Source organism: Glycine max, chromosome 19 (assembly GCF_000004515.6).
Source record: "Glycine max cultivar Williams 82 chromosome 19, Glycine_max_v4.0, whole genome shotgun sequence".
NCBI classification, from domain to species: Eukaryota; Viridiplantae; Streptophyta; class Magnoliopsida; order Fabales; family Fabaceae; genus Glycine; species Glycine max.
In genome coordinates, this window is record NC_038255.2 from 49,403,582 (window position 1) to 49,510,062 (window position 106,481).

General features: G+C 32.2%; 10 protein-coding genes, 1 long non-coding RNA gene, 1 other non-coding gene and 2 pseudogenes across 15 annotated transcripts; 6 read left to right on the forward strand and 8 right to left on the reverse strand.

The window, feature by feature from the left end:
* Positions 1-16,456: 16,456 nt before the first annotated feature.
* On the reverse strand, positions 16,457-23,111 carry LOC100790750 (probable serine/threonine-protein kinase At1g54610). 2 transcript variants are annotated; one of them, XM_003554633.5, is made up of 8 exons: positions 22,771-23,109; positions 22,238-22,635; positions 21,619-21,903; positions 21,200-21,517; positions 20,532-20,759; positions 19,664-19,764; positions 19,217-19,334; positions 16,457-18,466 (listed from the first exon to the last, which is right to left on the reverse strand). In XM_003554633.5, exons 2-8 carry the CDS (start codon positions 22,583-22,585, stop codon positions 18,146-18,148), a joined length of 1,719 nt encoding a protein of 572 aa, XP_003554681.1. In that variant the 5' UTR covers positions 22,586-22,635; positions 22,771-23,109; the 3' UTR covers positions 16,457-18,145. The 2 variants fall into 2 exon arrangements, with proteins under 2 accessions (XP_003554681.1, XP_006604832.1); XM_006604769.4 differs by lacking the exon at positions 20,532-20,759 and having other exon boundaries at positions 22,771-23,111.
* A 1,534-nt stretch (positions 23,112-24,645) lies between these two features.
* Positions 24,646-29,112, reverse strand: LOC100820350 (double-stranded RNA-binding protein 2). Of its 2 annotated transcripts, none has more exons than XM_014772143.3 (4): positions 28,893-29,112; positions 27,654-27,903; positions 26,145-26,364; positions 24,646-25,972 (listed from the first exon to the last, which is right to left on the reverse strand). In XM_014772143.3, exons 2-4 carry the CDS (start codon positions 27,897-27,899, stop codon positions 24,822-24,824), a joined length of 1,617 nt encoding a protein of 538 aa, XP_014627629.1. In that variant the 5' UTR covers positions 27,900-27,903; positions 28,893-29,112; the 3' UTR covers positions 24,646-24,821. The 2 variants fall into 2 exon arrangements, with proteins under 2 accessions (XP_014627629.1, XP_003553745.1); XM_003553697.5 differs by having other exon boundaries at positions 27,654-27,901; positions 28,691-29,112.
* Positions 29,113-30,850: 1,738 nt separating this feature from the next.
* On the reverse strand, positions 30,851-39,787 carry LOC100775444 (acyltransferase-like protein At1g54570, chloroplastic). 2 transcript variants are annotated; one of them, XM_003553698.5, is made up of 13 exons: positions 39,135-39,786; positions 38,400-38,451; positions 38,053-38,108; positions 37,197-37,355; positions 36,983-37,087; positions 36,475-36,581; positions 35,976-36,097; positions 35,162-35,270; positions 34,307-34,440; positions 33,127-33,496; positions 32,541-32,654; positions 31,649-31,734; positions 30,851-31,192 (listed from the first exon to the last, which is right to left on the reverse strand). In XM_003553698.5, exons 1-13 carry the CDS (start codon positions 39,490-39,492, stop codon positions 30,889-30,891), a joined length of 2,076 nt encoding a protein of 691 aa, XP_003553746.1. In that variant the 5' UTR covers positions 39,493-39,786; the 3' UTR covers positions 30,851-30,888. The 2 variants fall into 2 exon arrangements, with proteins under 2 accessions (XP_003553746.1, XP_014627473.1); XM_014771987.3 differs by lacking the exon at positions 36,983-37,087 and having other exon boundaries at positions 39,135-39,787.
* Positions 39,788-42,645: 2,858 nt separating this feature from the next.
* Positions 42,646-52,974, reverse strand: LOC100775985 (WD repeat-containing protein 48). The gene is made up of 19 exons (XM_003553699.5): positions 52,660-52,974; positions 51,571-51,677; positions 50,472-50,630; positions 49,482-49,547; positions 49,293-49,382; positions 48,824-49,129; positions 48,580-48,677; positions 48,150-48,185; positions 47,941-48,061; positions 47,565-47,801; positions 47,157-47,252; positions 46,995-47,060; positions 46,789-46,827; positions 46,518-46,652; positions 45,845-46,206; positions 44,994-45,087; positions 44,578-44,769; positions 43,616-43,738; positions 42,646-43,040 (listed from the first exon to the last, which is right to left on the reverse strand). Exons 2-18 carry the CDS (start codon positions 51,667-51,669, stop codon positions 43,640-43,642), a joined length of 2,295 nt encoding a protein of 764 aa, XP_003553747.1. The 5' UTR covers positions 51,670-51,677; positions 52,660-52,974; the 3' UTR covers positions 42,646-43,040; positions 43,616-43,639.
* Positions 52,975-57,089: 4,115 nt separating this feature from the next.
* LOC100791282 (protein translocase subunit SecA 1-like) lies at positions 57,090-59,403 on the forward strand. The gene is given in 5 exon segments (NM_001254642.2): positions 57,090-57,382; positions 57,482-57,630; positions 57,735-57,896; positions 58,600-58,715; positions 59,006-59,403. Coding segments are annotated over 5 exon segments (636 nt in total). The 5' UTR covers positions 57,090-57,192; the 3' UTR covers positions 59,025-59,403.
* A 2,247-nt stretch (positions 59,404-61,650) lies between these two features.
* On the forward strand, positions 61,651-61,811 carry LOC113000637 (U1 spliceosomal RNA). Its single transcript, XR_003265962.1, has one exon. It is a non-coding gene; the product is annotated as a U1 spliceosomal RNA (small nuclear RNA).
* Positions 61,812-62,616: 805 nt separating this feature from the next.
* On the forward strand, positions 62,617-62,803 carry LOC113000640 (U2 spliceosomal RNA). Its single transcript, NR_175841.1, has one exon. It is a non-coding gene; the product is annotated as a U2 spliceosomal RNA (long non-coding RNA).
* Positions 62,804-64,556: 1,753 nt separating this feature from the next.
* LOC100527210 (acetyltransferase domain-containing protein) lies at positions 64,557-65,186 on the forward strand. Its single transcript, NM_001249523.2, has one exon. The coding sequence runs from the start codon at positions 64,575-64,577 to the stop codon at positions 65,106-65,108; it is 534 nt and encodes a 177-aa protein (NP_001236452.1). The 5' UTR covers positions 64,557-64,574; the 3' UTR covers positions 65,109-65,186.
* Positions 65,187-69,360: 4,174 nt separating this feature from the next.
* On the forward strand, positions 69,361-69,975 carry LOC100776526 (uncharacterized N-acetyltransferase p20). Its single transcript, XM_003553700.5, has one exon. The coding sequence runs from the start codon at positions 69,367-69,369 to the stop codon at positions 69,883-69,885; it is 519 nt and encodes a 172-aa protein (XP_003553748.1). The 5' UTR covers positions 69,361-69,366; the 3' UTR covers positions 69,886-69,975.
* Positions 69,976-71,773: 1,798 nt separating this feature from the next.
* Positions 71,774-73,432, reverse strand: LOC100777054 (aldehyde oxidase GLOX). The gene has a single exon (XM_003553701.5). The coding sequence runs from the start codon at positions 73,430-73,432 to the stop codon at positions 71,774-71,776; it is 1,659 nt and encodes a 552-aa protein (XP_003553749.1).
* A 1,926-nt stretch (positions 73,433-75,358) lies between these two features.
* On the reverse strand, positions 75,359-83,383 carry LOC113000437 (benzyl alcohol O-benzoyltransferase-like; annotated as a pseudogene).
* On the reverse strand, positions 82,883-92,792 carry LOC100792334 (WD repeat-containing protein 48). The gene is made up of 19 exons (XM_003554636.4): positions 92,650-92,792; positions 91,401-91,507; positions 90,558-90,716; positions 90,202-90,267; positions 90,011-90,100; positions 89,549-89,851; positions 89,079-89,176; positions 88,621-88,656; positions 88,417-88,537; positions 88,036-88,272; positions 87,613-87,708; positions 87,451-87,516; positions 87,245-87,283; positions 86,982-87,116; positions 85,883-86,244; positions 85,317-85,410; positions 84,915-85,106; positions 83,965-84,087; positions 82,883-83,359 (listed from the first exon to the last, which is right to left on the reverse strand). The coding sequence occupies exons 2-18, from the start codon at positions 91,497-91,499 to the stop codon at positions 83,989-83,991; spliced, it is 2,292 nt and encodes a 763-aa protein (XP_003554684.1). The 5' UTR covers positions 91,500-91,507; positions 92,650-92,792; the 3' UTR covers positions 82,883-83,359; positions 83,965-83,988.
* A 994-nt stretch (positions 92,793-93,786) lies between these two features.
* On the forward strand, positions 93,787-96,109 carry LOC100778109 (benzyl alcohol O-benzoyltransferase-like; annotated as a pseudogene).
* A 308-nt stretch (positions 96,110-96,417) lies between these two features.
* Positions 96,418-99,052, reverse strand: LOC100792864 (benzyl alcohol O-benzoyltransferase). The gene is made up of 2 exons (XM_003554637.5): positions 98,546-99,052; positions 96,418-97,511 (listed from the first exon to the last, which is right to left on the reverse strand). Exons 1-2 carry the CDS (start codon positions 98,993-98,995, stop codon positions 96,567-96,569), a joined length of 1,395 nt encoding a protein of 464 aa, XP_003554685.1. The 5' UTR covers positions 98,996-99,052; the 3' UTR covers positions 96,418-96,566.
* Positions 99,053-106,481: the final 7,429 nt, after the last annotated feature.

Genomic DNA, 106,481 nt, shown 5'->3' on the forward strand with positions numbered 1-106,481 from the left:
TGAAGAAGTTGTGCTGAAACGAAGAAGAGTAGTGGATGGTGTGAGTTAGAGTTAGTTAGTTACTGTTTATATAGAGAGTTGGTGAGGGGTGTGGTTAAAAGTTTGGTTAACCATGGTTATACGGAATAAAGGAAATGCATATGCAAATAAAAAAAATAAAAATCAAGGAAAAAATAATTAAATTATTAAGTTACTTAAGGATAATGAAAATGCTTGCTTTTAAAAAAACATTACTGCTTGTATAAAAAAAATTATATAATAATTTGTAAAATCAAGAGAGTGAAATGAATTTTAAATATAATTAACGATATATTGAAAAAAGGATATTTTATTTAATTTATTTAAAACTATAAAATTATAGATAATTTTTTTATTGGAAAGAAAAAAGAAATAAAGTTTATTAAATAATACTAAAATATAATACATAAAATTGTTAATTGGAATAAATTTAATTAGTAAAAAGTGGTAAAAAAAAGAGTATACCCAAGAAATTGTCCCTAACTTACTATCATTTTTTTAATAAAGAAATTTATATTTATTTTTAACTCGCCTAAAAAACATAATAAGTAAGAACACAAACCATAACAATTTGCAATTTGAAGTTAGGGTTGAAAAATAAATTTTATAAGTTAAATTTAGAAGAACAGAGTGACACCCTAGTACAAAATAGGAAAAGTTTTTGTGTTTTGTTCCACTTAGCAAACTCCTTGGGGTTAGGGTTGAAAAAAGATTAAAGTATAGTAGTTATGTTATTTTTTTTAGAAAAGATAGCTTATGTTATATTTAGCCACAGAGTTCACACCAACATTATTAGGGAAAACAACACCATAATTTAATGACAATTAAGACAAAGTTTTAATGCGTCGACCTACGTCTCCAAAAGAGTATATACGGGACATCTAATCTTAAATTTAAAAACATTACCGCTGATGTTTAATGAATTCCTTAACTAAACGCAATTAGTAGCCAATTACATTACATCTACCAGTCATACATGTTACATTAACGTCAGAATTTCACAATCAAAAAAGCATTTATCACAAACAAGTTTTAATGCATCGACATACGTCTCCATTCCTTAGTTCAATGAACACCAAACCAGAGCCACTTAAAATTTCAACACATTCCACAAAACAATTAATATTGAGCTACTTGGCAAACTCCTTGGGGTTAGGGTTGAAAAATATTAAAGTATAGTAGCTTATGTTATTTTTTAAAAAAAGTTAGCTTATGTTATGTTTATGTCAATTGAAATTTGAAAATGAATATTTAGTCGTAGAGTTCACACCGACATTATTAGGGAAAACAAAACCATAATTTAATGACAATTAAGACAAAGTTTACCTATAATGATACTTTGGGAGAATTAAGTTAGGGTTTCGAAAATGGAGTCGCAGCTGCATACATATGAATACCCTTTTTAATTTTTATAATGAATCGGGTCTGGGCTCACCCTATGCAAATGATTATAATTTTCATTCATTGTTTTTCTGTTTTTCATTGGTCGTTTGATCGATGACTTTCATTGCCCTTTCCACTTCAACATATGCATAATATATAGCAAAAACAAAATTATGTTTATTGGAAAGAAGAAAAAAAACTTCAACGCATGCTTATTATCATAAACCTTGTGTCTGCCATTGTTGAATGCAGATCTAACCAAGTAAGCTTGTAAGAAAAGCCAGAAAGAAAAATGGAAGCAATCAATAGAGTTCTATGTATTGAAAGAATTAATTCTCAAAGTTGTACATCTGAATCTGAATCTGCACAGATTTGCACAAATGGTTATATATAGCAACTAACTTCTAACTAACTAAACTAACTAACTAATTATCATTAGTTGCAACCAACTAAACTAACTTCCAACTAACTAACTAACACTAAGAGCCCTCCTCAAACTAGGAATGAATATCAGACATTCCTAGTTTGGAATGCATAAATTTAAAAGCACCAGACATTGGAGCTTTAGTGTAAACATCAGCTAATTGATTTGTAGAAGGAATGGAAAGCAACTTCACAAGACCCCTTAACACCTTCTCTCGAACTATGTGGCAGTCAATCTTAATATGCTTTATTCTTTCATGAAACACGGGATTCGAAGTTATGTGAAGATCATATTTATCGTCACAATACAGAGTGACAGGTTTATGAAAGTCTACTCTAAATTCTTCCAGCAAATAGGTAAGTCATTGTAGTTCACAAATGGCGCTGGCTAGTGCTTTGTATTCAGTTTCTGATGAGCTTCTAGATACAGTGGCTTGTTTCTTGGATTTTCATGAAATCAGTGAGTCCCCAATGTACATAGCATAACCAGTGATAGACCTTCTCGTGTCAATGCAACCAGCCCAGTCAGAATCACTAACCCCCTTTAAATGAACTTTACTTGCAGTAGAAAGGAAAATCCCTGCTCTTGGGATCCCTTAATATACCTAAGAATTCGAACAACATCTTGTTGATGAGCTGAGGTGAGAGCAGCAACAAATTGGCTCAGATGTTGCACTGCATAAGTGATATCTAGCCTTATTAGTCAAGTATATCAACCTTCAACATATGCTTATTATCATAAACCTTATGTCTGTCATTATTTAATGCAGAGCTAACCAAGTAAGCTTGCAAGAAAAGCTAGAAAGAAGAAGGGAAGCAATGAATGAATTTCTATGTATTGAAAGAATTAATTCTCAAAGTTGTACATCTGAATCTGCATATATCTGCACAAATGGTTATATATAGCAACTAACTTCCAACCAACTAAACTAACTTCCAATTAACTAACTAACTATCATTAGTTGCAACCAACTAAACTAACTTTCAACTAACTAACTAACACTGAGATATTACTTAGGCATGTGATTAGCCTATGGCCAAATGAACTACGGAATACGTTCAAATAAAAAAAAATGGGTACAAAGCGATACAATAATAGATATGTATCTGTATTTTTCTCAAAAGTCTGGGGATACATATAAACATTCTCATCTGTACTTGAGTACTTAGGTCTCTCCTTATTTATCATCATTGTCACTACTACTATAATTATCATCACCGTTGTCATCGTAGTTATAAAAATCGAACTAGATTGATTGGTCATATCGGTTCAACCAGGACTGAGTGTCTTAGGTAATTTGGTTAAGGTGTATGATAAAAAAAAATGCAAGTGATTGAGTTTGGTGGAACTTGATAAGTTGATTTGGTTTGACACGACTGAGAAATGTTGTTTTTTTTACCGTTCCTCTAATGTGTTGAATTGGTAATAGCTAATTATTGAACAATATATAATATGTTCCCATGATGTTATTTTTTATCATGATGACAATATATAATAACAAATTATGACATGATTTAATATGTATGTGTGTTATACATTTTCACCAAACTTGTTTATGGTAATCCAATAAATTTTGTATTTAATCATGAAAATAAGAGTTTACTTAGTTATTTAATGATAATACTCACAAAATAATTTATAATAATAAATGGATATGTAATATTTAGAGTATAAAAATATGAATTGATCATGTTTACTTATATATATATGATCAATAAATGATTCATTGGTTGGACATCTGACTCATTGACTTAATGGTTCGACTGGATCAATAATCGAATTGATTTTCATAACACAAGCCACTAGCATTATCACGGTCACCACCATTGTTGTTGTCGCAAGCCACCATTTCACCATTGTCATCTTCACCACCACAACCACCATTCATGACCATTGTTAGCATCGGCATGCCGTCGTCACCACCACCATTAGTGTTATATATATGTATTATTATCGTTGTCATCATGATTATGTTATTTTCTTAATATAATTATTTTTGTTGTAAAACAATAATTTTTAAAAAAATTGTACTATTTTTATTATATTTTAGCAGGTTTAATTATTATTATTTAATTACTTTTATGTGTCAAATATTTTATACATTGCATTATAAAATAGTGGAACAATATAATATAGAATTATTGAATTATTTTATTTATTTTTTAACTTGCAGCAACTTTATGAAAACTAAAGTAAAATTAAAACTGATTTTAATTTTTAAAAAATTTAAAACTAAAAATGAAAAATCACCTCAAATGAGGATTTAATTAGTAGCATTAATTTTTTTTTCAAAACTCATCAGTTCTCTATTTCTACTAGTATACAATACCCATTTTTTATTTGTTTATAATATAAGGGGTTTCTAACACCTTAAATTGGTGTAAACATAAATAAGGGTGCTATATAGTAGTATATCTCTCATTCAAAAAAATCCAGCAGTATATCTTTTTGGTGATACAGGAAAATTAACAGTGTGTTGAGATGTGTAGTGGGCTGAAATGATGTTACAACAACAGTGATCTCGCCCTCAACTCAGGTCTCAAACTCAGCCTAAATAAGTAGTATGATGCGGTGCCGTTTCATTTCTTGTGACCAAGCACACATGAAGGCACAAACAACTTTTGTCCAACTAAAACACAAAATTTATACATTTATGACTGCTTATTTAACTAATTGCAACACGTAATACGAAATAATATTTTGGTAAAAAAATGTTACTCTTATATCTGTTTTATAAAAAAAATTACAAATGTTAACACTAGTATCTTTTGGCATCAGGATCGATTTAATAATGAGTAAGGTTTAAAACAAATTTTAATAAAAAATAATATATTTTAAATTAAATAACTATACAATAGATATTTTTTGCTAACATATGCAAACTTTTGTTAATATATGGGATCTTTTTGCTTTATAATAACTAATAATAAATAATAATTTTGTTGGTAGGTCTAAAGTTTAGATTTTAGTTATTTTACTCTTGCGTGATCTTGCTTAGAATATTTATTAAGAAATTAAAAAATATTTTTATTGATATGTGTAAAATTATGTTATTCATGACATTTTTATTAATAAATATTTTCTTATTTTAATTTCTTAACTAATATCCTAACGACCATGATAAACAAGAAAGAAAAAATTATACTCCAGATAAGCTTAAATTTAGTTACTAGTATTAACTTTTCTGCAATATCAAGAGATTAACCTTCTAATGCTTAAGTTAAATCTAGCCTTCTATCTCTATTTTTTTTTACCATCGTATGAAAAAAAAAAGAGAAATGTAATCAACACTTTAGCCAATATTTTGTTTACCACACTCTCGAGTATATGCTGAATTTTATGAGAATCCACAAATTTTAATAGGTCTTGTTACTTATTTAATAAATTTTTATATTAATTTTATAATTTTGAATAATAAAGTATGTATTACAAAGAGTATATTAAGGAATGTACTGTTAGTCCTCTTCAAAAATTATCGTGAGATTGGATGAAACATTTTCTTATTAATACTTCTTTTGTATTTTTTTTATATATATATAATACTTCTATTTGTTTTCGTAGCAAAATGTCTTGCCATGACCCGCTTTCAACTAGTCTTAAGTGGAGTGAGTGTGGATTAACTTGCTAGTAAAAGTGGGTTAAGAAATTCAAGTAACTCAAATTTTGAGGTGAATTGATAGATTGACCTACCAAGAGACAGAACAATGTAGGTTATAATTAGGTTATGAAATAATGAATTGACAAGCAAAACTCCACCTAAAATATATTTTAAAAAAGAGAAAAATAATGCATGTACTAACATTATAAAAATTAAATTATCATTGAATTAAAAATGATCATTTATGATAAGTTTATAATTTTTCACAAAAAATCAATAAAAAAAAGTAATATCAATCAATTATAACCTGTTCATACATTGATAACGAAATTTAAACTCATATTTTTGTAGGATATGAATTTAATTTTTATCAATTATATTAACATTTGTTAGCCCTTTTTTCTTTCGAAATGTCACACAACATAAAGGTGTGTATGCATAATTTTGCAAAAATATAAATAGTTAAGTTTTTTTCTTTCTATTAAAAAAAAGGGTGTTAAAATGAGGAATGTATTATGCAAGGGTATCACAAAGAACTAACTAAGACAGGTTATCACAAAGGTGTTAAAATAATTCGCATTTAATATTTGCATATACGTAGGATTGTGCTTACTTGCAGTTTGGAAGTGTCTTAAAAAAAATAGTATAGAAGAGGAGCCAATTTTATGTGGGTATACTTGTGTCGATTTTCATTAACAGAAATTGATCCCAAATGTTGCTGAAATGCAAAGCCATCTCTCTCAAATGTTGCTCTCTAGTATTTGTTGCCTACTTATTTATTTATTGAACTAATTTAATGTTTTATTCTTACTTTTAAGAAGGTTTTGGACCTTACTCACGGAAGAAAATAATTGTAGGTTATTTCTTTTTGGACAATAATTGTTGCCTACTAAGGTTTTGGACCTTAGTCACAACAACGGAAGAAAGTAATTGTGTTGGGACCTAAATTCTTTCCTCAAGTCGTGATCTGTTATTTCTTTTTGGTTAACACAATTTTTCTTGCAATCTTGTAGTTTAAATATATTTTTTGTTTGTATAATTTAGTGTTTTTTTATGTAATTTTTTTTGTTTGTCTTTATATAAAATGTATTTATTTTATTTTTGATTCTTAAAAGCATTTTAGATAATATTTTGGACGATAAAAAATACTTTAAACAGTGAAAAAATATTATCCAAAATGTTTCAATGTCAAAAAATAAAATAAAGACTTAATTATAAATTTATTCTTTCAATTTATCTTATCTCACAAATTTGGTCCCAGTAATTTAATTTATCATTTGAGTCTCTCATTTTTTTTTTTTTACAATCCAATTATTTTAGTCTTCAACTCTCAAATTCAACGTTGTCTATTAATTGATTACGTTCACAGTCACTTGTCGTATTTTTATTAAATGTTAATTAGGTATCCTTTTCTCTCAAACTCCTGTCTTCGCTCTGAAGCCTACATCAAACTGGCCTCCAAAACTTCCTCTCCTTCGTTGCACACACCAAAAACACCACCACTAAACTTGCCTCCACCACTGGAACTTGACACCCATTCCCCGTTGTTGTAGTTCTTGCTTCAGCGCCACTTCTCCAATCAGCACCGCCCCTATTCTCTGCAACTTTTCACACCAAAGGGGAAGGCTGTGAAAGTCAGATATACAACTCGTTACCTACACCACTTCGATCTGAAAAATTAAACCATGTGAGATCTGATAGCTTCAAGTCTGGCTTTAATGGCCTCCTCAAGAGTCTATCACTTTCTCTTCTTCTTGAGCTGCTTTGCGAGCGCCATAGACTCTGTAGCAAAAGGGTGGGTGTGGTTTGATGTTGGTGGGAGCAAAAGCAGCGACGACAAGGTTGTCATGCGCAAGCGGTTCTGGCATTGGAGAGGTGGTAGGTGGAGAAGTTTTTACGATTTTGAGATAGAATAAAAATGACCAGTAATAATTAATTTCATGTATCTAATTAACGTTTAATAAAAACAGATGATTAATATAAACAATTAATAATTAACATCTAATTTTAAGGTTAAGAATTAAAATAAATGGACTAAAAAAAATATGAGATTCAATTGATAAATTAAATTACAGAAAAATTAAATTTGTAAGCTGGGATAGATAGAGAAACTAAATTTGTAATTAAATCTAAAATAAATACATTTTGTAAAGATTAAAGTATATATTTTTTTACAAAAACAAAAATAAAAAAATCCAAATTAAAAAGACAAAAAAAAAATATTTAAATCTACTCCTTGTTTATGCATAGTTCTTATTGGCAAATAGTGACAATTTTGTCCTTCATTGCCCGTTAGTCCATTATTACTATTTTTTTTAAAGTGGACCTGCAAAGTTTTAGGGGTGGTAAGACCCTTTAATCATCATAGAAACACAAATAATGAAAATGATAACGCTAATTATACAGGAATATTCCCCCCAAAATAATAAAATATATTGTGGAAAAAATTATAAGTAATTGATTAACTTAAATGCAACATTAGCTAGTATCATATATCAATAACTTCATACCATTTTTTTTTTGTAATTTTACTATTAAAAAACAACTCTTTTAAACAATCCAAAATGATAGCTTAATTAGCACACTTATCTCAACAGTAAGCAAATATAACAATGGCTGATTTTATATATTTACAATAACAAATTTTACAAGTAATTCAATCCAAAGACTTACTTATTTGAGTAGAGAAAATCATAAAATACCCCATTACCTTGTTATACAAGTGCAATATAACAATCTTACAAAAACGTTCTACTCAGTTTGGTAAAATTAACTGAAAAATCAATTCATATTTAAAAGTTATTAAGTTAACTTATTAAAAATCATAAGTATTTTATGAAATTTTATTACATTTTAAAATTTTATTACTCTGTTCAAGTAGTTAAAATGACATAAATGAATATATTTATATGATATTTTTGTATAAATTTTTTTAGATGGAAATATATTTTAAAGTGTTATAATTTTAGTTTTTAATTAATTTTAAGCTCTTATAATTTTTTTATTCATAGATACATTATTTTAAAAATATTTTTTAGTTTCAATTATTACATTTTTTATATTATATATTCTACTGTTAATCTTGTATTATATCTTAAATAATTTTATTCAAGTTTAATATAAAGTAAAAAAATATGCACTTAATTAGACATTATATTTTTATTATGTTAATTGGTGTAATGGTTAAAGTAAATTGTATAATATAAAATTATTCAAAAATAATAGACAAATAAAATAAATCTAAGATTTATCATTGTCAATTTGTGAAGTATAATGTGAATGATTGAAAAAATAACAAAATTTTGTTTTACTTTTTTTAAAAAAGGAAAATTAATAAACATTTTAAAGATAAAAAGGAGATAAAATATTAAAACTAGAATATAGAAAATTGCATTTTAAAAATTATTATTTCAAATATCATTTCAAGAATATTATAAACTACTAAAAAAATTATTTACCAAACAAGTTTTTTTAGTTGATAAAAAAAGTTATAAATAAGCTGGAATAACTTACTAAACATAACTGCAAGAGAGAAATAAATACCATGCAAAAATATAAATAATGAAATAAAGAGCAAATAATTTTACTAAAATATTGTATAAATTATTAATTATAACGTTAGGTGGCATTTGGTAGGATTTTTTTTAAAATGTTCGAGAATTATTCACACAAATCATGGATGATGAGAATTATGATTCTTTGGTATTAAGGTATGAATGAAATTTATTTGATGAATCATAAATATTTTTAAAAATATTTATATAATTTGTCTGGTAATCAAAGAGATATATAATATTTAATTATTTACCACGTTAAATAGTCTAACAAGAGTAATGTGGTATCTTTACTGCAGTAAAAAAATTAAATTCTCATCTCCCTCCATGAATTTTTTGTTGTGAAAAAACCTAGCTATTTTTTTTATAAAAAAAAACATCATTTTCCGGGAATGTCAGTTGATTAAAAAAGAGATACCAAACATTAAAAATAATGAATTTGAAACAACTATCACTTCACCATATACCTCACCCAACTAATTTACATTATAAATATTTCAAACTTTTAGATTGCAAAATTTTTATCTATTTTTTTATAATAATAATTTTTTAATACATTACAAAATTTAAGGTTAATAAGCATGTTTTTTATGATTAAATGTAAAATATTGTGAATATAATGAAAAAGTTTTTATTAATCATATTTTTAATTGTCGAGGGATTTAAGCTATATATAACTATTAAAAAAGTAAATACAAATTGTTTAAAAAACTAAAACAATGTAAAAGTCTATTTTAATTGTCTTTTAGCTTTTTTTTACTAGCTGAAAAAATTTATTTAACTGTTTGATAAAAAAAATTTAATAACTTGTACTTGAAGTATGTTTTTAAAATGTTAGGGTTTAATTACTGGCCTTTTATATTTTATTTATTTATTATTCTTAAAAGATTTATTATCTTTTTTAAATATTATAAGATTTTTGACTCATTCATATTATACTTCACCAAACTAACAAAGATAAATTTTAGTTTTATTTTATTTTTTAATAAATTTATATTAGACAATTGGTTGTAACTATTACATGAATTGAGGTAATAAAAGTAGAATGTCTAGTTTAAGTGTGTTTTTTTTTAACTTTATTTTATACTTAATTAAAAGTATTTTGATATATGATATAAGATTAGTAGTAGAATGCCTAATATGAAAAAAATGTAATAACTGAAACTAAAATTGTAATTAAAATAACTTATTTATAAATAAAAAATTATAATTATGAGTTTAAAATTAATTACAAACTAAAAATATAAAACCTCAAAATACATTTTTAACCATAAAATAAAATTTAGTTTTTATATAAAATATAAATATGTTTATGTATGTTATTTTATATTTTTATGTTACTTAAACAAATAATTTTATCAAATATTATCATTTGATAAATTAGTTTTCAACTATCAATTAATGTTTCAACTATTAACAAGTTTTTCTATTTTTAACTATTTCTTTTTAATTATTTTTGTGAAACATAATCTTAATTATTCATATATTTTGCATGATTTTTGTCGTTTACTTGGCAGCAAATAAATTAATATATGATTTACTTCAAATCATGTAGGTAAAATTGGAATGCAGTTTATTTCTAACTAAACCACATGAATAAGTACATTAATATTAGTGTTATGAGAATAAACATGACTTAAATATAATTTTAACCTTTTTATTTTTTAAATTTTGTAATTTTGATTTCTTATTTTAAAATAGATGCATTTAATCCTTTTATTTTTAAAATTTATAATTTTAGTCTTTTTATTTTAAAACAAAGACATTTGTCTTCTATTTTTGTAAAATTCAACATTTTAATCATTTTGTTAAAACTGAAAGCGTCGATTGTCTCGTAGATTAAACAAATAATTTTGTGTCACAACATTGAATTTGAGGCATATTAAGGTTAATTTCTTACGAACCAATGCTTTTTGAAATTGATGGAAAGACAAAAGTGGTAAATTTTATAAAACTGGAGGACTAAATATCTTTATTTTGAATTAGGAGAACTAAAATTATAGATTTTAAAGAATATGAGGATTAAATATCTTTATTTTAAAATAAAAGAACCAAAATTATGGATTTTGACAAATAGGAAAACCAAAATTGCATCTAAGTCAATAAAGATTGTTATCTAATTTTTTTATATATTTAAATTGTACAACAAAGTGTTTAATTAAGAGAGAAATTACAATTTAAAATGCAATAAATGATAGAGTGAGATAGAGATGTATAAAAAATGATTATATAAATTATTGTATGTTCTATTAGAGTATATTTCTATTTTTATGTAATGTTTGTATGTATTTCAAATATAGACAAAATTATAAATTTGGTCCCTTTATTTGTTTCAAAATTACACATTTGGTCATTCTATAATTTAATTTATGAATTTAGTCTTCAATTGTTTTACAATCTTGTTAGTTAGTTCGTTCCCAACCACGAAATTGGACATTGACGGTTAATTGCTTATCTTTAACCGTATTTTTTTATTGGACAATAATTCAATGCACCTAATTAACATCAATTTTCAATAAAAGTGTGACATCACGTATCGTATTTTTATTGGACATTAATTCAGTGCACTTAATTAAACATCAATCTCCAATGAAAGAGTGACAAGTGACCGTCAAGACAAACAATAACAATTAATAGTTAACATTTAATTTTGGGTTAGGGACTGAAAGAGAGTAAGTTTTATCATATTTTTTGTCTTGTATTATTCGTTTTTTATAAATTAAAAATAGTATGATTTTTTTGTACTACAAATGAAAATAAAATTATAAACTATTGAAACATTTAAACACTACTCTTAACAAAATATTTAAACACCATATTAATAATTATGATCAAACACGTAAACCTATCCAGTTTAATTAATATTTTAAATTTAATTCTAGATAGATAATTCCAGAATCTGAATACATTTCACCCAACACTTACATTAATTAACACAAATTTAGTTTTAACATTAAGTGTAATTGTAACTGCATATAGTTATTTTGTGAAAAGTAGTAATAAGTAATAACAACAGCTTACTGGGGATTACTCTTCCTTGGCATGCAGTGAAAGGTTTCTATTCACGATAAGTATTGATATGAACAATACACACTAGTAGCAGGCAGGAGCAGTGTAATGTTCCATCACCACCCTAATGCACCAAACAAATGATAACTGCACTATCCCCTAAACTGACTGAACCATTCTGTATGCAAGAGTACACTGCTGCTTGTCAGTGTCAATAGCCTCCAGAAGCTTTTAAATTTAGGTTTCACTCTTTACTAGTATTTAACTAATATCTATGCTTAGTGGTCCTTCCCCATTCCTACCTCACCAGCTATATTTTATCTTGACAAGATGTGTGTTTCCCCATTTTCAATGCTGTGTTTTATCTTCTCTCTCATCATGTATATCCTAAACTTTGATTTAGGAGGGAAAAAAATCAAATTTAAAAAACTAAAATCATATTTAAGTTAAATTATCACTAAAAATATATTAGTAATATTTATTTATCATATGAGAATATTTTTCAAATGGTGTGACAAAACATATTTTGTAAACAATTTATGCCAAATCTTTTGTTTAGGTTGCAAATCAGAGAAAAAAAACTCCACCCATTAGGTATTCATGCAACTTTGAAGTATGGTATCGATCAACAACAATCTGTAGGGTGAGATTTGTTAGGTTGTACAAAGATAATTAAATTAAACCCATGATTCCCTCTGGACATCCTGGATCATTATTATGATCAATGAGGGACTATTAAACATGACAGGAAGATCATGCTTTATAGCAAGGCTTGACCAAAAGTGTATGGTGTGTCAAGCCAATTTACATTATCTCTTTCATACTATTCTTGTTAGATGATTCATGATAGGTGTGCAGAAATAGTTCTATGCACAGAGGTTGGCGGTTTGATGCACAAATTCTTTTTTTACATGGGTGGAACAATATATTGTTATATACACAGGTGTCATGGTTAACGTGCCTTTAAAAAACCATATTTTTATGATAAAAAAGAAGAAACTGTATTGTGTTTCTTTAGGACCAAAATAAAAAACTGTATGGTTAGGTGGTGACTATTTTATCTCTTGAAGTGTCAAGGGATGGTTTTTTTTTTACGTTGGATTGTATACCTTTAGCGGTAAACTAGAGAGCATTTCTCATGTTACTGTTGTTACTTTTTCATTCTTGATAAAATTGTATTGGTTTATAAAAAAATATGAAAGATGTTAGGAGAGAGTTCTCAAAATATACATCACAATTTTTTTAACTTACTATCTTATGTAATTAAATTATTTTCTTAATTTCTTTACTGCTACAAAAATCTTGTGTCTTACAGTTAGACACAACTAAAATAATTATAGGATACAATTATTTTTTTATGAAGTGATTTCCCATTAAGTGTTCAGCTCACTGTTTTGTGGTGTGTTATAATGATTTCCATTGCACACTAGAATCAAAATTAATACCATTTGTATAAGGATGGAGATTGAATTTGTTTGGGTGGAAGACATAATAATAGGAGGGGTTATGCATGTGATTAAGGATACTCTAATTGACTTTTATAACTAGCAATATAGCTAAATAGATGATAGAGTGGTGTAAACTATTCTATCACTACTCTTGAGAAAATATTATAAAGCTACAAATAAAAAGATAAAATATAATTCTGATTTCATTCATTTATACCTCAACAGAGTACAAATATTACAATATATAATATATAATAACCTTACTGAATGATAATCATATCGTCATCTAGTGTTTTAAGAAATATAAAAATAAAGCTAATATATATTAAGAGGATAATTTCAAAGTTTTCTAATGTTAAAAATCACCTATTTATATCTAGAGAGATCCATCTTATCATTAGACTTCAATCGTGTACTATATAATTATATAATGTCCTGCAGGGCATTTTTTATTATTCATAAATGATTATGCCACAAACATAGTGTACCACAGTCAGGAGATAATCATATTATTTGAGTATGGGTCAAAAGTTTGATATCTAGCCTTTTTGCATGAAACAACATCTATTGAAAAAGGTCTACCCATAAATCTCAATACCTAGAATGTATGAGATATCCAGGTTAACAAAAGAAGATATACATACAATTATCTCCTTTTTTTGGGATTATTTCAATGATGTAATGGGACTCATTATCTAGCCTAGAAAGTATGGTAGATTTTAAGAAGTTATATATGCACCGTGTAGGTATGAACAGGTAACTATTCTAGTATGTGTTTCCTAACTTAACATTATATTATGATGGGTCCCTTTCTCTTATGGACAAGAATTTTGCTGCAATTAATAAAGGAACATCATGATGTACTAACTAAACAGTCTTTGCTTACTAATATATAAACTATGGCAGAAAACCCAGAATTTAAAACGAATTATAACTTCTTTGCACTAATTAAACACTATTTTGCAAAATGGTATGTTATTTATGTATGATATATGAGTAAAGTGTTAGGGCTTCTTACAATTATTCATGAGATAGTTGCTATTTGCAGTCCATGGATGTGAAGTTCATTTTTCTACCTAAATAAAGGTGCTAAGTTGTGATAAAAACTTAAGAGTCTTGTGTGTTTTGGGTACAGACAGTTATTTTTTTCTTTTGGTATAGAAATTACTACAATAATGATAAGGTTGCTTTATTCCCTTGCATATTGCTAGGCATTAAAGACTATAGAATAATTGAATAAAGCCTATGTGATAGTTGATGATGCTGAACCTAAGTTTGTTATCCTTATTCTGCATTACTATGAACTTTATTGTAAAGTTGAGGAGCATAGGTCATGGATGGTGTTAAATGCTTCAAATAAAATAAGACTTAATTATTGTATTTGACAGCAATGTTTAAATATCTAGTAAGTTTCTATTTTCAAATAGAATGGAGTTAAATCTGATTCTTGATATTTTCTGCATAATTATGGATTCTAAGGATGATTTGAGATGTACAGGTTCAAGTTGGTAAAATCTAGTAGTTTAACTTTAGAATAAAGGATTAGATGTTAAGACCTGAGGTAAGCATTATTTTGTTTTTGATTTAAAAATGTTGAACTATAAAGCTTAAGCTGCTCAAAACTTTTTATTTGTTTTATTTTTTACATAACTGAGGAGTTCTTAGTTCTTAGCATAAACTAAGTCCCCATGTTATAACCAAGTCATTCCTTTTGTTCTTGATGGAATGAAGCTGAACCAAAGTGTTGGAGGTTTTTTTGCACATAATTTAAGAGTTCAAGACTGAACGGAGGCTTATAGCTAGGTTACTGAGACATTAATTGATAAAGAATAACGAGCTTATGCTAGACATTAGAGCAAGTGTTTTAAACTAGTATAGCAGTTCTGTTTTTAAATTGATCGAGCTGGATCAAGGAGTTGATACCCGTTTTGTAAATAATTAATTAAGTACAGCCGAGTCAAAGTTTAAAGACCATATTATATACTACATGTATGGTTGGATTAACCCATTAAACCCGAGTTAAGAGTTAATGATCATGTAAAAGAATTACTAGATTACTTGCTAAATGGAGATGAAACTTGTTCCACAATAGAGGGGCCTTGTGGGAAAGAGTTTTAAACTCAAAATATTTGGGTTTGGAAGCCTTAGGTGAGGGTGGAGTGAGTTCCCATGAATTTATTTGGTGGAGAGATTTAAAATTGGTGTGTGGAGGGGAAGGTAGTGTGTGGTTTGAGGAATTGGTGGAGTGGAAATTTGGAAATGGAGCTAAAACTAGATTTTGAAAGGATAGGTGGTTAGGGGGTGAGAGATTCCAATATAAATTTGCAAGTCTGTTTGTTAACTCGGAACAAAAGGAGATGTGAAAAAAATGGATAGATGGATAGGAGGTAGGTGGGAGTGAAATTTAAATGGAAGAGAGATTGGTTTAAGTGGGAAAAAACTTTGGTTGAGGAGTTCAATTCTTTAATGACCAATGTGGTTATTCAAGGACTTGGAGAAGATTGTTGGTGTTGGAAACCGGAACCATCAAATTTGTTCATGATTAATTCATCATATTTAGCCTTACTCAATTTGAGAGTTGGGACACATCAGGATGAGATGTTTAAGAGTCTATGGAAAATTAAAATTCCACCAAAGGTCTTATTTATGATTTGGAGAGTCTTGTAAGATAGATTACCTACAAAGATTAATAAAAGACATGTCCAATTGAAAAATGGTGGGATTACATGCACTTTTTGTAACAATGATGAAGAAGATGCATACCATGTTATATTTTCTTGCGAGGTGTCACATGTTATATGGTGAAAATGATTTAAATTATTGGACATTTGCAGGATATTTCCTGCATGGGCCAAGGATCACTTTCGTCAAATAACACATGGCCTGCATGGAAAATTTCCAAACATGTGGTGAAAAATATGATGGTGCTTCATTCTATGGAATATTTGGTCTACAAGAAATAAGGTTATTTAATTTTGAAAGAGATACTTTGAAGGTGGAAAAATTATGGCAAAAAATTATGTTGGGAAAAAATGTAAATTATATTAAACCCAAAATGATACAATAATAAACGGGGCATACCCCGCAGTTAAAGAAAATCAAAAGTGTCCTTAATACAAGAAGACCTATATCAAGATGTTAAAATAAATGCAACAGGTACACTTGTCTATACATAAGAAACTTAATCTTGCTAATAACCTCTATTACAGAATCAGCTTGTTCCTAGATAGCCAAATATAGTAGACTGTAATTACTATAACCACGTAATTTTCCTTGAACACCTGATGTGGATCTGTCCCTAATTAAAGAGTCAGTAATGCTAAGTAGAATCCGAGAATAAAGATACATACAATTTTTTAGGGTCATTTTCTCTTTATAATTAAGATATAGGAAAAAAATTATCTTGACATAAAATAAAAAAAAATTAAGTTAAATGCTAGCACTCGAAACCAATTCTTAGCAAATGACAAAAGTGAACAACAAAATAATAATATTATATAACAGGAGAACCAGATAAACAAAGCAAAAGTTTAGGAACTTTCATCTTTCTCCGTCTCTCCCCTTTACAAAACCAAACCCCATTCCTCAAATCCATTCCACTCCCTCAAACTTGCCGCTTCAGCTTCCCTAACCCAGGCCCACCACCTCAAACACCGCACAACAACTCCCCCTTCCATAGATTTCAACATTGCACCCCAAACATCCCCCTTCGTTCTCGACACAGAAGCAGCCTCCATGGTCATGTGCGACGAAGATTCAGAGCAGCGATGCAACGAAGATTCAGAACTGAGAAGGGTTCGTGAAAAGCTGGTATAATTTTTTTAAAATTCTCATTTTGCCAATATGAAAGGACACGTGTTGAATAAAAGAATGAGGACAAAAGTTTATTTTCGATAGTCTATTATTTTATATAGATAGATATAGACATTACCGACCTTTCCTATAAGAGAAGTTACTACAAAAGTTAAAGAATTAGAAGAAATTTATGTAACTTTATAAAATTTCAAGGCCATTAATGTAATTTACTTAAGTATATCATTTACTTTTCTTTCTTCTATTTTTCTCTGAACCAAATAACGTAAAAATCTATCTATTTTCTCTTCCTTTCCATTTCTTTTTCTTCATTTTCTTTCCTAAATCAAAGCATAAAAGACAGCTGGGCCCCACTAGCCCTTCTATGTTTATTTCCTTCTCTATTTAAAACCAAACGGAGCAAGGATTGGATCTTGTACTCTTTTCCCTCCGCTCACTTTCGTTCGGCGGAGTTTCGTGGGTTTCAAACACAACCTACAAGATACGTTGCTGGCTTCATCCCCCAAGAGACTTTCCATCCATACCTATCTAGAAATGAGAACACCAAAGTTTCAAAAATGTATTACAATTCTCAAAAAATTAAACACAATTCAGATATTAACACGGGACTCCTTTAAAAAATAAATCACGATGTACAAAGTAGTAATTCTCTCATCATACTAACAGATTGAACAGAAAAGAAAATTTTCATTTAATAAAAACCAAGAAATAAAAAATTGAGAAAGAAATTGAAGGTGTAAGATGGGGGGGGATGATTTTTATCCCTTGCTGTCAACTGAGAAGCTATTATACTTTTACTCAGGAAGTGGGCAAGCAGCACGACATTTTCAAAAGCGCATTGCGCAGCAGTTGGTCTGCACCCGAAAATGAGGCAGCAAAGGCAGATTCTTAATTAACTCTATAAGAATGTACTAATATCTAAAATTTTCTTTCCTCTAACCATGTCCTTGAGGGCATCTTTCTGTGGTTTTGACAAGTCCAATGCATCACCTGCAGTGTGTTTCTTCCGCTTTGGCACTCCAATGGGACCAGACCAAGCTTGGAATGGTTCCTTTGAATAAGTATAGGAGGTTGAAGTAAAAGAGACATCAGTAGGAACAGTATCTGGATCAATGTGATGTGAAGATCCTAAAGGAAAACCAACTTGTCCATCTTGATGTGGTGGAGGAAACTTTTCGCTCTTGCTCTTGGCATTTGCATGAGTGATTAGACGTCTTCTCTGTTACACAAGAAATCATAGTAACAAATTTAATCTTTACTTTTGACTGGATGCATATTCATGCATATACTTTCTATTGTAAAATAAGAGTTCATTAGAACGCAACTAGCAATACAAAGAAATGGAGGATAAAATAAAATCCTTAAACAAAGCACAAAAAACAAAAACAAAAGAATCAGAAAACATAAAGATATTAACACAGGAGAGATCTTTGATCCCTCGGCATGTGTATCCTAAACAAACCATTTGTTGAATACCGAACTGAAACCATTACCAATGAACCTAATCAAAAGATATTGCCCCTAAACATGCAGATATCTAAGCAGTAAGCACTCCAGGATGGAAAAGAGATAAGCCCAAGCTGCTTCAAAAATTATCATGCATACAACCATTAAAGCTCATTCAGAAGTAAGATAACTATAAGCTTAACTGCGATTCAAATTACTATAGACAAATTCAGCAAAGTGTACCGGTACTTGAAACAAATTGAGCACTAAATCTTAATAATCTACTTGTTGAAAATGGTATTATTGGCACTTTGGCAGATACTCGTGTCAGCCTGAGACAGAAAAAAGTTCTGTTGCCAAATCCTGATTGTTCTTTCTACTAACTCTCAATCATTTCATTTAATTAAGCATTCTTGAAAGATATAATAATCTCAAAGCACATCTATTCGGTGGTTTTATAAACAAAGCAAAGCGTCTCTAGTATACTTGTGATTATTGATATAAGTACTCTTTTTGAACGTACATCAATATTGGATTGAAGCTCAGCATTGGCTTCAGGAGCAGGAAAAGCTTTTGCAGCACGATCACGTGTATGATGCTTCTTTGGACCATCAGCCTGAGCTTTGCCTGCAGCTCTTAGTCTGACCATTCATATACACAAAGTGTCTTAGACATAGTCAAATACAGTAGGATGGCTAAATTATAACTAGCAAACATTAACCAAAGAGACAAAAGGATTTTTTTTTTTCACTCTGATAATCTCTATAAATATCAGAGTGTGTTTGTTTGTTGTTAGAGTATATTTGTTAAATAATACAAGGTTACAAATTTCACTGAATAATCTTAAGTATATCAAATAGAATTGTGTAGGTAATATCAGGGTCAACACCCTACATTTACTCATTACAGTCCTTATATAAATATGCAAATACTTCTGGTACGCAGAAAGGAAACTTTAGAGCAGAGATACCTCCTCATTTCATCATCCCGTTGTTTAGCATCCATTTCCTTGCTTGGGGGATATTTTGGAAGACTTGAAGGATCGCAAGCATAAGGTTCTGTGGTAAAGAACTGCAGGATGTAGGAGCAGACAAACAAGGCAAATGTATGAGTTTGATTTTAAAAAGATTATCAAAACTCAACAATAACACCTAAATCAGATTTAAGGTAATTTCACTTTATCAATTCTTAGCTATTATGCATATATACCTATATTACATTCATTTTAGACCATCTACATACTTTATCATGAAGATCTAAGACAAGTCATCCATTCCATGCAGGAATTTAATTTAAGTTTAATTCCAAAAGAAAACACGATAAAGCAAATTGTTGAATCTACTCCAAGATAGGATTCTTATGGTTAAGATAGACACAGCTTAAGAGAGGAATATCAACTCTAGAAAATATTCCAGATTTAATGAAATATTTTCTTATAGTAGCAGGTTATTACATTCAAGCACATGGTTAGGATAAGATATCCAAAACAAGAAGCTGAAGAGACAAGCACTCAGAAGATTTATTGTCAAGATCAAAAGATTCATTAGCTATAATTTTTGTTAAGGATCATATAGCCTGATGAAAACAGGTTCCACATCAAGAGAATTATAGGGCTTCATGTAGCTCAATACGCAGGTTATTCATACATGTCACAAAACAGAGCTTCAAGTGTGTGTTTTAGACATCAAGGAAAATCCATATGCACAATGCACCATCAATAGAACAATCAAAGTGGTTTGACTATGAAATAATAAAACCAATAACAAGGCAGTACAAAATCTGAGAGTACCACACCAGTATTTTAATGACAAGAAGATCTGGAATTTTGAAAAGCCCACCTCACTTCTTAAAGCATCTGAGGCAGTTTTCCGTTCTACAGGATCAATTGCAAGAAGTGTATCGATGAGAGGTAGAGCAGAAGGTGGAAAATCTTTAAATGTCTCTCTTATGCGTCTCTTGTATGGCTCTAGTGGTTTAAACAAGGTAGCATTAGGCAAATTTGACTTCTTCCAATACTCATCGGAAGGTGAACCACATAGTTTGTATATCTTGTGCAATTGTTCCACCTATGCAAGTAAAGACTTAGAAAAAATCTATTTGTGATTTCTTATAACCATCAAATAAATGCAATTGGATATATCATTGAATCAAACTATGCCATGCAAATTTGAAATTTCGACAAACTATGCAAGAGATATTAGAACTAAACGTAAGATCCAGTGGTAGTATACCAATTAAAAAGGAACATTTTCTATAAACAGAGTATTTATACATTGTAGACAATGCAATTTGGTAGTTATTGATCCACATTTCATTTTCATAGAGATAACTGAAGCAAAATTACTATTAATATCCTTCTAATAACTAGCACCTCTCTATCTTCACAAAGGCATACGTACTATAAGACACAGATTCACAGAATTACCTAAGATACTTGTGACACTGAAAATCAGGAAAATGAAGAAAAATCATACAAGCCAACAAGATGAGATATGTGAATTGTTACCTCTGTACGACCAGGCATGATTGGCTTCCCAGCCAATAACTCTCCTAAAATACATCCGGCACTCCAGAGGTCTACACCCACACCATAATCTGTGGCACCAAGAAGCAACTCAGGAGGTCGATACCAAAGGGTTACTACACGACTAGTCATGGGATGCTTATTGTTTGGATCGAAAATAGAAGCCAGTCCAAAGTCAGCAATCTTAAGTGTTCCTTCATTGTCAATAAGAAGATTTGATCCTTTAATATCACGGTGAAGTACACGACGGTTATGACAGTGCTCAAGTCCTGATAGCAGCTGATGCATGTAACATTTTACCTGCAATGAAGACAGTATTTGGAGACATCAAATCCTACTCGAAAAGAAAATGTACCAATTACCAAATGATACAAGTAATTTTAAGGCAAACCTGATCTAACCTGAGGCTCTGTGAACCTGATTCCTGGGCTTGCAGCAAGTCCAGCCAAATCATGCTCCATATAATCGAACACCAAATACAAACTACAGGACATCCTTGACGTAACTAAACCTTGCAACTTTACAACATTGGGATGATCCAACCTTCGCAAAATAAGAATCTCTCTCGCCATGAATTTTACACTCTCAGGTTCCCAATTATCAAATCGAACCTTCTTTAGGGCAACAATTTTACCTGTCATCATGTCTTTAGCTTTGTACACATTACTATAAGTTCCTTGCCCAATCTAGACAGAAAAACAAGGAACCAAGAGAAGAGAATAAAATATAGTTAGAAGCAAACACCAGATTCTACACTACACAAGTTCATTTCACCCTACTAAACAATGCACTGATTCAATTCCAGTTAATTCTACTACAAACGAATTACAAACAGATCAATAGTCAATCATGAGTTTTACTTTTGACAACACTGGGTATATTGTATAAAATCTGCAGCAATGAACTTCAAACAAACCATATCAGCACATCCAGATAAGGAATGATCCAAGATTGTGAAATGCTTTTCCATTTCAAACACAATGCAATGCACACACCCAAATTAGAAACAAATCCACCCACCTTATCAATTTTCTCAAAGGTGTCGGCCTTTCGCGGAATCCAGCCACCGAGTGCTTCCCCACACACTGCAGTGAGCCACGGTGGCCACCCAGCTGCAACCTGCTCCCACCTCAAATGCTTTGGCGGATTGCTCAGCCTCGGATTCGCCTTCGATCTTCTCCTTTTGCCACGCTGCACCCCTTCACCACCTTTCTCCTTCTCCTTCTCACCATTCTGAACCTCTACCACCTCATCTTTGCTCCCTGACACTCCATCAACCTTCCTCTTACTCTCACCACTCAAATCCCTCTCCTCCTTCACATCAGAGATTACCCCCTTCGACACTTCCCTGCTAATCACACACCCCATTCCTCAAATCTAAGCTCCATCCATCCACATAGTATCCGATTCCTAATTACCTAAACAACCATTAACACGTTAATTAATCCAATCGGAAAAAAAACGATAATAAGATAAATGCACCTAAGCTTCACTATACGACAGAGAACGATTTCAATTCGAAATTAAAACTAAAATCGAAATCAGAAGCAAACCTGATGATGTTCACGATTTTCGAGCACAGCGAGATTCAGTGATCTGGTTGAGAGAGGAAAGTGAAATGAAAATTTATGAATGGGGTGCTCTCAATTTGGGGGGGAATTAAAAGAATTTAAAAAAAAATAAAATTATGGTGTGCTGCGAAGTGCAAAGACGTACAAGAAGAGTGAAAATTGGTGTCTGAAATGAGAAAGAGAAAGAGAGAGAGTGTGTTTGGACTTATGGTCTCAGACAAGAAGAAAAGGAAGAGATCTTCTTCCCATTCTGATTCTCACAAGTCAAATCCCAAACACAGCTTTTGTAGTGGTAGTCGTAGATGTATACATAGTTACATGCTATTATTACAGTCTCTAATATGTTTAATGTTATGTCTTCCTAAATTGACGGGTATTTACTTACTTCCTAGCTGTTTCGTAACTCCTAAGGCATGCCCAATTAATCCGTAATTCATAATCTTTTATAATTTTTCACTTTATTTATTGCGTTAGGAGGAGAAGGACACTGCTTTGCTTTTTCGTGTCTTCTTTAACAAAACTAGAAAATTTGTACATCCACTGTTTATCGTAGTAAGTAGTAAGTGGTAGCACATCCAAATGAGTGTATGTGTGGGCTATGCTGGGTGCTACGGGATAAGCCATCCCATGTGCTAATTATTATTATTGTTTTATTAAAGGAAACTCATTAATAGATCCAAACAGTTTTTACAAAAATATGTCAAACTAGTTTTTTTTTACTTTCTTTTAATTACTTATTTTATACACCTATTTTAACACTTCTTACCAAAAAAAAAAAATCTTTCTTACCAAAATAATACTATATTGTTGTGCATTGAAATAAGAACTTGGAGTTTGGCGTGAATTTCTCTTCCTTCAGCTCTCTCTTATTTTTCTTCTATTTCCTATGTTTATATGGTTAATTCTTAGTGTTAACATTGTTTTTTCAGTTTAATGTTGTTGGAACTTGAAAATTTCAATATAAAGAGTATTAAGGAAGTGACTTAAGTGCAAAACTCCGACACATGTAACTACTCTACATATAGTTTCAAGGAAGTTTGGATAATGATAGGTAGATACACCTCACATGTGACTAATGTTTATCTGGCTAATAACTGATCTCCAATTGTTACAATAAATGAAATTAGATATAAGTAGTTAATTTTCCTTTTGTTACAATTACAAGTAACTGATAATAAGTTAGCTAAAAAAAAGATCATAAGTAAATCATTGAGTAAATAATTTAGTTAATGAAAGTTATACAAGTATATATATTTAGCAGGACTCTCATGTTATCAGCTCTGTTGGTAGGAGCCTGAAATACGTAAGAATAACATGATTTTTTTTTCTCCTTTTGATGTTAGAATAGCAAGATTTGATCCTTACAAATAATGTTCGACATCACAACTTTTCTCCACATGCTATTGTTTTTTTTTTTTTTTTAATTTGATTATTATCCTATCAAAACATGATATTAAACTATAATCACAATTAGAGTGCTTATTTCATGCAACACTTTTTTATATAAAATATTTTTAATACAATGCTTTTATATAACATTTTTTTGTATGTAATGTCCATGTAAAAAAAATTATGCTATCAATTAACGAGAAATTAGTGTTAGTATATCTTTTAAAATAATTATTGGAAATATCAATAAATTTATCATAATATATTGTAATTAGATGATTGTATAAAAATGTTTTGTACTATTAATGCATATACTACTTACTCAATAATTATTCATATAATATTCTCTCTCTTTTTTTTTAATTTCTTTGTACATATTTTCTAGTTCAATTGCTTATCCCGGAACGGATGGTTAACTCTGTAACCCAGTCTTCTTACTGGATCGTCCTCCGGCCTAATTTGAATACATTCAATAAATTCTGGTGGAATATTTATATATATTATTTCTGTATTTCAAATTTATTGCTTCACATAAAATTATCAACGAGATGCCTATTTTCCCAGTAAATACCTGCAAAGGACCATATTATTTGGAAAGAACTACTAGACTTATTGATCTCTAATATGTATACTCAGTTACTCACTCATATTCTAAGATGGCCTAGCTCAGAGCTAGTTCTTGACACCTCTTTGTCTTCAGGCTTCAAATCTTCTTTTTCCTTGCTTTGGGACACCTCTGCCATGGATCTCCTTGGAGGAGCTGAGCAGACCGGGACCACTGATCGGATTCTCACAGCTGGTGCCATGAATAGAGGAGTAGGTGCTCTTATCATGCCAAACCTTTCAGAGGTAGGAATGCCTGGACTTCGTGGAGTTCCGGTTCTCAACCTTGATGCAGCATGCTGTGGTCTTGAACCCACAGATGAAGTAGGGCACATGGTTCTCACAATGGAGGATGATGCAGCAGCTGGTGGTCTAAAACTTCTGTTGGAACTTGCTTGTGAGTGTGCTCTGAGAACAGATGAGTCAATACTGGATGGGTTTTGCAGCTCAGTATTAACTGGTCTGATTACAGATCGCGTGCTCCAATGAGAATCACATTCAGTTTTCTCACAGTGTTCTCCTACCAGCTCAGCATTTCTACTTCTGCCTCCAGAGCCACCATGCTTCTGAATCTCATCCTCTGGAGCTGGTGTTAGGACTCTAGTTTCATTGCTAAAAGTGCAAACTGGGGGATCTTCTGTTTTTTCTTCTTGTATCTCTCTGATGGTTAGTGTTGACCTGCCCGTGTTTAACTCGGGAACAATTTGGTTTGAAGAGTAAAATGAAGGGTTTGATGTAGCAATTGATAATTTTGGTCCTAGAGGAACTGATGCTAACTCTCGAGCTGGAAAATAAAGGCAGTGGTCTGGCTGGAAAACGGATTGCATTAACGGATAAATCTCTGGAGTAGATGGAATAATTGGTTGAATGGTTAGTTCCAATAGACGATTTTGCTGCTGCATAATTTGTTGTTGCTGCCAAGTCTGATATAGAGCCACCTCTGGCGAGAAACTAGAGATTCCACAATGCCATTGCATAGGATACAAGTCTGCAGTTGACTGAGTAGACACCAAAGAGGTTGTAGTGGACTTTTGCCATCCAAGTTGACTATCACTTGTGGAGAAGTTCTTTGAACCAGATGGGTGTAAACTTGCAAGGACCCCAGCGATGATTACTTGCTCCTGTTCTTCATTTGCTTTAGACTCTCGAGAAAATGAAGATGAAGTTGAAGAAGATAAATGGTGCTCTGACACTAGAAATAAATTTAAAACAAATAGATTATAAAGTTGTTAAGTCCTGGCAGGAAAGGCAGAAGCATGTTATAAAGAAAAAAAAAAAGGTATGCTGAAAAGAAGACAAATTGAGGTAGACACCAAAAAAATGTGCATATAAAAAAGATATGATTACAGAAGCAAAATGCCCACATTTTCTCAATGCAGACCAAGCAGCCATTGCAGCATTTTTCTGAGCCTGTTTCTTGGTCCTAGATGGGTCTCCAGTAAAATGCATTCCTGCAATCTCAACGCTACATGAGAAGTTAGGACCATGACCTGGTCCAGAACGAATGGTTGTATAAACAGGAAGATTCAGTCCAGCTCTATGAGCAGTTTCCTGGAGCAAATTCTTGTATACTCCTGTTTCATCCTGTCAATATCCAAATAAAAAGGAGTATATTAAAAAAAATCTGCATTGCAATGAAAGGAATTTAATAGAAGTGATGAATATGATTCATCTAACTCCTCCCCCACCTAAAAGAGAACAAGAAAAAGGAAAAAAAATGGAGAGCTCTACAATTAAATGCAATGAGCAAAAAATTCAGCATTCTTTATTTAGATTCCTAACACTGGGGGTATAGTTCTATACTTCTATTCTTAATCTGAAAGTCTTTCTGTTCATTTATCCTACTAGGTAATAAAAAGTTGAATTCAATGAATCAAACATCCTCTACATCCTTGGGAGGAAAAAGTATAATACTTTAAATAAGATAAAAAAAAGGGAACTACAAAATTAGAATACATTTGTATTCATTTATCCTACTTGGTTGTAAAAAGTTAAATTCAATGAATCAAACATCCTCTACATCCCTGGGAGGAAAAAGTATAATACTTAAAATAAGATAAACAAAAAGGGAACTACAAAATTAAAATACATTTGTATTGCACTTTTCATCAACAACAGGATTGGGAAATGCAGTGAAGACCTAAATGGCAATGCATGTTTGGCCTTGATGTTGGTTGGTTAGCATGTTTGCCCTTCAAAGATAGAGGCACAAGTTGATATTTAACCCATGAAGAGTGTTACAGGGTGAAAGCTAAACCTGGAAATTCAGCTAACGAATGTTGATGCATGATCTAGACAACAATGATAAGTTAGGTTAGGGGGACCAGGCAGGTATTGATTCTTAAAAACTGGGAACTGAACACATAAATAATAGACATAAAACCATGAAGAAGTTAACTCTAACTTTACATATTTGATGCAGTGATGCCAATACAAAAGGGTCAAGCAAAGAAGTGCCCCAAGGGCACCGATTAAAAACATTAGAACACCTTATTAAATGCTTCTAATTACCTCAAAAGTATGTGTTCAATGATTTTCGCATTTCTGATACGATAAATGCTTCCTTTTCCACCATAAATTTTCTACTTTTGTTTCTTAAGGGCACTGGTTAACATTTGCCCACACAAAAATCAATATTACAATATTGAATATTCTTATAGGAAGAATTGTTTTTCCAATAATTGACACAAAAAGGGGGAGCATACAATAATTTTGTTCCAATATTTCAAGATCAGAAGCGTTACACATCAAATGACAATTGATAAGCCATTGTGCACTTGACAAGTCAACCAGGTGTTTACAATTTTGATGACAGAAAGAAACATAACTGAAATCTAGGAAAGGGGGATGATGAAAAATTCCCACTTGCTCACCAGAACTCTTGCTGCCAAAGCTCCAGAGGGACCTCTTTTTGCAATAGTGTTAAGAGCCACCTCAGCTGCTGCATGTTCTGCCTGTCTAAGAGTAGAGCAGAATGTAGGGCTTTCAAAGGTCTCTCCATTAAAATTGACAGTTGCTTTAAAACGAGGAGCATGATCTGGCCCTTCGCGAATGCATGAGTAGGCTGGCAAATTAAAACAACTTCTTTGAGCCAATTCTTGCAACCGGTTCTTATACATGTCTGCAAACAAATAAAAAGTTAAAAAAGGAATTTAATTTTTTATAATTTAAGATGGAGGAGAGGGAAGAAGAAGAAAACTTCAGTTATTCTAGCAAACATTTCTGTGGATGAATAGTTTACTCCACAACCATTACAATCCCAGTGCTGTAATAAATAAACATGATAACAATACTGAGTGAGAAGGGGGTAAAAATTGATCACATAATATGCCATTACACCAAAGACCAATCATATTCTTATTCTTCATTAACACCAAACTCACTTGATTAGTGTGCTTATGTCAACACCAGAAATGCTAGCAGCAGACTCTCTAATATTCTCTCTTGAACACACTTTCTACCATTAGTCGAAATTTATTGGAAATCACAAAAAGTCACGAGGCTCACTAATGGTTTTCAGTTTTCAATAAATTTTAATGCAGAGAATATATTTGAAAGAGAGTATCAAATAGTGTACTGCTAGCACTCCTTGTGTCAACACACTATTAGATAGGCAATCTGAGGATTAATTCCGCAAACTAACAAAAACTGAGCAATGTTTATAACGGGACTTATGAACTGATACTATTGATAAGCTTAACTAAACAACAAAAATAAAGCTCTTAACATCCACTAATCGAATCCATTTCTATATAAATTCGGTTTTATTGACAGTACAGGAAGTTCAGATGTTTTCTGTAAATTCCAATAAACTTTTCCCGGAATAATTTATGTACCTAGTTCCAAATAAATGCTAAACGTAAAATCACAGTGACATAAAGAAACTTTCGAAACCCCTAACAGTAAGTACCTGAACAGTTAAAGAATGAAACAGAACTTGTCTAATATTTACTCAGCATCTACCAAAGAACCCAGCGGAGCAATATTCACCACGATCAAACCCATTAACGACAAATTCATAAGAAAACAGCTCAGAAATTGCATTGATAAAACTAAAAGAACGGTTACAGATAATAAGCAAAGAATGCAAGGAGCACCGAATGAATCAGACCTTTTTTTTTATCAAGGCCAAGGGTAGTGTGAAAGAAAGGATCTGAGGCAGAAAATGAAGTCTAAAAGTAATAGAGAGCGTCTAAATCTTTGGAGTTTTCCATTGGAGAAAAAAGTGAAGAAGGAGACAGAATAATAAAAGTAACAGTAAAGTGGGATTTATTAGCTACAGAACAGAACAGCGATGTTGTATTTGCGTGCCGGTTTTCTGCCTGGGGAAACAAAAGCATAAGCTGTATTTATGGTTAAGCTAACATTCATTCATGGTAACTGTTTATCCTGGTTTAAAAGTAAAATTAAGTCATCAATACTGCAATAGTTTGAAATTAAAAAAAAATATATATCTTTGAGGAATTTTTTTACCCCCATTTGAAGATAATTTTGATGATTTGGATCTTACGGACTCAAGATTAGAAGATTACTCAAGACTAATTACTTAAAGTTACTTATCGATTACACATCAATAAAACTCTTACATCAAAGATAAAAGTTGAACTCATGTTCTCATAAGATTTATGAGGAAATATTTTAAATAAATGTTTATTATAATTTAGAATTTAATTCTAATATTTTTATCATTCAAAAAATAATTTAATTTGAATATGAAATTGTAAAAGTTTTAGTTTATTAATTTTTATAATAATTATTTCAAAAATTACCTCAAATTAGTTGATAATGTAAAGTTTATACTAATAATATTAATTGTTAAAATAATGTTTCTAATGTATATTTGTAAAAAAAAATTATTAGTTCTTAAACTAATGTTTTAAAAACACTTGATGACGGTATCTTTTAGGAAATATTATATTTTTTGTATAAAAAAAAAGAGGGTATAATTTACTTTTAGATTGAGTAGGATTCTCAATAATATGTTAAGATTGCCAGTAAAAGCGCACCAGAAAATTATAATACAAACTTGAACCACAAACAAAAAAATTGTTACATGGGAAAGAATAACCACAAACAAATTTACTTTTTATTATATCTTGTTTCAGCAATTCTTCTTACAGGAAGCCCATAAGAATTACTAGTATATATTAAAAAAAAATCATCAGTACATTACCAATGGGGCTTCCTGTTGGGGAACATGTTTGAGACACTTCCTTAAGTTGGAAACAGTTCACGCATCTATCACATTGGTGCCATGTATCATGATGAGAAGAGGGACCAAGAAGATATAAAAAAAAGAAGAGGGACCAAGAATTTTTAAGAAAGCAAGTTAATATCTCTTACTTCATCGTGAAAGTATAATGAAAAATAACAACAGAATTAACAATAATAAAATTTTGATAACAACCTCATATTATAATAAGTGCTTGTATGAATTGACCAGAGGCATGACCAATAAGTCACCAAGGACCGCTGCACCAGGGCTCGCCCTCAAGCGAATCAGGTTTGTTAAAAAAATTAAAATTAATCTTTTTAAAGTTTAAACAAACTAGTCTATTATTTATTCTGAAATTAAACTTTTATTTTAAAAAAATAAAATAAAGTGGGGGCATGTGCCCCATATTATTTCTGTGGTTGCCTTGGTAAGGGACACGAAATAAAGGGCACTTAGACCATTCCATAATGTTTTTCCACTTAAGAAAGATATTTGGGAAAGAACAATGAACCAGTGGAGTCTGAGGGATCAATTTCAGTGAAATCTAATGCTTCCAATGGGAATGTAGCCAGAAAAGAAAACGTGGATGAAAATGACCATTAAGAAATAGTAACTAAATATTACATCCAAGTTGATTTTAGAAACCATTTTAACTCTTGTGTTTTTGTTATAGGAAGCACGCTCTTTGTTACACAAACACACAGTGCAGGGGTTTATATGTGACAGTTGACATTGGCATCAATTATGAACATTGAAGAAAGTACCATATTTTTTTTAGGGTACATAGAAAGCACCATATTTTATTAGAATAATGGCCATGTACATGTACATGTACCTGTTTAAAAATAATTATGATTACATAAAAATCAGTATTATATATATCAAAACATTTTTCAGGGATTAAATGATGGGGTTGAATCAGTTTCAGGAGGATAAAATATCTGATACATTTTCCTATCGATGAAGTTCCTGTATGGATCCTCCTCCCTCTTCTTGATCAAGTAATTTAAATTGTGTTCAACTTCTGACTTAATCTGCAGGTACATTTGGTTGGCACTTTCTCTGTCTTTTAGCATCTTATCCATGCCTTTTGTTCTTATGGGCTTCCCAAATAGAAAGTAAAAGCGACCTGGTATCTTTGGTAGAAGCACCGGAAAAGAGAGATTTTGGTTTGCCACCTCGCCACTTGTTTCATCTCTGGTTATCAACAAAACACACGAGTGGCTTGTCAATGAAAATTCCACAGTTTGTGGATATATTAGCTATATGTTCTACATCTTATTCATTCCATTGTTTTAAGAGTAAACCATCACTTTGATCCCTAAAAGAGTAACGTGCTGTCACAATCTTTGAGACTAAAGAAATTACAAATAAGTTTGAAATTTGTAACTGTTTCATCTACATCCCTAAATTTAATCACTTAATGTCATTTTGGTCCTTAAATATGTTAATATTATAACTTAAGTCACACATCTTTTTAAATTTTGGACTAATATGATTAATAGATTGCACTTTTAGAATTATTTTTTTTAATTTCAGGGACTAATGTGAAAGCATATACACTTTTAAAGGCTAAAATAATTATTTACTCTTTGTTTTAATGAATAAGTCACACAATAAGTAATAAACATTACTGAGATGGAGAATAATTACCTAAACTTAACTGAGTCACGGTTCATATTTCTTATTTGATCGTTGACTATGGGGATCTTCATTAAGTCATTGTAGTCAAGAACTAACTGTAAAATTCAAGTCCAATCAAAAGGCAAGGACAATTAATCAAAGGTCAAGCATTGCAAGAGAAAAAAAAAAGGTCTTACTAATCTGTGCCTGTTAAGGAATTAAAATAAGAAAGTTTTTATTGGAAGTCATGTGGGAGCACATTTATACGCATCCCAAAAATAAAAATAAAAATAAAAACTTACTTCCTTAACCATTGCTCCTAGAATAGCAGCTATTTTCTTCTCATTCCTCTCTCCCACCCCAGCTATTTTCATTATTCAACTTAATACTTCTCTGAATATTAATTGAGACATTCAATAAAATGAACATTCCTAAATGGCTTATAAAAAATATCTTTTTGATGAAAAAGGTCTAAACCTCCCATTTACTATGCCAATAACTCTCCACTTTTAACATTGAATGTTATCGGCTGTAAAACCAAGCACACTGTATTCTATGCTCACAGAGATAAAAATCCCTAGAGAAAGGATTTTCATCTCATTTATGGCTGACACCTATGATCCATCTATTAAATGATACATCACTTGACCTAAGCAGAATGGACATGCTAAATTATGGATGTGACTCCTCTAAATTGTGCAACTTACTTTAAAGGATAAAGTAATAAATCTGAGTTAATAAGAAAATCATATATCAATATGATGTGCACATGTATAACAAATCATGAGTATATTGGAGTATTAATCATTGATTTTTTCTTCAATAACTGCAATTACTTTACTCATATTGACTTTAAAGGAGCCAAATCCCTAAATTATTATGGTTAAAAAAGAGACTTAGAGAAGAGGAATAAGAAACCTACTTCAGCTATATCATCTTCACCTACAGCTCCAAATGGCACAATTGTGGCACCAAATCGTGCTGCCATTCTCACAAATTCTGGATGATCAGGCCAAATCAACTTGTATTCTTCCCCCTAGCAATTACAGAGCACGGTCAGTCAGTTTTAAAGCAGAAGGTAGAGCCATCATCACATGATAGCCAGTGCTGATCCCAAAGATTGACAAGCATGATAAATCAACAAAAACAAAAAAGTAGTGCAAACTTGACGTGTATAGTCTGAACTTGTTTTTTCACATAGTGGCAAAAATCACCAAGTATATTAAAAAAGGTTTTGTAGAGGCCCATAATCTATTATATGTTATATGCATGTCATGGTTCAAAAATGAAATGAAATTAACTTAATTGCTATTTTATAGCTTGACTTCCTTATCAATTTCCCTCTGCTATTACTTTCCTTTCCCTCTGTTCTTATAATGCACCATCAATTATGGTTTAATAATGTGAGAGCATAAAATAACTAAATCATAAATACTGCACAAGAAACCAGAATCTTTCTTTTTTTTGTTGGATAAGAATCCTAGATGAAACAATAAAATTTAATTTACCTTATAATGGAGAGCCTCACGCGCACCACCAGGATATAGGAGAACATGTGATTTTGTTGAAAGTAATTTGAAAATATTGCTTGCTGAAACAGGCACCCCACCAAATATCTTCACCCAATCAAACATAGAAAACTCAGAAGACCAAGACTCCACTTCAGGCCTAAACAGATCGGGATGGGCTATTCCACGAAGTGCAATACCCTTCTCACTTAAAAATCCATCTGTAAGTGAGATAAGCTCTAACCCCAACAACATGTGATACCCAACATATAAGACAGGACCTTCATCTGGAACACCAGAGAGACCTTTTACAATCTTTCCATCCTCCAAGGTTGAGAAAAATACAGATCCAGTAGCAGAACGAAATGATCTGCCATACATCAGTAGCATATCAGCTTTAAACTTTTGGAGCAGGTGCTAATTAAATTGTTATAGAAGATTATTGAAGTAGATAAGGCAGACATAAATTGCATGCGTGAGCCAAACAGAATAAGGATTTAAGTCCAAGGTTTCAGATTTACTTATATGGATACAGATAAACATCTGTACACCACTTTCTTCATTTAGGTACATTGCACTAAACCATTACTATAAAGATAAATATAACCAAAAAACTAAAATGGCCACTTTCAATAATAAGGATTCTATATTGTTAGAACTTGGAAGGAATAAATTAAAGAGATTATTTGTTTGAAATTGAGAAATAAATCATGGAAATAAATTATTTGAAGTTAGACATATAATCTATATGTCAATCAATTCAATATGGTGTGTCAAAATTCAACTTGACTAAATTTAAAGTGATAGTATTCTTGATGCAGGAAGGGCCATGCTCCTTACAAAGAGAGTAGATCCTCAAAGTCTTTTTATTCAAGAGTGAGTATTCAAATTTATTATAATAGATAACAAAAGGCACATTAACTGGCACAATGGTGTAATGCTTGAGTCCTCTTTCAAGAATCAGACTCCAACTTCAAACCCCACTAATGTCAACTTTGAAGTTTATAAATGAGAAAAGGTATGACAATTGGTTCAACAAGGATCTGTTCTTGTTTACATGAAAATGCTAAGAGTATGAGTCGCACCCCTCCCCCCACCCATCAATGCAACAATGACATTAATTAACAGGTTTCTAACAAGAACCATACACAATGAGAATAGTATTGCCAAATCAAATTACCCAACTACTTGATCCATTGCATATCTGAATTCTGTCATACTGGGAGGTATGAAATCCCTGACCAAATCATGCCTCCTTGAACGACGGTACATGCAAGTTCCCTTGATGATTGTCAGCAGACCAATGCCATCTTCCTGCACTACCATGTAAAATACAATTAATCAACTAAGGTAGAGCTGAGTTGTTATCACAGAAGCTATATATATAGGCAGTAAATCTGCAACTAATGTAGTTAAACTTAAAACGGCAACATAACATGGTTAGTGAGTTCATACCATAATGCAAAGAACCGTGGTAGCTTAAAATAAAATAAAAGAAAAAGAAAAAAAAACACATCCTTTTGTTGATCTATTAGACCATGGATGAGTACCAGAATTTAAAATGTTCTTTACAGTATCTGTCATTATAAGATTTTTTTTTTAACTGAAAGTAATAAATATAGATAATTTCATAAAATATTGAAAAAAATCACAGTATAAGATAAACTTTATTTTTCAAAACCAATGTAAAAAAAACCTTTACAAAAGCAATTAAAGTGTATATTAAACCCTCAATTTGGTCCTCAAAAGTTACATGTGCCCCCACATTGGATGGTCAAATTTAGAAGTTACAAGTTCACTAGAAAATATCCCAGGACTTTATTGATGATAGTAGCAAGTAGTTTCACTTGGCACACCCCTTATACAGGGTTTATCAAGTGAGAGCCTTATCTTATTATAAAAGGTGGAAGGGACTAATTTTGATCATTCAATCTAAAATCGATATTCAAAATTATAAGTTACATACATATTGGCTTGAAAATATCCTACAACTTTTTCTATGATAGTTGCAAGTATATATGTTCATCTCAAATACCAGGAGAAGTGTGTGTCCACTGTCCTTAAAGACACGAACTTTGCAGTTTTGCAATAATCCCACGAGTCTTTGAGCTTCGTTTGTGCTGGGAAGCATGTTATCCTTGCCACTAGAATGGAAACCGTCAATCTCAATTCTCAACATCCAATTGAAAATATTAACTAGAAAGTAACTTATACATTTTAATTAATATGAACATGAGAGTCTCAAAATTGGAGTGAAAAAAAGCTAAAGTCATACACGGAACATTATTGAAACAATTAATGTAAGAGCCTAAGTCAAAAACCAGTAAATTTAAGTTTAAATAAAAGCTCTAATTTATTATTAAACATGTCTAATATATATATAGGGAGTGCATCAAGTGACAACAGTTCTCATTTTAAAAAATATGAGAACTATAAATCTGGGTGACACAACCATACATGGATGGTCTTTATTTGTAGCTCCCATTTCTCATAAAAAGACCATCAGACACTCCCTATATATAGAGGGTGTATCAAGTGAAAACAATTTTTATTTTAGAATGCGAGAACTATAAATTTAGACCCTACAACCATTAATGGATGATCAAGACTAAATATAAATACGATCTATTACTGCTTGGTATATCATTCTATATATAGGATATTGTGTCAGAATTCTTGTGTTATATTACAACAGCCGCCTGGCCTCTTCCTATTAAGTGGGGTTGGCTACATGGATCAAACAAAGTCATAATATTCTTTACACGTACAAATTTAGATTAGTGAGGCAATTAGAAAAACTGTACACACAATATTATCATGAGAGGCGTCAAGTCTCGAGAGAGTAAAACCTAGCAAGCACAAGAACTTCAGCTTCAACAGCATGAATACGCGAATTAGCATATGCAGCAGCTGATTTGAGAAGTTTCAGCTTCCAAAGAAGAGTATCCCTTGGTATAATATCAGCCAGCTCCTGATAATAGATAACACAGTAAAATACAGATTGACAGCTCAATATAATCCCATATTATATGGACTTTAAGAATTTGTCTAGAAAATAGAACAAGGAAAAGGGAAAGAGGAAAAAGACAAGACAGAAACTACTACAATCTAGAAAATAAGAGGGATACTTTAACAAACATAAGGTTTACCAACAAGGTGAAAAAGAAAGCTTCATAATTGTGTACGTGTTAGTGTGTTACCATAATTTAGGAGCTAAATCCATGCCAAAAGCTTGTTATTCTTGTCAATTAACTAAAATTAGATACAATATAGCCAATAGTCCTTAACATCAAGTAAAAGAACAGAGAGACAGAGAGACCAAAGGACAGAATATCAAAAGATTCTTACAGGAAGACACGGCAGCAATGCAGTAAGGTTGTATGACAATTGTTCAATTTTTTTGGCAGGAGGAAGCTTATTTTCAATACTGACTGATGCCATCTTCACTGGATCACCTGATGTTGTTAAATATAACAATGTATATGAATTAATAACAGTATATGTGCAAGTTTGTTATGATACTGATATCAAGATATCTTGTTGAGCATCATTCAGTTGTACCAGAACATAGAGATTAGGCCTTTTTGTTTTCCATTTGGTTGTTATCCGCCTAGTAATGTGCTACACTAGTGTATATATATGTATCATCACATGTACTCTGATATCTTGAAATTCCTTTTTTAAATGTACTAAGAAATTCCTTTTATAATAGAAGTTTTTATTTCTTAGGCATAATCCACAAGATATAGATGTTCTTAGAATTGGATTAAAGATATCTATAGTATTTGCAAATGAATTATATCTTCATGAAAATGTAAATGTAACAACTAGAATCTTAAGTAAACAGATTAATTACCCATGATAAAACTAAGAAGAAAGGGAACAGCAACATGCATTTCATCAGGCAAAGCCTCCATGAAAGGAAACAAAGGTTGCAACTGAGATTGGCCGAAGGATGTAGCTATGATTGAAAGGCATATTGTCAGATTACAGTAGCAAACTGACAAGACATCACCAGCAAAATACATTAACAAATATGACAAAAAGGAATACAGCATTGATAGACTTGCCTGGATTGGCTAATATCAGTACTAGGTCAACTGTTGGATTGTGAGCAGCAACAGCAAGTGCTAGACTTCCACCCAAAGAATCGCCTACCAGATAGATTGGTTTATTTGGAGACAAAGCACATTCAAGCTTAACAGCTTCTCCAACAAGTTTCACCAGCCCTTCAAAAATTTGAAAATAAAAAAAAGGAAAACTCTCAGTTTAAGTATAGATAATGGCACCAGACAGTCATGGCTTGCATGTTTGAATTTATTCATTTATAAAATTTTGCAATCAAGAGCATTTTTAGGGGGAAAAACCATTCTTTTTATTCAGAAACCTCTCAGGAGGTTTGATTATAGACACAAAATTAGCTAATCTAAACACACACCAAATGATCTGCCAACTATTATACAACAACAGTTAGAAGAACTAGTGACATGTTAGAATAGAAGCCTATCTTATCTTCCAATTATTATACAATAATCTAACAAGAAAATTGAAATCCAAATTCAAAAATAATTTTCAACAGAAACTTGTTGATTCCTGACATAACAAAAACATATTGTAAAGGCTTAATTATGTTTGAGGTACCTAATAAGCGACCGATTTTTGTTTTGGGTGCCTAATAAAAAAATTGTTGCATTGGATCTCTGGTATATTAAAGCTTTTGTTTTGAATCCCTATGGTAAGTTAAGTGATGATGTGACACCATCTCAACCATTGATATGTATTGGGAAGATTTATTTTTACAAGGTATCATGTCATCACTTAACTGACGGTAGGGAACATTTATAAGTTATTGTCATTTAAATGCATCAACAGCAACACAAAACAACTTTCGAAAGTTGACAAAAGCATACGTTAAAGAGCAAAGACCTTCAAATGGTGTTCGGTCATGAACCGGAATATGCAAGCAACGAACTTCAAAAGCCCTGTATTGTAAAAAGTAAAGATCAAAAGAGAAAGCAAAATAAAATTGCATGAACCTACACAAAATAATTTTTCTAAACAATACAATAATCATATCTCATCAAGAAGCTTAAATATTTCCATTAACCTTCAACTAGAACTGTCTATGACAAAAACAATCAGACCATTTTAAAACTGAGTAATACCTCAGACATTCAATTTAAAAATGCCCATTCTAATCCTGCAGACTTACATGTGCTAAACAAATGCCATTTTATGAAAAAAATTCCAGTAGCTAAACAAATACAACATACTTCCCAAGGGCTTTATGGTGCAAAGTGAGACCCAATCCTGTGCCATCCATCCCTGCACGAGTAAGACTAAAGAAATTTTAACACTGCGTATTTAATTTTAGCATTCAATATAATAACATTGAGTTAATACACAATTTCAAGTTGGTGCTTGAAAGTAGCAATTTCTGCCACTCTGTCACCTAAAACTAAAAGTGTTCATCTTTACAAATCAGTGTTTTAGTCTTTTAGGATGAATTTACACTTTTGAGGTCAAATTTACATAGACCTGCATTCTGAGGGAACCAAGTAACACAAGTTGCAACTTGCCCCTTTCAACGAAATTGTAGATTAATCAAACATTAAAAACAATCAACTACAGCCGTAAAGTTGAATAGAAATGGAACCAACATCAAGAGAAAATCATTCAGTCTCCTAGAAAAGCATGAAGAAAAGAAAAAAAGAAGAAAAGAGCACTAGCAAAACACTCCTTATAAGTTATAACATATCCTCTCTTAATGGTTAATTTTGTTTTTTTTATAAAACTACAGAATCAAAACTGAGGTTCATTAAATAATGAATTTCAGCGGATAACAAAGAGTGTGTTAGAAAGAATGTTGCTAACATGTCTCCACAAGAAAAAAGAAAAAACTCCATCATCCCTCAAAAGCCTCATACACACACAGAGTCTGACAATTAAAATCTGCAAGAGATTAAATGCATGGAGTGCAGTGCAGAAGTGTAAGTTTTTTTATTTACCAGGTAAAAAGAGAAGAGTAGGAGAATCCTTGAAAGGAGGACCACATTCAAGGGGGCAAAACCACCGAGGTGGGCCTCCATCGGATTTGCACATCTCCTTAGCTGCAGCAAAGTAATCCTCCACACTCCTTCTCCCATACCCATCATCCCAAAGTGCTGCCAAACCTTCTTCTTCTTCTTCACCTCGCAACAAAGGCACCTTTTTTTCCTCCTTAAGTGCCAAGGAACCATTCTGCGAAGAAGATCCGTTCACAGCTGCCACTGTTCCAGATTCAGATGACAACACCGCCCGAACTCCAAACCAGTGGTGCCTTACAGCTCCCGCGGGTGAGACTAGAAAACCCGTCACCGAGGCCATCAACGGTTACTATTGTTCACTCTGTTCTTGTTGTTGTTGTTTTTTGGAGAGAGAGAGTTTAAAGTAAACATGAAACAACAAATGACTTTTCTGTTCTGTCTGGTGTAAGTGTGAGGATCACATGTTTGGTGTTCAGCGGAAAATGAAATGTAACGGTGAGTGAGTGATAGAAGCGAAATTGCAGCGAATCACACAAATGGAAAGGAAAGGAAAGAAACGCATAGCCACAGCCGCGCCACACACGAAAATCAAAATGCTGGAAGTCACTGTACCAGACACAACAAGATAACAATGATTGCGACTTGCGACCAATGGCAATGAAAAATGTAGGATTTACTTTTTAAATGTGCTTACTAAAATATGTTGAATTTTTTTAAAGATTGAATGAGATCACTAAAAACAACAATTATATATCTAAGATTTAAAGTTAAAATCACTAATTAAACCGGAAAAATCTAATATCAAATTATTCAGGCACTCAGTAGTAATGCTTGACACGTTTGGTTTAGTGTCTTCTGTAATTTTGCCTTGGAAGAACTTTAACACGTTGAAAAACCTTACTCTTAGTGGAAAATTGCACTTAACCAAAGGTGTTTGTTGACCCGTAACGTAAGAAACCCTTCAGAAAAGTTGGGTCAAATGGAAGCAGACACTCTAGATCAGTCTAAAAAGACAGAAATTGATTTATCTGTTGCTTGTTAGAATGGCGTGGAATGATTGATTTGTATATGGCAAAGATACTTTAAAAGTAAATTTAAAAAATTGACTTCATTTGACTGATAAAGACAGTAATAATTGTATGAATAAAATATCAATACTAATTATGAAATAAAATAAATTAATAATACATAGAACGTGTATTTAAGTTATATATCCTACTAAAATACTTAAAAAAGTTATTAATTAGTCTCTAAAAAAGTTACTGGTTTTTAATTCAATTTTTCATTCAAATTTAAGTTTCTGATTAAAATAATCGAATAAGTATTTTTAAAATATTAATTAAGAAATAAACATTTTCATAAAATGTAATATAATTATTATTATATTTTATCATGCTTTACTATATTTTTAATGAAAATTATATTTATTAATTTTTTAATAATTATAAGAGAAGTGTGTTTGATAAAATATTTTAATTAGTTTTTTTTATTAATTAAAAAGTTTGTTTAATTATTTAATAAATATTTTTTTAATAACTTTTAGTATTTTGAGGTGTTTCACAAGTTGAGATGCTTCCCGCACCTATGTTACCATTGCTTCCAATTGCGTGACGCAATTACATTTACAGCCGAAATTTATTAGGTTCCGTGGAAGGTGAGCAGAAAACAATTGAAAGTGAACAGAACACGTGTTTTTTTTTTTTTATGACTTAATTCAATCCTATAAAACTAAAATTTGACTTATGTCAATCATCTCATTCCCGGATGCACATTAAGGTTTTAGGAGCAACTGCTCTCACAATATTTTTTTATTTAAAAATGTTTAATAATTTTCTTTTATTCCATAAAAAAATAGGTGTTATTCTCGTAAAGACCATTTTTAAAAAAATGAATGTAACGAATTATAAGAAATAAAAGAAAAATAAATTAATGTTGACTTTAGCACTTTATCGTTTCAAAATTATAAAAAGAGAAGAAGTTTAATTTTACTCTTTCTAATTCTTTTATCTTATTTTCATTTTTTTTAATTTTAAAATGTATCACTTTTAGTCATTAAAGTAGTTTAAATAAAATTTGACAAGCATTATCTAAACACTATTAGATAACACTTTCGGACTAGAAGTCTAAAAGTGATGCATTATATTTTAGAATTAGAATTAGAGAAACTAAAAAATGGACCAAAATTTTTAAAAGGACTAGAATTGAATCTCAAAAATTATAGAGAGAACAAAAACATATATAATGTAACCCTCCATAAAAGCTTGGGTATTTTGAATTTTATTTTTCATGAATTATGTATTTAGGAAAATTTTATAATTTTTTTAATGATATTATAATCTATTTTTTGTCCTCACTAAAAAAAAAATTCTAAATCCACCACTAGATGATTAGATAGACTCAAATGTCATCTTCAAATATAAATTTAGATCTAACTCAATCTTGCAAAATTAATTTGTAAAATAAAAATTATTCACTTAAATACACTATTTTAATCTCATTACTAATAATATGAAATCTCTAAAAATAAAAGTCATACATAAATGTCATCAGATGTTGTGTTCCATTAAATTTATGAAGAAAACAAGTTTTTCTTTATATAAATTACAAAAACATTCTTATTTGTTATATTTTATTTTTCATTTGGGTGATTTGTGTCATTTTATATACTTCTTATATATCCAAACAAGAGAAATGAAATTTTTATCTTTCTTTATATTTCTACTATATTTTTTTTTTCTCTTACTTTTTTTTTTCTAAACCAAACACCACAATAGACAACACTAGGATATAACCAAACACATCATAAAAGTCAACACTAGTACGAAATAGGTATGTAGTATAGGTTTTAAAAAAAACTAAAAATTAACTGAAAACACTTAATAACTTGGCGTTATCAATTCCTAAACATAACCGGTTTAACATGATATTTGGATTACCTACCAACCAGATTATTAGTTCGCCAGTCAGACCCGTTCACTGGTTCTACAGTTCAATTATCCTAAACATTAAAAAATGAAAGATAAAATGACCCCTTACACCTGTATCAATACACTATGACTTGCATGCTACCCATGCTAGCTTGAAGATGAATTTGAATATAACAAGCACCAATAGATAATAAATATCGCAGGATGGCAAAAGTATCATCCATTATGTACATATGCAGTTTCCATAATACATAAAAAAAAAAAAGCATAAAACGCTATGATTTTTGAGAATGAATTCGAAATATAAATCACAAGGAAAATGAATATGATCCTACTAGCTACTATTAAAATCGTCAGTTTCAAGTCATGCTAAATTGCTGATTCCTTTTAACATTGCCTTTCAGAATTGCATATCAAATAAACTCAAATATGCACACACAGGACCCAAATACAGTGTTAGCTGAGAACTAGCACAGGATATCCAATGACTAATTTGAACAAATGAGAATAATATTATTAACAATTAACAAAATTTTATCATGTAAATATGCACCTGGACAACATAATTTCTATGGCCAGATATTTAACGCACAATTCAAATTTACAATGTTATTATTGTCATCTCTAAATCAACTACCTGATTCCTGAAAAACACCCCACTGTGCCAGTATGATTCCCACTAATTCTCAACAGAGTCAATTAAAAACCTTCATCATCATGCTAGAGGCAGCCGATTCCGCCATTTCCAGCAGAAGTATGCACCCCAGCTAGATATGGTTCAAAATTTACAGTGACAGCTCTCCACTAAAGAAAAAACTATCCAAGCAGATTTGGAGAATGTCACTAAATTTGGCGATAAATGACAGCTCAGAATTTACAAATTCCTATAATTCCACCAATCAATGCAGGCAACACAAGAAGAAATGGCGCTCAGAAGTATTTTACATAATCACAATAAAACCTGCAAGTATAAATCATAATTCATAATGAAGTCTGCAATCCCTGATGAGACAGCATAAATCAAGTTTTTTTTGCCACACTCAAGATGAACGAACAATGAAAAGAAGGAAGTAAATTCCGTATGGGAACAACAAAAACCTTATCCAACTAGGTGATGCTTGTACTGAAGACAACAAAATTCAGTAAAATAAATTATTTTTCTTCTATTGATAAAACATGACGCAAAGGGTAAGAAAGCAAAAGAAATGGTTAAGAAATGGTTAAGTAATGCATCAAAATCATTTAATAGTTACTTGCGATACCAATAATGACCATTCAGACATGGTTAAAGCTCACTTTCGTTCTATCTGAAAGAGATCACATTATTAATAAAGATTAGGCTTTATCACCTAAGATCACTTTTATCAACATTCACATCAGTTAAAAAAGAAATATTATCGTAAAATAACTATTTCGCCTTTCCATTTGGCAGTAAATTACATTTACAAAATACGAATATACAGGAATGAAAATACATAAAAGCGTTACATATAATATTGTAAGCTCAGAAAAATCAAGCAAGGCTCAATAACTCACCTCTGATGCATATGCAATTTGTAATCACCTGCTTTGAACTAGTCTGTAATTTAGAACCAAGTCATCTGATTTCTTCCATATATAAGCTCGCACTGTGGCTAAGCTCATTTCAGGAGACAGAACCTGGAAATAAACCGAACAGCTGGCTAAATGCACATTACTTTAATGAAAAACAGTATCTCACAAAGCAAAGTCAATTGTGAATCAAATAAAACATTCAATCAATTTGGGCCAAACAATATCAAAAAACAATTGCTGTCATCCTCAAACCAATCAAAGGCATTATATGTTCAATAACTTGATTAAAACATGAAATTGAAAACAAAGTTGGTAACACACAAGAACAGTTAAAAGTACAGATCAAATACAAGTACTACGATCTATTTTAAGACTTAAATACAAAAGCCAAAAGACTCAATTAGGAGAGTCTAATATCTGAAATTGAATTTTATAATTATGGGCCTACCAGTGGGTTAAGAATTTAAGTCTAAAATCTCATTATCAGCATCTTGTGATATCTGGTGAAAATAAAATCTAACACGACGAATAATGCCACTGCTAAAGGAAATCCTAGGTATAAAGCTATAAGGAAAATTGCATGGAATTTTGGGATAATCAAACCACGAATTTTTAAAGCATATTTAAAGTTACTGCCCAATATTTAATCAATTCATCCTGCATCATGAACTCTAGAAGTCAGTCAAAGTTGTAACTTTGCATATGCAAATTTAGAAACCAACATGCACAGTACATAATTCTAAGGAGATGTGATTTTTTCAATGACTTCCAGAAAACACCATAATGGAAAACTAAAAATGCCAATCAAGTTAGCAAATAGATTCTAGAAGGCATGCAAAGACATTGAAAAGTAAACCAACTATAGAAAAATAAAGCATGAACTTGCTCAATCTCAGCATCTAGAAAACCATGCTATATGCACAAGTAGACAACATATTACTTGCCTGGTTGTTGCACAATATTTCAATAGAAGGTTTAAGCTTTTGCCAAGGCTTAAATCCAGATTGAAAAGATCCATCCCCAACTGCTTGAAGTGGTGACTGTGACCCAGTAAGTACAGGGGCAAAACTACCATCACCACTTAAGCTATCCAAAGGTTTGTCAAGCACCATCTTCTCTATTACATAATTAATAACCTAAACCAACCAAAAAAAGGGAATTTAAATTGATCTTCAAAAAATGCATAATCTACCTGTGAGAAAAATGTTTACGTAATCCACACACATGCACACTCAAACTAAAAACTAAATTCAAAAAAAGTAATACTTTCGGAAAGCATGATCAAAGCCAACTTAACAACACATGCATAGATTATTAATGCAATTATTAATACCAATTGTCAAGTAATATAAAAACTTACTTTGTGAACTCTTAATATACGTGGGGCACTTAGCTTCCCTTGTGTGAGGATCTGGATTGAAGAGCCTTCACATGGTTGCAAATAGAAACTGCATCTGCAGTAGTTATCACAATATATATATATATATATATATATATGTATATCAAAAAGAGCATTATATAATTAGTCTGAGATTGCAATCATACTAAAACAATCAAATTCGTAGACAATTTTCATGGCAATAACCATTAAAAGTACAAGAAAGGTTCAAAGATACTGTGTTCAGTAGATAGATAACACCAAGCAACATATACCACAGAATTAATAAGATAGATTTCAACAACTTCTTAACCATATATCAACGGAGTTAAGTACCACAATTACAAAAGACATTTTGAGAAAGACTTCTCAATTCATCTAAATCAATGGTCAAGCAACATTGGACAAGGTTTTGTATATGTAATGGGTGATACAAATAGAACAAACTAGATGTTCTCCTAGTATCTAGAATACCATTCATTGCTGGTGTCTAGATATAAGGACTGTATATACCTTTTGTATCAGTACCTCTGGTACTGTTTAACTTTATATATATATATATATATATATATATATATATATATATATATATATATATATATATATATTAATTTTATTGATAAAAAAAAAAAAACAAAAGACATGTTAAGTACCACCATACGTTTTGGATGTGATAAATAGATATAATCATCATAGAGTTAGGCAATTATGCTACATTAACAAAATATACAAACTGTCACAACTCACAAGCTTGGTTTATTCCTTTCAAGTACAACCATGTGATTTAATGCAACTATTTAGGGAGGGAAAAGTAAAGAGGAAGGAAAAATTACTTAGTATTTTCTCGGGGAGGTAACCGATTATTCAAAACGCAGTCTAGACACCACCAGGGGAAGTCTTTCTCATCCTTGGTTCCATCTAAATCAGTAATTTTTTTTCTCCAGGGACCTCCATGAGTGCCCTCAGTAATAATGGAAGGAGGGGAAGTAACTGAGAATTCAAATGGAGGATAAACCATAGCATCATTCTCAGAACTACCATCAACCTCAATTCTAGAATGGGCAAGACTTCTAGAAGAAATATCCTTTCCAGATAATAACTCCCCATTAGCTGGAGCTGGGGATTCCATTCTTTGCTTTCGTTTTCTCAACCAATGAGCCAATAGCCCTTTAAGGGTTTCTCGAGCCAAATTAATCTGCAGAATAAAAGGCATTGATTTAGATCGTTGACAGTAAACTACTGAAAACATTCTCATTAGGTCGCATGCATGATTCACATATTTCGTGACACAAACTCAGCCAATGTCAGTTTAACAGATTTTTCTTTTAAAAAAAACCTTAAATACTTCCATGTCCATTATACTAGGGACCATGATTATGTGCCACTAACTGACAATTGTAAAGAATTGACATCAATTATAGCCAAAAATTAGGAGCAAAATTAATATTAATATAATTAGGAATTTAAGATAAGGGCGAATACATATCATGACAATTAAGCCATTACCTTATCATCTTCAGGCTTGCCTACAATGTTAAGATCTGCTGAATACATCTCTGCAGAGAAACATTGAGGAGTGTCCAAATGGACTGACAAGCTTCCAAGCCTGGTATCCACTGTGAACCATGCAGGAATACTAACCTAAAGCAGCAATGCAGCATTGGAGGAAAATTAAAAGCCAACTTGAACAAATAAACTATTGGAAATCGTCATGTTTTCTAGCCAAGAAAAAAATATATTTTAAAATGAAATCAATGAGGTAAATCAGTAATCATACCATCTCAAATAGCTCTTCCTTTTTCTCCTCAAACGAAACCTAGATAGTCCACAAGTACAGCATGAGCTATTATGAACCGACAAATGAGTCCCCTATGGTCTATAGTTTAAATTTGTAAATAACATCCATTACAGACAGACAATCTACTTCAATAGCAAACAAGATTGTCATACAAATTACAACATGAAAATGCAACCAGTTGTCACCTTTCCGTAATCTTCAATCACAACACCTTTGGTAATCTCCCACAGCTTCACTGAATCAGATGCATCCTTTACCGAAAGTTATTCATCAGTTAAGAAAATAACAGAAAAAGGTTATGCCAATATGCAAGGCATAATAAAATTACAAGAAAACACCATGGTTACCTTTGTCAGCACATGTCTCTTATTATTCAAAACTTCATGTTGTACTATTGCAGGTGTACCCAAGATAGTTAAGGTAGGTTCTTTATATACAGGAACCTATTAACATAAGTAATTTTGACAACAAAAGGAGAATTATTAGCAGGATGGAAAGAACCAAAAGAATATATATATATATATATATATATATATATATATATATATATATATTCAACAAAAACTTATTTTGAAAACAAACTCCATCATATTCATTAACAGGAAGTACTAATAAAAAATATGTAAACTAACATGCTTCATCTATACATGTACATAGCAACTGGTATTACGAGAACGAAGAGCAACATAAAATTTGAAGATATAATAATAGGAAAGTAATATAGCGATTTTTTTTCAGAAATAAATATAACATACAGGGGTAGATCCTTCTATTGACACTCTTGCTCTCGAAAAGGACAAGTTTCCAGCTAAAAAAGAATTGCCTCTCTGGAAAATCTTTTGTGGGTCGTATCCTTCAGCTGGCCATCTATGAACTGAAGAGTCTGTTGATGCAACCCAAATGCTATCATCATGCAAAGCCAACTGAAGAATAGGGTGCTCGCCTGTGCAAAGCAAACTACTCTCTCTAGTTTGCAAATCTGTCAAGTATAACTTAGGGTATAAAAGAATACAACATTAGAATACGAGGTTCACTAGTTAAACAAGAAAAGGAGATGTAATGTGACAAATTCAAGATGTGATGATAAAAAAAATTAGTTTGATGTTAAATTTAATAGAAGGTTGCACTCACTGAAAAGTCTCTCCCTCCACTATAAACATGACTAAATGTTGGGGTGCTGGCAAGTGCCCAAACAGAATCTGTATGAACTGCATAAGAATGCACACATCTTTGCTGACCTATATCCCAAAGCCTATGAGGAAAGTTGGACAGATTATTAGTCAAACACAAAACAAAACAAAACAAACAGAAATGGTAATAACTCCATATGTGTGCATTACCTTATCATAGAGTCTGAAGATCCTGATAAACAATATCTGCAGTAATGAACATTAAAAACATCACAGCTGTCTTGTTGGGAAAAAAAACATACTACTCAATTTGAACTTAACAAATTTGTCAAATGAAATGATGCATGGCTGCATACAACGAAAAGAAAACCCAACAGCATTTAATTCACTGTATGATTGACTATTAAATAGGTCCAACATATTATAGCCAACGAAAGTATTACGTTATTCATGTGTGTTGTTATCTATATGTGTGGGAAAACATAGAAATGTCAAATGGGAAAGATCAATGCAGAGAGAGAGAGAATTTTATGATAATAAAGAAATTATAAATAAATAGGAGAAAAAGCAAGCTACCAACTTTAAAATACAATTGTAAACTGAAAAATTGCAACTAAAATTAGATATCCACTCCACAAACCTGCCACTAGAATCCAGAAGCAGAGCCCTGATGTTATCTGTATGTCCTCTTAGCTTTAGAGTCTTTGATCCTGATCTTGCATCCCAGACACGCACAACCTAGTGAACCCCAAAAAAGTTGAAGAAATAAGCCATGGTCAGAGACAACATCCCAAAACTTTCAAGCTACTACAGCGCAAGAAACCCTCTCTACTGTTTCAAATGTAAAGAAGCCTCAATAATTCAGAGCATATGCCATATTGTACCTTTTCTGTGCCACCAGAGACAAGAATTGTTCCACTTTCATTCATAGCCAATGCATAAACAGAATCTTTATGGCCTTTGGCAGCAATTGGAATGTATCCCTGAGTTTGAGTAGTGTGCATGGACATATTGTTGCTTGAGTTAATAGGACGCAAGCTTGTCAATGGTAGTAAGTTGCCAGAACCATTGATACCATTTGAAGATTCATCAATTGTAGCATCATTGCACTTAGAAACCGGAGTGATGGCAGCCTCGATATCCCATATAAAAACCTCCCCGCCAAGGCCACCAGAGGCAACAATATTGCTCTAAAATGCATGACACTATTAAACGATCAAATAATGGATTTGACGATACTGATAATTCAACCAAAGTTTCTATCTGACTCAATGTGGAACGTATAAAAACAATAAAATGAACTTTTTTCTTGACACACTTAATAAGAAGCATAAGATGTTTGAAGTACATTACATTTTTTCCTGCTGCTGCAAGGCAAGTAACATAGTCAAAGTGTTGTCGGAGTGTTCTAGTACAGGTTCCAAAGGACAAGGCATTCCATGTCTAACAAATTTAAAAAGGTGTAAATAACTATGTAAGTACTGTGTTATTGATGAAGAGCAAGGATTGATTGGAACAAAAAACAGCTTGCAATCAACAAACCTTAAGGGTTGTATCTGAAGAACAAGAAACAAGTGTGCTATCACCAACAAGAACAGCATCATTAACCTGCAAGAATAAAATAACATTTACATACTCAATTGTATGCTGTTGCTAGCGTTATAGATTGTGCAGGTGTCATGCATTGTGGGTAATGGTATAACTTAAATGCTAATGAAACAGGGTTTGGACTTTCGGGGAAAAAGTAAAAGTTGAAGAATGATCATAAGTTCTGGCACATTGACATGTTGAACAAAAAAAATTGCATAAATTTCTGGTAACATAAGGATATTTTAAAGAAAAAAATGTCCAGGTGAAACTTAAGGATATTATGAATTTTACGATACAAGAGAAGGAAACAAGACAAAAAGACAGCCTAAGTTCAAGAATGCAGTGATAACTTTATCTCACACAATACAATACTCAAATTCAGTTGCACTTGCAGTTTTAGGATTTTCTGAACATGAGAATCCAATGGGTTTTCATTTCCTTTTCTCTTTCAACCATACCTTTTCTATTAGAATTAAGCTCATTAAACTTCAACACAAAAAGAACACAACAAATCATTATAAACTGCATGAAAGAATGTCTGAAGAAGAGCACAAAAAGAACTAAACAAAATATACTAAATAAAAACAAATATCAAATTCACACCATTACAGACCTATTTTGGAAGAAGAAAAGCACAAAACTCATCCTAATCAAACAGTCCCCACATAATCAAAACCAAGATGGAAAAATCCCAAGAATGAGACATGTTTTGCACATGGCATGGTAAATAGGTTTCCCACGTTGCAATATCATATACTTTCTTACACCTTTTTGACCTCACCAAAGAGATTGGGAATAATTTTTCTTTTTTTAAAAAAAAAAAACATTAGGTGAAGCTTCATCAAGTAACCATGGTAAAAAAAACAATATTATGTACCACAAGTTACAAAATTAGAAGTCAACTAACAAATCAAAAAGGAAAGAAAAATAAAAAAGGATTACCCAATCGACATGAGATTCAAAGGTAGCCGATGATGTTGCTCTATTCACATCTAGTGCCCATCGTTTTAACCTACCATCACGGCTCCCAGTGAAGAGATAATCAGACCCATCAGATGCTGCAGATGTAAGTAGAGCCAGACAATTTATGCCTGCACAATGCTGCAGAAAAGAGCCAACTTACATATGATTCTAGACTGTGCAACTAAGAAAACTATCAAAATTGAAATCAACCAAAATAAGAAATATTGATGAAAAAATAAAAATCTTTGACATAACACCATGCAAAGCAAAATGCTAAGTACCTGGAATTAAGGAGCCAAGCCAAGTACAATATGAACTATTAATGAAGGTTTGATTAATTAGAAAGTAAAATATTGGATAAATATTAAAAAGAAAAGGTCAAGATATGCCTACCATTAAATGGGTCTAAGTCAATGTAAAAAGAGAAAATAATATTAAATTTAGGGTAAACCTCCATTTTGATCTTTGTAAAATCTTTGGAACACCAATTTGGTCCTCAAAAGGTTATCACATCTATTTGATCCTCAAATGACAGGTTTTAATATCAAATTAGTGCAAATATTGTTTAATAGGACCCAATTGATGTGAGTCAATAACCAAAATTCTCGATAGAGCACAATTTGATGTCACTAATTTTTTAGCAGAAAATTAAGTTAAAAAAAAATTGCAAGAACCAAATTGGGGATTCACTGTATAATTTAAATAATATATTCATCCAAGTAAGAAATGCATGTGTTTATTAAAAACAACCAAGGTTATCAATGGCAGATGGCAGAATATGGCTGAGGGCCAAAATTCCACCAAATAAACACATCATTGCAGCCTATGGCACTGCCATAGCGGGCCTCCCTACACAAATTGCCTATGGCGGAGGGGTCGGAAAACACCATAGCATAGCATTATGGCAGCACTATAACGGTTATTTAACAACATTGAAAACAGCCCAGTCAGGTTCAACTAGTTAACCCATTTGGAAGCAAAGGAAAAATTTATAAGCATAAAGATGCAACTACTAGAAGCAAGCATGAAACTTGTCTGTTTTCATGGAACAGAAAAAATAAATAAATAATGAGTTCACCTTTGTGTCATCAGAATCATTCAACACGTAGGTTATTCTCTTCTCCTTGCGCGGGCGAGTTGAATTGTTTCCGTTACTCGCACTACCCACACGGTGCATTGCCGAAACTGTTAATTACACAAATCACATAGTGTAATTAATAACCTCAGGTGAAAAAATAATTCAATATCAGGAATTCTACTTAGGAGCATTGGCAACCGCATTAAAAATAAAATGAAATAAAATTAATAGTTTGTGAATTATGACCATTTATTTAACCAAAGAAAGTTTGCAGCGCAGAAAAACTCTCTCAAGGGCACAGTTAAAGACAGACACATCCAAACACTTCTACTCCCACAGAAACCACACACAGAAAAGCATTAGGCATAACCGCATAACGGTATAACCCGGGAGCTCCAAGAAACTATAATTAAGAATTCTCTGTAGCAGTAGCTAATCATTATCAAATATCTTCTGCCATTATATGAGACGAACCTTACTCTTTATCCCAAATACTGATACTAAAATCTACAACTCTATAAGTGTTTTTCACATTTACTAAGAAGCTAAGCTAATAGTTATAGCTCCCACGTCCTAGACCTGATTTCGTAATTCTCAACCGGTTTCCAAACACGCTACATCCTTTCTTATAATAATTCAATGTTAACCTCAGAATCCAGGCGAAGTTCACACTTATTCATTCGATACTGTCCGAACCACCAGTCAAAGCATAATCGCATATCAAACGCATCGAAGACTCAATGCGAATCAAATCAAAACGCAGAGCTACGTAATCAATAACCAAACGCACACCTAAAAGCCATAACAGACCGAACACGCAGAAGCTATTGAATACCCCAAATCATCGACATAAATAACGCAAACGAAGGAAAAGAGAAAACAAATAAGAGGTCGGAAAACGAAAACATAACCCTTCGCACAAATTAAGCGGCACGATCATAAGGTAAAGCGCGTTGCAACGAAGTATGGGCTAAAATAGACTAATTATACGATGCGATAAACTGTTTCGTAGAATCGGAAGCAGAAAATAATCGAACAAAAGGAAATCGAGTTGGAGAAGGAGAAGATGGAACAGTGGAAGGAACAAACCGTGATCAGTGACGAATTCGACGCACTTTGAGTGCTTGTTTTGTTGCAGTGACGGAGCTTCAACTTTAGAGAGAGAAAGTGTTTGGGAGAGAGAGAGAGAATGGTGAGGGCAGCGAACGTGAGTGTGTAAATATGGGCGTCCAGATTTATTCCGGCAGATCCTTTGACCCGTTTTGTGCCTTTTTAATTGAGGGCAAGATGGTCTTTACACGTCAATGAAGGATAAACCAAAGCTAGATAGAGAGGAAAAGTACGCAGCTTTGGCCGCTGATTAACGCTCGCTCGCGTTTGATCGTAACTCATAAGCAGCACCGTCTGGAACCAGGGCTTTCAAACGGGTTGTTTTTTATCTTTTCAGAATCGGAATAAGCACGTAGTAAAATCTTATAAATTAAAAAATAAATCAATTAAGGAAAAAAGAAAAAGAAATTTTGAAATATGGTTATGCAATCAGTTTTAAATTGTCTTACGCCGATAGTCAATTAAATCTCTCTATTATTATGTTATATCATATTATTTAATTAAATTAAAAAAATATTATCTGAACATTATGCTACACACTCTATTTTGCACCCTATGTAATGGTGTTAATACTCTGAACTTGTTAAGTAGATGTTTACATAGAGGTGCACAAAATGTCTAAGTGACATGTTTGCTAAGATAAGTATTAGAGTTAGTTAAAGTAATTGTAAAGGTAATTATTTCAGTTAGTTTGTTAGAAGTTACTTAATTTTAAGTTGATGTATATATAGTAATTATTGTGTAATCATTCACCAATTTTCAATGAATTCATTTTCTAGTTCTCTCATCTAACATTGTATCAAGAGAAATTCTTTCGTATTCGTAGTTTTTTAGCTTCTCATGAAGCATCTTCATCTTTAAGCTTATTCTATTTCATTGAAGTTTTCTCTAATTTTCTTTCATGACAGTCCTGGATGAATCCATTCTATCGATAATTTGGGATCTTGGAAGAAGGCAATGAAGATGGTGCTTCTTGACAAGAACAAGTTCGATTTTGTAGATGGTTTTGTTCTAGAACTAGATGTTGGATCCGCTATTCATTCTCTTTGGCATCACAATGATAACATAGTTGCTTCTTAGCTTTTGAATTCACTTTCGAAGGAGATGCAGGTTAGTGTTTCGCATTGTTCTTCAACTAAGGCTATTTGGAGTAATCTCAAGAAACGTTTTGAGCAACGCAATAGCCCTCTCATTTTTCATCTGAAACGTGATCTTGTTTTGCTTGAGCAAGGGTCTATGCCAGTTTCTTCTTATTATGCAAAGTTGAGAATGATTTAGGAGTCATTGATTGAGTTGAAACATGCTCACACATGTACTTGCAATGACATAAAACCATGGAGTGATTATGATCAAATGGAATATGTCATGCCTTTTCTCACGGGTCTCAATGAAGCCTATTTGTCTATTAGGGATCAAATTTTGTCCATGGATCCATTCCTTTCTATCACCAAGGTGTTTTCTCCTATTGTTCGAGAAGAAAAGTAGAGGGAAATTAATGCTTCAGTTAATGTTGAGTCTTCTCATGCCTTTGTGGTCAAGAATGGTGTTGATTCCAAAAACAAGAATGTTCAGAAAGATTGCCCAACCTGTGTTTATTATGGCATTCAGGATCATATGAAAGCTCAATGCTACAAACTGGTTGGATATCCACCAAATTACAAGAAGAACGAGTCTTCTTCAGCTTTTGTAAATCAAGTTTTTTTTTTTGCTTTTATGAATCGTGTTTCTTCTGTTTGAGCTTTTACCCAGTTGGATCAAATAGATAATCGGGTAAAAAATATAATCAATTTAGCTGGTTTCGGACATATTATAAATATTGTAAAAGTTGATATTAACCAACATTTGGTTAGTGAGTTGGTCGAACGTTGGAGAATAGAGACACAAACATTTCATTTTCCACATGGGGAGACAACCATTACTTTACAAGATGTGGTTCTACAGTTGGGCTTGAAGATTGATGGATCGCTGGTAACCGGTTTCATCACCGGTGATGTACGTGTTGCTTGTCAGACATTACTCGGGAAAACTCTACCGGATAAGTATGTAAAAGGTAAAATGATTTACCTAACTTGGTTGTGACAAAATTTTCAATAACTTCCCGTTGATGTTGATGATGTTGTCATTGCACAACATGCTAGAGCTCATATGATGATGATTATAGGCGGTTGTTTGATTTCATATACATCAGGTGGAAAAGTTCATTTTATATATCTTCTTTTATTATCAAATTTAACTGAGGCAATTCATTACAATTGGGGTGCAGCAGTATTAGCATCCCTTTTCTGAGCTCTAGATCGAGTTGTGAAGCCGGACCAAACAGAAATCGATGAATGTTTGTTGTTGCTACAGTCATGGGCGTGAGACCGCATTAAATGTATTACCTCAAAGATATATCACATATCCATGGAAGAAGTAAAAGAAGGACTCAAATTTCCTCTTGCACGAAGGTGGTCTCGTCCAAGGACCGAACCAAATATTTCTACCAATTGGATGAGATTGATACGCATCATATTTGATAAACTACATATTAATGAGGTTCATTTTTGAATTTTCATGAATTAACTATTTTTTCCGATTTCCTATTCGATTATAAATATGTTACAATAATAATGTATATGTTACAGTTCTTGTGGACTCCTTATGACACACCAGAAATAAGGTCATTAATTAATGATGTAGAGATATCAATGATTGTTGGGGCAAAAGTCTCTATCATATGTTTTGCAATTGTCGAATGACATCCAATAGACAGGGTCATGAGACAATTTGGACTGCGACAAATTATTTTAGATGACCCATCAAACCTAGATCAAATTCACGACATAGATATGAGAGGGAGAACACATATTTTTTGGCCTCACCATCATCGTCACTGGATTCTCAAATGGAATCATTGGAATAATTATATTGTTCATGGTGAAATGGACCAAGGTCTTTTACATGAAAATTCAAAATACATGCAATGGTATATACATCGAACTAGATGATATATATCGCGTGAAGGAGCAATATCTACTGAGGTTGTAAATCTACTTTACAATTTTAATCATTCTTGATATTATTATTCATTATTATTTCTAACTTTATAAATTTGAATCACAGTATTATCCTGGTCATCACCAACATCAATCATATGCGGAACCTAATGTACCTCGAGTGCATGTTCTTGGATTTATGTCCCAACATCATCCATCACAAGCACAATATCAATCAACAAGTTTTTCTGGTCATGCGTCTGAAGGATGTCAACAAAGTTTTCAACCACTGAGATTCTCATCATATATACCTCAATACTCATTTCAAGTCTATTATATCTCAAATGTTTTTTATGGCTCCTCACAAATGTTTGTCACCACTTTCAACACTCCACCATCTACATATAATGTTGCACCATCGAGTTTTTGTTATTGCCCATCATTACCTACTCAAATACGTGATATGAGTCACGAATATGAGGACGAGGATGAGGATAACAACAATAACAACGATGATGACAATGATGATGTTGACAGTGTTGATAAAGATGACAACAGTGGTCATCATGTACTTCAACAACAAAGGAGAATTACACGTCAGCATCCTAGAACAAGAGGAGATAGAGGCAGTCGACCGTGAGGACAACAAATACAGACAAATCAAGCCCAACAAGATGAGAGACCCATACGCATCTAGAAGGAACTTATTGTGGGACATCGTCTCATTATTAGTTTAACAAATATATAATTTTTATTTAAATATAATCAATTTTTAATTTAAAATCTTTCAATTTTTTTAATGTATTTTTATTGATAGATTATTTAAACTTTAAATAAAAAATATTTAAAGTAAACTATATTAAAAATATATATAACATGTTTTAAATAATAAAACATTAAAATAAAATAATAACATATCAAATAAAATCACAAAAAATATACTAATAAAATCAACTTAATATTATTTATTACATATTTAAATATATATATTTTTTATTTTTTTATTTTAGAAAAATAAAATCATAAGCATTACTAAATTTAAAAAACAAATTTACGAAAAAGGAATAGGTTAAAAAATTTAAAACACGGCTGCAATTCTGCAAATATTAAAACATCATTTTTTTAAAAAAATAAATCAAGTTACTACTTAGAAGTTGTATACCTTAAAAAATTAAAAAAAAGGTTTTACGAATTTAAAATCCTAAAACAAAATACGACTTTAAAATTAAAAAAAATAGTTTAATAAAAAAGAATCCAAATCATAGTTTTCCATTGGTATTTGGTGTTTAATTAAAAAAAATTAAATCAAAAGTTTTTAGCTGAAATAAGTAAATTGTCTTTTTATTATAAGAAGAAAAAAAATACCATAGGCGACTGGGCGCAGTGCACGCTATTCCGAGCATATGAACGACGTCGGTTTGAGCCTAGCGCAGCATTTCAATTTCGAAGGAAATTCTAACCTGGTTCCGTTGGTGCTGAGTTTCAGGCTTGCAGCAGCCATAGAAGTGTAGGAGTTGGAGAGAGAGTGATCAATTCGATGCCTTCACTTCGCATCCTAAACAAAATCTGTTATTCGATAAACCAGAATTGCAAATGCCAGTACCGAACAATCTCCTCCACGGCACAGTTGCAGGGTTCATGGATGGAAAAGGTCAAAAACGTCATCACCGGCCAAAACAGCACGCCCCAGTCCCAGGGAGACGCCTCCGAATCATTCAGTCTGCTCCGTCAGTTCCTTTTATTTCCAATTTCACCCTCGCTTCTCCCTTCTCCCTTCTCCTTGCTTACATCGTTATTAATAATGATATTATTGCTCACACTCACAGGTTTTGCGGATGAAATGAAGAATGCAAAGAGAATAGGCGCGTTTAAGGAGTTCATGGTTGGGCGAAGCAGCGAAGCCACTTTTTCCTCCGCCTTCGACAAATACGAAGCCATAATTCGATTTCTCGGTGCTTTGGACCCCACTGGAGAGGTTTCTACATAAATTCACGCTTCACTTTGTTTTTTTGTTTTGTTTTTTTTTTTTTTATTTTATTTATCATGTCTCATGTTTTTATCTTGTTTTATAATATTCAGAATCTCCAGACAACTCAGAAACAAGAAGCGGCAAAACATTGTAATTGCACGATTGCTGATGTGGAGAATGCACTTGCCAAGTTTACTTGGGCCAAGGAAGCACAGAAGAAGTTAGAGAAGCTAAAAGAAGAAGGAAAACCAATGCCAAAAAGCTTTGCTGAAGTAATGCTTCTAATTATTACTTTAATTCCTTACAAGTTACAACCTAGTTGGGCTCAATTTATCATCTTATGAAGAAATTTTAGTTTGGGGAATGCTTCATTAAAAGCTTACCTTTTTTTTTTTTTTTTAATCTTGCTTTTGTCGTACTTCTACTCGAAAATAGGTATTGATTGGACAATTTATCTCGACATTTGGGGTTTGGTTTAAGTAGATCAATTGGGTCCTTTAGCCTAGCCTGCTGCCAAGCCTAGTCCATAGTTTATTTCGGTGATAATTGATAAAGTAATTACTACTGGCTTCTTGAATGGGGGATAACAGAATTCCAGAATTATACTGCATGTAGATCCATCAGAACTGCTTCCCTGAGTTTGGCTTATGTTGCTAGCAGTGTATTGTATAGCATCATGCTCCAAATCAAAACAAAGTATCTAAATGTTGATGTCTTTGTCAATGTCTGTTATATTTTTCTGTTGGCTTTTGTTGTTGTATTGATCTTTAATTAGAATTTCTTTCAAAATTTGCATGATTTGGATGTATATATGTAATACAAATGAAGTCACTGACATCTTTGATGACTATGATTTGTGTGAGAAGTATATGCAGCAAGATAAGAACTTTACAATGTCAAATAATTAGTGTAAATGCTTTTTGGGGTGTTCAATTTGAGTTTAACCAGCTATATTTTATATTTCATGTTCTCTAGGTCCAAAAGCTAGTTGGTTCAACTCCATTGGATCTTGCTAGGTCTAATTTGGCCCAAGCTGGACAAATTAGCAGGAATGCACTTTGTCCATGTGGTTCAAAGAAGAGATACAAAAGGTTGTTTTTCTCCCCTTATTTTTTTTTAAAAAAAATTCTTAGGCACCAAACTGATTCCTGATTATTTCTTCTGTCTTGTGGTAGTTGCTCGTTCTATCAGTTCTAGACTTATAGGGAAACTAAATCTTAATTGTTTATTACTTTAATTTTTAAACTGGATATGGTTTTTTTTTTATCCTCCCCACCCCCCAAAAGTTATGAATTTAATATTTCATACAAGAAATCCAGAATCTTCATGAAAAGATTTTCGAAATTAATCACCTTATGCTACTCCATATTTATTTATGAAGGTGCTGCGGAAAGGATTGAAGGAATTCAGAGATTAAATGTTAAACTGCCAGGAAGCCTGATCTGTTATGGTGGTTTCATACCTACACATGGCTAAATTGATCTGCAGTTGTACCTTATTTTATTCAGTTCAGATCAAGTTGGCCAATGCGCTAGACTGCAAACATGCCCCTAAGCTGATTTTAGGATGATATATTTTGCCCAACAGTTGCGTGATTTTCTTTAGCTTTCTAATTTTTGAGGTGATCATAGGCAGAACCAAACAGAATATTTTTGTTTTGTTCAAGAGTAGTTAGTTAGTTCTCTTCTTTCCCTTGCTCCTGCCTAATTAGGCAAGGGAATAAGAAATAATTGTAGTCTCGTTCTAAAAGTCAAAATGCTTAAACTCATTTTTTACTGATTTATGTCATCATCATCATCATTTTAGTGCCCGTTTGGTTATGCATAACCAAACTCTGATCCACGCCTATTCGTTGCTTCAGCGTTTTTTCTTGAAAATTGACGCAGAAATGGTTCAAGACTTGAGTCACGGACGTGGTACCAAACACAATTAATACATCTATCGGATTCAGGATTTGGTACTCGAGTTGCATCAGTAGATTTGGGTTTTAAGATATAGGTAATGGTGAAAAGGAGACTTGATGTGGAATATTTTCTTTAAGTATGGCAGTCAAGTTCAGTGGCGAGGCGTAGATGACCTCACACTTAGTCATTGGAAGTACTTAAATTAATTATCAAACTGGGGAAGAAAAAGTGGCACATGGATGCTGGAAGTTAAAGTTACATGGTTGGACCCCGATAACATGCCTTTGCCTTTCTATTTTCTGCGGGTCTTCTAGCAGACCTAAACAACTTACTGTGATAGCGTTCTCCTATTCACGTTCGAGTTGAGACACTCTCAATTCTCAACTTAGGTTTTAGTATTGATATGGATATTTATTGCAAGAAATTATGAAAATGAATATGGTTTTTACTTGTCTCATACTCATTATTTTTTAAAGTATTAATCTTAAAATTAAAAATTAATATTATACTCATTCTTACAACTTTACAATTATAATTACATCTCTATTATTGTCGTGTAACATCTTTGACCTCATGATTATGCTATAGTGAGGAACTGAGGATATTTTTCAAGTTCGTTCGCAAAACAGCGTTGTTAGTCTGGCTATCTTTTTTTTTTTTGCTTACTTGAAAAAGAACGAGCAACGAGAGTGAGTTCTTAGCATTGAGCCATTGAGGTATGTAGAAGGTATTTTTTTAATGTGGGAATGAGAATGAGAAATATGATATCTTATCAAAATTTGCATGTGTCATCCCCGTTACTAATGGCCTTAACCTTTTACTCGCCAATCTCAAGGAAACTTTTGCAGTGCATTGTGGTTGTGTAAGAATAGTTTTTATTTATTTTTAATTATTAAGCCATATCCAACACAAATCCTTAAGAAGCACAATATATGCGTGAACATAATATCTATAAGTATAATAAATTAAGTTAAAGATAATACTACTATTTAATTTTATTATTTTAACATGGACTTCAGCTTGAATTAAGTACTGTGCCAATGCAAAAATTGCTTTTCAAAGAATGCTTCTAGTACAAATCATTCATGTTAACACAATTTCTACGTTTCAGTACAAATTTGTACATATGAACCGCAATTTACCTTGCTCCTAGTAGACAGCAATCAAAAGTTTAATTAGCGAAGGCCGATTATATATAGAAGAAACACAAGTTATTTACGGAAATAGATGTTCTCAAGTTAGATGCTGACATGATAAGGTCATGGGAAAATATTATATTTTACTCACTCTAAATAAAATTTGATAAAATTTCATCTATTTAACTGATTAATCTTCGCACGATATCATCAGGTAATATAAGATAGTCTATTATCAAGCAACAGAAGAGTAGAAACAAGATTGTTAAGAAAATCAACATTTGTAGAACAAAAGTTGGAACGTGTCTTATCTCAAAACACACAGCTTCAAAGAGGTAAAAAGGTGTGCGGACTAGCTGGAAAACTGGAGGTTATAGGAAGAACATGGTATCCATGTTTTCTCCTGCTCATTATCCACTGTCTATCGTGAACCTTTTATGCCTATTATTGTCTTTTTATGAACTAGTGGAGCACAAATTGGCGAGTGAGTAATGATACTTTATAATGGAGTCATTATTGTTACAGCAGTCTGCACTATTTAAACCACTTAAAACTTAAAATGTTCGTGATCTAAGTGTACATCGTTTTCATGTTATTTAGTTATTAGTGAGTGTACACCTTTCACCATGTGATAAGAGTTCTAGGACTAGGAAGGGTTAACTTGTTTGGATTAGTTTAAAATCTCATAGAGATGCAGGGATGCTGTACAATTGTTGAGAAAAGATGATGTTAAAGTGAACAATCCAACAGGCTCTTCCTCATTTTTATTTTTTCCATTCTTTTCGTTGGTTTCCAGTGTAAGATTAAACAGAATTTTCGATGTTTTGAATAATATTAGAAAACTAGCTTAGCATTCCTGCAGAGTTTGGCAATCCACAGAAAAAAAAGAACAAGAAAGTTGAAATACTTAGTCCCACACCGGACAGGAAGATGCATGCACTAAGTCGGAGACAGTATAAATACGGACCAACCAGCTACGATTAAAAATACTTACCTGGATGGGGTCGATGGGTGATCAAGAAGGCCTATGGCCTAGGTTGGTGACTTCCATTGCACTTGGGATGGGTGCCCACCTAAGGTCTCCCCAAGTGGGAGAGCCTACATCATAATTTATGGTAGTGGGGACTTGCGTTCGCGCAGCCCCCTATTTTAAGTTCAAGCTTCTACTACACCTGTGCATCAATTACCATAAGCAATGTGTATATTAATACTCCACCAGAAGGAGGTTGAAATTCTTGTAGGAGGGAAGTTAAAATTGTTAAAGCCAAATATAGCGGGTGTTTTTCTGATTTTGCAACTGTATAAGATCGGGAATATGCAGTAACGCTGAGGACTAATTCATCTAGCATTTTGTCCATGTAAGAAATGTCCCCTAAACCTATCGAAAGCATGCACAACAACAATAAAGGGAAAACTCATTTTAACTGGAAAAGGGTCAAATTTTGAAATGTTTTTTATAAATTAAACACAAATATTGAATTTATTCTGTTTCATGCATAAATAATTTCATTATGAATTCAAGTGGCGGGGTTAGGCTTGTTGGGATGGCTTCATCTTTAGTTTAACATAGGATATTGGTAAGAAGTCAAAATAAAAATAACTAATAATGAGCATTGAATATATATGCCCACGGTTTTTTCTTTCGAAATTTTGAAGGTTCAAATCATTTTTTGAGAAGTGGAACTATGGTTTCTTCTCTCTTTCCCACAGAGAAAGAATGTCTACTCTCAATACTAAGTTCTTGTTTCTTTTTTAATTAATTCATTTTCAGAATTATTATACACAAAAACTAGCTTGAAAAATTTGTGCCCATTGTCCAAGACTCCATCCATGACTAGGCGTCTAAGCCGCATCGATTAAGTCCCATATCGCTTAGAAAATATGACAATCACTCCAGAGCTTATTATAAAAGAGACATTTTTAGACTAAGGCATTCATACCTTTCTCGGCCTTTTGGCTAAGATCAAGTGTAGTATCTGTTCTTATCAGTTTAATATCTGATATGTGGGTCATTGGTCCACACGATATTAAATTACTTTTTTAAAGGGGAGAGGCCAAGACAGTAGCTTGCTACTGGGTCTCTCATGTGTCGCCCATGCGTTGCACTATAGCTTTGGGCTTGGCACTCCCTCCGATAAAATTAAAGTTTTTCGAAAGAAAGAAAAAATGTAGGGAAGTTAGTTTCTAATACGTATAGTCTTCCCTATCAAAATATAAAATCTTATTTATCTACTAATACACAACCGTGTCTCGTATGTTTTCTGTGGTGGTAGTTGATGCGGGTTTGTTCTTCATTAAACAGGTTTCACTGATTTATATCATTTTAATATTGGATTCAGAACTTGGTACTCAAGTTGTGCATTAGTAGATTCAGGTTTAAGGTATATTTGGTGAAGGGAAAAGGAACAGGGGACAAATGCATGGCTCAAGCATGACAGTCAAGTGAATTGGCAAGGTAGGTGAGGATGACCTCACAGATGGTTAAACTAGCTTAGCATGCCCGGAAGTATTTGCGTTCGCGCGGCCTCCTCTTAATTGAGTCTTATATTTTGTTGTTTCTTATTCAAGGTTCTGTTGTACATATGAAACTTTTCTAAAGTAACGTACTGTAAGATGGTAATAAAACATTTGGGAAAAAATGGAAATTATATTAAACCCAAAATGATACAATAATAAACGGGGCATACCCCGCAGTTAAAGAAAATCAAAAGTCTTCCTAATACAAGAAGACATATATCAAGATGCTAAAACAAATGCAACATGTGCGTTTGTCTTATACATAAGAAACTTAATCTTGCTAATAACCTCTATGACAGAAAATTGATAATCTTAAAAAATCAGCTTGTTCCTAGACAGCCAAATGCAGTAGACTGTAATTGCTATAGCCAGGCAACGTAATTTTTCTTGAACACCTGATGTGGATCTGCCCCTAATTAAAGAGTCAGTAATGCGCTGTAAAGAAGTGAAACGCCTGCGGAAAGGAGCCAAATCACGAATGTGAGCCCAAACTTGGAGAGATTTTCTGCAAGAAAAGAATAAATGAGCATTTGACTCAGGCTCATTTAAACATAAAGGGCAGAGGGAACCCTTGTTCAAAAAAGCAACTTTGTCAAGAGTAAGCAGCCGATTCCTTTTAACAAGCCACAAAATGAAAGACATCTTAGGGGGGATTGCTGGGTTCCATATAACAGAACACCAACTAACAGTAGGCTTGACACCTCTAATGTATTCATAGACTTTGTCAACAAGCAATTGTTCATTGGTGCTCTAAGATTGAATCCTCTTTTTGGCCTCTTCCGTACTTAGCTCTTTAGAGATAATAAAGTCCCTTATTTGAATGATTTTCTTTATCAAAACTGAATCTGATGAAGAAGAATTGTAATTCCACACATCGCTCCCTCTGAAATAGTAATGGTGAATCCACCGAATCCATAGAGAATCTTTCTTACAATAAAAGTCCCACAGAATACGGGAAAGAAGCGCAAGGTTCCATAGTACTTTAAGACGTTGTTTAATAGATGACCGAAAGGCCATAGAAGTGAATCAGATGGAAATACTGGCCTTGACAATATATTAGTTTCTAGCCCGTCATTTTATTATTTTAAATTTTATAAATCTTGTTATACCTTTCTTTTTTAGTTATTAAATAACATATTTGGTGTTTATGTAATATTTTTCGAGTAATTCAATGCACATTGGCGAGTAATTCAAGCCCCCAGTTTCATTTAGTACCTTGGAACTATACCATTTTGGTCATCTTGTAGTGGTGGTGCCCAGAAATTAATTTATAATATAACCACAGCATCAGGAACCAAAATAATGCATATTTGACCAAAATGGCAAGGGTGGATCTTTCCATTTATAATATAACCACAGCATCGGGAACCAAAATAATGCATATTTGACCAAGATGGCAAGGGTGGATCTCTCCAGGATTAGTCTCCGACCATTCAAGATGAGTGATGTTGACGATTTCTTGATATGGGCAGGGGATGATCAAGTGACTCGAAACCTCCGATGGAAGACGTGTGGTTCAAGGGAAGAGGCTCTGGCCTTCATAAGGGATGTTTGCATACCTCACCCATGGCGTAGATCAATCTGCCTTGATGACCGTTCCATCGGCTTTGTTTCGGTGTATCCTTGGTCGGGCGATGAAAGGTGCAAGGCCGACATAGGCTATGCTATTGGGACCAACTACTGGGGCCAAGGGATAGCTACCAAAGCACTCATGACTGCAGTGCCTCAAGTCTTCAAGGACTTTAACGAATTGCTAAGGTTGCAGGCTTTTGTTGATGTTGAGAACAAGGCTTCTCAGAGGGTGTTGGAAAAGGCTGGGTTCCTTAGAGAGGGTGTCCTCAGAAAGTACACTTATCTTAAGGGGGTTGTTAAGGATTTGGTTTTGTATAGTTTTTTGTCAACGGATGAAATTACTTCTTGTGACTAGTTTAATTTGTAGTAATGTTTGGCCTTGTTTTGGTGCAAATAATGTAAAATTCACTGTAATAATATATTTTTGCATCTATGTCCTTGGTTTTGTCATGGATATGCGTGTTTCTGGCGTCCTTTCATTTGAGAATATAGAGTTGGATTTAACATTGTTTAGTTTTGGAACGCAAAGCTATGGCTTGGGAAAAACTTGTTTGTCCTTGCCAGCTCCATGTTGCACACTTTGAAAATAATCCATTAATAATACCCAAAGAGTGTTTACTCTAATCCTTTTCATGAAAGCAGACCAATTATACTCGTTTGAGACAGATTCCTCCATCTGATGGTGTCGTGATGTTTAACTTCAATCCATTATAAACACAACTTTCTGCAAAATTGTGTTTCCCTTGATCACTATCTGCAAAATTGTGTTTCCCTTGATCATATGGTTTACTGTTGTGCATGTGGAAAACATCACAATCATGGATGTAGTATGCGTATGGACTTCCCCAATAGTTTTTGAATTTGACCCACTGATTTTAATACATTGATGCCTTCTCTGCTATTGACAGTCACTTGTTTCACTTACTATTTTGATATAGACATTAACATTAGACTAGGCTTTGTTAATCCAAAGATGCAAAGATAACAACTATTATTTACAAAACTGATACCTGGTAGTCTCACATCGTTCAAAATGCATGCGGATCTGGTTTAGTGCCCAACGAATGCCATGTTTTTGCACGCAAGGCGTCATCTATTTATCATTCTTTTTTTATCTGTTTTTGAAACCAATCATTTTTTTTATATCTAAAAATCAAATTATATGATATTTTGCATTTTTTCAATTTACATATTTATGAGAATTAAATAAAATAATAATCAAATTTTAAAAAAGATTCTGTCTATTTTATAATTTGATTACAAGATTATATATAAACATGTTACATTATATTTTCCCACTGAAAACTTTTGGCCAAACTTTTATAAATGTTTAATTTATATATTTATTGAAACTATTACTTGTACTTAAGATGCATTTAAATCTATCTGCTTTTCTTTTTTAACAGCATTTACACCTATCTGTTTAATAAAAAATCGATGAGCTCGATATTTAATATAAATGATCAACTCTTATATTGTACCCGTAATTAAGGTAGATCTAGTGTGTACCATTATATCAAGGTGATCAGAAACAACACGAAGTTAAGTCTTAAACATACGAGAAAAACATATATAATTGGCTATTTGCAATTTGGTATGGCAATGATCTTGTGACGAATCACCCTGCGACCATTCAAATTGAGCGATGTAGATGATTTCATGGTATTAGCAGGTGATGATAGAGTGACAAAGCTTTTGTTGCTGTGGAGAACAAAGCATCCCAAAGGGTGTTGGAAAAGGCAGGGTTCGTTAAGGAGGCCATACTCAAAGTATTCCCATGTCAAGGGGATTATTAAGCATGTGGCTATTTTTAGTCTTGTGTTACAGGTTACCCATCCTCCATTGTAACAACCAATCATTGGTATGGGGAGTCTGAGTGGTACTTGTGGTAATTCGTGAAAGCCAAAGTCAGTCTTCGTTTCTAGTCTTTTTGCATTAGTTGATTACTTGATCTTTGCAGCATCTGAAAATGCTGCATTCTGTTTCTGAAAGGTTGCAAAATGCTAGTGTGGTATCTTGACTATTAAATTAGTTCTCCCTAGATAGAACACAAACCTGGTTCAGGTCAGATAGCTTTAAAAAATTGCTGTTGAAGTTGGTTGACGTTAGTAAAATGTTAAAACTGCTGTTAAAGCAACCCAAACTGCCTATTGTATTAAACTAAAACTTATTTCAATATCTTATCCTAAGCTTTCAGATTTATGGTCGAACTTGTATTCATAAATTTTTGCTTACTGTCTTACCCTTCTAAATTGATTATATTTCTTTTCACCCTATTTAATCTTGTAGTCATTTAGGATAAGTTATATCATAACTAGCTTGATAAATCTATAAAACAGTAGGCAAGAAATTAACCTAAATTCACATATATAGAGAATATCTTCAAGGTCCCGAACTGATAAACCAAAACAGTCCAGGTTAGGCTTTTAAATGTTAATGATATTTTGGGTTAGAGTCTTTTAAATGTTCTCTGTTCGAGTTCAGGTTGGGCTTCAACACCAACCGAACCCATGTACCCCCATATTACACTTCCTATGTGATATTCACTGTGTTCATAAATTATATACGGAGAAAAGAAAAGGAAAAGATTAAGATCGTTAGTAATTAAACAAATATTTAAATACACTACGTGCCAGAGTGTAGAGTCCCACATGTTATCCAAAGTAACAAAACAATACATGTAACACTGCAATCTGATAGCAATACCACAGTAGTAGACCACAAAGGAACACCAAGAGGCCCAGGTAACTTGGCCACTACGCGTAAGGAGGCAGCACTAGGAAATGGACAAAACAGAATAACAGAATACCTTCTAGATAATAGTAACAAAGAAATCTCTTGGTTTTCCCTTGTGATCTGCTACTGTGGTATTGCTATCAGCAACAAATCTTTGTTAGTAGTATCTAGAAGATATTCAGTTATTCTATTTTGTCCATTTCCTAATGCTGCCTCCTTTGTGGTCTGCTACTGTGGTATTGCTATCAGCATCTTCTACTTTTAGTTTTAGCTTGTGATATTGATTCATATTGCGGTGAGCTGATGATGATACTCATGTCCCATCTGTTGCATCATCAAGTAGGACCACAGGGAAAGACAGAATTCAAGCATCGAGAAATAGAACATGAACTCATTGTGGAACCCAAACAACTGAACAAGTTAATTATCATGTATAAGTGATTTGTTAGCTTGTAGCTTCCTCACAATGGATTAAAATAATACTACTAGTATAAAGATACTTGGTCTTACAAAGATCAGAAATAATTGAATGTAACATAATAATTAATATGTAATGATTTAGTCCACATAAATTGTATAAATTAAGTTCATATGAATTTCTCAAGAAAAAGGGATAACACTAACAAGTTAGTTAAATACTAAATGGTGGCAGGACAGGACAACATGGACGTTCCAAGCCAAGTTAAAATCATTGTCAACTCTTTTCTTTCTTTTTTCTAAGTCTAGATCCTTTATTGAATTAAATAATTCTATCCCTTAAATAAATTCATTTGACTAACTTTCAAATTATCAAGACTTAAGTACGGTACCTTCAAACAATGAAGTTTTTAAACAAATTTTCGCAGTCCAGTCTAAAAAAAATCTATAATTAATCCTGTCTATTATTTTATTTGTTTTCGTTTCTCTACATGTGAAGGCTAGCAAGGTAACATTTTAACCTCTTTTATAAATAACCTATTAGAACAATCTATATTACTATTATTGAAGATTCAAGCAACATAGTTCTTTCTTATGTCACGTTTTACTCCCCTAATAAGTTCCTCCCATAAAAATTTAATTATATATATTTTCATAATATTTATATTTATATTTATAATATCCTTAATCTCAATTGGATTCAAGGCAATTAATATTACCTCTATGATAATTATTTTCCCTCTAAAAATCAAATTATAAGATGTTTTCCTTTTTTTTTAAAAAAAATCTGAGACTTTATTTTACTCTTGCCATTTCTCTCTAAATGTAAGGATCTCTTGATGTTTCTTGCTATATATATATATATATATATATATATATATATATATATATATTTATTTATTTATTGATATAGTATATACATGTAAAATTGATTTGGATCTTATAAAATAATTTATTATTTGATTCATTTTTTTTAGTTTTATTCATAAATTAATATTAATTTATTTTTTTATTGTGTTTTATGTATATAGATATATAATACAATAAAAATGAAAATTATAATTAAAAACAAAAATAATTTATATTTTGTTAAAGAACAAAATATTTGTTATGCTTAATATCTTTAGTTTGGTCTATTTTTGAAGTTTAAAAAGTTAAATCGAGGTAGTATAAAAAAATTTATTCTATTATTCAATAATAAATTTATCATCCATATATAGTGTTCTATGATTGAGTGTAATGTTACACTGTAAATGTCTTTTTTTCTCAAAAAATATCTATAGGTTAAATAAAAAAATTGATTTGCCTAATATTTAATATAAATTATCATTTTTTTATTTAACATATAGATATTTTTTGATAGAGTGTACTATATGATCGTGATCAGAAACAGCATGAAGTTAAATTTTAATCTTATATATACCACACAAACGTTGGCTATTTGCATTTGGGGTAAGGCAATGAACTTGTCGCGAATCACCTTGCGGCCTTTGAAGCTGAGCGACGTAGATGATTTCATGGTCGTAGCTGGTGATGATAGAGTGACTCGCTACACCCGATGGAACACTTTTGTTTCGAGGGAGCAAGCGTTGACTTTCATTCGAGATCATCAACATCCATGGACTCGCGCCATATGCGTTGACGATGTAACCATTGGATATGTGTCGGTGTCTCCTGGATCGGGTGATGACAGGTGTAGGGCTGAGATTGGCTGTTACATAGCTACCGATTACTGGGGCCAAGGGATTGCCACCGAAGCAACGAAGATTGCTGCGTCACAAGTCTTCAAGGATCTCCCTGGCTTGGTGAGGTTACAAGCTTTTGTTGCTGTAGAGAACAAAGCGTCCCAAAGGGTGTTGGAAAAAGCAGGGTTTCTTAGGGAGGCCATACTCAAAAGGTATGCGTATGTCAAGGGAATGATTAAGGATGTCGCTATTTTTAGTCTTGTGTTACAGGATACCCATTCTTCTTCATTGTAAACATAATTGATATTGTTAAAAGATAAATATTAATAAGTATCTTTATGGTATTACTCGTAGCTAAGGTGTTTAATATAAAAATATTTTGTTGAAATATGTAAAATTGCGTGTTTTTTATTATTAATTTTGTATTTTTTATGACTTTTATAATAATTAATTTTTATTTTTAGTTCCTTAATCTTAATCGCTATCATTAAGGAATTAGTTAGTAACTTGTTAAAATATGGAGTGGGATTTAATTGGGTAGGTTATTTTGTTATCCGAGTTGTGACTTGCTATTAATATGAGTTGTATAGTCAGTCTTGGTTTGTAATCTTTTTGCATTAATTTATCTTAGCAGCATCCGAAAATTAAATGCTACATTTCTGTTTCTGAAAAGGTTGCAAACAGAAACTAAAAAGTGTTTATCATGATTGTATAAAAAATATTATTTGTTTAAAAATATGACTATATTAATTTCTTCTTGGCACCGTTATCCCAAACTCCCATTAATAGCATTTTGGTGTAACGTTGGATCTATTTGCACACTCGGGATAGAAAGAAAGAGGCATGAGGCATGTGTAGACCGCCAACATTATTCACTTGCCCAAAAGATGCGGGAGCAAGCCAAGGAGTTCGAGGCAAGTTCATTCCTGTGACAGACACCAACATTATTCACTTTCTTATTGATAGATCGATGTGCAATCACAAGCACTAGAAAAGCTAACAAATTTGATTTGGTGGAAAAGAAAGGTCAAATATTGATATAAGGGTATTTTGACTATTAAATTAGTTCTCCCTAGATAGAACCCAAAGCTGGTTCAGATCAGATAGTTGATTCAGGTTAGTAAAATGTTAAAAGTTAAAACTGCTGTAAAACGTAACAATCCAAACTGCATATTGTATTAAACCAATTACAACCAGGTATATATAATAACGATGCCTCCCCCCTTATATGTCAATGATAAACTACAAATTGAACAGACAAAAGATCTCCCCCCTACAATTGATAAAAGATGAAAACCAGAAAGTTTTGAATTCTCCTTAAAAAATTGTGATGATAGTAAAACCTTTAATGTCAAACTGCTCCCAATAAATGGAGTATGTATATATCCTCTCCAGTTTATCATTTTAAATTTACGTTATAGTATTATTTTATTTTAATTTTGTATACTTTTTAATGCTTAATATTATAATTTTCAAAAAAATTATAATTTTTTAATAAAATATATAAGTCCAATTTACCATTTATGTAACTCTTTTTTTTTTTACTGCAACCATTTATGTAACTCAAAGTGTCGAACATTAGATGTTTTGTTTACTTCATTAGATGTATATATCACTTTGAATTAAAATTTTATTTTAACTAATAACTTGTACACCATAAGTACGACTTCACTTATATTTAAACAATTATACTAGTTAAGTTTTTGAAAGTAAGTTATGCCAGGTAAAACATCCAAAATAAATAGAGTAGTGCATTTCTTTTATTTGACATTGATAATTAATTTAATATTTAGTAAGGATATGTTTAGGTGAGATTTTAGAGGAAATGAAGGAAAATATATTTTTTCTTTAAGATAAGGAGGGTTATATAATATTTATAGAAATAAAAAGATTAAGACATTAAATTTATATTAATATATCATTTTTTTTTCATTTTAAAAATTTAACAAATTAAAAAATAATAGTAATTACTAAAAGTTAATCTCTAAAACAACCTAAATCTGACCCCAAATTAGGACAGAACATATTGGTCGAAGTACACACAAATCATGATTTCTTTCTTGGTTTACATTGACATTAATTGAACATGATTTACCTGCTCTAACAAATTCCTCTCTTACATCTATATGTTATTAACAAGCATTTAGCCAAATGTGCAACTACCCATATTCTACTTTACATATTACATCACTTGCACCCACGAACCCGAACTTGGCACACCCTTATGAACCACAAACAAAAGGTAATACCCCGGCGGCGCAATCTCCGCCGTGGAAGGCCCTACCACGGTGGCATAATAAGCCTCGCCGGCCAGATACGTCACCCCACTCAACTTCAACACCACCATCCTCTGATTCTGTCCAAAAGAGTGCGTAGTAAACGACGGTGCCACGATCTTAACCGAAACCTCACTAGCCGAAGCAAAATTAGGCACCGTGAATGTGACGTAACAAAAGACCCTATACCCCAACACATTGTTGTTCGTAATATACCTAATCGTTGGCCGCACCGGATCGAAATCCAGCGCCAAATACGGCGGAGAAAACGCTTCCAAGCTAAGATCAGTGGGGTACTCAACCCCGGTGAAATTGTAAAAGACATGTGGGTTGCTACCACCAACTAAAACTCTTCCATCTCTCAATAACACCGCTGAAGAGTGATATAACCTAGGTCTTGACGCTGGTGCCATCACACTAAACCGATTCACCGTCTCCGATGGCCGGAATAACACAGGCGTCAAGACCGGGTCATGGCCATGTTCCCACCCGGCGGTCCCGGCCCCTACGCCGTTAGTTATAACGACATCTCCATTAGGGAGAAGAAGCATGTCTCCCATAGCTCTTGGCATTGGCATGTTCTCCATAACCCAATTAGGGTTAGGGTCAGTGACTTTGATCCTCCCGCACGTGCCAAGGGCTTGCACGAAGTTCCCACGTGCGGCACTCTCAAACGAGCCACGTGGCGCTCCGCCGCACACCACAACTTCAGCTTCGAGGGAAGCTAAGTTTTCGTCTAGTGGGAGAAGAACGGAAGAACCCGAGCTAGGGTAGTTACGAGGATCACCACCTGGGATTGGAGGAAACTCTTTGATCACACTGTTTTGTTTGTAGTCGAATAACACGGATTTTGTGTTGGCGAAGATGAATAGGTTTCCATCGGGTAAAAGGTGCACGAAAGGGTATAAATTATTTTCACTTCTATCGCTGGTTTGTTGGAGAAAGTTAAGTGGAATAGACGAGGGAGAACTGTTAGGGCTAGGTGTTTTAGGTAAGAATTCATAGTTGAATTGTCTTCTACCTCCAACAACAATTACACGAGCATCTGGGAGTATTTGGTTCGTTGCATACCATCGTCTTTGTGACAACAAACCTGGGAATTCGACCCAATCGCATGTTTCATCGAAGCATGGGGTGAACATGCGAATGCTACGTTCACCGTCGTTGTAGCCACCGGTTTGGATCAATGTGCCGTTGGGGAGAACCGAGCCCGAGGAACACCAGGTGTCAGTTTGAATCATTAAGGGTCGAAGAGTGTTTGTGGGTACATCGTATAGTACGGAGTGAGCGGAACAATCAACTTTTAGGGCAATGTCGTTGGGGTCCATGCGGCAACGGCCATTGGAAAGAGGGAGGTACGAGTGGCCAAAATCGGTTCGGTCGAACATGATGATCTTGTCGTTGTGGAGAAGTTGCATGTGCATTGCTGATATGCCAACGCTTGGTTGCACGAGATTCCATTGGCCTTGGTTCGCGAAGGTTGATGAAAGAGTCTGAGCTTCAAAATAGGGAAACAATGAAGCTAGTATAAAGGGTATTAGGATCATGATCGTGATGGTGCTCATAGTGGGTAATTAATTAGCAGAGAGAAGGAGAAGTATTGGGAGAGTGTGGTCGAGTTTATTGGTGAAGAGTTGGTGGGGTTGGGGATTGATTTAAAAACTAGGAAATGGAATTTAATTTATATATATTTGCACAGAGTAAAAGCATGCGTTGATATGATAAGGACATATTGGATAAAGTTTGCAAAGTTTGCAGATTAAACTTACGTTCCTTGCCCCTCAAAATCATCAATTGAAAAATGTTTCATGACACCAATTATGTTATGGAACACCTAGGAAGAGAAAGAAAAATATAGGTATTATAAAATATAAGATGTAATAGAAAGAGAGAAATAGAAAAAAAAATTGATAAATATATATTGGTGAGATGTTTAAAATAAATGGATGTTTATATATCATTACTTATAATCAATTTGTGCTTTCTATTCCAAATTTGCATAAAATTGTTCTGAAATGATCTTGTCTACTCCAACATATTTTAGTTTAATTTTTTTTTAGTGAAATACAAAATTTATTACATCAATACTGATATCTTTATAATTCAGTCCAGCATCTAAAGAAAAAAAAAAGTCATGTAATACTACGATGACCAAAAGCACACAATATATAGTGATATTTGAGGGACTAAATATGTAATTAGTCGGTAGCATATCATATTTTTTTATACTATAAACTAAATTACAATGTGTTCTGTTGTGAAGAAAAAAAGGAGAGAACATGAAAGTGAATATGTGAAAAGAAGGGGGAAAAAGTGAGAAATAAGGTTAAAATAGAGGTTATATCTAGTTGAAGAGAAATGAAATAGAATAGAAAACAAATATTTGAATTAAAAAATTTTAGTACTTAAAAAAACATATATATTAAATAAAATAGACTTTTATCCTTTGCTATGGTTGGCGCTTTCATTTTAAATATATGTTGTTGTTAATTAAAAAAATGATTATGTTACTAATGTAATCAATTATTTTCTTCACAAAAAGGAGGGGACTTAGGGCAAAAATGTAACGCGGTTGCCAATAGTTTACATTTTCTTCATTTTTCTTCTCAATCTTTATTTCTATAAATTGAAAATTCTGAAAAATGGAAAGTTAAAAAATCATTATATAATAATACAAAAATTACAATAGAAAAATAATCTAAAAATTATAATAGAAAAAAAGTTTGAAATGATTTTTCAATCTTTTATATTAGTATTCTTATGCATGGAAATAATTAATGGAGTGAATTTTTTTTAATGTGGGAGTTACATCATTTTTTGAAAATTTTCACGTCATTTTTGTCTTATCAAACAAATGAAACTGTGGCTCTTCCACCGTCACGCTCCTCCTTTCCTTTACACGGAATCAACTTAACTTGCTTACCAAACAAAACATTAATTAAAAAAATCACACCATTAGTGTAGTGTGTTAGGTAAGGGGTTGTAGGTTCAAACTTTAATTTAGTTATTGTGATGTTAGACTCAACTCTAGGACTAAATGCATGCAATATTTAATTAGAAAAGGGAACCATATACATTTATGGATTAAAAATTATAGAACGATAAATAAAAAATTCAATTTTTTTGTATAATTTGTTTTTATTTTTCAACAATCATGCCATTTGTTCCTTTTATATAGAAATTCTAATATTATTAATTATTGTAATTTGTAAACTACACTCACTTAAAAAGTCTATGCATCCCACATAAGAGGACTGGTTTTAAAAAAACAAAATTCAATTTTTATGGAAAAATACTTAAATGTGAAATAGGTAATTGTTTTTCTTGTAGGGTACGTAATAATTGGCTGTAGCATGGAATGGTAGACATGAAAAGATGTCTCGCCACTATCTCATTACGAATACAATCTGAATGCAACGAATAATCGGCTCGTTCAGAATCACACATGATTTGGAATTACATAATTCCGACCACATACTCAACGTCCCACACTAGAACCGAATACAGTTAGCCACGCAATCCAAAAGCACATACTCCTCATCCACGTTGGATTTTACATTTTTTGCCAATTCCAAAGCATACCCTAATGGATTCTCACGTAACCTTCGTGATGTTTTTACTGCGGCTGAGAGCACAAATTCATTACCGTAATAACCCTTAGGCAACGGAGGGTTCACCTTGGTAGTAAAGTTAACGGTGTAAATGAAGCGAACACCATCATCAGGGTCAAGTTGCAATGCTCTTATGCGGCATCTCCACGTGCATGCGATGATGACCTCAAAAGTGGTGCATCTACCAAGATGTTTGGGAACCAAACTACGGAGAGAAGCTACCTCGCTAGGTCCGAAGAAGAAACAACGTTGCAGTCGTTTAATGGGATCATTGTGTCTTTGGCTTTGTTTTCCACTTCGTATTCGTGATGGGTGCGTGAAATTCGAGGTGGTTGCCTTCAAGAGCTCCCTACACTACAATGGAGTGAGGGAAGGTTCCTTTGGGCCACGGGCGATTTCGGCCAAAGGCTTTCATGAATCCGTCGCTCATGCTGAAAATGAAACAGCCACACTTGACCCGCGTTACCTATCATTAGCATTCGTAGGTTAGTGTAGTTTGAAAAATACTACCTTCTCGGGTGGTAGATGAACAGTGCAAAATATAAAGAGCAAGCTACTCTCCATTTTCGATACAACTCCGGCCAAGTTACTAACTATTTCCTCTAATAAACATAATGTCGAGATAAACTATATAAATAAAGAATAATTCTCATCTTACAAATTAATTTTATAATATTGAATTAAACTCATAAAAAACTCACTTATGATATTAAGTATAAAAGAATAAAATAAAAAATATTTTTATTTCTTTTAAACATTTATAAACATGTTTAATCAACTTAAAGAAAATAATATATATATATATATATATATAATATAATCCATAATTTACAGATACATATGATTTTTAATTAGTTAATAATACATTCCCATTAATCTCACAATTTTATTTTAATTTATTAAAGCGAATTTTAATTAAATTTACACACCCTTTTTTATGGGATTTGTTAACTACGCGTCTATTTCTTTTTTAGAATTATACATATATAACAATTTCTACAACCATTTAAACAATATTATATTTTGTATTTATCTCTCTCCTCTACTATATTATTTATTACATTTCAAATTTAAATTTATCTTCTTTTTTGTCTTTCTCTCTTTTGTTTATATATTTTATTGTACATGTAAAATTCCTTTTTTTTAGATAAAATATGTTAGTAAATTATAATCTTAAAATATGTTGGCATATAACTTGCTAATATGTTTCAACTAAAAAAATAATTAGTACATATACATTTAATTGTGAAATTTTACTAACGTACATCCACTTATTTTTAGTTGAAATACATTAACAAATTATAATTAAATATTATGTTTTTCAAAGTACACTCACTGGAATTTACTAACGTACTTTAACTAAAGAGGGTTGATGTATGTTAATTAAAAAAAAAACTTTCTTATACTGTATTTATATAAAAAGGTTATAGAACCTATAAATTTATCTTTGTATTTTTAATAAATGACTTAAATATATTTTTCATCCTTGTAATATATCACTTTTTTATATTGTTACTTATTAATTTTTTTTTATTATCTGATATTTTTAAATTTTTACATTTCACACTTACTATTAGTCTAAATCCTTTAAATGATGAGGTGATATTTTGTTAGTTTGACATTAGTTGATGATTTGACAATTTATTAATTTATGACATCATAACTTAAGAGATGGAGTCTTACCCCATATACCAAATGAAAAAATCTAAAAAATGTCAGAAGATATAATAAAATAAAAAACATGAAAAAGTAATTCGGCAAGAATATCTGTTTTCCCCTAGTATATAATTAAAAGGATATACTATTGTATTATTATGCATGCTTTAAAATTACATGTTTATGTCTTAAAGAATTATCCAAAATATAATTAGAAAAAATAAATAATTTTAATGTAAAATATTACTATATTATTTTTTTACAGCAATATTGTATCATTATTAAAATCTCAAATATTATAGATGGATGATATAATTTATATAGACATTTTAAAATATTATTAATTTAATTTAAATATAAATAATTTCTCCACAAAATGTAGATAATATTTATTTAAAATACAAAAAATAATTAAATTTATAATTATTTTTAAAAAATATTTTTTAATAGTGTTATATTTTAATTAATTTTATTATATTATCTACTTCCTAAGAGTGATGCATAATGCCTTGGTTGCATTCATTATTTTTATGTGAATTAAATATATTTTTAGTCTATCTAAGTTTACATTTTTTTCAAATTTGATCTTTGTAAGTTTTTTTTTTATTTTTAGTTCCTATAAAATTTCATTTTTTCAATATTGATTCATGTAAGTTTTTTTTTTTATTTCAACTCTTTTAATATTTTATTTTTTCATTTTTAATCCCCGTAAATTTACAATTACAGGAAGCAAAATTTTTAAAAAATAAAAATAAATTTACTGTGACTGAAAATGAACAAAATAACATTCAAGGACCAAAATTGAAAAACATAACTCAACTTTTTTTTTATTTCCCCTACATTAACTCCCCTTTAAGTTTGAAAACATTATACTAATACCTTCTTAAACCTTACACTAACACCTCTATAAGGGAGACGAAAATAATAGTTAAAAAGCATAAGTTACTTGTGTAATTACACCAAACTTCAAAAAATGTTTATGTAATTTGTTCTTAATATAAAAATATAAAAGTCTAAATTAAACTTTTTAAAAGATAATATGTCTCAAAATAAAAATACCAAACTAAATATAATCAAAATATATACAAAATTATAATGTATATTCTAGTCTAAACCAAACGTGTCATCCAACTAACATTTTGAAAAAACTAACAAATATGATGAAAAAAAAAATCAAAGACTTTTATTTTTATTTGTATGAATAAGAGAAAAGTATAAAAAATTTACAATAATTCACGCATTTTACTCAATTACAACATTTCACTTCATATTTCTTACTTATTTTATTCTTTTCTACCGAATGAAAAGTTTCATAATGAGCTACCGATGAAACCAAACACGCCATCAATAAATATTGTTTAAAAATAATATTATTAATTTAATTATTTAAACAAGTTATGTTTCATTAATTTTATTAACTTATATATAAATAATTCCTCCATAAAATGTAAATAATTATTTTTAAAAAATATAAAAATATGGGTTTAAATTTAAAATTATTTTAATAAAAATAGAAATCTCATTATGTTACTTCAATTTTAAACAACTCAATTTTTCTTTCAAGAAAACTTGGATACAATTTCACGGGTAATGTTAGTGTTATTTTATAGTTAGAATTGGAGTTCTACCTCAATAATTTGCATAATGAACAACTTCATTAAATGTCAACAAAATTTGCATAATGAACAACTTCATTAAATGTCAATGTAAATTGTTGAGGTAAAATTTTAATTATAATTGGAGAACAATACTAACAATACCAATAAAATTGTATCTAAATTTTATCCTTTTTCGTCCAATGGAAATTCCTATTAGCAAATGCTTAGCCCAGTCTATCCAAAAAAAATAAAATTGTTTAACTGACAAACATTCTCTCTCTTCAACCTTGCACATTTTCTCTCTTATATTTAACACTACTAAACAACCCACAAGGAATAATTGCTTTTACAAATAAATAACTCTTTTCAATTTAAAGTAATCCAAAATCACATTTGACACATTAAAATTATATTTTTTTAATAATAAGCAATTTTTTTTTTAGATAAAAGTTTAGGTGTTGTTTCAATGACTCATTTGAGATAAGACATGTCTAAAGTAATGTTTACAGAAGTACTTATAAATTTTTCATCAATCAAATTCTCAAATTGACAATGACAATTAAATTCAAATCTTTGTGAGATATGAGTTTGTTCCCTACCAACTCTAACCTCCATTTACGTTGCCGTTTATTTTTTGCAGTGAAGATAGCAAATTTCAGGAAAAGGGATCATTTAAAAAAACTACTAAAGGGATCGGAGTATACTTTGTAATTAAAGAGGGTGTAATTAATAATTACCCGGTCCGTATCTTAGAACATCTTGGTTGATGGAGGGCGCAATTCGTAACATCATCTATTAATTAACGAGCTTGACATTTTTTTTTTTTACAAATGCTCATCGTTTAAGAAATTAAAAGAAACAAATATTTTTATTGAGATGCATAAAATTATACTGTTTATAATATTTTTTTACGTTTTCCTATAATCTTCTCAATAAATATTTATTTTAGTTCTCTAATCAATGTCTTAAGATACCGTTTAGCAAGACCTTATTTTTTAGATAAATGCTAATTAATACCCTTAAGATATTGATTTAAAAACTAAAAAAAATTATTAAGATGCCTAAAATTACACCTTAAATAACTTTTTTTTATGTTATTCTATGATTTTTATAATAAATATTTTTTTTAGTTTCTTAACCAATTTTCTAAGGATATTAGTTAACAAAATTCTTTTTTGTTGCAAGAAACTAAAAAAAAAAAGTGTTTATTCAATGTGGGATTGGTGAATAGTGTGTTTGTGTTTTTCTTCTTTAAATGTATAAAAATCAAAGACAAGTATAAAGGAAATTTACAATAATTTACACACATTGTTAGATTAGATTTTCTTAGTGTTTTGTGCGGTTGATGAATGCCTTTTTACTCAGTTTATTTTCAAAATTATTACGGTAATTCGTTAACACAGTGTAAGGGTGGGAATATAAAAAACATGTTCGAACCGTTTCCGAATTGCATCGAGATGAACTGGTTTCTGAATCAAACATGTTCGGTTAAATAAAATTAAATCGATTTTTTTGCTAAAACTAAAATTGTTTTTAAAACCAATTCGATTCACTTAGTAACTGAATAATTTTTTAGCAAAAACTGAAATTATTTTTTTAAAGGAAAAAAAAACAGTTTGTAAATTAATTCGATTCTTAAAATAGATTCAAAACTGATCTGAAACTAGTTCAGTTTTCGAACCAGATTTGAATTGATTTTGAATCAATTTTTTTAAACTAATTGATTTTAAAATATTAATTTTTTCCTTGTCATAATGTCAGTTATTGATTCCTAATATTATCTTTTGCCATTTAGGTTTAAATATCCATTTTTTAATTATATTTCCAATTATTTCTATCTTTCCCTAAAATGGACACATTAACTTGTAAAATGAAAAATACAATCGATGATTGATCAGTGTCACGTATGTTGCATGGGTTACTACACTAATTTCTTAATTATTTCCAACAATAAGGAAGAGTTTCATAACGAGCTACAAATGAAACCAAATCGGAAATACTAAACCTTCTTCTCCTTTTGCATTCTTAAATGGAGTTAGAAACGTTACTCCTGGAAAGGGCCCAAGCCCTCCTTGAGCGTAGACATGGCAAGAAAACCCGTATCCGTGGGTACCCGTCTGAATCCGTCCCGACTTTGACGGGTAATACCCGAGTTGACCGGGTATGGGTACGGGTTCGGATTTTCCCCGATAACCAAAAGTCGGGTATGGGTACGGGTATGAGATTACTAGACCCGTCCCGACCCCGACCCCGAACCCGCCCCGCCACTTAAAATCTTTAGAATTTTTGCATAATTTAATTAAAAGGCATATAATTTTTATTACTAGTTAATTTTATTTTAAAACTTTTACATAATTTAATATTATTTTTTTAACTATTTATGTAGACACACGTGTTATAATAAATTTATTGATATATAAGTAGTTAAAAATAAATGTTTAACAATCAATTTATTTTTTTTTAAAATCAAATTTTTAATATTTTTTTACAAAAAAAAAATATTTTTCTAAATGGTGTGTGGAACGGGGTTAGGGATACCCGATACCCGACGGGTACGGGGATGGGACAATAAATTCAAACCCGTCGGGTGTCGGGTACGGGTATGGGAATATGTCGAGGAGTCGGGGTAAGGGATTGGGAGACAATATCCGTACTCGACCCGCCCCATTGCCATGTCTACTTGAGCGGGATCAAATTTTCTCAAATCTGATACAGTAAGAGACCTCACCATTATTGGTATGTATCGTCCCTTAATAGCCAATTGATCTGCCAGAGAGTGCATGTACTCACCTTTCACTTGGTTGATTAACTCCTCCAATGGATTCCCACGAAGCTTCCCTGCAGTGGTAACTGCCGCAGGGTAACCGAGGATTGAACTTAGCACGTGCGAACATCCTCATCTGCATCTATCTTCAATATAATGCTTTTATGTGGCAGCGCCATAAGAATGCTGTGATGAGATCAAACGTGGCGCAACGGTGAAGGTGATGCTATTTGCATGTGACGCGTGGTGGATCTCTTTCCATTTCAGCCCTAACGTTCAAGAATCGCACAAGACCAGCTGCATGAGGGCCAGGATAAAACCACCACACTTGAGTCGAGTAACCTGTTATACAATTATATATCCAACATCAAGTAATTATGATAGAAAAAGATAAGAGTGTAAATAGCAAACAAGTGACGTTGAAACTTAATGCAAAAATATATTAGTGAATTGTGAATAATAATGTGTATTGGACCTGTATGAGTAGAAGGGGAGTGTTAGTAATTTCTTCAGTCTCTGGAACATTATATAGAAGTTCTTGGAAGCATGGGAATGGAGGTTGGAGAGCTTCACCACCAAACTGATAAAGTGTTACGTCTGCATCAGCCTCAATGAACATGACGCCCTCCCCAGTACAATCCACCATTAATTTGCGGTCAGGCCCCTCCCTAAGCCTACCCGCAGTGCTTTCCGAATGACTTGAACTGGGTCTTTCTCTGCCAGTGAAGGTTGGTTACGATAAACTTGTATCGTTGGAATGTGGAAACGAAGACCTTCTTGATCATCTATGTCGGATAATGGTTTAAGTTGGTGGGGAGTGGGTGTAGCAGGAGCCACCAACTCAGGTTGGCACCTCCGTACTGTAAACATTAGAGAGGGCCATGCTTAATTATCAGAGAATTATGGGCATCCTTTAACATTGTTGGGAATGTGAGATGAACAAATAGGAAACTGGTATAGTGTAAAGCACAAAAGGAAAGGAAACCCTATGTTTTGCTTTCTGGAAAGGGTGGGTGTACACGAACCAGGAACAATGGAGAAGGGAGAAAGACGGTCACGTGACCTGCTGGGCTCAACTGTTCTAAACCGTTAGATTTAAAAAGATTAAACGGTTAAGATGAGGAGTTTTTCTTGCATGAGTACAAACTCACATCATCATTAAACAAAATAAAAGCATACTACTATAAAACGGTATCATTATCAGTTAACGTTTTGGGTATAAATTCGAAACACAAACCACAAAGCAAATGATGCCATATCTACAATTAATACAGTCACAGTTTCAACTTTCAACTAATGCTAATGCCTATTTATTGCCAAATTTTCAGAATTGCATATCGAATACACTCAAATATGCATACACGTGACTGGATATCAAATGACTAATTTCAATAAATGAGAATAATATTATTAGCAATTAACAACTAACAAAATTTTATGATGTAAATGTGCACCTGGACAGCATAATTTCTATGCCCAGATATTTAACGCACAATTTAAATTTACAATGTTTTCGTTGTCATCTCTAAATCAACTACCTGATTCCTGAAAAACATCCCACTGTGCCAGTATGATTCCCACTAATTCTCAACAGAGTCAATTAAAAACCTTCATCATCATGCCAGATGCAGACGATTCCACCATGTCCAGCAGAAGTATGCACGCCAGCTAGATATAGTTCAAAATTTACAGTAACAGCTCTCCACTAAAGAAAAAACTATCCAAGCAGGTTTGGAGAATGTCACTAAATTTGGTGATAAATGACGGCTCGGAATTTAAAATTTTCTATAATACCACCGATCAATGCAGGCAACCCAAGAAGAATTGTTGTTCAGAAGTATTTTTACATAATCACAAGAAAACCTGCAAATATTGATCATAATTCATTATAAACTCTGCAATCCTTGGTGAGCCAGTATAAATAAAATATATATATTTTTTCACACTCAAGAAAAACGAAGCATGACAAAAAAGGGAGTAAATTCAGAATGGAATGGAAACAAAAACAAAATCTTATCCACTAGGTAATGTTTGTAAACTCAGTACGGAAACCGATAATATATATATATATATATATATATATATATATATATTTCCTTCTAATTATTTTTCTTCCAGAGATAAAACTTGAAGTAAAGGGTAAGAAAGCAAAAGAAATTGTTATGCAATGCATCAAAATCATTCAAAAGTTACTTGTGATACCAATAATGACTATTCAGACATGGTTAAAGCTCACTTTCCTCCAATCTGAAAGAGAATAAATTATTAATAACCTACGATCACTTTTATCAACATTCACATCAGTTTAAACAAGAAATATTATTCTAATTCCTAAAATAACTATTTCCCCTTTCCAGTTGGCAGTAAATTACAGTTACAAAATAAGAAAAATACATGAACAAAAATCCATAAAAGCTTTAAATATCAAATTCTTGCTCAGAAAAGCAAAGCAAGGCTCAATTACCCACCTCTGATGCATATGCAATTTGTAGTCACCTGCCTTGAACTAGTCTGTAATTTAGAACCAAGTCATCTGATTTCTTCCATACATAAGCTCGAACTGTGGCTAAGCTCATTTCAGGAGACAGCACCTGGAAATAAACCAAACAGCTGGCTAAAAGCACATTACTTCAATGAAAAACAGTATCATACAAAGTAAAATCAACTGTGAATCAAATAAAACAACATTCAATAAAAATATCTTTAAAAAAATTGATGTCATTCTCAAACCAATCAAAGGCATAATAAATTCAAAAACTTGATTAAAACATATGGCATTGAGAACAAACTTGGTAACACACAAGAACAGTTGAAACTACAGATCATACAAGTACTACGATCTATTTTAAGACTTAAAATACAACAGTCATGGTTCAATTAGCAGTGTCTAATATCTGAAATTGAATTTTATAATTAATAGCCTACCAGTAGGTAAAGAATTTAAGTATGAAGACAGTCTTTTCAAATCTCAATATCAGTTCATCTTATGACATCCAGTGAAGTTAACATCTAACTCGACAGATAATGCCACTGCTAAAAGAAATCCTAGGTATAAGGAACATTGCACTGATTTTTGGGATAATCAAACCAAGAATACTTAAACCAATATTTTGTCAATTCATCCTGCATCATGGACTCTAGAAGTCAAAGTTGTAACTTTGTAAATGCAATTAAAACCAACAAGCACAGTACATAATTCTAACAAGATATTTTTTTTTCAATAACTTCAAGAAAACATCATAATGGAAAACTAAAAATTGCAATCAGCTTAGCAAATAGATTATAGAAGGCATACAAAGGAATAGAAAGGTAAGCTAACTACAAAAAAATAAAGCATGAACTTGCTCAGTCTCAGCATCTAGAAAACCATACAGTATACACTGTCATAAGATTGCATACAAGACAACATATTGCTTGCCTGGTTGTAGCACAATATTTCAATAGAAGGTCTAAGCTTTTGCCATGGCTGAAATCCAGATCGAAAAGATCCATCCCCAACTGCTTGATGCTGTGACTGTGACCCAGTAAGACCAGGGGCAATACTACCTTCAGCACTTAAGCTGTCCAAAGGTTTGTCAAGCACCATCTTCTCTATTACATAATTAACAACCTAAACCAACCAAAATAAAGGAAAGTTAAGTTGATAATTCAAAATGCATCATCTACTGTTTTCAGAATCCACACACATGCATGCACAAAAGCTAAACTAAACTAAACTCAAAACAAGTAATACTGTTGGAAAGCATGACCAAAGCCAGCTTAACAACACATGTGAAGATTATTAATGCAATTATCAATTAATATAAATATAAAAACTTACTTTGTGAATTCTTAATATACGTGGGGCACTTAGCTTCCCTTGTGTGAGGATCTGGACTGAAGATCCTTCACATGGTTGCAAATAAAAACTGCATCTGCAGTTGTTATCACAAAAGAATATATATCAAAGAGAGCATTATGTAACTAGTCTGAGATTGCCATCATACTCAGAAGTACAAAATTCATAGACATAACCATTGACAATCAAAAGTAAGAAAAAGAATTCAATATTTTCATGGCAATAACCATTAGAAGTACAAAAAATGTTCAAAGATACTGTTCGGTAGATAGCTAATACCAAGCAACAAATACCACAGAATTAATACGAAGATAGATTACTATGACTTCCTAAGAATCTCAACCATATTATCAATTGATGTCATTTACAAAAGCCATGTCAAGTACAACCATATGAGTGATTAATAGATATAATAATCAGAGTTAAGCAATTATGCTACATTAACAAAATATACAAATAGTCACAAGCATGGTTTATTCCTTTCAACTACAACCATGTGTTTTAATGCAACTATTTAGGGAGGGAAAAAATGAGGAAAGCAAAATTACTTTGTATTTTCTCTGGGAGGTAACCGATTATTCAAGACGCAGTCCAGACACCACCAAGGAAAGTCTTTCTCATCCTTGGTTCCATCTAAATCAGTGATTTTTTTTCTCCATGGACCTCCATGAGTGCCCTCAGTAATAATGGAAGGAGGGGAAGTAACTGAGAATTCAAATGGAGGATAAACCATAGCATCATTCTCAGAACTACCATCAACCTCAATTCTTGAATGGGTACTACTTCTAGAAGCAGTCTCCTTTCCAGATAATAGTTCTCCATTAGCTGGAGCTGGGGATCCCATTCTTTGCTTTCGTTTTCTCAACCAATGAGCCAGTAGCCCTTTAAGGGTTTCTCGAGCCAAATTAACCTGCAGAATAACAGGCACTGATTTAGATTGTTGACAGCAAACTACTGAAAACATTCTCATTATTTCATTGTATTCATGGATCACATATTTCTTGAAAGTTGAAACTATAGAAGTGCATAATAGAACACAGCCAACATTCAACAGTCATAAAAAAAAACTTAAAATACTTCCATGTCCACTATTCTAATTTTCTACCCTTAAATTTGGGATGCACTTGATGGAACAAAGCTTTTGATTATAAAACAACTATTTTATCCTTATAAATTTTAATCTAATCATTAGCCTCACAAGGATAATATATTTAAAATAAAGATAGTGTGGGAATTAAAAAGTTATAACTTTGTTCCAACTAATGGAGTGAAATCTTTGTTCCGTTCCATTATGAAATTTCCAAAGAATGGAATAACATTTTTATTCTACTCCATTCCAATCCATCTGACTCTATTCCATTTTCTACCATGAATTTAAAGATAGCCTTCAGATTGAGCAAGAAGACGGACTAAAAGATGGGATGATGGTTATGTACCACTAACTGAAATGGATCTCATGAAGATGAATTGGTTGACAATTGTATATACTTGACATCAATAAGCCAATAGTAACAACTAACAAGTAAATAGTTGCATAAAAGTTGAAATTAATTGTTACAGCATACCAAAAACTAAGAGGAAAATTAATATAATTAGGAATTTAAGACATAAGGCCAGGTACATTGTTCATGACAATGAAGCCATTACCTTATCATCTTCAGGCTTGCCTACAATGTTAAGATCAGCTGAATACATCTCTGCTGAAAAACATTGGGGAGTGTCCAAATGGACTGACAAGCTTCCAAGCCTGGTATCCACTGTGAACCATGCAGGAATGCTAACCTAAAGCAGCATTGGAAGAAAATTAAAAGCCAACTTGAACAAATAAACTACTGGAAATCGTCATGTTTTCTTGCCTAGAAAAAAAAATATTTTAAAATGAAATCAATGGTTTAAATCAGTAATCATACCATCTCAAATAGCTCTTCCTTTTTCTCCTCAAATGAAACCTAGACAGTCCACAAGTAAAGCACGAGCTATTATGAACCCACAAATGAGTCCCCTATCATCTATAGTTTAAATTTGTAAATAACATCCATTACAGACAGACATGCTACTTCACTAGCAAACAAGATTGTCATACAAATTACAAAATGAAAATGCAACCAGTTGTCACCTTTCCGTAATCTTCAACGACAATGCCTTTGGTAATCTCCCACAGCTTCACTGAACCAGATGCATCCTTTACCAAAAGTTATTCATCAGTTACAAAAATAACAGAAAAAGGTTATGCAAATATGCATGGCATAATAAAATCACTACAAAACACCATGGTTACCTTTGTCAGCACATGCCTCTTATTACTCAAAACTTCATGTTGTACTATTGCAGGTGTACCCAAGATAGTTAAGGTAGGTTCTTTATATACAGGAACCTATAAACATTAGTAATTTTGACAACAAAAGGAGGATTATTAGTTTTGCAGAAGGGAAAGAACCAAATATCTATATATATATATATATATATATATATTTTATTTTATTTTTTTTTTTCAACAAAAACTTGTTTAGAAAACAAACTACATCATATTCACCAAAAGGAAACACTAATAAAAGTCAAAAGATATGTAAACTAACATGCTTCATCTATACATGAGCATATGCAACTGGTATTATAAATACCAAGAGCAACATAAAAATTTGAAGATATAATAATAGAAAAGTAATGTAGGATTTTTTTTTCAGAATTAAATATAACATACAGGGGTAGATCCTTCTGGTGAAACTCTTGCTCTTGAAAAAGACAAGTTTCCAGCTAAAAAAGAATTGCCTCTCTGGAAAATCTTTTGAGGGTCGCATCCTTCAGCTGGCCATCTATGAACTGAAGAGTCTGTTGATGCAACCCATATGCTATCATCATGCAAAGCCAATTGAAGAATAGGGTGCTCGCCTGTGCAAAGCAAACTACTCTCTCTAGTTTGCAAATCTGTCAAGTATAACTTAAGGCATAAAAGAATATGACATTAGAAGACGAGGTTCACAAGTTAAACAGGAAAAGGAGATGTGATTTCACATAAACTCAAGATGTAATAATAATAATAAAAAATAGTTTGATGTTAATTTCAGTAGAAGGTTTCACTCACTGAAAAGTCTCTCCCTCCACTATAAACATGACTAAATGTTGGGGTGCTGGCAAGTGCCCAAACAGAATCTGTATGAACTGCATAAGAATGCACACATCTCTGCTGACCTATATCCCAAAGCCTAGAGGAAACACCGACAGATTATTAGTCAACCACAAAAACAAAACAAATAGAAATGCTTATAACTCCATATGTGTGCATTACCTTATCATAGAGTCTGAAGATCCTGATAAACAATATCTGCAACAATGAACATTAAAAACATCATAACTGACTTGCTGGAAAAAAAACATATTAATTTGAACTTAACAAATTTATCCAATGAAAAGATGCATGGCTGCATACAATGAAAAGAAAACCCAACAGCATTTCATTCACTGTATAATTGACTATTAAATAAGTCCACCGTAACATAGATAATGAAAATGTTAGGTTATTCATGTGCATAGTTAACTTGTTATTTATATGTTGGGGGAAAACATAGAAATGTCAAATGGGAAAGATCAATGCAAACACACACACACACACACACAGAGGGAGAGAGAGATTTTTATGATAATAAAGAAATTATAAATAAATAGGAGGAAAAGCAAGTTACCAACTTTAAAATTTAATTGTAAATTGAAAAACTGCAACTAAACTTAGATATCCACTCCACAAACCTGCCACTAGAATCCAGAAGCAGAGCCCTGATGTTATCTGTATGCCCTCTTAGCTTTAGAGTCTTTGATCCTGATCTTGCGTCCCAGACACGCACAACCTAGTGAACCCCCAAAAAATTGAAGAAATAAACCATGGCCAGAGACAACATCCCATAAAATTCAAGCTACTACATCGCAAGCAAAAAACATCTATACTGTTTCAAATGTAAAGAAGCCTCGACAATTCAGAGCATATGCCATATTGGGCGAGTTTTTTTAAACTTTAAAAAAACAACTTTAAAATAAGCGCTTTACATATAAGAACTTTTTTAAGAAGCATCTAGGATTTGCTTCTTTAAAAAAAGCAAAAAAATGCTAATTTTAAGTAAAATCAATTTAGACAAACACACTAGAAAATCATAAAAGTGCTTATTTTATTTTGAAAAGCAATTATTTTAAAAAATAAGCTTAAACAAACTAGCCCATTGTACCTTTTCTGTGCCACCAGAGACAAGAATTGTTCCACTTTCATTCATAGTCAATGCATAAACAGAATCTTTATGGCCTTTGGCAGAAATTGGAACGTATCCCTGAGTTTGAGTGGTGTGCATGGACATATTGTCGCTTGAGTTAATAGTACGCAAGGATGTCAATGGTAGTAAGTTGCCAGAACCATTGATACCATTTGAAGATTCATCAACCATAGCATCATTACACTTAGAGGGAGCAAGGGCAGCCTCGATATCCCATATAAAAACCTCCCCACCAAGGCCACCAGAGGCAACAGTATTGTTCTAAAAAGCAAGACACTATTAAAGGATCAAAGAATGGATTTGAAATTGATAATTCAACCAAAGTAGCTATCTGTTTCAATGTGGAGCATATAGAAACAATAAAATGAACTTTTTCTCGATACACTTAATAAGAAGCATAAGATGTTTGGAGTACATTACATTTTTTTCAGCTGCTGCAAGGCAAGTAACATAGTCAGAGTGTTGCCGGAGAGTCCTAGTACAAGTTCCAAAGGACAGGGCATTCCATGTCTGACACATAAAAAGAAGGTGTAAATAATTATGTAAGTACTGGTATTATTTCAGAAGAACAAGTATTGATTGGAATAAAAAACAGCTAGCAATCAACAAACCTTAAGGGTTGTATCTGAGGAACAAGAAACAAGTGTACTATCACCAACAAGAACAGCATCATTAACCTGAAAGAATGAAATAACATTTACATATTCAATTGTACTTATGCTGTTGTGCATGTGTTATGGATTGTTAAGGTGTCATGTTTTGTGAGTTATAACTTTATTGCTAATGAAACAGGGTTTAGGACTTTTGGGGAAAGCATAAAAGATGAAGAATGACTATAAGTTCAGGAAGTTTCATCAAGTAACCATGGTTTAAAAAACATAGCTAGGTACCAGAAGTTACTAACTTAGAAGTAAACTAACAATTGGAAGGGAAGAAAATAAAAAGAAAAAACGAACATAAAGATTACCCAATCGACATGAGATTCAAAGGTAGCCAAGCATGTTGCTCTATCCACCCCTAGTGCCCATCGTTTTAACCTGCCATCACGGCTTCCGGTGAACAGATAATCAGACCCATCAGATGCTGCAGACATAAGTAGAGCCAGACAATTTATGCCTGCACAATGCTGCAGAAAAGAACCAACTTACAAGCGATTCTAGACTGTGCAACTAAGAAAACCATCAAAATTGAAATCAACCAAATAAGAAATAGTGATGAAAATAAAATCTATGACATAACACCATGCAAAGCAAAATTCTAAGTATGAACAATTAGTGAAGCTTTGATTGATAAGAAAGTAAAATATTGGGTAAATATTAAAAAGAAAAGGCTGAAATATGCAAACCACCAGATAGGTATAAGTCAATGTAAAAAGATAAAATAATATTAAAATTTAGGGTAAACCTCCATTTTGATCTTTGGAACACCAATTTGGTCCTCAAAAGGTTATCACATCCCTTTGATCCTCAAACAACAGGTTTTAACATCAAAATCGTGCAAACACATTTTACTAGGACCCAGCTGATGTCAGTCAAGAACCAAATATTCTCATTAGAGCACAATTTGAAGTCACTAATCTTTTGACGAGAAAATTCAGTTAATTTTTTTTCAAGGACCAAATTGGGAATTCACTGTATAATTTAAATAATATTTTCATCTACGTAAGAAAAGTTTTGTAGGGATCAAATTGGGAACTCAAAATTTGGAACCACAATGTCAAAGAAATTTTTTGTAGGGATAAAGATGCAACTACTAGAAGCAAACATGAAACTTGTCTGCTTCCCTGGAACAAATAAAATAATGAGTTCACCTTTGAGTCATCAGAATCATTCAACACATAGGTTAATCTCTTCTCCTTACGAGGGCGAGTTGAATTGTTTCCGTTACTTGCACTACCCACGCGGTGCATTGCAGAAACTGTTTTAGTTCATAAATCAAATAACTTAAACAAGAACCCCAGGAGTAAATTGAGAAAATAATTCCATATCAACAATTCTACTTAGCAGCATTAGCAACAACATTTGGAAAGAAAAACAAAAACTAACATATCCCAGTGCCATAAGGCTCCTCGCTATGCGAATGTATGGGAGAGGATTATCGTACACAGCCTTACTCTTGCATGTGCAAAAAAAAAGTTTTCGGATTCGAAACCATGACCAACCAACCAGTCACCAAGGTGCAACTTTACCATTGCGCCAACAGCATTAAAATAAATATCTGATGAAGTAGTTTATGCATTATGACCGTTTATTTAACAAAAGAATATTTGTATATACAGTTAAAGACAGACACATCCAAACACTTCCTCAGAAATCGCATACAGAAAAGCATTAGGCGTTAGGCATAACTGGTTAACCCAAACGTATAACCCAGGAGCTCCTAGAAACTAGCATTAAGAATTCTTGTAGCATTATGAGATGGACCTTAGTCTTCTCAATAACCCAAATGCTGATACTAAAATCTAGACCTCCAGACGTGGTTTTTCACATTTACTAAGAAGCTAGTAATTATGGCTTCAAGAAGCTAATAGTAATTATGGCTTCAAGAAGCTAGTAATTTTGATTTAGTACTTCTCAACGGGTTTCCAAAACATGCTATATCATCTTTTACAACAATTCCATGTTAACCTCAGAATCCAGACGAAGTTCAAACTCATTCTTTCCATACAGTCTGAATCACCAGTCAAACCATAATCGCATATCAAATGCACCAAAGACTCAATGTGAATCAAATAAAAAACCAAATCTACAAAATCAATAATCAAACGCACACCTAAACTCATAGGCTCATAGCAGACTGAAGATATCGAATGTCCCAAATCATCGACACAAATTACGCAAACGAAGGAAAAGAGAAAATAAAAAAGTCAGAAAACAAAAGCATAACCCTTCACACAAATTAACTAGGCCGATCATAAGGTTAAGGGCTTTGAACTATGAGCTAAAACAGACTAATTATAAGATGCGATAAATTGTTTCGTAGAATCGGAAGCAGAAAATAATCGGAAAAAAGGAAATCGAGTTGGAGAAGGAGAAGATGGAACAGTGGAAGGAACAAACCGTGATCAGTGACGAATTCGAAGCACTCTGAGTGCTTGTCTTGTTGCTGTGCGAAGTTTCAGCTTTAGAGAGAGAAAGTGTTTGGGAGAGAGAGAGAGAGAGAATGGTGAGGACAGCGAACGTGAGTGTGTAAATATGGGCGTCCAGATTTATTCCGGTAAATCCTTTGACCCGTTGTGTGCCTCTTATTGAGGGCAAGATGGTCCTTACACTTGAAGGAAGGATACACCAAAGGCTAATTCACCATTTTGGTCTTTTGTTTTTTTTTCTTTAGTTATTTATCTTTTAAAAATTATTTTGATCTTATGTTTTATTTAAAATGGTCTTTTATCTTTTAAAATTTTTACTTTAATACCTCATCTTACTTATTAAAATGTTCAAAATAATCTTTTAACTATTTAAATATATTCAAAATGATTATTTATGTGAGTGTTATTTGAAGGGAAAAAATAATCACAAAGTAAATCTTATAAAGGAAAATCTCATTTATGTGAGTGTTATTTGAAGGGAAAAAAATAATCACAAAGTAAATCTTATAAAGGAAAATAAATAAATAAAGAAAATAGGAAAAAAAATACATTAGAAAAGGATTTTAAATGTTGAATGGTTATTGCATGTTTTATGTTACACCCTCCAATTTGCACTATGTATGATAGTGTAAATACATTACAACTTGTTAGGTAGAAGTAGTTCCCACAAAGTTCTGCAAAATGTTTAATTGACAAGCTAAACAAAGATGAGAAAAAGATACTCGAAATCAAGTTAGATGGGAGAAAGGCTTAGGATGATTTTCTAAGTTATTTCTTCTGGATCTATATAAGCAAAAAATAATCTCATATATTATACTTAAATATAAATAAATATAATTAATTTTATGTTATTTAATGTTATTATTCCTAAAAAAATCATATATTTAATTTTAATTCTATTTCTAATGGCTTTTTTTTTATCCATGATATTAAATTTTAATAAATGATATTTAAAAAATATTTTTATTTTTTACTTAAGATTAATAAAATTAAATGACGTCAACTAATTTTCTTAATCAATATAAAATTAGTTATTTTTACTTAAGTTTAGACAAAGAATTATTCAAGTATAACATTTTAAAATATTGTAGCCCCGAATAAGACCAACATGGCTTTGGAGCAAGGTAGAGTAGTTCACACCTCAAGTTGTAAAGTTGTAAGACACGTATAGATGTAGCATTGGAGATGCTAACTAACCATGCCTTATTTGTTCTCTACTTCATTATCGTAGTTGAATTTGTTACATAGACAAACAATCATCCATTTTCTTTGTAGGTACAACGACTTGGTTTTTTTAGAGTTGGCAAGTGCATGGCTTGAAAGACATTTATAATCTATGATGGGGGTTGCAGCTCTATTCCACTTAAGTTCTAGTCTTCAAATGGTGTAGTGAACTCATTAATATTTTCCCTCCTTGTCATGTTAAGTTAGTGGAATCAAAGTGAACTTTATAAGTTCTTCATAGTTAGGGTTCCATCTATCACTCCATATATAGTGTGACCCTCCATTCCTTATGTGTTGTCAAATTTTTAGTTACCTTATCCCAAGAGTTGCACACCCATTTCCAAAAAAATTAGGAGTTGTTAAAATTCTTAATTTGAGGTAAAATATTACTTTCACACCTATCTTTAGCTTAGATGAATTACATCTCAGGTTATTTTTATTACATCAAAATTTTCGTCTAATTTTCATGCGAAGAGCGCAATTCACTTTGTGCTCTACGAATCTTCCATCTAACATGTGATTTAGGTTGACCAATGATATTCAATGTGGCCATATGAAAAAATCGACTATAATAATCATGCCTTGATATAAAAAATAAATAAAAAATCACTACATCTTTTATCTAGGGCATCGCATGTACTAAAAGGAATTAAGGAAATCTACATAGCATAACTAGGTATTAAGGAAATCAAGAAGGTCTGCGTTACCACTCTCCAATAAGACAAATTTATCGCAACAAACCATCACCGAAAGAGAATAAAGACCCATCTCAAGTTATTCGGCAAGCACTGGCAAAAACGCTTGTTTTCTATTACCCATTTGCAGGTAGGCAGCAAATTGATGGTGGTTTGTACTGGGGAGGGCGCGTCATGTTCGTTGAGGCTGACGCAGACGTAACACTTGCTCAGTTTGGTGACGCTCTCCAACCTCCATTCCCATGCTTCCAAGAAATTACTAACACTCCCCCTTCTACTCGTACAGGTCCAATACATATGTTTTTATAATTTATTAATTTATCCACTTGTATGTTGAAGGCAAAAGTCATTAGAGACTTTATAATTTTTCATTAGGAAAGACAAAAAAAATATAACATTTTACATGGGAAGGTAACCTTCAAGTTTAACATGAAAAAAAATCATTTTCATTTTTCACACATGAAACTTAATTGATTTTTTGGAGAGTTATATTTTATTTTATAATTTTTCTAAGTTGCATCTTTAAAAAAAAATCTCTTTCTATTTCCTATCATATTTTATCGATGCTTCTTCTAGTATTTTTCTTCCTGTTAGTTATTTCTGTTTCTTCATGTTGGGGATATTGAATCATAGGTCACACGACTCAGGTGTAGTGGTGGTTTCATCCTGGCCACTCGCGTGAACCACACCATGATGAGCGATGGAGCTGGTTTGTCACAATTCATGAACACTTGGGCTGAAATGGCTCGAGGTGTTAAAAGTCCTTCCATTGCACCTGTGTGGCGTAGGGAGCTCCTCATGGCAAGAGATCCACCTCGCATTACATGCAACCATCGTGAATTCGAGCATGTCCCAGACACCAAGGAAAGAATAATCATCCCTGAGAACGTTCTTCGATCTTTCTTCTTTGGACCCGCCGACGTGCGTAGCGGCCCTTGGTGGCTTGGTTCCCCATAACCTTCAGCATTGCACCACATTTGATTTGATAACAGAATGCTTATGGCGTTGTCGCACAACAGCATTGCAGATAGAGCCAGAAGAGGATGTTCGCTTGATGTGCATAGTCAATGCACGTGCCAGGTTCTATCCTCCGTTACCCGTTGGTTATTACGGCAATGCTTTTCCATACCCTGCAGCAGTCACCGCTGCAGGGAAGCTTTGTGGAAATCCATTTGGGTATGCGGTGGAATCAACCAAGTGAAAAGTGAGGTGACGGAGGAGTATATGCATTCTGTGGCAGATCTAATGGTGATTAAGGAACGATGCTTATTCACAACTGTAAGGTCTTATATGTTGTGTCAGACTTGAGATATATATTTTCATTTTGGAAAAGTCGATTTTGGGTGGGGTGATGTTGTGTATGGTGGATTGGCCGAAGTTGAAGCTGGGGACTTTCCAGGAGTAACATATTTCATTCCGTATAAGAATGCAAAAGGAGAAGAAGGTTTAGTTATGAAATATAAAATGCTATGTTTCTTGATTATTAAATATTTACTCAGTATGTTAACTTAATTATTGGAAGCTTATTACTGAAGAAAACATTCTATTTTATACCTATCAATCCAAAATAGGTTGAGATCCATAAACAATGGTAAAATGTTCAAATATATAACTGAACAGTAATATAGACTAAAACAAAATTATACGTTGCTCAAAAAATAAGATTGACTTGCTACCTGTGAAGATCTTTAAACATTCTCATATATATCCTAACACAACATACAACTGTGTGAAAACAAACTTGGGAGGATAAATTCTGACACGGGAAAAAGATTGGCCTTGCCTTTTCTTCATTGTCAAACTTCCTACCACTTTGAATCAATTTTAAATTTTATATCATCTATATCATTCCAACATTCTTCTCTTATTTTTTACTCTAAAGTACATATCAACTACCTATCAACTACCATGGTGGCGGGTCTTCATGCATTATTTTCCTTCAATGTATTAAGTTTCCATAAGCTACAAATTACAGGGAAGACATGATAAAGTTAGCACCACTCGTTTGAGGTTGGTTTTGGTTCCTAAGCATGTCATTCAACTCTTTTGCAAACCTCTCCATTGCTTCATCAGGCAACCCAATCGCAAATATTATACCTTCTTCTCCTTTTGCATTCTTACCCGGGGTGAAATAGGAAACTCCTGGAAAAGCCCCTGCCCCACATTTTGCCGGTCCACCAAACACAGCATCACCCCACCCAAAATCTACATTCCTAAACTTGGCACGTGACAAATCCGACACAATATAAGACCGTACAGTGTTAAATAAGCATCGTCCCTTGATCACCAATAGATCTGCCACAGAATGCATATACTCCTCCGTCACCTCACGTTTCACTTTGTTGATTAACTCCACCGCATACCCAAATGGATTTCCACAAAGCTTCCCTGCAGTGGTGATTGCTGCAGGGTATGCAAAAACGTTGCCGTAGTAACCAACAGGTAATGGAGGATTGAACCTGGCACGTGCATTGACTATGCACATCATGCGAACATCCTCATCTGCCTCTATTTGCAATGCTTTTGTGCGACAGCGCCACAAGCATGCTGTGATGATATCAAATGTGGTGCAGTATTTAAGGTTATGGGGAATCAAGCGGCGAAGGGCTGCTATCTCGACAGGTCCTAGGAAGAATGATCGATGAACCATGTTGTTGTCGTTGTCGTACGAGGAAGTGATGGTCCCTTCCTTGGTGTCTGGGACATGCTCGTATTCGCGATGGTTGCATGTAATGCGAGGTGGATCTCTTGCCATTAGGAGCTCCCTACGCCACACAGGTACAATGGAAGGACTTTTAACACCTCGAGCCATTTCAGCCCAAGTGTTCATGAATTGTGACAAACCAGCTCCATCGCTCATGGTGTGGTTCATGCGAGTGGCCAGGATGAAACCACCACACCTGAGTCGTGTCACCTGCATTTAATTTCCAAGGTCAACTGGTCAAGATATGTACAGATTCTACTTTTCTATAGTTTAACTAACAGGGAAAAGAAAACTCGACAAAATATGTTATACGATGGAAAATATATAGAGAAAAATATATAAATTATAAAGATTTAAGTATATTTTTATTTCTTGTTCCATTTGTTTTTAATTATAATAATTTTTCAACTCATATTTTTTAAGAAAAATAATTAATTTATTGTTAATTAATTGTATTATCATTTCAAAATTATTATTTTTTATTTTTCATTAATATTTGAAAAGAAAATAAATAAATAAAAGTATATAGAAAAAAAATAATTAATACATCTAAAAATTAAAAAATCTTATAAAAAACAACAAACAAATTTTAAAAAATGTTCTTATAATTGACGGAGGGAGTATTATATTCATGATGCGTTAGTAAAACCTATAAATTTTATGCAAAGATATCATCCCAAAAATTAATAAAGTTTAATATGTGAAAATGATTTTTTTTTTCATGTTAAAATTCAAGATTCCCTTCCCGTGTAAAGATATGTACGTCTTTGGAGTTCTCGTGTGAAGTCGCTACTTATTAATTTTGGAGTTCTCTAAATTACCTCAAATAAAAATAAAAATAAAAACAGGATTAAACAATCTGATAAATGATTAGAAAATAATTATACTAACATTTTTTTTTTCAAGGGTATTATATATGAGGTATTTAATCCTATTTTTATTTGAGGTAAACTAAACAACGCATCAATTTTCATAAGAAAAATAGTATAGAAACAGAATTTACAAGATCGTATAAAATTCCAACAATAGATTCACTCTTACGTATGCAAAAGAAGATGAAAAAATGTGTATTGAACCTGTACGAGTAGAAGGGGAGTGTTAGTAATTCCAAAAATAGATTCACTCTTACTTATGCAATTTGCCTATGTCGTTTTTAGAATTTTCATGTGGCTTTTGAACGTTTTTTTTTTTCTTTGTACAAAGAAGTGGATAAATTAATAAATTATAAACAATGTGTATTGGACCTGTATGAGTAGAAGGGGAGTGTTAGTAATTTCTTCAGTCTCTGGAACATTATATAGAAGTTCTTGGAAGCATGGGAATGGAGGTTGGAGAGCTTCACCACCAAACTGATAAAGTGTTACGTCTGCATCAGCCTCAATGAACATGACGCCCTCCCCAGTACAATCCACCATTAATTTGCGGTCAGGGCCCTCCCTAAGCCTACCGGCAAATGGGTAATAGAAAACAAGTGTTTTTGCCAGTGCCTGCCGAATGACTTCAACAGGGTCTTTCCCTGCCATTGATGGTTGGTTATGATAAATCTGAATAATTGGAACCTGGAAACGAAAGCCGTCTTGATCATCTATGTCGGATAGTGGTTTAAGTTGGTGAGGAGTGGGTGTAGCAGGAGCCACCAGCTCAGGTTGGCACCTTCGCACTGTGAACATTAGAGAGGGAGAAGATGAGGCCATGTTATCTGGGACAGCTAGAGAATGAGATCGCTGATTAATAAAAAACGAAAGCAAAAGAGATATGAAGTGAGTTACTGGAAGCAAGGGCTGCTTGCCTTTATAAAGGAAATTGAAAGCCCGTACGTTTTCATAATGACACTTCCGTTAGAAGTTCCAATATGTTTCACATTTGTTTGTTTTTTGTTTTTTTCCTTATTGTTGCAGTTGTAGGGTCGATTAAAAACGATCATTTACGTAACCAAATTAAACCGATGGGAAGTTTGCCAATTGGCACCGCTGTGGTTGTTCTTAGAGTGAAGATGATATTTGGATACACATTATGAACACCTTTTATTTCTCTGTATAAACATCCCTCCTCTTATAAGTAACGTGAATCATATTGTTAATATTCCTAATACTATTCTTCACATTTCTCTCGTGGTTCTCGTTTACTAGACTCGTTGTGTAGTAAATAGTAATGTATTTCGTTTGGGTCACTCAGTTAAACGGAGTATATTGCAATAATAAAAAATTGAAAACACTTGCAATTTCAGAATATAATCCTGCTGATGACACTTACATCTTTTCTTGATAGTCAGCAATATGCGTCACTTTTTTTTTTTTTAAAAGGATAGTACCTAAAAGATTATTGATTAAAAAAAATTTAAAAAGTTTTTTTATTAAGAAACAAAAAATTATATTATTTATAATTTTCTTACGTTTTTTATAATTTACATAATAAATATTTTTTTAATTCTTTAACTAATATTTAAAAAAGCAATAATTTTTTTAATTGTTGGATAACATTCGTGAATTTTATAATCCCAACAATGTTGGGTTCATTACCCAAAATTAAAGGCAATAATCTATATAAACCTTAAAATATTTATTTATGAACACCCAATAACATTTAAACGATGACACCTACATTTTTGTTTGCTAGAAGTGAAATAGGTAGGAAACTGGTAGGTGAGAATAAAATTAGAAGAATTGAATATGTATGTTTAGTTTATTTCCAAAAATGCACGTTATCTTCATAGTTATTAGCAAAGAGATATGCACCACTCCATTGTTAGGTAAGTGTACAGCGTTCTCGTATTTAAGGGAATCAGTGACTAATTGGTAATATTATTAATTCTTGTATTAATTATTTAAAATTCATATTTATGATAATTTTAGTGGGTTAAAATGAAATAATTTATCAAAAGGTTATTTGTAATATGTTGAAAAGTACCTACCAAATTAAAAGCAATTGTTGTTATATATCTGACTATAATTTGTAGTATATATAATTAATGTTAGAAACAACAAGAGAGGACAGAAAATTGTTTAAGATACGTAGGTTGGACAAGTATAAAGTAATTAAATCACTAACTAGATGCAAATTAAAGTGAAGAGAGTGGATTGCATGACCAATGAAAAATGGAAGAGAGAGATTCAAAATGGCATATTGGAAGAAGTTATTAAGATGTATCTCATTAACGGAGAGATCATGTAATTAATCCGTGTAACCAACCTTAGTAGAATGAAATTTTTGTTGTTTTTATTTTATGGCGGATATTGCATACACTTTTTTTTTATCTATGAAAAAAAAAAAGAGTAGTGTGAACTGTTTGACAGAAATCAGCCAAGCCTATTTCATGTTTAATTAATTGTAACAAATAGTTCTGTATGTCATTGTCAAATATTTATTCTTCACATTTATCTTGTAGTTCTCGTGTATTAAACTAGTAGTGTTCAAACTCAAGAGATAGATAAAGAGGACACGTTGTGATGATTTGCTGGAAGTGCAAAGAACTTAAAAAACAAATTGGAGGACATGCTTGTATGTAACAATTGAAAAAGTTAATTGATCCTCTTTCTAACACTTTTTTAATATTCTTTTTACGATTTAGTTAAAATTTATTGAAAATTACTAATTTTGATAAATTTTACTTCTAAATTAAAAGAATGACATTAAATGAGATATAAAACACTAAAGTTGATGATTTTCAATATATTTTAATTAATTTTATAAAAAGTGTTGAATAAAGAGTGTAAAAGAAAATTAATGCCATTAATATTTCTCAAAACAAAAAGATTGACATAAAATGTTATGGGTTAATTTTTTTATTTTTTATCTCTTAATTTTTATTGTAAAGGAATAGAATGAAACAAAAGTTTCAAGGGTAATTAATTTTGTGAAAAGCAACAATAATAAATGAGAATCATAGACAAAAATAGGTTAGGTCACCTATTCACAGGTGGCCTATGGCCAACCCTGCTTTAAGGCATAATGACTTGATTAATAAAAAGATCAAATTAAAACCTTTTGAAAATCATATTTAAATAAATAAATAAAAGTGAAGTTCAGATATTAAAAAAAAAACTATTAAATTTACCATGTGTGATAATTGAACACTTTTTAAAAATCAGCAAAGAGGATTATATTAAATTAAAAGAGGTACCACAATACAAAGAAACCACTGCCCACAAAATGAAAACCTGATTATAAATATTTAACTCAGACATGAGAAAATTATGGCTAACCAGGAAACAGAGAAACACTAGAAACAAAACACAAGCACACCCAAGAATAAATACAGCACGCACTCCTCAAAAGTGATCAAATCGCAGCAGCAAATCAAACCATTCCCTTAACATGCATGCAGCATCACCTTCCCAATCCACTACCAACACGCAATACAGTAGTTCATACATATCACCTTTTTTTTAAGGATAAACACTGTATTCAAAGAATATTGACCGATTAAAGAATTTAAAGGAAAAATATTTCTATTGAGAAACGAAAAATTATATTGTTTATAATTTTTTATATTATGTATTTCTATAATTTAGATAGTAAACATTTTTTCCTTTTTAATTCTTTAACTAATATTCTAAAAATATTGATAAAGAAAGAATTATTTTAATTGTTGGGTAACAATATTGGTGATTCTTATAATCCCAATAATGTTGGGTTCATCACCCAAAATTAAGGGCAATAATCTATAGAAACCTTAAAATAATTATTGATGGACACCCGATAACATTTAAATGATGACCCCTACATTTTTGTTTGGTAGAAGTGAAATAGGTAGGAAACTGAGAGGTGAGAATGAAATTAGTCTATTCTAAAAATTCACCATGTTTTTTTTATAGTCAAGATAGACTAAATTTATATGTTTTTAATTTGAGAATCACATTTATCTATATGAAAAACATTGATTTTTACTATTTATGTTCGAAAAATATAAAAATTAAAAATATTTTTTTCAATTTTTTTATACTGGAGTCGGTGAAGTTAGGTGTTAGTTTTTTTTTATTTGGTAAAATTGTACTTTTGGTCCCCCACTTTAGGTCCAATTTCGCATTTGGTCCTTCGCTAATTTAATTCACAAATTGGGTCCCTCTATTTTATAAAATCCTGCAATGTTGGTCCCCGAAGCCTCAATTGGATGTTGACTATTAAGCTCAGACGTTGACTGCCACATGTCAACATCTGAGAGGCTCTTGAAAATTTTTACTTTGTGGTAAAAAAATTTACGTTGACCCAATTCCCGCTAACCCTAATTCTACAATGTGGGTTCGCTGCGCGTGATAGAACTTCAGCTGGTGGCCTTCATCTTGGTGTTCTCAACAAGTGGCCTCGTCCCACTCATTGATCTAGTGTTCCCTGCATTCGTCTCTCCATACATCTTGGCACTTTATTGGTGGTTTGTCTCTAACCCAATTAATTTACAAATCCCTAACCCTAAATAGTATTTTATCAATCTTCTTCTTACTAATATTTTTCTTTCTCTTCCTCTGTCTAATTCTGAAACAAACAATGAAACATTGAGTGACAATTCTATTGCGTGGAATGTTCTTCTTCTGATGAAAATGAAGTGTTTCTATTTCTTAAACGGAGAAGACGAGGATTTCGTGGAGGGAGGAGTGGCGGCGAGTTCGCGCGACGGCTCCACCTCGCACGTGTCATGGGCTCGTTCGCTAAGCTTGATGGACACGCACAATAGCAGCAGTCGCTCCCACTTCGTCTCCGAGTCGACGGAGTTCTCTGATACGGTGGACTTCCACCACTTCCTAGCGCAACGTGGTGCCAACAATCTCCGTCTTTTCTCCTTCTTCGACCTGAAATCCGCCATGCGCGCCTTCAGCCGCACCCTCCTCGTCGGCGAGGGAGGCTTCGGCTCTGTCTACCGTGGCTTTCTCGACCAAAACGATGTTGCAATCAAGCAGTTGAACCGCAACTTTACTATGTAGTTTGTCTTTGTTTTCGCCACCCATGAGGGCGTTGGTGCCAATCATCTACACAATTCGGAGGATCTTTGTGGATATTGATTGGATTCATGATGTCTGGCTCAATAAGACTTTGCGTAAATTGTTGTAAAACCTGCAATGTTGTTATGATAGGATTTTCCTTAAGGATTAGGGATTAGGGTTAGGGGGAATTGGATCAACATAAATGTTTTCACCACAGAGTAAAAATTTTCAAGAGTCTTTCAGACGTTGATACATGATAGTCAACATCTGAACTTAACGATCAACGTCCAATTAAAATTTCAAGGACCAACATTACAGGATTTTACAAAACAGGGGATCCAATTTGTGAATTAAATTAGTAAGGGACCAAATGCGAAATTGGACCCAAAGTAGGGACTAAAAGTGTAATTTTATCCTTTTATTTTTAAAGTGACACTATATATAGCTTTTACATTAGATATTTGAAATAATTATATTATTTATATTATATATATATATATATATATATATATATATATATATTTAATATCGTTTATAATATCAACCATCTAATTTTACATTTTTTCTATTATCATTATTTTTTTATTGTACAAAGAAATGGTACGACCTAAGACATATCATTTCTCTTATTTAAAAGGACGACTGCAACTGCGAACAATGCTTGCCATAAAAAATAATAATATAATTGTAAACGCAATTTCAAAATCCTAGGACGTTAGGACAACCATTCGTTTAAAAATGCACCTTATCTTGATAGTTATTAGCAAAGAGATATGCACCACTCCTTTAGTAGGTAAGCGTACAGCGTACTCGTATTTAAGGGATATATATGTAAAAAAAATATTGTGAATCAGCGACTAATTGGTAATATTATTAATTCTTATATTAATTATTTAAAATTCATATTTATGATAATTTTAATGGGTTAAAAATGAAATAAGTTATCAAAAGGTTATTTGTAATATATTGAAAAGTACCTACCAAATTAAAAGCAGTTATTGTTATATATCTGACTATGATTTGTAGTATATATAATTAATGTTAGAAACAACAAGAGAAGACAGAAAATTGGTTAAGATACGTAGGTTGTACAAGTATAAAGTAATTAAATCACTAACTAGATGCAAATTAAAGTGGAGAGAGTGGATTGCATGACCAATGAAAAACGGAAGAGAGAGATTCAAAATGGCATATTGGAAGAAGTTATTAAGAGATGTATCTCATTAACCGAGAGATCGTATAATTAATCAGTGTAACCAACCTCAGTAGAATGAAGTTTTTGTTGTTTTTATGGCGGATATTGCATACACTTTTTTTCATATATGAAAAAAAAAAGTGTAATGTGAACTGTTTGACAGAAATCAACCAAGCCTATTTTCGTGTTTAATTAATTGTAACAAATAGTTATGTATGCCATTGTCATATATTTATTCTTCATATTTATCTTGTAGTTCTCGTGCATTAGATTAGTAGTGTTCAAACTCAGGAGATAGTTGATAAAGAGGACACGCTGTGATGATTTGCTGGAAATGCGAAGAACTTAAAAAACGAATCGAACATGCTTGTATAACGATTGAGAAATGTTATCTGATCCTCTTTCTAACATTTTTTTTAATATTCTTTTTACAATCTAGTTAAAATTTATTTAAAAACATTAATTTTAATAGATTTCGACTTCTAAATTAAGAAAATAACATTAAAAGAGATATGAAACACTAAAGTTGATGATTTTTAATATCTTTTAATTAATTTTATAAAAAAATGTTGAATAAAGAGTGTTAAAGAAAATAAATGTCACCAATATTTTTCAACAATTAATTTTGTGAAAAGTAACAATAATAAATGAGGAACAGGGACAAAAATAGGTTAGGTCACCTATCGACAGGTGGCCTATGGCCAACCCTACTTAATGCCTAATGACCTGTTTAATAAAAAGAACAAATTAAGACTTTTTGAAGATCGTATTTAAATAAAAAAAATAAAGGTCAAGTTCAGGTATTAAAAAATACCTATTAAATTTACCATGCCTGATAATTGAACACTTTTTAAAAAATCAACAAAGAGGATTATATTAAATTGAAAGAGGTACCACAATACAAAGAAACCAGCAGTGAACCTGGTTGTAAATATTTATCCCATACATGAGAAAAATATTGCTAACTAGGAAATAGAGAAACACCAGAAAGACTAGACGAAACACAAGCACACCCAAGAATAAATATAGCATGCACTCCTCATTGTTCCCGCGTGACATCAACCTGGTTCCTGCTGCGTGGTTCGTGCCTCTTTGACCTAGCTAGCAGTTCCATTGGAGGAGGGCGATGGGGTTTGGGTTTGGGTTTTGGAGGGAAGGAAAGGGGAATGAGGATGGAGGAAGAATGTAGAGTGGTGAAATCATCGTCGTTTTAGAGTATTTAAAGAGAGTTTCCTAAAAATCATCTTTGACATGTTGACAGTTTTTATAAAATTATTATAATTACACAAATGATGATGTTTTTTTGCAACCCTCGTTCAGATTGTGTCATAATTTTTTTTTTTTTAGTAGTATCAAAAGTAATCAAATTGCAGCAGCAAATCAAACCACTTCCTTAACAACATCACCCACTTCGCAATCCACTACCAATACGCAATACAATAGTTCATACATATCGATCACCACCACCGTTCCCACAAACCTGCCAGTACTACACATTTTTTTAATATGATTATCCGGTAAAAACTCTTAGTTATAATTTATTACAGTGTTATTTTATTCTTTAACATTTGATTTACGGGTTTGTCTAATTGACCAAAGTAAACATAGGACTAAATAATCTCATCTTCAATGACCATGGGCTCAAAAGTGAAACTGGTGATTTAATATAATTTCTGATATACATTCAATATTTGAACATTAATCTAAATGTTTGAATATATTTTCATCCCAATCATAATTATAGCAATAAGCTCAAATATTAGTTTTATTATTCTCTGTTGTTTTCATTAATTATCCAATACTTTTTAACACGTAATTAGGATTTTTAATTTAAAATTCAAAATTAATGATTTAAAGAAATTATAATTTTTAATCGAATTCATTATACAAAATACTTTTTTAATGTTGGTAATATATAGGATAGGAGGAAAATTTCAGTTAAAAATATATTGAGGTTTAAATTACAAAAAAATAATATAAACATAAAAAATCTCTACCTGAGCATATATTAATTAATATTAATATTAATATTTAAAATACATCATCTTTTTTTTTATATAAAAAGTACGT

Bases quoted from the DNA above. Each gene is read 5' to 3' on its own strand.
- LOC100790750 (XM_003554633.5), bottom strand. From the start codon at position 22,585: ATGGGGTGTGTGATTAGCAGGGAAGTGTCGAAGGGGGTAATCTCTGAT. The intron at 21,518-21,618 runs GTTAGATCAGGT...TCTTCATTGCAG, and splicing joins TCAGGTTCACAGAGCCTCAG to GTAAAATGTTACATGCATCA. The intron at 18,467-19,216 runs GTACGTTCAAAA...CTTGTGTAACAG, and splicing joins AGCTTCAATCCAATATTGAT to AGAAGACGTCTAATCACTCA.
- LOC100820350 (XM_014772143.3), bottom strand. From the start codon at position 27,899: ATGTATAAGAACCGGTTGCAAGAATTGGCTCAAAGAAGTTGTTTTAAT. The intron at 26,365-27,653 runs GTGAGCAAGTGG...GGATATTGACAG, and splicing joins CTTTGGCAGCAAGAGTTCTG to GATGAAACAGGAGTATACAA. The intron at 25,973-26,144 runs GTGGGCATTTTG...ATTTATTTCTAG, and splicing joins TTGGTCTGCATTGAGAAAAT to TGTCAGAGCACCATTTATCT.
- LOC100775444 (XM_003553698.5), bottom strand. From the start codon at position 39,492: ATGGCCTCGGTGACGGGTTTTCTAGTCTCACCCGCGGGAGCTGTAAGG. The intron at 32,655-33,126 runs GTAAATTAAATT...TGTAATTGCTAG, and splicing joins GTGAGGCTCTCCATTATAAG to GGGGAAGAATACAAGTTGAT. The intron at 31,193-31,648 runs GTAATTATTCTC...GTTGATAACCAG, and splicing joins CGTGACTCAGTTAAGTTTAG to AGATGAAACAAGTGGCGAGG.
- LOC100775985 (XM_003553699.5), bottom strand. From the start codon at position 51,669: ATGCACCGTGTGGGTAGTGCGAGTAACGGAAACAATTCAACTCGCCCG. The intron at 48,062-48,149 runs GTAATGCACACA...CTTTCCTCATAG, and splicing joins TCTTCAGACTCTATGATAAG to GCTTTGGGATATAGGTCAGC. The intron at 47,061-47,156 runs GTAACCATGGTG...CTTTCGGTAAAG, and splicing joins AGAGACATGTGCTGACAAAG to GATGCATCTGATTCAGTGAA.
- LOC100527210 (NM_001249523.2), top strand. From the start codon at position 64,575: ATGGCAAGGGTGGATCTCTCCAGGATTAGTCTCCGACCATTCAAGATG.
- LOC100776526 (XM_003553700.5), top strand. From the start codon at position 69,367: ATGAACTTGTCGCGAATCACCTTGCGGCCTTTGAAGCTGAGCGACGTA.
- LOC100777054 (XM_003553701.5), bottom strand. From the start codon at position 73,432: ATGAGCACCATCACGATCATGATCCTAATACCCTTTATACTAGCTTCA.
- LOC100792334 (XM_003554636.4), bottom strand. From the start codon at position 91,499: ATGCACCGCGTGGGTAGTGCAAGTAACGGAAACAATTCAACTCGCCCT. The intron at 90,101-90,201 runs GTTTGTTGATTG...TTTATGTGTCAG, and splicing joins CCTCAGATACAACCCTTAAG to ACATGGAATGCCCTGTCCTT. The intron at 84,088-84,914 runs GCAAGCAATATG...GTTTATTTCCAG, and splicing joins AAATATTGTGCTACAACCAG to GTGCTGTCTCCTGAAATGAG.
- LOC100792864 (XM_003554637.5), bottom strand. From the start codon at position 98,995: ATGGCCTCATCTTCTCCCTCTCTAATGTTCACAGTGCGAAGGTGCCAA. The intron at 97,512-98,545 runs GTCCAATACACA...AATTAAATGCAG, and splicing joins CTCCCCTTCTACTCATACAG to GTGACACGACTCAGGTGTGG.